Source organism: Musa acuminata, chromosome BXJ3-10, assembly GCF_036884655.1.
Source record: "Musa acuminata AAA Group cultivar baxijiao chromosome BXJ3-10, Cavendish_Baxijiao_AAA, whole genome shotgun sequence".
NCBI lineage: Eukaryota > Viridiplantae > Streptophyta > Magnoliopsida > Zingiberales > Musaceae > Musa > Musa acuminata.
Window position 1 is genome coordinate 31,578,645 of NC_088358.1, and position 141,757 is coordinate 31,720,401.

Here is a 141,757-nt window from a genome sequence, read left to right on the forward strand (position 1 = left end):
CTGACGATGCCCCATGCTTAGATCACCGAACAACACGCTCCTAGAACGGATCCTCCGTACCCCGGCGGCACCTCAACCTTCTTCCACGTCGCCGCAGCCATTGTCGTCCTCGTCGTAGTCGCTTTCATGTCGAGAATGTTCGCCAAAAAACCATAATCGTGCCCCAAGCCCATCACCATCAGCTTTCCCTCCCACGCCACCGCGTATCGCGCCCTCCTCATTTCGCCCGGCAGCTCTGCAACCTTAGCCCACACGCCACCCTCCAGCTGTACCATCACTTCCCTCCCCAAGCACCGGTACAGCCTCCCGTCCTCTCTCGCGACATACGTCTTGGAGTAGTAGAACTCCTCCCCCCCGGCCTCCTCCACGGGGCCCCAACTCCCCGCAGCCGCGTCGAAGGCCTCTGCGCAGAGCCAGCCAAGGACGAGGAACTTACCTCGCAGGGTCACCCCGTGGCACTCGATGCTCTCGCGCGCCATGTCGGGCAACGGCTTCCACGAGTCACCTGCCACGTCGTACGCCAGAGCGGACCGCAACGCGTTCTTTCTCTCGTCATGCCCGCCGGCTATGTACACCGTTCGGCAGCCCTCGTCGGAATCGTGCGTCGCCGCGCAGGCGAAGTAGGACCGCAGGGGGCTCGGGAGAGGCGACCCGCGGCGCCACTTGCCAGATACGAAGTCGTAGACGTGGACCTCATCGGTTGTGGCCCCCTCGGGAGGTTTCCATCCACCGATGATGACGAGCTCGGTACCGGCAGCGGCGAGCCGGCAGAAGAGCGGGAGCCCATGAGGTAGGCCGGGGCAGGGTGGGAGGGAGCTCCAAACACCGGTGGCCGGTTCGAAGATGACAAGGCGGTAGGGCAAGGTTTGTGGCCCTGTGTAGCGGGCGAAGTCAGGCACAGACTGGACCAGAACGACAACGGCTTGAGCGTGGCCGTTGGATTTCCGGAGCCGGTGGAACCTCGGGTCGCGAAGCTCCTGCCGCCAGCGTCTGCAGACTGAGAAGAGTGTAGGGAAGGCATTGAAGGGGACTCGAGCGAGGCACTCGCGTGCCACGTCGTCGGTGAGGCCGGGAATCAGATCCTCCATGGGCAGAGTGCTATACAATTAAGAGGGAATGGGTTGTGATGAGGAGGAGAAGCGGAGTTATTCATACAATACTGCACACGAATTTGCTTTAATGTGAGGTGGTGAGTGAAATCTTCTCCTCACTTACCTTTATGTTAATATTCCCTTATTTTTTTTCTATACTATAAATATTTATATGGCCTACTAAAATTCTTGATTTGACATATATCATAGATTTAGAAATGTTAGGATAACTTTATTGATAATTGATCACTTATAAATAAATACATACATGTAAGGTTTTATTTAATTTCTAATACCAGTGTATGGTCGTTGCTACAGTTTTGTTCGTTATAGAGGCTTTTAACCACGTGATGTCTGAAAAAGAGAAGAATAACTGGTCATTTTATGTGAAAAGAACATGATGATTCTTAGATGACTAATATTATTATATGTTTTTATTAAAAAAAAAAACTTACAATAATTAAGTATCAAATTTTATGTTTTTTAATCGGTATTTTATTGTCGTGCTACTTAGTTTAATTAGGAATGTAATTTTATCAGCTTCTACTAAACCAATCATTTCCGTACAAAATCATTAGGACATGCTCTAAGATGACTAGTATTTTTTATTTTTTGAACAAAATATTATTAAAATTAAATATTTTTTGAATATGTTCACGTGTAATTTAATATAATTTCGAATATGGCTTTTTCAACTTCCATCAAACCAATTCAAACTTTTACTCAATTACTTGGTCATGATTCTAAGATGATTTTTATCATCTTTTATTTTATAAATTTTATAATAAATAATAATTAAAAGTAACCATTTTTTGAATAGGTTCTATGATAGAGTGTGATTTAGTTCAATTTTGAATATAACTTAATAAACTTCCACTAAACCAATCAAAATTTACTGTTTTTACTATTTTTAAGATATTTATGATAATTTATTATCTAAATTTGATATTATCATTATTATTATTATTATTTGAATAGTTTGTATAATCAAGTGTAAATTATTTCAATTTTGATTCTAATTTTGTTAGGTAGGAAGTCATTGAATCAAATCGAATCGGTTCATTCTAAAAGAATCGATTTATGCATTTTTATTCATCCAAGTCATTTAAGCAAAAGTCTAAGGTAGTTATATATCTTACTCACTTACCTAATGTTATTATCTACTTATTTAACTTAATTTGATGATTAAATTTTTATCCTACAATATCATGAATTTTAATTTAACTTAATTCAACAATTAACTTATTATCCACTACTAGTTTATTGGTCATTTTATCAAGAAAGTTTTCATTATTCACTTTTTATAGGATGATGGTTTATTTTTTCTTTGTGACAAAAAAAACCTATGAACCAAACTCAATTTTGGGATGTTTTGGATGAGTTATGAAATGGATGTAATTGGATCAAATACTACTAAACTAACACAAAAAATCACAAAATAACTATGATGATTAATATTAATTCTTATTTTTTGAGAATATATGATAGTTAATTATTAACATTTAAGATTTTTTGAATTGGTATTGTATAACTTAGTTCATTTTTTAGCATAATTTGATCAAGTTTCACTAAACCAACAACTTCTACAAAATGATCAGGGCATATTTAAAATATTTATTATTTTAATTTTTTTTATATTTTATGATAGTATGATAATTAATTATTAAAATTAGAAATTTTTTTTGAATATGTTGAGGTATAATTTAGTCCATTGCGAGTATAACTTAGCCAACTTCTATTAAACCAACTTATACTTTTACTAAACTATCTAATTATGATTCTAAGATGATTTGTACCATCTTTTATATTTACGATATTTTATGATAACTAATTATTAAATTTAAAAATCTTTTAATAGGTCCTGTAATTGAGTATAATTTAATTTAATATTAAATGTAACTTCATCAATCTTCACTAAACCAACCCTAACATTCATATAATAACTATGACATAATTCTAAGAAGATTAATACTTTTTTCTATATTTTAAGAATTATATGATAATTAAATATCAAAATTTCAATTTTTTGGGGATTATTAAAATTAGAGATATTTTGAATGTATGATATAATCAAGTGTAATTTATTTTAATTTTGAGAATAAAATTGTTAAGTAGGATTTTAGTAAACTAAATCAGACCAGTTCATCTTAAAAGAACATATTCATGTATTTTGACGAGGTCTTAAGCAAAAATCTAAGCACATTTTCATCCTAAGTAGGGAAAGGATAAAACCAAGATTACCATTTGTAATCCCTTTTTTAATATTTACAATCTTATTTTATTTTTTTAAATATTTTTAAACTATCCATTTATAAATAGACGTATATATTCTCTTTTTCTTTTTCCTCCTTTTTCTCCTCACCCTCCTCTTTAGTACATATTTCCATGATGTTCTTTTTAAGCTAATATAAATATATAAATATATATATATATATATACATATATATATATATATATATATCTTAATATATTATATCAAAATGATTTTTAATGTTTTAATTTTATTTGGTTTACTTATAGTATTTAAATCCTTTTTGCGAGGCGTTGAAAAATATCTTTCTCTAATATATAATCTAATTTTTCCTATCCTTGCATGTTTACTAGTAATCAGGATGTTGCAAAATATCTTTCTCTAAAATATAAAGAAATAAGATATATAACAACAACAAATTGTAACATAATTTACAGTGTGATGTTATCTAAAGCTTAATTTGGTTTTGAACACCTGATCCGACAATAAATGACAAACCATCAACGACTGCACGAATCTCCAAACCCTTACGACGCTCCATGGTTAGATCACCAAGCAACACACCCCCAGAAGGCGCCCTTGGTACTCCGGTGGCACCTCCACCTTCCTCCACGACGCCGAAGCCGGTGTCGTCATCGTCGTAGTTGCTTTCATGTCGAGAATGTTCGCCACAAGGGAGCCGCCGCTCCTTCCTAACCCCATCACCATGAGCTTCCCCTCCCACGCCACCGCGTTGAGCACCAGCCTCATTTCTCCTGGCAGCTCGGCCACCGTAGCCCACGCGCCGCCCTCTAGCCGTACAATCACTTCCTTCCCCGTGCACTGGTACATCCTCCCGTCCTCTCCCGCGACGCATGTCACGGGCCATGCCGCCTTCTCCAGCACGGCCTCCTCCACGGGGCCCCAACTCCCCGCGGTCGCGTCGAAGACCTCCGCACTCCGCGAGAACATGCCCTGCGCCTCCGTGGAGTACCCGCCGAGGACGAGGAACTTGCCGCGCAGGATCACCGCGCAGCACTCGTCGCGCTCCCGCGCCATGTCGGGCAGAGGCTTCCACGAGTCGCCCGTCACGTCGTACGCGAAAGCGGACCGCAGCGCGTTCTTGTTCTCGTCATGCCCGCCAGCTACGTACACTACTCGGCAGCCCTTGTCGGAACCGTGCATCGCCGCGCAGGCGAAGAAGGACCGCAGCGGGTCCGGGACGGGGGACCCGCGGCGCCACTCACCGGTTAGGAAGTCATAGACGTGGACCTTGTCGGTTGTGGCCCAGTTATGCGGTTCCCAGCCACCGACGACGACGAGCTCGGTACCAACAGCGGCGAGCCGGCAAAAGAGCGGGGGGCCAAAGGGTAGGTCGGGGCTGGGGGGTAGGGAGCTCCAAACACCGGTGGCCGGTTCGAAGATGACGAGGCGGTAGACCACAGGCCGTGGCCTGCCGGACTGGGCGATGTCAGGCACAGACTGGACTACAACGACCACGGGTTGTGCGATGCCGGTGGATTTCCGGAATCGGTGGAACGTCGGGTCGCGAAGCTCCTGCCGCCAGAGCTTGCAGACGGAGAAGAGGGTGGGGAAGGCATTGAAGGGGACTCGAGCGAGGCACTCGCGTGCCACGTCGTTGGTGAGGCCGGGAATCAGATCCTCCATGAGCATAGTAGTCTAAATTGCAGAGGGACGACGAATTGGTTGGTGATGAGAGGGAATCAGATACGGAATTGTTTCTTGTGATATTTTTGTACACAAATTTACTTCAATGTCAAGTAGTGAGTGATATATCATCCTCCTCACTTAACTTATGTTAATATCCACTCATTTAAATTAATTCGACGATTAAATTTCTATACCATAAATATTTACACAACTTATGTAGTAAAATCCTTGATTTGACATATACCATTAATTTAAAAATGTTAGGAAACTTTATATATATATATATATACACACGTATGTGAGGTTATAATTTCTATCTAATATTAGCGTAACCACGTGATGCTTCAGTGTGATCAGCGAAATCACGTGAGGAAGAGTCTTTTGAGTTCAACCTGAGAAGAACGGCTACTTGTATATTAATATATAATGTTTAGGGGAATTACCTTATATACATCAATTATATATCTACTTATGATAATAATGTTAGTCATGGTTGGATATGCGATGGATAGGACATATGGTTACTGTTGCGGGAAACAACTTTTTTAGCCGTGGCCTCGGGGCCGTCGCGGCTGATAAGTAGATGAGATTTCCCTAACTGTTGAGGAAATCTCTCTACTCTGTTGAGGGAAATCCTCTAACCCGTTGAGGAAACTTCTCCTTCTAACCTGTATATAAAGACGGAGGATATGTCAATAACATTCAACTTCTTCTTCTACAACTCATTTATCTCTTTATTTTAACATGGTATCAGAGCCAGAATTAAGCGTTGTGGAACCAGTATGAGTTATAGAAAGTCCTTTACCATCACCGATGATGATATCTTCATTGCCGCCATAGGGATTGTGAAGAGACAAATTCTGAAGATCAGCGGTGATGTGATGAGAGGCACCAGAGTCGACAATCCAATTGGACTGGCTAGGTGTCTCTCATCTCTCAGCTTGTGGCATTCAACACCTCAAGTCTCCTCCACATACTCCTCAACTAGTTGGTTCTGCCGAACGCAAACATCGGCATATAGTAGAAACTGGACTCACACTTTTACATCAGGCTTCCATGCCTTCAACTTTCTGGACAGCAGCCTTTCAAACTGCTGTCTACCTAATTAATCGGATGTCTACACCAGTTCTACAACACCAGTCCCCCTTTGACACACTGTTCCACAAACCCCCTAACCTTCGTAAACTCCGCGTGTTCGGTTGTTTATGTTATCCTTGGTTACGTCCCTATGCCTCTCATAAGTTAACATCCCGATCTTCTCCTTGCGTCTTTATTGGTTACTCACTTGACCATAATGCTTTCCGCTGCTATAATCTCCACACTCACAAAATCTTTGTATCACGTCACGTTATCTTTGTTGAGTCTACCTTTCCTTTCATATCCTGCCATACGGACCACTTCACTATCTCACTGGAGTATACCTTCGGATCAATCGGACGAGCCTCCCATGTCTTCGTCTACTTCCTCCCCTCCTGATCCGCACTATATCACTCCAGTTCAACACTTGCCCGTTTCCTCTGTTCCTACTCCACTCCACTCTTCTCCAATTGATGGGGCAATATGTTCCGAAACACAACCATCCTCTTTACCTCCTTCTCGCCCAAGTGCCCCTGACGTGTCTCCACTTGACCCGGCTTGTGCCACTGATCCTCACCCAACATTACCTCCTAATCCTGTCATCTCCAATCATCCTATGACCACTCGCTCTAAGCATGGTATTTTTAAACCTCGTCAAGTACTTAACCTACAAGCTGTCATGAATTCCTCATCCCCCAACATTGAACCCACCACCTTCACTCAAGCCCAAAAATCTCTGCATTGGCGTATTGCCATGAGCGAGGAATATAATGCCCTCCTCCATAATTCAACATGGGATCTAATTCCTTTTCATCCTTCACAAAACATCATCGGGTGTAAGTGGGTCTTTAGAATTAAGCGGAACCCAGATGGCTCAGTTGCTCGATATAAGGCACGCCTGGTCGCCAAAGGGTTCCATCAACGACCTGGAGTTGATTTCACTGAGACGTTTAGTCCTGTTGTTAAACCCACTACAATCCGGCTTATCTTGAGTCTGGCTACCACTAAAGGCTGGCAATTACGACAATTGGATGTTAATAATGCCTTTCTACAGGGATCTCTATCTGAAGATGTTTTTATGCAACAACCCCCCGGTTTTACTCATCCTCAGTATCCACAGCATGTTTGCAAACTTCGAAAAGCCATTTATGGACTTCGTCAGGCTCCGAGAGCTTGGTACACTCAACTTAGCTCATTTTTGACTTCTGTCGGCTTTCTTAACTCCAAATCTGACACTTCGTTGTTTCTGCGATATCATCATGGAAACACAGTGTATATTCTGGTATATGTGGATGATATTATTGTCACAAGCAACAATCCCGCCAGCATCCAAGCGTTCGTCAAACAGCTGGCAGCTCGATTCTCGCTTAAGGATCTCGGACCCTTGAGCTACTTTTTGGGCGTCGAAGCTACCTTCACATCTTCTGGTCTCCTTTTATCACAACGCAAGTACATTCAAGATTTGTTATTAAAGACAAACATGCAGGATGCAAATGCAGTTACAACCCCCATCTCTACTAGCGGTTCTCTCAAATTATCAGATGGAAGTCCTGCTACGGAACCCACTCAATACCGCCAAGTTGTTGGCTCTTTACAATACTTAGCTCTCACGCGTCCAGACATCTCATTTGCTGTGAACAAATTATCACAGTTTATGCAGCAACCATCTACTCTACACTGGTCTGCGGTTAAGAGACTTCTACGATATCTTAAAGGGACTCTAAATCATGGACTCTTTTTTCGTAAACACTCTCCACTTCGTCTTCATGCATTTGCCGATGCTGATTGGGCGGGCAACCTTGATGATAGAACATCCACATCGGGGTATATTATCTTCCTTGGTGCTCATCCAATCAGTTGGAGTTCTAAAAAGCAAAAGACAGTCGCCCGGTCTACAACTGAAGCTGAATACCGTGCCATTGCCGCTACCACTGCAGAACTCAACTGGATCACGAATCTTCTCCAGGAACTCAACATCGATTCCACTCCTACAATATATTGTGATAATATTGGAGCTACCTATCTATGCGCTAATCCAGTATTCCACTCCCGCATGAAACATATTGCTATTGACTTCCACTTTGTACGTGATCAAGTTGTCCGCCGTCAACTCCGTGTTTCTCATGTTCATACAGCTGATCAATTGGCCGACTCACTTACGAAGCCTATAGCTCGTAAGCTGTTTGCATTACATCAGTCCAAGATTGGCCTCCTTGATAGGAGCACCATCTTGCGGGGGCATGATAAGTAGATGAGATTTCCCTAACTGTTGAGGAAATCTCTCTACTCTGTTGAGGGAAATCCTCTAACCCGTTGAGGAAACTTCTCCTTCTAACCTGTATATAAAGACGGAGGATATGTCAATAACATTCAACTTCTTCTTCTACAACTCATTTATCTCTTTATTTTAACAGCGGCTTAGTTCGAGGGTCCGGATGTCGAAAATCTAGGGCGGTGTCCCTCGGGGTCTCCCGGTGGCCGAGCACGGTGGTTCGGGTCGGGAGGTCGGGTCGAGAGGAAGCTCCGCCGTAGCGCCGGGAAGAGGCGATACCGTCTCGCACTTGCACACAGGTCGGGCCGGGAGCTCGGCCCGACCCCTCCGACGATCAAGTTAGCGATGTGGAGAGGATTTTGGAGGAAAGGATGCCTCCATACAAGTGTTGTGTGTGAGTTCGTCCTCCTTCCCCGTTCGTTTAGAACTCTGGGGTATTTATAGATGAGTTTGATGTTACCTGATGTGGCTGCCTGCAGGAGGCATAGCGTCTAACATGGAGTTGGCGTGGCGTGAAGAACCAAGCCTGAGTTTGGTGTTAATGCGCCTCAACCAGTGTTCCGGCTCGGTTAACCGAGTGCAGTTACGCCAATCGAGGCATGAGACATCGGCTGATATCATGGTGTGTCACATCGCCATTTTTACCCTTATCTATTACCAATATTTAGGTTACAACCTTAAATCTCGGTCACTGCAAATCTTATATATATATGACAATAATTTTATGCGTGACCGACCCACATGACACTCCATGATGAAAATAATATTTTTAATGGCTAAGTTTGGTGGTAATTATAGTTTCTGAGATTTCAGCTCGTATTTAATTTTTATAATACCTATAATACCTCTTATCACTGCCATCATTCGCTATCATTGGCTCTCGTCCATGTGAGTAAGGAGGAAGGAAAAATCTCATTATGATCATCTTCTTTTTCTCTTCACTGAGGGACGATCAAGAATATTTATGAGAATAGAAAAAATAAAAAAAGAAAAATGACTAATATATGATTCTCATAATACTTGAAAAATATTTTGAATATTATAAACTTCCATAAACAATACCCTTTAAAACTATTAAAGTCTTTCCAAAATTATAAAATTCCTTGAATCCCCTTCCAACCTTCCAAACATACAAGAAATACAAGATCCTTCTGGATATTTGCAATATTAGGATTCTAATTATTTGGTCCCATTCCTAAAATTTCCCTAATATCAAGATTTACATAACCATGAAGCTGGATTTGCTGCATAACTAACGAATTAATGCCGCTATTAGAAGATAGAATGATGCCAAGTCCCAAATCGGCTCATGTTCACATGAACCGAGTGTTCTAGTGTGAGTCAACGGCCACATGAGTCGCACCAATTGGCACGTCGCATGCCCTTCCATGAACCATGGCATCGTTTCATATACTATAATCCGCCGCATCGCCACATGCATCCCAACAACATTAATGGCGGAAGTGGGTGAGATATTTCTCAATAAAATTAGGTTCATGCAACATTTGATTACAATAGTCAATAAATCTTGTATTGTGTTACAATGGGAGGTGAATAGAATATTTTATATTCAACTTAAATTCAATAAATAATATCATAGGAAGTATTCTAGCGGTGTCTTCTAGCGGAAGCCACACCGTCGCTTGGTGTTTTCGGATGCACGCCACGCCACCCTTTAACACCGGTTTGGTGGCGCCATCAGGGCCGTTCCAACGACCCAGGCCCCACACCACCACAGCGTGATCCCACGTCATGATCATCCCAACCGACACCCTCCCACCAACGGAGTGCCGGCGAACACTTTAAGCGGTCGAACCCGAGAACGTGTCAAAACTTGCATATTTCTCCCAGATTTACGTTTCGGGTGTCCCCTAAGTGGGACCCACCATTTATTAAAAAGAGACATGTCTGGCGTCGACGGGGTATTTACCGTCCTGCCACTCGCATCCACTATCCGCGGGACCGGATCTCCAGGTAGCCATAGGATTAGTGGGAACGAGACATCACAGGAGTGGGGAGGGATAAACCAATTTAGAACATAGAAGACGTACTGTTATTTGTCATCCATTCATAATCATACCTAATAAAATGAGTTCAAAAAATAAGAATAATATTGTTGTTCTACAAGTTATTGGTGCTTACCTCCTGCTCTTCGACTGTAGCCGTAGTAAGAGAGGTACCACTTCACGAATTTTTTGAGACCCGTCTCCAGGTTGGTGGTCGGCTTGTAGCCGAGCTCGGCGCGCGCTAAGCTGATGTTGGCGTGCGTGAAAGGCACGTCCCCGTTGCCTGGCATCTCCACCATGTTCTTCCTCGCCTTCACCTTTAGGTATCGCTCTAGAATCCTCACCAGCGCCGGCACCGTCACCGGCGACGTGTTCCCGAGGTTGTAGATCCGGTACTGAGTGCAAAGTGTTCTTTGAGCATGCTGAGGGCAGGCTAGCATGGTTGATGTGGCTGTCCTTGTTACTGACTGTTGCCAGTGCCATCTGTGCATATTAGGCCAGTTAATAAATGTATATGGGGGTTATATATGTTCCTATCCAACTGACTGTTTGAAAGGGCAATTTGAAAAGTGATAAAGTATATGCTTTTCATATTTAAGATGATATCTTTCTTTGGATATGCACTTCTACTTTTAGTGACTTTGGTCCTCATATATCTTCTTGTATGATCTTCTAAATTACTGAAATTACTTTAAATATCTTAATTTCTTTTTTCAATTCTTGTACTTTACGATCTTCTTCTTGATACTTTTATATTCATACTTTAAATACCTTGACTGCAGGACTCCAAGCTGGATGTGACCATTGGTCCTTACGAGACATATGAAGACACACTTTTTGGGTACAAGGTAAATAAAGAGTGACAATTGAGCCACTTAGTGTTTTCCTATAATGGACATCCATATAAAAATAGCACTATCTTAAAATTCCCTTTTTTTCATTGCAATATGTGGTCCCTGATTGTTCTCTTAAACAAAACAAATTATCGTATCCAATCTATATGCACATGATTTATGACAACTTTGAGCAACCTTTTACTGGTAGCTACTTTTGCATTTGTCTTCTTGAGTATTTGTAGATCTTGCATTGCCACATAAAAAAGTCCTTTCTAACTTCAACCATTGTAAGATATCTCAGAAGTCTGCATCTTATTTCTTGCAACATTTCATAAGCTTAGTACAGAAGTTGCTCAAATAGTGCTTTTGTTTTTCCCTTTCTCATTGGACTTTTCTCATGCAGTCTATGGTGAACTTTTTGACTTCGAAAGTTGCCTAATGTTTATAATGTTCCTAAAATCATGAATATTTGATGTTTCTCCTAGTTGGCCTAACGACAAATATGCTTTCACCAATGTTTCCACTTTCCACTCATCCCATCATCTCATATTCAGTTCCTTCGAGTTTGCTGCATGTAGGTTACCATGGATTGTACATCATACCCATGCACTTTTGTGGTCCTTGCAGGTGAATACTTCATGCGTTTGAAGCTTCCACATACACAGTTTATCATTTTTAAATTGAAGGATGTAAATTTATGGTTTAATTGAAAGGGACAAAGTGAACATGATTGGAAAAGTTGACTTCCAGATATCAATCACCAGCAATCAAATTAACTGATTTTTCTAGTTGATTCATTCCATCTAGCAAGTATAGCTTTACAACTCTTCTTTGCCTAGGTTATAATTTATATTTCATGAGTTCTTAATTTTCATTTTTAATCTGATATATATATATATATATATATATATATATATATATATATATATATATATATATATATATATATATATATATATATATATATATATATTGTTGTGGATGAAGAGTCAATACAATGGTCTGAACTGATTGATCAGGCTGATTCAGATTGAAGATTCCAGTATCATGTCAAAGCTGAAACATAATATTTTGACCCTTGAGAATGAATGTACCAAAGATTGTCATGTAATAGCACTGGGACATGCTGGTGTAATTTATCTTGTCTTTACTTAGTTGGCACATTTAGACATTGAGGAGGTGCTATAGTTGGGAATGTTTGAGGTTGAGGTGGGTGAATTATTACTTGTGACTGGGACAGTTCAGTTGGGAACTGTTAGGTTATTTAAAAGTAAACACGAAATATAAAAAGAGGATTTAAAGGTACCTGTGCAAACATTTTGCTTCTATTCTCATGAATGTGCATGTGGAGCCTGACCTGTGTTTAAGTGTGTAGGGTTAAGATAAATTATTCTTAATTTTTCCTAATAACCTCACATATCTGTCTCAATATTTTCATCTTAGATAGCTACACAAACCTTTTTGTATACATTATTATTATTTTAACTGCCCAACACTTGTATGAATAAGGATGACCAATCAATATACCTCTTCTTTTGTTTAAAACTAATTATGTGAAGAGATTACTATGAATAAGGACTTTTGAGGATACTGTTTTATTTGTACAGTTTTTATTTTTCATTTGTTTAATCATTTGAACTCAATAGACAAATACGAAGTCCTGACTATGGTTTGTGTTCATCATTTTTATCTATAACTGTGCTGATGCTTACAAGTTTCATGAATATTATGAAGGCAACATTTGAGGCATTTGTGGGAATACGAGATGACATAGCAACATCTCAAGTCAAACTTTTCGGAGATCATCTTCAGGTACTTCTGGCTAATTAAAATATCAATTATGTAGAAACTTGTTATAACATCCTCAATATTGACCAGGACTTGGAACAAAATCTTCCAATGGACAGTATGTATAAATCAAAAGATGTAGTTGCAGCTCCAATCCGTGTAATTCAACTTGTCTACAATGCTGGGGTGAGTTGTGACTTGTTTGTACTAATTATCTTAGGTCTCTGGAACTAGCCATCCAGTATTTTCTTCTTTTAACAGGTCACATCTATTTGATTAATTTAGCAGTCACAAGAATGATATTCTTCTAAACAAATCAATTTCTTCAAACTTACACAGTTTCTTGAACATGTGTGGGGTATTTCTTGCAGGAGTTTGTTGCATATTTTGACCTGTGTTATTTCTGGAACTTTTCTTAAAAGTTACTGATTTTCTTTTGTTGAAATAAAATCAATGTTAACAATGTCTTGTCTTGTATTGTACTGTGGATCATCCTACATGTTGGTGTCTTTATAATTCGTATCATGTTACTTGTTTGGCACCTTAACCATCCTAAAACTTCATATTTGCAGTTTCATCCTCTTAGTGTTTACAAATGTAGGAATTATAGCATCTATAGTCTATTTTGCAGTTGGTACTTACTGTGTAATATATAATTAATCATGACTTGCTTGAAAGAATTTGAAATTGTCAACTCTTGGAGGATATCATAATCATATAAAGCCATGCCTATGCATTTGATTAGGTGCCCCTTGCATATTAGTCTCCATCTTAATCATAAACATCTGATGGATACATCATAAATTAGTGTTAGAAGGCTCAAATGAAGATTTTACAGGTTCTATGATGGCTGTAAATCTGATATCTGTCTTTGTAGCTAGTACATGGTTCAAGGCAAAGTCAGTGAAGCACTAATTATACTTTGGTTGTCTTTGTTCCATTATATTCTTTGTTGGGGTAAAACACTGTTTGTTGATATCCATAAGATTTATTTGATTGAAACTGAATATATCCAATAAACATGGGCTGGTCGCCTATCCGTGCTCATTTCCCAATTTTGTAATCCAGATTATGAATGCAGATATGAGTTCAGTTCTATGCATCTCTGGATATCTGAATAATCAAATGTATCTTGAATTGTTAAATTTATTTATATTAATCTAAGATGTTATTTGTTTATTTTGAGTTATGTTCTCTTTTTCTGAGTCTTCCTTTTCTTTTTCATATTTTGTTGAAGTCCTCTCTTGAAAAAATATAATTGGTAGTTTTAAATAATTGCTTATTTGTGGGTGATACATCTGATTCATGTTATGCTCACATCTTCATATACATTAAATCTTATTCAAAGTCATACCCATCGTAGTATACCATATTAAATAATTAGTATTGATTTAATATTTGTATTAAATGCTTATTCTCTAATCAAAGGCTTAGAAGGATATGGTTTTTCTTATGTCAAATCTGGTTTACCCCTAGTTGCTTGGTCTATGCCGTTGAACATAGCAATATTTAGTCTGGGAAGTGTTGCTCATATTGGACAAAAGTTCTTGAGACAACAGAAAATCGGTACCCATCACTCTAGGTATCGGTATTGAGACATAATGAGGCTTAAACTTGACTGATCGGTCCAGTTTTGAAAAGATTAGCTCTACCATCACCTAAAATTTGTCCGGTGCTTGTGCCAATCTTGAAGCTGTTCCTGCTCCTGCTGGACCTCTTTTGGTCCTAGTGCCTTGCTGTTTCTCAATGCTGGAGAGACAGAAGGAAGAGGCCTCCGAAGGAGAGAAAAACATGTGATGTGTACATATGCATATTTCGGAACTTGATTGGAATTCCTAGAATTGTGCTACATATATTTCATTCATGTGGTGTCTGATTTGATCATGTAATTTGGTTTTGTATAGTGGAAAGGTGCATGAACAATTACCCATATCCATGCTGCTTCTCCAGGGCATGATAGATGGAATAAAGTAGCTTAGTAATGTACTTACTGGATTTGGTTCTGCTTATAGTTTTTAATACCATTCTTTGTCATCTCAAGTAGATATTTAGGATATCTATAATTTACTTGTTTAGCAGTGGTTATATTTGAATTTATGTAAATTTTCAGGATGTGAAAGGTCCCCAAACTGTTGCTTTTAATTTGCCAAATGATGAGCGCATAGTGAATGAACGTGGAACATCTATGGTCTTGCTGAAGAATGTATCAGAGGCCAAGTATGTCTGTCTTGTCCATTAGCTACTTGAGATTCAAATATTTGCTGTTAATCACTTCATACAAAATTTTTTGGCTACTTATTAACACTTGGTAAATCTGTCAGATTTAAGCACATTCTACAGCCCATAGCTGATGTGTGCATCAAAGAGGATCAGAAGGAATTTATCGATTTTGAGTCCTTTTATACACACACAATTTGCCACGAGTGCTGCCATGGAATTGGGCCACACACCATTATTCTCCCAAATGGTGTTCAGTCAACAGTTAGATTAGTATGTACTATTGCAGAATTCTCTTGTTCAGATGTCATTACATAATGGAACTCGAAGTTATCAAATTGTTATCATGTAGTCTATTAGGAGGGAAATTTCATTTAACAAATAATTTCCCTAGCAACATTGTGAAAAATTATGGATGTGCAGAAGGTTACATGGTCCAAAAAACATAACAACAGTAAGACAAACATTGTTTGTTGGTTACTATTCCTATTATTTCTCATGTTACACAAAACTACTGTTCAAATTTAAGAATTTGTTTGTATGTGCTTTGTTTCGCTTTGTTTCAGGCTTTTAGGTGCGTCGCATTCGTTGAGATAAAAAACAAATGTCTAGCTGTTTGCTTTTGCATTATTATACTACCGGGTTCAATCTAACATGCAAAGACCATCTTGTACATAATACACCCACAAGCTCCATTATTTTTCCATTAATTTATGATGTTAAAATTAATTCTAAGAAACATAAAGCAGAAAGCATATGACGACACAAAGTTGTTGATTCCCTGATGTTCTGTACTTAATGTTCTCTAAGTGATTATACATATGTTCTGTACTTAATGTTCTTTTAGTGATTATACATTGTAATTTCTTTCTTAGGTTATGTAAAAAGGTGCATCTTTTTCATTAATGAAACAAATTTATTTTTATATGACCTTCAATATATGCATTGTTTTATCTTTTGTTGAACTTCATGTACTTTGTTCATATCTCGAATGAGATAGGCTGCTTTGTCTGATCTGACATATCTCCTGGTTTCATGATTAAGGAACTTCAAGAACTTCACTCAGCCTTGGAGGAAGCGAAAGCAGATATTGTTGGACTTTGGGCACTGAAGTTCCTTGTCGATCAGGTCAGTTACTATCATCTATGTGGGTATCTTGCCATTCCATGTTTCCTTTCCAATTTATACTTTACAAGTTTACAATTTACATTACTAAATGATATTTAAGCTGTTTTCAGTTATTTGTTGTGGTCTCTTAACATGTCAAGGACCAACCAAAAGTGAACATTTTGCTCTCCTGGTGGGTGATGTATCTAATGCTAATCAATGATTTGTAGAACTTCTATTTATTGTTCCCATCACTCTAAGCTAAGGTTCATAATTTTGTACTGTATCAACATTTCGAGCTTTGCTTGATATTGATACGGTACGGTACGAGCATACCGAGCTGTATGCCAAGGTGTACCGCTTGATATATATATAATATAATATAAAATTATAAAAATTTATATAAAATATATAAAAAAATAAAAATAAAAAGGAGGCATATGCTGCCTCGGCGACGTTGCCTTCTTTTCTTCTCCTCGTCGCATCAGATGAGGAGAAGATGTTGTCTTCTCCTCATCTGCAGCGTTCGACAAAGACGTCGAAGGCTGTGGACATCTCCGGCCTTCGACGAAGAACGCGATGAAGGCCGCAAGCGTCTTAGACCTTCAGCGAAGAACGCGACAAAGAAGAAGTCGAGCCGCCGCCTCTTTGTTACCTCCTGGATTGGGATCGTTGAGGGAGGGCAACGCCGAATTGGGAAGCGTTGAGGTTCTCTCGATTCTCCCTCTTTTCCCTTGACGCTTCTTCTTCCCTTGTTGCAGCCAGGTCGCAGCCAGGCTAATACCGCCCGGTAGCAAGTGGTCCACGTACCGATCTATTGGCGGACTGGTATGTACCACCCGTATCATTTGAAATTAAAATCTTGCTCTAAGCAAGATCTAAATATGGTGTTTGAAGGTCCATTAATTTTTTTCTTTAGCTTGTATGGTTAGTATTTATCGGCTACTCAGATGGAAAGTACTTTTGCTGACAAAAAAAACATTATCATGAATTTAGTCATATCTTAACCCATAAAGAGGTACTCTTCATCTCTAAAATTCTCAATGTTTAGCTTTTCTTTGTTTTTTGTGGTTCCTTTCAACATTTGCACACCTTTGAAGGACTAGTTTTTAGAGAAAAAAAAATGTAAAGTTGATAAGTTTTGATATGTTGTGATCATGGCTGGTCCAGAACACTCATTAGATAAATATAATTTGAACTGAGGTTTAACTCAAAACTGACCTTGCTGGGAATCGCGGTCATTTTTATAACTTGGATAGTGGAGCTTGTTTTGCTCATTAATTCTCATTTATAATGTCACGGTAATATAATTTGAACCATATAGGGGTCATTTTTATAATCATAATTCTACCTGGAGGACATGGAAACATCGACAGTTCTTATTTCATCATACAATACTTTTTTAAAAAGTCTCCTTTTTATTATACATCTTCAGCCTTATGTAGTGTCTGATTGTACATTTCTTAGTATCCATTACATGTGATCCAAATGATCTCAGTGGACTCGATTTTATAAACAAGAATATCCATAGTTATTTGATAACCTGGAGTGAAATTGATATCCTACATCCACTTTCTTTAATGAGGTAAAGAATCTCAAATTTCACATTTCTTTGTTTTTTACCATCAATGTGTCGATCCACTGTCATTGATTGGAAGAAACCTCTGAATATATGCTCAAAATCCATTTTCTCTTGATATGTTATGACAGTTTTTTTCCTTTAATGTGCATGGTTGATAGGTGAAGCTGATCAAGGAAAAGTTCACTGAAATTTGCAAAAAATGAATTGCCAGATGAATTTTTACAAAGAATATAAGCAAAATAATCTATATACAAGAGTTATCAGATCCCGAGATCATGTATCTAAAACATAATTCGTAGTTGATCCTGCAACCTCAATTATGTCAAACATAATTGAGGACTATGATAAGGCTAATCAAGAGCACCTTTTCTTCAGCACTCCAGATCTTTTCATGTAAATAATTAAGAACAAGTTGGAGCTGGAAATAATGTCTAAGACTGAACAAATATTTTGATTTTTCCAGCATGTATGACATAGATCTTCAGCTAATGCATAAATATTTTGGCTGTAATGAATAAGCTTTGTAAATTATGGTGACTAGAAGATGATACATTGATTAACTAAATGCTATGGTTGGAGATCTTTGGCTGTTCTAGCTTTACAGTTTGTGGAAGCCACTACAAGATGAGATTATAATGCTTTTTTATCAAGGTTTGCAATATAGTTGCGTTTATGGACTCCCTTCAATTTTGTCAGGAACTACTTCCAAAAAGTTTTTTGAAGTCAATGTATGTATCTTTTTTGGCGGGTTGCTTCCGATCAATACGCTTTGGACTAGAAGAGGCACATGGGTATGATTCTTTTCTTTTGAAAGAAGTGTCAATTTACTTCTTCTGTTAGAATTAACATAAACTAAAAAGTGATTGACATTGGAGGCCAGGAAAGGGCAAGCTTTGCAATTTAATTGGTTACACGAAAATGGAGCCTTTCTCATGCATGCAAATGGAACATTTTCTGTTGATTTTATGAAGGTACCAACCTGTGGCTCCTTTCCTCTACCTATATTTCTGCAATTAGAGAGTTGGAATTTCACATGAATGATTTTTTTCTTGTAGGTTGAAGGAGCTGTTGAAAACCTTAGCAGGGAGATCCTGACAATTCAAGCAAAAGGTGACAAACCTGCTGCTATGTCACTTCTTCAACGCTATGCGAAAATGACACAACCACTTCATATTGCTTTAGAAAAGCTAGAAAGAGTCCAGGTATGGATTTTTCTCGCTGCTTAGTTTTCATGCATTTTCAGCATTAAAAAAGGTGTATTGAGTCTCACAGGATTTTCTGGAACCTCCTCCTCAACAAGGAGTCCCTATTGTTGCTCTCATTAACACAATAAAAGATGCTCGTATTTGTCTCATAGAACTTCAGTTTTTGATATACATAATATGTTGACAATTAAAATAATCTCTACGACTGTCTTGCTCACTCCTGAAGTATATTCTTTCTTGCATTCTTTTTATTCCCAAGGTGATAAAACCCTAGAGCTTTATCTAAGAAAATAAATATGGATTTGATCGCTTCGAGGGGATCAACCTCCAAATTGGCCAAAGGCTTTGAGTTGTATTTGATTGCTTGAGAAGAATAGCCAAAGGCATTACATATTTATAGCAAGGTTCGCCGTACCGTACCGTACCGGCGTTTCGACCCGGGCTCGGTACCGGTATGGTACGGTATACCGCTCGGTCCAGGTGTACCGAGCGGTACACTCAGGTGTACCGAGCACTGTAGCAGTGCTACAGTGCTACAGTGCACTGCTACAGTGCTCGGTACGGGCGGACCGGTACAGGGCGGTCCGCGTACCGCTAGCCTGTCGGACCGGTACGTACCGCCCGTACCGGGCGGTACAGTCGGGTACGGCAAACCTTGATTTATAGGGTTATTTAATCCCTAGTCAACTAGGACTAGGAGTCCTAAAAAATAAAAATAGTAATTCCTAATTTGCTATATCAAAGGAATCCTAACAAACTCCTACCATAACTAGGAAAAACTAAATAGAAAAAATAAATATTAATATCAAATCCCTAAAATTAAGAACTCCTAAAATTAAGGAATCCTAACATTTTTCACCTCTTCAAAACAGCCTTATCCTCAAGGCCGAGCAATAATAAATTCTGGAAACTTTTCTTCCAATCCTTTGTAAGACTCCCAAGTGGTATCTTCAATTGATAAGTTGGCCTAGACAAGAACCTCGGTGATAGGATATCTATGACACATCATAACATGTTGATTAAGTATGGCTTAAGATAGGATTCGAACCTCACCAGTAGAAGAAATATCTGGCAAATGATATTACACCACATCATCATCACCTAACTTCTTTTTAAGGCAAGAAACATGAAAAACTAGATGTATCTTAGAGCTTGTTGGCAAGTCCAAGCGATAAGCAACTGGGCCAATGTGTTCCAACACCTTATAAGGCCTAAAGAATCAAGGAGAGTGCTTCATAGAAGTCCGAACCATTATAGAAGTTTGCTTGTAAGACTTAAGTCGAAAAAAAACTCAATCATCCACTGCAAATTCTCGCTCACTACGATGCTTATCAGCTTGTTGCTTCATTCTAGCTTGTAAGATGCGAGATTATCTCTTACAAGTTGAATAATCTTATCCCTATCTTGGGACACTGTGTGCTCAAGGCCTGTCATGTCCATACTGTCATTGTTGATCCATATGAATGGTGCAACTTTCCTTGGGATCCAATCATCCTTTTCTGCTAACATCCATGGGATGCATATGCTTTCATTAGTTAGGAAGCACCAAACTATCCCGAATTGCAGCCTTAACCTGATCGCCAAAAAGCAAAGCAATATGGCTGCTGGTTATTTTTCAATCCCCAACTGATGAGTCCAAATTCCAATCTAATTCCAGCATTGTTGTGAAGTCAAACCACAATTGATCAAAAGGTGGCGGCTTAATATGTAAGTGCAATGTCCCACGAAGTGAAGCAACTCGTATTGCCAAAGAAAGTGGTACCTGTGAAACTTGATCAGCGAGAGAATGTAGGATAGCCTTCCATCTAGACACATAACCTGAAGTCCAACTGGTGCTCTTTGAGTTTCTAAGGCCATGTGCTTTATCCACATCATTTCTGTTATCCATTCTAACAGCTGAATTTCTTGAGGATTTCAACTAGTTTCCATAATGCTCAATGCCATCAAGAAAATTAGAATTCACCTCACCAGCAGAATTTGATTCTAAACTTGTTTTTATTATGTCTTTTTTGCAATTCAGGTTCACGGACTTCAAGTCTTGTCTCTATGTCCAATATTATACCACCAGAGTATTCAATATCAACTTCCATAGACTACACTATATTCAAGTCCATAGGGAAAACTCTCATTCTATGAACATAAGGTGGAAGGTTACCAAGATCTAAGCCAGTACATGTGATTTCACCAATATAACTTGGTGTCCTCATATTTGACAATGTCCTCTGGATGCATGCTTTTATGGGATTATTGATCTCACTATCTTTTTTCACATAAAAAAATAGCCTTGAAAACAACAGATTCCAACAAAGCGTACCCTCATCACTGACAAACTTTTCATTAGCAGTTTCATCAGGAATGGCAGAAAGCATACTTTTGTTACCAAAATAAGTAGAAGTTGGTGGTACAGGTTGTGCCATATCTTGCGTGGAATTACCTGAGGATTTGTCTTCGAATGAGCTTTCTATGAATCCATCACTTGAAGATACAAAATTTGATGAACATGACTTCTCAACAATCTTCCTTTCACCATAGCCTAGCCTGATGATGAAAATGATGCTTGTCTACTTCCCAAACCACTCTTTGAAGCCTTCTTTGCAGGTTTTTTTAAAAAAAAAGGTGAATTCTTAAAGCTCCATTAATCCTACTTGTTCTGTTTGTAGTCTCAGTAAAAACTGTTGATGACTTCAGAAAAGAAGGATATTTAGTATTTAAGGATGATAGATAGTCTTGGAAGTCTTCGCTCAACTGGGAGAACCAATTCCATTTTTCCTTATCAGGGCAGGATGCAAGACAGAGTGCTTTGCACCAGGATTCCTTCTCCCAAGAAGTGTCAAAGTATAAGTAACATGTTTTACTCCCCTTATAAATCTTTGATTCCTTGCTTTCCAGTTTAATGGGATACCTTTTAGCCCACTTTCGTGAAGATAAATTTGATGCAGAAATAGCAACCACCGTACAACCGACAAGTTGTATAATCAGGGTCAGTCAAGATTAACGAGTGATCTTTAATTTTAGCATATTTTCTAACAAGAATAACCTTTACCTCGAATTTATCACAATGTTCAATGCGATAAACCAATCGCTTAGCAACCTTGCTATCCATACAATTGTGGGTGCTACCAGTATCAATCAAAACAGTAACAGATTGATGTTTCAAAAGCCCTTCAACTTTCACAGTTTGAGGGTTAGAATAACCAGCTAATGCTATCAATACCTTTATGATCAGAGTCTACAGTTTCAATTTTTGGTTCCTCCTCAATTGGTTCAATCATCAAAAGTTTTCTTTGCTCGTATCAATGCTCCTGACTCCATTTTTCATCACAATGCCAGTACAAACACTTTGTTGATCGTTTTTTTAGTTCCTCTTCGGCCAGTCTTCTAGCATTAGGATCCTAATTAGGAATGGTTGGAGTAGTTGACTTACTAGTCACCTGTTTATTATCAATTTTCCATGTTAATTTTTTCTTCATGCAATCGTGCAAAAGAAATTATAGCTGTCATAGTGTGAGGTTGACGAGCCTTAACTTCATAACGAATGTCTGAATTAAGACCTTCAATGAATGTTTCCACCAATTGTCTTTGAAATCAATCTTTAGCCTGATTTGATAGTCGTTCAAATCGACTTTGATACTCTAACACAGTAGAAGTCTGGCGAATCTCGGTATGCTACCCATCAACATTCTCATATTCAGATGGCCCAAAACGAACAAGAAGCCCTTTCTTGAACTGCTCGTATGAGGGAATTCCGTGACAAGTTTTATACCAATCATACCATTGAATAGCATCATTGTCTATTTGAAGCTATTTCCACTTTAGAATCTTTTGGAGTTCTATGAAAGTAAAAAAATTTCTTTACTTTAGAAATCCAACTAGTCGGATTTCTATCTTCCCATCTAGGAAATTCTACTTTGATGCAAGGATAGCCATTATCATGCTCTTAGTGATCTCTTCTATGAATTCAAATCGGTCAGGTTGTTTACTTGTAGAACTCGAACTTCCATCTTGTTAAATTTTCTAAAACTCTCAAGCAAACTTTTTTTGAAATCATTAAGAGTTTCATGTAGCCTGTTCTTAATTTTTTACTTCCAAGGCTTCAAATTGGGCTTTCATAGAATTGTTATTAGTCATTGCGTATGATTGTAGATATGTAATTCCTATGTTTTGTTTTTTATTTCGGGTCAAGGGCATGAACCCTGCTTACTTGGTGTTGAGGTGAAGTCATTGTTAGTAGCGTGGGCGTCAGGGCCTATGGCAGCGTTGGAGAGAAGACCGAGGGAATGCCGAGGACACACCGTAAGAACTTTAGAAACGTCGAGGAACGCCGCTTTGATACCAGATGAGAAAACCCTAGGGCTTTATCTAAGAAAATAGATAGAGATTTGATCGCTCTGAGGGGATCAACCTCCAAGTTGGCCAAAGGCTTTGAGTTGTATTTGATTGCTTAAGAAGAATAGCCAAAGATATTACATATTTATAGAGTTATTTAATCCTTAGTCAACTAAGACTAGGAGTCCTAAAACATAAAAATAATAATTTCTAATTTACTATATCAAAAGAATCCTAACAAACTCCTACCATAACTAGGGAAAACTAAATAGAAAAAATAAAGATTAATATCAAATCCCTAAATTAAGGACTCCTAAAATTAAGGAATCCTAACACAAGGCACATGCAGAAAGTTGTCAGCCTACTGTATTATGCTAATAAAATAATACTTTGATATAGAAGATACAATAGAATTTACAAAAGGTTTACTGTGACAGCTGAAGGTGGAGACAACACCCCTCCCCAGTCATCGGAATGTTATTTTCTAATATTTCTCTATTCAAAACAACATATAAAGCATCATATCTTGGCCCTTTTTTTAGATGGGGTAATCTTGATCAATCCCTTTTAAGTAAAATTTCATGTTAAACATGGCCAGATAAAAAGAAAAAGAAAACTGTCAGGTGCCAGTAATCCATCACATAATTCACACAGTTGTCCGCTGATTGATATTTGTTCACATACTAATTGTTTTTCATAAATCACATGTATATGAAACGTTGTAATGCAACATAACATTTTACTGATCATCTAAAGGGACATTAACTAGTTGTATTGATAATGAACATTGGATTTCTTACATCACAATGTCATATTGGACAGGTAGAGGCTTTGATACAGCATTGTAAAAGAAAATATTGCATGTGCTTCTCCACAAATCACTGAAGAAATTTTTTTCTGTTGTCTGAGCTCTCTTATCACTGCATGTCTTGGAACCAAATGCTGTTGTCTCATGCAATTTTTTTTTTCAGGTACCTGTTGATATTGCTCCTATTTTCAGCGTGGCAGACAAATTCTTGGAGAAGATTCATTGACATGGTGACAAGTTTGCTAAAAGGCAGGCTTCATTCGATAAACCGGCACGTACTGATTTGAAAACTCATAAGCAGGTATGGAGGTAAATAATTATATGTTGTCAAACCTCCATCAAAGTTTTCTTAGTTACAAAGACAATGATTTTGCTGTCAAAAATCATTCCCAAGTCTTATGTAGGTCACTCACTTTATTCGAACTTTGACTCGCCAACATTCTGTATTACATATATGAAGAATAAAAACATACACGAAACATACGTTTCTTGAGCTTTCACCAGATTGACTTCCTAGTCAGGTACACCAGGGGTATGAAACTATATGATATATACTTAGTTTGCTGCATAGTTTTTCTTTGCATCAATGCTCCATATTTCTCTTCAGATACTGTGAACTTGCAAGGTTAAAGAGCAAAGACATAATTCTTTCTTCGTTGCTTATAAACATTTTTGGTTTTATAGTCTGCCCACGTTAAAAGCTCCAAGCAGTATGCCACTTACAGATCCAAACGATGTGTTTGATTCAAGAATCTTTTATTCATCTTTGTGCCAATGGTTAAATGATGTGTTTGCATGCCTGTTAAAAAGCAATCCCAAGAGCATGTAGATATTATTAGCCTATACAGGTGTATCTGGAAAGGAAGGTGGTGGCCAAACACCACCCCCCCTATGGGTACTAACCTCAAAGTATAGACTCCGCTAGGCATAATTCCATCTGAGAAGCTTTTACTTTGGTGAAGCGACGGCTCTGATCACTTCGAAATCTCTCATCTTTCTCTTATGATATGATCAAGTCTTTAAATACTTAACCCTAAAACTTAGGTTCTTCTAGCTAGATCTGGAGATATACTAGCACTAGTAGATTCAATTGTTTTTCTTGATGAGGTCTGGAAGGATTGCATCAGATAAGCATGAAAAGCTTTTAGTCACCAATTTAACACGTGAAATTAGATGGCACCGACTTCCTCGTTGGACGCTTTCTCTTCCAGAAGTCATCAAACCACTGTAATATGTTCAATTATCGTCATCCTCATCCACCTCTCTCCACCCTCTATTCTTTTATGGCTTCGGTGTCATGGCCGAGCGACCGCCCAAAAGTTGAATCCACAAAGCACAGAATCTTAGATAACGTAATCATTACCACTAGGAAAGAAAGTAGGACTCCAATATCTCCATCCACCATCACTAGGCCAATCACTTTGCTCTCTCTCTCTCTCTCTCTCTCTCTTCCCATCATCAATTCTTCGTGCTGATGTGCTGCGACTTATTATGGACGGTACTCCTTTTGCTATGTTTTACTGGAAGGCAAAGATCATGTCTTTCATGGTCGTAAAGCATGTCTTCTTCTTCCTCCTCCACCTCCTCCTCCGACGCGTTGTCACGGCTCATAGCTACCCACTCCTCGCAAGGCAAATTTCACAGGACAAGGCTGCTCTCTTGGCCTTCAAGAACACGTTGACGCTGCAAAGTCAACGGGCTCTATCGAACTGGAACGAGACTACCGAGATGTGCGAGTTCGTCAACGTTACGTGCGACAGACGGCAGGGTCGCTATGTCGTGTACCTCCAACTCCGCAGCAGAAATCTCTCCGGCCACCTCTCCCCGGTCCTTGCCAACCTCACCTGGATTCGCCGGCTCGACTTGTCCGGGAACGAACTCTCCGGCCATATACCTCGTGAATTCTCCAGCTTAAGGCGCCTCAAATACCTCGATCTCTCATACAACAATCTTTTTGGTGCGATTCCTCCGTCACTTGCCTACCTCACCAGCCTTCGTTATCTATACCTTGCCAACAATTATTTTGCAGGTCAGATTCCAGCCTCCATCTTCTACAACTGCACCAGGTTAGGTCAGATAGACCTCTCTGCGAATGAGCTCTCCGGCCATATACCTTCGGCTGCGGGAATTGGTCTTCCAGTTTTGTCCGCCCTCAACCTCTACCAGAATTATTTTACTGGTAGATTGCCGATATGGCTCTCAAATTCGTCGTTGCTGCGTCAATTGGATGTCAGCAACAATAATCTTTCGGATGAGTTGCCCACTGCAATCATACAGGACAAGACTAAGCTTAAAGTCCTTCAATTGTCCCTTAATAACCTGTCGAGCCATGACAATAACACCAACCTCGAGCCCTTCTTCTTGACTCTCTCAAACTGTTCAGAGCTCGTAGAACTTGAAATCGCAGGAGCGGGCATTGGTGGATTCTTGCCGCATGCCATCGGTAGGGGCCCCAGAAATCTGTCCATCATCCACCTCGAAGATAACTTGATCTCTGGACCAATCCCTCCTGACATAGCCAACCTTACCAATTTGACTCTGCTCAACCTGTCCGGCAACCATCTAAATGGAGCGATCCCAAAGGAAATCTTCGGCATATCAAAGCTACAGAGATTGATCTTGTCCAACAATGTCTTGACCGGTTCTATTCCTCCTGAGATCGGAAATGTCGTCTCGGTCGACCTGCTGGATTTGTCGAGCAACAAATTGTCTGGTGAGATTCCAAGTAGCATCGGAAACCTTGTCCGAATCAGCTATTTGTATCTCCACAGCAATGAACTCTTTGGATCGATACCTGCTACTCTCGGACGATACAAGAGCTTGAACGATCTTGATCTTTCATTCAATAGATTGACCGGGAAGCTGCCCGGAGAAGTATCAGGCATCGCCAAGGTAATGCTTAATCTCTCGAACAACCAACTCGAAGGAAGTCTTCCTAAGGAGCTCAGCAACATGGATCACGTGCAGATGATAGATCTGTCTGCCAACAACTTCACCGGAGTCATCCCGGTGCTCTCAACTTGTGTTGAGCTGATGCTCATCAACCTTTCCCACAACCATCTCGAAGGGCAGCTTCCGACGGAGCTTGGCAGTCTCCGAAACCTCGAGACGCTTGATGTTTCCTTCAACGGCTTAGGCGGGGAGATTCCATCGAGCCTTAACAAGTGCACCCATCTCAGCTTCTTCAATCTCTCGCACAATGATTTCACCGGGTGGATACCCACCGGCGGAGTCTTCTCCAGGTTCACCAATCTTTCCTACCTCGAGAACCCACGCCTGTGCGGATTAGTGCTGCAAAGGGCCTGTCGTCGGCGACCACCGCAGTGGCGGCATTCTCCTAAGTTCTTGATCGCCATTTCTGTGGGTGGGTCAGTGGTTGCCTTTCTGCTCACACTGTGCTGCGTTAAACTGGTGAGAAAGATGGAAGGAATGGGTATCCCCAGGAGGGGCGACATCTTTGGTGGCTCATCACCGGTCGTCAAGTCGAGCTACCCTCGAATCACCTACCGAGAACTCGTGGAGGCGACCGAAGAGTTCAGCCAAGGAAGACTAGTTGGGTCCGGCAGCTACGGACGTGTTTACAGAGGGGTGTTGAGAGATGGAACCGTGGTGGCAGTAAAAGTATTGAACCTCCACACCGGTAATTCGACTAAGAGCTTCAACAGAGAATGCCAAGTTCTGAAGCGAATCAGGCACCGAAACCTGATGAGGATCATCACGGCATGCAGCCTACCGGATTTCAAAGCTCTGGTTCTTCCTTTCATGGCGAACGGCAGCCTCGACAGCTACCTCTACTCATCCTCTTCGGATCTGAGCTTGATTCAGAGGGTAAACATTTGCAGTGACATCGCAGAAGGGATGGCCTACTTGCACCACCACTCGCCCGTGAAGGTTATACATTGTGATCTGAAGCCCAGCAACGTGCTGCTCAACGATGACATGACTGCTTTGGTCTCCGATTTCGGGATCGCGAGGTTGGTGATGAACGTTGGGGTTGGGAGTGAGGTGGAAAACGTGGGGAATTCTACTGCTAACATGCTTTGTGGCTCCATCGGATACATAGCACCCGGTATCTCTATGCTTTGTATATGAAATCGATACTAACTGTGCTTTCTTTCGTCTTCCTCTGTAAGATCGGTATGCCAGGGTAGGGCAACGATGAGACAGCAGCATGCAGTGAAAAGAGAGAGAGAGAGAGTCATACAAACGATGTACCGTAATGCTTCATTTCATTCGGTGACGTCTGTCGTTAATTCTGTAGAATATGGATACGGCGCGAGAGCATCGACGAAGGGGGACGTCTACAGCTTCGGCGTGCTCGTGCTCGAAGTGGTGACGAGAAAGAGGCCCACCGATGAGGTGTTCGAGGGCGGAAACAGCTTGCAGCAGTGGGTGAAGAGCCACTACCACGGTGGGGCGGAGACGGTGGTGGACTCCGCGTTAGGCAGCGAGGCGAGGAAACAGACGCCGGAGGTGAGGAGAACGTGGGAGGTCGCCATCGGAGAGCTTCTGGAACTGGGCGTCGTCTGCACCCAGGAGAGTCCGTCGTCCAGGCCGACAATGGAGGACACTGCCGATGACTTAGATCGGTTGAAGAAGTATCTTGCCGGCGACACCACCGCCACGTTCGGCTCTTCTCTTGGTATGTCGTCCTCCATTTTTGGAGAGACAAGCTTGTCGAACGTCGATGACTAGCTCTAACAGATGAACAGTGCTTGTTGTACGTGCAAACTATGGATGATTTCGTCGTTATTGCTTCTTTCGCTGTTCCGTACAAGTCTGTACATAAGCATGTCGCTGATGGCCACACCGTAAACATTTCTGTGTTTTGCTGTTCTCTCTCTCTCATATCTTTGCTATGAATTCTATTATTTTATTTTGTCAAGACTTATGATCAACTAAGAAATTGCTTGACCAACTCAGTCTTGTCCTAGCGATTACATTTGGAAGATTTTTGGCTTACATTATCATCTACGTTTATAAAGAAATATAAAAAGGTTGTTTCCGAGAGTTTTTAATTTCTCAGGTCGTAAAGAAATAATCTTACATTAGTATCAAAGTTCATCCTCATTTGGTCAATTATATTGCATATGTTAATTTTCTCTTTGCTAGGAAACAAGGAACAACTCAACATGTATCAAAGCTTTTCACCAGCTTTCTCCAATGTCAGTGAAGAAAAAGAAAGCTCAACTTCTGGGGACCTCACCCAGTATCCAGTCCACCAGGTGTTATTCTTCAGTAATGGAAGAAAAGCTTGTGGGTTTCTGCTTGGATCCCATACCATAAAGCTAAAATTTGGTTCTAAAACTAGTCTATAGTATTAACTTTTGAATGACTGCATACTTCCATCTAATCATCATCTAAACCTTATATTTGATGACATCTTTTCACATGTAATACAACGGCCATCAGTAATGAGGAATGACGGAGAGTCCACTGACACATTGAAACTACAGTGGGACTTTAGCACCATCACTTTCATAGATTCACAAACCCAATAGCAAAAAAGCCTTCGCATTGTTTACAATCAGCTCAATCATATTAATCCGGTTAAAATCAACCAAATTGCAGTTCTTTCTACCTTCAAACTATATCGCTCAAAGATGTGGTGCCGAACGGCACGTTTAAATTTGTTTTTGATCACATAGCCTATCAACAATCTAAGTTTCTTGCAGGAAAGAAGAAAGGGATTGGGCACTAAAGTTGCCTAACCCATTATCTATGTGACCACTAAGAAGCGGCCACATACCTTCTTTTCGTTTATGGATTGGATAAGTAAGAGCTGAAAGAAGTGATGCACTCATAGTGGGATGCAGAGAGTGTTCCACCAGTATCATCAGCAGTGGTGATACAGTTTGGACTGCTACTGGTGAGAGGACACCAATTGGAAATAAGTTGATGTTGAGAAGAATGAGCTGGATGCAACTTGGTGTTGTTGAATGTAACATGACTTCATCTAGGTACAGGTTATGTTTACAGCAGTACAATGTTCCTCTACCTGGTAATTGCTAGAGTAGAATATAATAACCAGAGTTAAGAGTAGCAACACAATTGATCATCTGTCAAAGAAGTAAACTTTCATACATTAAAGGCTTTTAGACATATGAAACACTTTGCAGAAGAAGAGGGAATCAAATAAATACAAGAATATGACAGACTGAAGAACAATTGAAGACGAGCTACTGGGAGCAAACACTTGTAGTTTGTGGCTACTCAATCCTAATTTAAATACCCTATATTTGTTTGAAAATGTGTATGTTATTGTATGGTCACGTTGCATCGATTAATTAACATGATATATAAGTGCATAATTTTGCTTTGATTCCTTGTCTCATTTAAATTTATGAATTCTATTTTTCTCAGTTCCTTCCATATATTCATTTCATTAATGTTTGTTTCCAACTGATATCAAAATTCAAAACACAATTCACGCATTGATAGAGATGAGTGATGATCTAATGATCCTATCAGAAATGAGATACTGAATACATGCAAAAAGGCACGGATAGCCAGAAAAAAACTGGTTGAGAAACGGGTCATGATAGCGTGCATAAATCTGAAATACTAGTAATGTAAATGATCATAAACTCTACAACAAGAACTAAAGCCAATTACAGGATCTTGCAATACACATTTAATTGTCACTTTTAAACCTTCTGAGCTTGCATGTTAGTTTGCATGTTAGAGTTTTTGTTTTTTTTTATCAAAAAAGGAGAAATTTCAATAAAGATTAAAACGGATTAGATACTGAGATAGACTGATCTATCATTACAAGACCCAAAAAAACAGAGAATTTACAGCCCTTCCTAGATTGACTAGACAATGGGCCACACGGTTCATGATGCGGGAAACATGGACCACATCGGCAACATAAATACTTGAACAAAGAAATAAAATGACATCCAAAATATTCTTAAGGAACCAGCAAATCGACTAACTCAAGGGAATTAGTTCGATTCAGATGTTGGAGAAATGTAGTTGTGCAGCCTTCTGAAGGCTTTCAAGTGGAGCAGAAGCTTCAGCTATGATGATGAGAAGTTGCATCCACCAAATCCAAGAATGAAGAGATCTGCACCTGGAATCACAAAGAGTGGACGAGCAGAAGCCTATGGAGGTATGCAAGAGTTTGTTGATGCGAGAAAAGCTTTAGCAATTCCAAAGCAGGTTGAAGACATTTCAGAAGAGTTGGTGACTCCTGATCAACCCAGTGCAACTGGTCTTTCAAATTCCATTGAAGCCACTGCATAATAACATTACAATGTATCAATCAAATTTGAATAATCCAGTTAGCACATAAATAAATAAGTTTGTTTGCAAAGAAGCCTCCACTGACAAGAGATAACACCTTCTTCGATATATCCAAATCCATAAATTGGGTGATGACTCATTTAAAAACAAATTACAGAAACAACTCTTTGGTGTTCAAGTTTTTTTCAGCCAGTTAAATCATTAGAGTAACTACCACTCAACAATTTCTTGTGATCTTTGGTGATATTTTCTATATACTGCATAACTTGATCTGAAATATGACTCATCAGGACTTACCCAAACAAAAACCAATCCAGAATTGAAATTAATTTGGACAGAATCCAAAAGTCCCTACAATAGATCCAAAGGTCATCTCAGTTGGGAATGTTGGGTAGAAATTTTAAAACATGCAGTTTACAGACAAAGCAACAATACTATGCCAAAGACAATCAGAAAATAATTTAAGCTAACAATCAGTAAGACAGAACAAATTTGATTTCTAATCAATGCTAATCTAGCTTGTCATAAAAGAAAAATCCCACACCTCAATTCACCTTTTGATAAGCCCTTTGCATTCTATTTCCAAAATCTCAAATTAGGGGAATAATCTACCTTCGTCGTCACAAATTAGACCATCAGCTAAGCCCTTCCTCATCCTCCGATGCCAAATGCAAGGTTTCATTTCGTTTCCAGGTGCCAGCAACTCTCAGAATATCAAGCAGCTCAGGAACATTTTCTTTGTGAGGGAGAACAAACTTCTCCATGAATTTGGTATCTGTGAATACGAGAATCGATGTAAACTTGTATTTTCCAGTCCACAATCCTTTCAATTTCAACATTTCCGTCACACGAAACCGAGGAATGACCCTCTTCTGCAGACTATATAGCAAGATAGATGGTTGGGAGGCGATGAAGGAAGGGGTGTACCCGACTACATTGATAAAAAATTCCATTTTTCTGCGCATCATATCGAGGGAGATGCTTAAGAAGGTGGGATTTTTCCTGACTGCAGAAGAAAACTCCGACTCCGACCACCCGAAGCTCCTCATGAGCTCGACCTTGGCCTCGAACCTCTCTTTGCTTACCCTCTGGAGAATATTAAGTGTCCACATGAACATCCGAGATTGCCGTGGCATCCCCAGCTCATCGGCTCTCGCCACCAAAGCTCGGAGTGACTTTGGTTTATTTGTGATTAATTGTGGCTGACTTCTCAAGACGAGAAAAACCCTTTCTTCAGGAATGCCGCACTCATCCCTCAAGAACTTTAGGTTGGGATGCAATGTCTTCTCAACGCTGGAGTGGAAAAACCGCGTTGTCTTCTTGAGATGCTTGAGAACGAGCTCTCTCGATCCCAAGAGACTTTCCCACATCTCCAATTTGGGGACGAAGGAACGGTGAACTTCGAGGCAGAGGATGGCAGGGTTCTTCAGAATGGCATCGACGATGTCCGACTCCGATAGTCCCAAATCGCGTAAGAACTGAAACTTCGGGGCGAGGTTCGTCTCCACGTTGTAGCATAGGTAATTGGGTTTCATAGATATCACCTTCCTGATACCGGCGCCATCGAAGCCCTGAGATCTCATGAAGTTAAGGACGGCGTCGGGTTTCTCGGTGGATCGGAGGCGCGCAAGGGGTTTAGAGAACATGGCTGCCTCGGAGGGGGAGAACCCACAGGAGTTCACGAGGTATTCCACCATGAAGTTGGGATCTGGAGATATGGTGACGCCTACAGCGGCGGCAGGGTCGACAGAGGAGGAGGAGAAGAAGAAGAGATCTCGAAGGCGGCAGGTTTCGAACAGGGGCAGGAGGCTATTGCGGCGGAGTACGGAGCGGAGCGTCGCAGCCGCCATTGTGGGACGAAAGAGAGCAGTCGCAGCGGCACCCTGAGACAAACAACCCGCTTCTATCTGCAGTGTGTATAACCCTTCGCTAAGCACAAGAAATACAAAATTAAAGGATAAATTATTTATATCAAAAAAATAGATAAAGTGATCTGCAAGATACTATTTTGACCGTTTCATCTTTCAGTATAATTAATTTTTTTTTTTATTTCTAGTGAATAAAATTTATAAAATAAATATTTAATACTTTAGGTTAAGTGATTTTATTTTATTTTTATCAATAAATTAAATAAAAATAATAATTATTACCTTGAAGGGCGGGGAGGATTCTCTCCTTCATTTTTTACTGTGTGAGGAACAAGAATTTACATAAGAATAGGTTCTCTTGTATTTTTTTAAAAATAAATATTTTTTTATATATTTAAGTTTTTTTAAAAATAATATTTTTGAATTGAGATGTATTACAATTATTTATACTATGTAGAGTTTCTAAAATTTTCTTTTATTCATTCAAGTACTTAAAATTTTATTTTTTATATTAAAATATATTATAATTATTTGTGCTATATACAATTTATAAAATTTTCTTCCATGCTGTTAAGTATTTAAAAAATTATTTTTTATTAATAATATATTTTAATTATTCATACTATATATAAATTTATATTTTTATCTTGCATGCTAATTGTAATCTTTGATTTCTATTAGATTTATATAATAGTTGAATAAAAACGTTATTTTCTCCCTAATATAATTTTATCTTTTTGATCTATTATTATTTATTATATTTTAATGACTCAATATTAATGATTAACTATTTTGACTATAATTTGATGATATATGCACAGACATATGTAGTGAATATGATTTAGGCTAACTCAATCTAACTTAGTGTTATATAATCTAGCTTATTATCCTGAACCAAATTACATTTAATCAGTTTAGATCTATTTGGAAGGATTCCAAATCGATTTAACTTATTTAAGTCTATTTAACCTAAATTAAATAAAATTTAATCTAAATTATACTAGTTTAGGATGATTTAAATAGATTAAAAAAATAAGATATCAATTTTAGTTATGTACTAGTTAAATTGAGTTCAATTGGTCCGATTGAGTCATGGTTCAAATCAATTGAGAGCTAATTGATATTATTTAATATTAGTGATATTAAAAATATAGATTGATATGTTTTAATATGTTATTTTTATCTCAATATGGATATAATTATTATGAGATAAATTTATTTTTTTATGGATGATAGCTAGGGTGATTCCCTTTAGAGATTAATAGACTATTAGACATGACGATTAGATGATTCCTTTGTCCACTATATACTATTGAGAGAAATATATATATCTACTTTGGCAGGTGAATGATATCACAATATCTACTATTGGAAATTTGATATGTATTTGTATCTATCTGCTATTAGGAAAACATAAACTTATCCTATATGATGAAGTTTTTCCATCCGTTTTTATAAGAGTGCATATTTGGACATTTAATATATGCTAGTGACTTGATTGACTTTTGGATATGTATTTATGTTACACTGAACTTATAAGGTTTCCTACTTAATATATTAAAATTTTATTATTTTATTGTTAATTTTTAAAGCAACCTCATAAAAATACTAAATCGAATTCTAATATAGAACAAACATGCCTCTTTCGCTAGGTAGAGCTAGTTGAATTTTATTTTTGAGTTAACATCTTTCTCAATAAAGCCTAACTTTTGATTTTTATTTTGATGAATAAATAAATTATAATAAATATTTAAAATTTATATATTAATAAAATAATATATTTTTATTTGACTCGTGATGTATATATAGAAAGATGTTGTAATCATTGAAAAAAATATAGGATGTGCTTTTTTTATGATATCATTGTATTATTTAGGGTTAATAGATATTCAGTGATTATCTTTTAACTTATTATACGAGATATGAATCATATTGCTTAGAGATGCTCATAGTCATAATGCTATTGGCATATGCCTATAAAAGATGTCCAGCAAATACTAACTTAGAAAGTTTTATATATTTTGAAACAAACTTAATCCTTACATACACCTATCACTGATTATGTGCTAACTTTCTGGACATCGTAAAATGCATCTTATTTTTCAACACTTGCTAATGTTCTAGATGATGTACATGAAATTCTTAATATTATAAGAAGCTATTTTGAGCGTCAAAAGAAGTGAGATGAAGCTTAACGAGGTAGAAATAATACTTTAGATCACCTTAAGAAATTGAGACTAATTATTTTCTAGGACATAGTAGATCTAATCTTGTAGAACGTTAGATCCATCAAGTGAAGAAAATATTTAAAACTATTGAACACAAAGAAAATTAGAAGATGTCATCTATTTTTTCAATTAGAAAAAGAGAAATTTAAAAATATATTCTATAAGCAGGTTTTTCCTAATTTGGTTGGTTTCGAAAAGCAATACTGAGTTCTTTAGCATTCATTAGGAAAGTGGATTATGATGGAGTATAATTATTATTTTATTGAGCCAATCTAGTTCTCTCCCGATATTACCTATAATAAATATCAAAAGACAAAGACCTATGCTTTGAGAGGAGATTTCATCCATCAATTGAAAAATCTGTTATTGTATTAATTTTACTAATATATACTAAAGTACTAAATCTAACTCTAGTGGTAAAAAAATTGGATAATGAAGTATAATAGACAAAGGCTCAAAAGCTATCTTTTAGTATTGTACCATCTATGGTATAGGGGATCACATTTTGGACCTTCAAGGAATGACAAGAGCAGATAATCTTGACATTACCATATACGAGCTGTCACTAATCAAATTGTCATAAGTTGTTATTTATATGGAAAGACTAATCATATTTTCAAACTCCAAACTCCAAACTCCAAAGCAAACATCTAAATAGTAATTAGTCAAAAATCTAAAAGGAGAGATCGGTTGAAACTATGTACTCACCTATTAAGATGTTGAAGTCTCAAGATTTATCATTCAATGTATAATTGTACTCCATGGTATGTCTATTATGTGCTTATAGATTATGGTTCCATATTTTTTTATATCATATTATTTTGTTGTGAGACTACATAATAATCCTAAAACAACTAGTAATACATTCTTAATAGCAATACTAATTGAAAACTGATCAATTATTTAGAAATTGTATTGTTACTGTTGAAAGTCATGATTTGTTAGTAGACCTTATTTTATTAGAGTTTCACAATATCAATCCTATCTTAGGTATGGATTGACTTTTAACTTACTATACAAGTATTGATTATTTTTGAAAAGTTATTATTTTCTCATCCCGAGATCAATCATCCATTTAGTTCATTAGGCTTCAAGAAAAGCTCTATTTTATTTCGTGCTACTAACTATTATTACTGAAAGGATATTAAGAGTACTTAGTTTTATTTTTATTGTATTAAAAGATATCTTTTTTGTATAGATTTTTCAGATAATTTTATTAAAAATTTACTTAGACCACAAGTAAATTGAATTTATAATTGACCTTCTACTTGACACTACACCTATTTCCAAACCTCATAATAGAATGAGACCAATTAAGTTGGAGTTAAAAAAAGCATATTCATGAGCTTTTAGATAATGGTTTTATTCGACTTAATATATCATCTTGGGGTTTCCATCACCTGTTTATAAAGAAAAATGATGGATCCTACGCATCGATTAAAGAGAACTCAATCAAGTGATCATAAAAAATAAGTATTTTTTTTCTCGGATAGATGACCTATTTAATCAGCTTAAAGCACTCAAGTATACTCAAAAATTGATTTGAGATTTGAGTATTATCAACTAAAGATAAGAGGGAATGAGATGTACATCAAATCATTTTCAATATGATCATTGTAAAGTTTTAGTAATATCTTTCGAATACACAAATGTACTAGTTGCTTTTATTGATCTCATGAATAGGTGATTACACTCTTATTTTGATAAATTTATAATTATATTCAATGATGACATTTTGATCTACTTTAAAAATAGGAAATAGGACGAAACATAAACACTATCCGAGGACAATTTTAAAAGTCTTAAAACAAGAGAAACTGTATGTCAAATTTAACAACTTCAATTTGTATCTCAGTAAGGTTATATTTCTTGGTCATATAATTTATAGTGTGGTGAAGTTCACCGGAAGCTCGCTGGAAGAAGCGATTGACGCACCGGAGCAAGTTGCAGTAAATGTCTTAGGAAATATCGTAGTTAGCACAATGATTAAGTTGGAAATGGGAGGTGATCCCATTAACTTAATCTTGGGGCAATTGGGCCCTTGAAAAACTCAAATTGGGCCGAATGGATCAACCCATTCGGACCCTGATTTCTGCCAGGCGGTTGAACTGCCCAAGCCAGGAGGTGGCACCGCTTGGGCTAAGTCTCCGAGCAAGACTGGGCAGTGCAACCGCCCCAGCCAGGAGGTGGCACCGCTTGGGCTTAGTCTCCGAGCGAGACTGGGCGGTGCAACCTCCCCTGATAGGAGGTGGCATTGCTTGAGCTCGGTCTTCGAGCTCTAGCAGGAGGTGCAACCGCCTCAGTCAGGCGGTGCGGTTGCACCGCCTGAGCTCGATCTTCGAGCTTTGGCAGTAGGTGCAACCGCCCCTAACAGAGGTGGCACCGCCCAGAGGCTCAGTCTTCGAGCTCTGCCAGGCGGTGCAATCGCCTCAGTCAGGAGGTGCAACCGCCAGATCCCGGAATTCCAAGAATTGACAGTTTTGAGCTCCAAATTCAAACTGAATTGGGGCCTATAAATACCCTACCCTTTCAGCACTGAAAGGGCACTCAACATACACCAAAATTCTGATCTTGTTCTGTGATTTTTAGAGCTCAAAATTGTTGTAAAGGCCAAAAGTTCTTCTCCCTCTTTTCTTCTAAATTCTGAGTTTTAAAGAGAGAGAGAAAATTATGTAAGGGTTGTCTCCTAAGCCCGTCAAAAGGAGTGAAACTGTAAAAGGGTGGTTGGCCTTCGCCTATTGAAGGAAGGCCTTTAGTTGACGTCGGTGACCTCGTCGGTGGAGGAAGCCAAAAGTGGAGTAGGTTAAGATTGACCGAACCACTCTAAATCTCGGTTTGCATTTACTTTGAGCATATTATCTTTACTGCAAACCTCCTCAAAAGCTTACTGCTTCTGCGCATATACGATCAGGTTTCAAGCTTTGCACTTTCCGAATCGGCGTTTAGACGTAAATCAGTTTTTTCGTACAATCATCATATTTCAGTTTGCGTTTACGTTTTGATTTCTATCATAACTGCAAACTGCCTTTATATCCTTGCTTAAACTGCATCTCGCTTAATCAAGTGATTTACGAATCAGCATTTAAACGTAAATCAGTTTCTTCGTACGAATATCGTATTTCAGTTTGCGCCTACTATCTGATTTGAATCGTAACTGTAAACTGCATTTATATCTTTACTGCATCTCGCTTAATCAAAAGTTAAAGTGATTTACGAATCGGTTTTCTTACCGAAATCACTTTTATCGAACGAACGCAGTTTTTATTTTAATCGTAAAAGGTTTCATAAACATAATAATATAAACTCAAAAATAAACATTCAACTTTTGGTCTGTTTTTTATTAAAATCTAGTCTAAGGTTGCTTTGAAAAAAAAAATCGAAATTTTTTTAACAATATTAAGTTGTAACACCTTATAACATAAAAACATATCAAAAAGTCAATTATCCAATTCATTGTATATTAAATTCCCAAATGAGTACTCTCCAAATAGTAAATGGAGAGAATTCATTTTATTAGATGATTTTATGTTCTTTGGATATGAACGAACCCATATCGCACTCTCAACAATTGATGAAGTGATATTCCTCACTTATCAAAGTGAGGATATATTCTTCACAATAACAAATAGATAGAGGAACCATCATATCTCACATCCCACTAATTTTTGAAAGAAATCACTCTACCTGCCCTCGTTAAGGCAACAAAATCATCATATACCGATCATTTTCCATATCGAGATAAAATAATATATTAAAATATTTTTAATTTATCTTTTTAAATATTATTAATATAAAAATAATATCAATTAGTCATTAATTGATTTGAACCCTAGTTCAATTGATCTAATTGGATCGGATTTAATTTTTTATTTAATTAATCTAAAACTATCTTAGACTTAATATAATTTAGATTAGATTTAATTTAATTTACGTTAAATAGATTTAAATAAATTAAATCTGTTTAGAGTCACCTTCAATCGATTTAAATTTATCAAATTAGATTTCGCTCAATCGAACACAAATGAGATAAAGTAAAGATAATAAGTTAGATTGTATAGTAATATAATAGGTTAAGTTAGTCTATATACTAATCAGTTGCATTGTATATGACCATGCATATAACATACTAAGCTATGTAGCCTATGAACTAACCATGTACACTACATATGATTGTCCATGTTGGGACAGATTAAGTGACTAACCAGGCTTAGCCTGTTCGTTGGGTCTAATCTACGAGTTGTAGTTTAGCTTGTGAGTAGAGCCTGATTTACTAAGCGGATTTCAACCTAAATCATAAAAAGAGTTGAGCCTTCCAAGATAATAAATATTTTAATTTTTATATTAATTAATTAATTAATAAAAATAATATCACTTAACTTAAACTATTGAATATTTATTTTATAAATTTTATTCATAAGAAAAGAAAGTAAATAATTGTACTTAAACTGAAACATTTAAGCACAGATGAAACCTGACAAATTAGTATTTTAAGATCATTTTATCCATATTTTTTATATAAATAAATTTATTCGTATAATTTTGTATTTCTTGTGCATAACGAAGGTTATACACACTACGTATAAGGAGGGTGCCGCTGCGGCTGCTCTCTTGTCCCACAATGGCTGCTGCTCCGCTCCGCTCCGTACTCCGCCGCAATGGCCTTCTGCCCTTGTTCGAAACCTGCCGCCTTCGAGATCTCCTCTTCTTCTCCTCCTCCTCTGTCGACGCTGCCGCCATCGCCGTAGGCGGCACCATGTCTCTAGATCCCCAGTTCATGGTGGAATACCTCGTGAACTCCTGCGGGTTCTCCCCCTCCGAGGTCCGAGGCAGCAAAGGTCTCTAAACCCCTCGCGCACCTCCGAGCCACCGAGAAACCCGACGCCGTCCTTAACTTCATGAGATCTCAGGGCTTCGATGGCGCCGGTATCAGGAAGGTGATATCTTCGAGACCCAATTACCTTTGCTGCAACGTGGAGAAGAACCTCGCCCCGAAGTTTCAGTTCTTACGCGATTTGGGCCTATCGGAGTCTGACATCGTCGATGTCATCCGGAATAACGATGACATCCTCCGCCGCAACGTTCACCGTTCCTTGGCCCCCAAATTGGAGATATGGGAAAGTCTCTTGGGATCGAGAGAGCTCGTTCTCAAGCATCTCAAGAAGTCAGGATGGTTTTTCTTCTCCAGCGTTGAGAAGACATTGCATCCTAACCTAAAGTTCTTGAGGGATGAGTGCGGCAGTCCTGAAGAAAGGCTCTCTCTCGTCTTGAGAAGTCAGCCACAATTAATCACAAATAAACCAAAGTCACTCCGAGCTTTGGTGGCGAAAGCCGATGAGCTGGGGATACCACGGCAATCTCGGATGTTCGTGTGGACACTTGATGTTCTCCAAATGGTAAGCAAAGAAAGGTTCGAGGCCAAGTTCGAGCTCATGAGGAGCTTCGGGTGGTCGGAGTCGGAGTTTTCTTCTGCAGTCAGGAAAGCACCCACCTTCTTACGCATGTCCCTCGACATGATGCGCAGAAAAATGGAATTTTTTATCAATATAGTCGGGTGCACCCCTTCCTTCATCGCCTCCCAACTAACTATCTTGCTATATGGTCTGCAGAAGAGGGTAATTCCTCGGTTTCGTGTGACGGAAATGTTGAAATTGAAAGGATTGTGGACTTGACAATGCAAGTTTACATCGATTCTCGTTTTCTCAGATACCAAATTCATGGAAAAGTTTGTTCTCCCTCACAAAGAAAATGTTCCTGAGCTGCTTGATATTTTGAGAGTTGCTGGCACCTGGAAAGGAAATGATACCTTGCATTTGGCATCGGAGGATGAGGAAGGGCTTAGCTGATGATCTAATTTGTGACGACGAAGGTAGATTATTCCCCTAATTTGAGATTTTGGAAATAGAACGCAAAGGGCTTATCAAAAGGTGAATTGAGGTGTGGGATTTTTCTTTTATGACAGGCTAGATTAGCATTTATTAGAAATCAAATTTGTTCTGTCGTACTGATTGTTAGCTTAAATTATTTTCTGATCGTCTTTGGCATAGTATTGTTGCTTTGTCTGTAAACTGCATGTTTTAAAATTTCTACCCAACATTCCCAACTGAGATGACCTTTGGATCTATTGTAGGGACTTTTGGATTTTGTCCAAATTAATTTCAATTCTGGATTGGTTTTTGTTTGGGTAAGGCCTGATGAGTCATATTTCAGATCAAGTTATGCAGTATATAGAAAATATCACCAAAGATCACAAGAAATTGTTGAGTGGTAGTTACACTAATGATTTAACTGGCTGAATAAAACTTAAACACCAAAGAGTTGTTTCTGTAATTTGTTTTTAAATGAGCCATCACCCAATTTATGGATTTGGATATATCTAAGAAGGTGTTATCTCTTGTCAGTGGAGGCTTCTTTGCAAACTTATTTATTTATGTAGTACTTGGAATATTCAAATTTGGTTTATGCATTGTAATATTAGTATGCAGTGGCTTCAATGGAATTTGAAAGACCAGTTGCACTGGGTTGATCAGGAGTCACCAGCTCTTCTGAAATGTCTTCAACCTCCTTTGGAATCGCTAAAGCTTTTCCCGCATCAACAAACTCTTCCATCCCTCCATAGGATTCTGCTCGTCCACCCTTTGTGATTCCAGGTGCAGATCTCTTCATTCTTGGAGTTCATCCTTGGATTTGGTGGATGCAACTTCTCATCGTCATAGCTGAAGCTTCTGCTCTACTTGAAAGCCTTAAGAAGGCTGCACAACTAAATTTCTCCAACATCTGAATCGAACTAATTCCCTTGAGTTAGTCAATTCGCTGGTTCCTTCTTTTATTTCTTTGTTCAAGTCTTTATGTTGTCGATGTGGTCCATGTTTCCCGCATCATGAAAGGCGTGGTCCATTGGCTAGTCAATCTTGGATAGACTGTAAATTCTCTATGTTTTTTTGGGTCTTGTAATGATAGATCAGTCTAGCTCAGTATCTAATCCACTTTAATCTTTAATGAAATTTCTCCTTTTTCGGTAAAAAAACTCTAACATGCAAACTAACATGTAAGCTCAGAAGGTTTAAAAGTGACAATTAAATGTGTATTGCAAGATTCTGTAATTGGCTTTAGTTGTTGTTGTAGAGTTTATGATCATTTACATCACTAGTATTTCATATTTATGCACACTATCTTGACCCGTTCTCAACCAGTATTCTTCTGGCTATCCATGCCTTTGTGCATGTATTCGGTATCTCATTTCAGATAGGGTCATAAGATCATCACTCATCTTTTTCAATGCGTGAAATGTGTTTTGGATTTTGATATCAGTTGTTCCATCTTTATTCTTTATTCTTTATGTCTTGGATAATAACGTCCCAAATCTTTATGTCTACACGAGTCTCAATTTTGGGTAGAAAGACATCAATGAAATGAATATATGGAACGAACTGAGAAAAGTAGAATTCATAAATTTAAATTAGACAAGTAGTCAAAACAAAATTATGCACTCATATATCATGTTAATGAACCAATGCAACGTGAACATACAACAACATGCGCATTTTCAAACCAGGATAGGGTATTTATGGATGATCACGAAGTTGGCATGTATGGATTGATGTCTTCAGATTGAAATGTGGCCTGCTATAATTAACAAGTGTCTTGTTACAGATATAGTATATTGTTGTACAGTCAATTTTAATTAAATATCATATAATCCATGATCAACTTCAATCGAGCAATTTTTTTTAAAATTTTTACAAGTCATAAGTACTATTCAAGGCATATTAAGTTAAACACAAGAAATCACGTTTTGAAGGATCATAAGATTGTTTTTTTTTTCAAATCTGGTGTAGCAATAAATTATTTTTGGATCAAATAAATGAATAATTTTATATTTTTTAAAGATATAAAATCATATAAATATTTTGTAGATTACTTTATCCATAATTTTTATATAAATAATTTATTTCTATAATTTTAATCTCTCGTGCATAGCGAATGATAGTTGTTGAAATTATAATGCTCCTGTTACTCTCCTTTATTCTAAAATGATTATTGGAAAGCTTGTCTTCATCCTTAATCATGATGACTTCCTATCCCTATTTGAAACCTATGGCTTTCGAGGTCTTTTTTTTACTTCATCACCGGTTGCATGTTCTATCAAATTAGCTGAAAATATAAGGACGATTGAGGATGAACTCAACGTTTAATAAGAAGAAGTGAACTGCATTATGGAACTACGACTCAAATGCGTCTCATGTCCTGTTGTGTACAAGCAAAAGGATGACCTCCTCAAACTGATGGGTGAATCCAACAAACGATCGAGATGGAAGCACCTCTACCGGGCACATTCCACGCCTGGGAGCATCCCCATCATCATTAGACAATAGTACATATGTTGACCTATGTACGAGTGTACAACATGAAAAGGGAAGCACTTAGTTAGCCTTCAACTCTTCTTCTTCCTCCCTTGAGAACTAACGAGGGATGCCGAGTGAGCTAATGGGGGATGTAGGAGGCCACATAAAGAAGAGCAGGTAAGGAGATAGAGGAAAAATGATTCTGGAGGTCTTAGTAGTCCAGGACATTGCACTATCATTGAACCTTTCAACCATAAGAGCAACATATACCATTGTCTTTATCACACTCTCTTCCTCCACGTATAATTTAGCCCTGCTTTGGCTCAATGCATTCTGCAATGACAAACCAACAAAGTGAGTTTTCATAGGTACATTTTGATATCGACATTTTGATATCCGTGAACATGCATTGATACATACATTAATATCTAAAACCTTTAATCATAAAACCTTAAATCACTAGAAAGGTTAATTTATACGACTACTATGTATTTGTTCTTCGTACTCTGCTACCATACAACTTTAACGTATGGAGTGTAACAACAACGAACATCTGCATATATAGTTTTATGATCTTAACTTAGAGTTAAATCATGACCACATAAAATAGGTCATATAAATCGAGTCATATATAATCAATCATAATTATACTTTATTTAGAAATTAAATTATATTTGATTATATGAGTTAAATCATATCTAACTATATAAGTTTGGTTATATTTAGTTACATTTGTTAAGTCATACTTAATCATATTAATTGAATTAGATGATGTCTAATTATGGGCTAAATTATGTTTGATCACATATAATTGATTATGGTTGGTCATACTAGCTGAGTTATACTTAATCATATGTGCTAAGCCATAACTGCCAAATAAGTTAGACAAGATCACATAGGATGAGTTATGTTTAACCAAATAAGTTAGATCATACTTGATCACATAGATTGAGTTATGTCTAACTACATAAATTATATTATATTTGATTACATGGATTATGTTATTTTGAACCACACAAATCATACTTAGCTACATAGATTGAGTAATACTTAATCGCGTCAGTTAGATTATACTTAACCACATAGACTGGTTTGATCAATCAACTTAACTAAGGTTAAATCTCCAATTTGACTCATACTTATTAAATTAGATTTTAATATTTTTAAAAATATTTTAAAATAGTATAAAATAATAATTAATCATAAATCTATTAATTTTCATAAATTAACTAATTTAGATTTATGTTCCAAATTTAAAAGTAATTAAATCATAAAAATTCATATTTAATTATTTAAAACATAAATGTACTTTCAATAATCATTATTTATGAATCATAAAATTTTAAAATAAAAATATTATTTTTATAACATATAAATTAAAATAATTCTAATATTAAATATTTTAAAAATATAAATGAAAAAATCTACTCTCCTCATGATCATTTCCTCTGAGAACCCTTCCCCCTCGGAGCTAAGAACAACGAGGAAAGATGAGCTTGAGTTCTCCATAAACGATAAATAATAATTTTAATATTTTTTTAATCATATTATATAAATAAAATACTAATTTAAATAAAGTAATACATGATTTAAAGTAATTAATTGATGTTAGAAAATTATGGATGATTACAAAAGTCACGACTTTATTGGATGATCTGCATGATTATTAAACTAATAAATTATCTGCTGTCAATCAAGCTCACCTAATAATTACAAGATCTTTTGAATGTTGATTCTTGCAATTTGCTAACTATGTAATCAAACAGAGAAGACGAAATCCAGAATAAGCAACAAGTTCCTGAAGTCTCAGAACACCTAACATCCATAAAAGGGAAGAGTTCAGCTGAAGCATTGTGAAAACGATGGAAAAATATAATATGAAAATGCACCAAGGAAAAAGAAAACATAATCCATCAAGACAAATTTACGGCTTTCACATGCATGCATGGCAAACAAAAAGGTCCAATTATGATCTTAAAAACATAATTTTCATGCAAAAAGAGAAATTAATGGTTCAAGTAAGACATATCTTAATAAGAGTAATTTAACTTTTAACCCACAATACGAAGCCGAATCACTACATAGTAATAAAAAACTCACAGTTATTGGAATGTGTTACTTAAAAACTGGGAGTAACTATAGTAACCATTTCCCCATAAACCAAAAATTTATTTCTACTATATCTTTCCTTGACTAAGAATAACATCGATCGGTAATAATGACATAATTCCCATCTGCAGTAAAGCAAAGGCCAAGAACAAAAACATGAGAAACCAAATAATTCTTTCTTAAAAAAATTAATTTCATAAGTTCATATCAAGTTGTCAACCAATAAAATTATCAAACGTCATTGTTGGATCTGCGGGATATGGTATAGCTTGTGGGTTGAGTCGGACAAACTAATTGATTACAATTTAAATTATAATTACTTTTTAAATTTTAAATTATATTTTCATGGAATTATAATAAAAATATCTAACAATTACCATTGTGTTATTAAAACATAATATTAACTTAAAATGTTGAATATCTATTTTATAAATTTTATTCATAAGAAAAAATTATCCATATTTTTTATATAAATAATTTATTCCTATAATTTTGTATTTCTTGTGCTTAGCGACGGGTTATACGGACTACAGATAAAAGCGGATTGTTTGTATTAGGGTGCCGCTGCGGCTGCTCTCTTTCGTCCCACAATGGCGGCTGCGACGCTCCGCTCCGTGCTCCGCCGCAATAGCCTCCTGCCCTTGTTCGACACCCACCGCCTCCGAGATCTCCTCTTCTTCTCCTCCTCTGTCGACCCTACGGCCGCCGTAGGCGGCACCATATCTCCAGATCCCCACTTCATGGTGAAATACCTCGTGAACTCCTGCGGGTTCTCCCCCTCCGAGGCAGCCAAGTTCTCTAAACCTCTTTCGCACCTCCGATCCACCGAGAAACCCGACGCCGTCCTTAACTTCATGAGATCTCAGGGCCTCGGTGGCGCCGTTATCAGGAAGATGATATCTTGGGAACCCAATTACCTGTGCTACAACGTGGAGACGAACATCGCCCCGAAGTTTCAGTTCTTACGCGATTTGGGCCTATCGGAGTCGGATATCGTCGATGCCATCCTGAAGAACCATGGCATCCTCCTCTTCAACGTTCAGCGTTCCATCGTCCCCAAATTGGAGATGTGGGAAACTCTCTTGGGATCGAGAGAGCTCGTTCTCAAGCATCTCAAGAAGACAACGCGGTTTTTCCACTCCAGCGTTGAGAAGACATTGCATCCTAACCTAAAGTTCTTGAGGGATGAGTGCGGCATTCCTGAAGAAAGGGTCTCTGTCGTCTTGAGAAGTCACCCAAAATTAATCTCACAGAAACCAGAGTCTCTCCGAGCTTTGGTGGCGAGAGCCGATGAGCTGGGGATGCCACGGCAATCTCGGATGTTCATGTGGACAGTTAATATTCTCCATAGGGTAAGCAAAGAAAGGTTCGAGGCCAAGGTCGAGTTCATGAGGAGGTTCGGGTGGTCGGAGTCGGAGTTTTCTTCTGCTGTCAGGAAAGCACCCAACTTCATAGGCATGTCCCTCGATATGTTGCGCAGAAAAGTGGAATTTTTTATCAATGTGGTCGGTTACACCCCTTCCTTCATCGCCGACAAACCAAATCTCTTGCTATTTAGTCTGCAGAAGAGGGTAATTCCTCGGTTTCGTGTCACAGAGATGTTGAAATCGAAGGGATTGTGGACTGGACAAGGCAAGTTTACATGCATTCTCACATTATCAGATACCAAATTCATTGACAAGTTTGTTCTCCCTCACAAAGAAAGCTTGATATTTTGGGAGTTGCGGGCGTGTGTAAAGGAAAATGATACCTTTCATTTGGTATCGGAGGCTGAGAAAGGGCTTAGCTGATGGTCTAATTTGTCCACGACAAAAGGTAGATTATTCCCCTAATTTGAGATTTGGGAATTTTCTGCAAAGGGCTTATCTAAAGGTCCATTTAGGTGTGGGATTTTTCTTTTATGACAAGCTAGCTAGGTTAACATTGATTATAAATCAAATTTGTTCTGTCTTACTGATTGCTAGCTTAAATTATTTTCTGATTGTCTTTGGCATAGTATTGTTGCTTTGTACGTTAGCTGCAAGTTTTAAAATTTCTACCTAACAGTCCAACTGAGATGACCTTCGGATCTATCGTAGGGACATTTGGCTTTTGTCCAAATTAATTCCAATTCCGGATGGGATTTTGGTTGTTGGGTAAGTCTCAAAGAGTCATATTTTAGATCAAGTTATGCAGCAAGTATATACAAAATATCACCAAAGATCACAGGAAGTTGCTGAGTAGTAGTTGCTCTGACGATTTAAGTGGCTGAAAAAATCATAGAACAGTAAAGAGTTGTTTCTGTAATTTGTTTTGAAATGAGTCGTCACCCGATTTATGGATTTGGATATGTCTAAGAAGGCTTCTTTGCATACTTATTTATTTGTGTGCTAATTGGATATTTAAATTTGATTTATGCATTGTAGTATTAGTGTGCAGTTGCTTCAATGGAGTTTGAAAGAGCAGTTGCATTGGGCTGATCAGGAGTCACCAGCTTTAGTACTAACTTTGCTTCTGGGTTGTATGGACTTTTCTCTGAGCATCAAGACTTGAGTATGCTATCCTAAAATTTCTTCAGCCTCATTTGGAATTGCTAAAGCTTTTCCTGCATCAACAAAGTCGATTATGAAATCTTGATATGTGAGCCTCTTCCTCCGATAGTTGCATCTTTATTGAATGAAAATATCTTTATTGAATGATTTTCAAGAACACAAAATCGTTTATGAAATATAATAAAATCATTCTTAGCTTAAAATTGTTTTAGTTAAGATCCCTAAGCTATCAAATTAGCTATTATCTGGAGATGAATATTTTTCTTTTGATTTTTTTTTATCCTTTCTACCAAAAACAATTGTACCATTAGACATATTTATTTGCCTCAAATAAAAGTTCAAGCTTTATATTTACCAAATTTGTCATCATAATTTTTTTAAAATATTCATATAGGTTATAAGATTTAAAAAAATTGTATTCAAGACATCAACAATTAGATTAGCCTTCCCAAGATAGTAGTTGATATTAAAATTATAATCTTTAGGAAGTTTGATGATCTTCTCTATCCCATATTTAAATTATTCTAAGTGAAAATATACTTGAAATCTTATTTAAGATTTCAAAAGTATATCCATAAAGATAATATCTTTAAAGTTTTAGTGCGAAAATGTTAGATATTAGTTTAAGTTATGAGTAAGATAAGTTTATTTCATGAGGCTTTAATTATTTATGTACATAAGAACTATTTTTTTATTTTATATTAGAACATAACTAAGTCTTTGAAGTGAGGTGTTACTATACATTACAAGACCTCATAAAGATAGGAATAATAGCTAATTTCTCTTTCAATTCTTCAAAACTTTATTGACACAATTTTACATTCTTGTATGTTTATTTGGTTAAAGGTATTGTTATTTTTTAAAGATCTTTTACAAATATTTTACAATATCCAATCATACCCATAAGACTTTAAACTTTGAAACATTAAGAGGTTGTTTCCAATTCATTATAGTTTCAATTTTTTGGGGGCCAATAGACATATCACACTAGAAATTATATGACCAAGAAATATAACCTTATTGAGATACAAATTGAAGTTATTAAATTTGACATACAGTTTCTCTTGACATACAGTTTCTCTTGTCTTAAGATTTTTAAAATTTGTCCTCGGATAGTGTTTATATTTTGTTTTATTTCCTATTTTTGAAGTAGATCAAAATGTTATCATTGATTATAATTATAAATTTATCAAAATAAGAGTGGAATCCCTGAGATCCATAAAAGCAACTAGTACATTTGTGTATTCGAAAGATATTACTAAAAATTTATAATAATCATATCTTATTCTGAAAATAATTTGATGTATTTCTCAATCCCTCTTATCTTTAGTTAATAATACTCAAATCTCAAATTAATTTTTGAGTATACTTGAGTGCTTAAAGCTGATTAAATAGGTCATCTATCCGAAAAAAAATAATACTTATTTTTTATGATCACTTATGTTGAGTTCTCTGATGTGTAGGATCCATCATTTTTCTTTATAAACAGGTGATGGAAACCCCAAGATGATATATTAGATCGAATAAAGCCATTATCTAAAAGGTCATGAATATGCTTTTTTAACTCCAACTAAATTGGTCTCATTCTATTCAGAATTTTGGAAATAGGTGTAGTGTCAAGTAGAATGTCAATTATAAATTCAATTTACTTGTTTGGATAGTCTAAGTAAATCTTTAAGAAAATCATCTGAAAAATCTTATACAAAAGAGATATCTTTTAATATAATAAAAATAAAACTAACTACCCTCAATATCCTTTCAGTAATAATTAGTAGCACTAAAAGTTGAAATAATATAATAGAGCTTTTCTGGAAGCCAATGAACTAAATGAATGTTTGATATTGGGGTGAGAAAATAACAATTTTTTGAAAATAATCAATATTGTGAAACTCTAGTAGAATAAAGTCTACTAACAAATCATGACTTTCAATAATAACAACACGATTTCTAAATAATTGATCAGTTATCAAAGAGTTTTTAATTAGCGTTACTATTAACAATGCATTACTAGTTGTTTTAGGATTCTTATGTAGTCTCACAATAAAATAATATGACATAAAAAATATATGGAACCAGAATCTAGAAGCACATAATAGATATATCATGGAGTATAATTATACCTTGAATGATAAATCTTGAGGCTTCAACATCTTAATAGGTGAGTACATAGTTTCAATTGATCTCCCCTTTTATGTTTTGACTATTACTATTCATATGTTTGCTTTGGAGTTTGATGTTGGCGTTGTTTCTATAGGTTGTCATTCAACAAGTGTCTTGGTTGCTGACAAAAGAAGCATATATGTTGTCCCATGGGGCGTGAGGTGAAAATATGATCAATCTTTTCATATATATATATATAACAACTTATGATAACTTAATTACTAAGAGCTCGTATATAGTAATGTCAAGATTACTTGCTCTTGCCCTTCTTTGAAGGTCCAAGGTCCAAAATGTGATCCCCTATATATACATGGTACAACACTAAAAGGTAACTTTTGAGCCTTTGTCTGTTATAATTCATTATTCAATTTTTTCACCACTAGAGTTAGATTGAGTACTTCAGTATATATTAGTAAAATTAATACAATAACAGATTTTTCAATTGATGGATGAAATCTATTCTCAAAAAGATAAGTCTTTTAATATTTATTAACGATAATATATGGAGAGAACTCGACTAGCTCAATGAAATAATAATCATATTTCATCATAATCCTACTTTCCTAATGAATGCTAACGAACTCATTGTTTTTCGAAACGAACCAAATTAGGAAAGAACTACTTTATTTTTAAATTTCTCCTTTCCTAAATGAAAAAAATAGATGACATCTTCTAGTTTTCTTTGTGTTCAATAGTTTTAAATATTTTCTTCACTTGAAGGATCTAACGTTATACAAGATTAGATCTAGTTTGTTCTAAAAAATAATTAGTCTCAATTTTTTAAGGTGATCTAAATTGTTATTTCTATCTCGCTAAGCTTCATCTCACTTCTTTTGATTCTCAAAATAACCTCTTATAATATTAAGAATTTCGTGTATATCATCTAGAGTATTGGCAAGTGCTGAAAAATGAGATTCATTTTAAGGTGTCCAGAAAGTTAGCACATAATCAATGATAGGTGTATGTGAGGATTAAGTTTGTTTCAAAATACGTAAAACTTTCAAGTTAATATTTGCTGAACATCTTTCAGAGGCATATGCCAATAGCATTATGACCATAAACATCTCGAGCAATATGATTATTATTTACTTAAATTGGATTCATATCTCGTATAATAAGTTAAAAAATAATCATTGAATATCTATTAACCCTAAATAATACAATGATATCATAAAAAAAGTACATCCTGTATATTTTTTTGAATGATTACAGCATCTTTCTATATATACATCACTAGCCAAATTTTAAAAAAAATTATTTTATTAATATATAAATTATAAATATTTATTATAATTTATTTATTCATAAAAATAAAATTCAAAAGTTAGGTTTTATAAAGAAAGATAAATCAAAAATAAAATCCAACTAGCTCTACCTAACGAAAAAAATATTTTTGCTCTTTATTAGAATTCGATTTAGTATTATTATAAGATTGTTTTGAAAATTAAAAATAAAGTAATAAAATTTTAATATGTTGAGTAGGAAACCTTATAAGTTAAATATAACATAAATACATATCCAAAACATGCTCAAATATGCACCCCCATAACAACAAATGGAAAAGCTTCATCATATAGGATAAGTTTATGTTTTCCTAATAGTAAATAGATACAAATACATATTGTGATATCATTCACCTACTAAGGTAGATAGATATTTTCAGTGTCACTAATCTTAAAAAAATATCAATTAATTCTCAATTGATTTGAACCATGACTTAACATTTAACTCAATTTAACTAGTACATAACTAAAATCGATATCTTATTTTTATTTAATCGGATTGAACCACCCCTTTAGATTAGATTTTATTTAATTTAGGTTAAATAGATTTAAATAAGTTAAATCGGTTTGAAATTCTCCGGATCAAAACTGATTAAATGTAATTTGATTCAGGATAATATGATAGATTATACAATACTAAGTTAGATTGAGCTAGCCTAAATCATATACACTGCGTATGTTTATGCATACATCATCAAATTATAATCAAAATAATTAATCATTAATATTGAGTCATTAAAATATAATAAATAATAATAGATCAAAAAGATAAAATTATATTAGGGAGAAAATAACGTTTTTATTCGACTATTATATAAATCTAATAGAAATCAAATATTACAATTAGCATGCAAGAAAAAAATTAAATTTATATATAGTATGAATAATTAAAATATATTATTAATTAAAAATAATTTTTTAAATACTTAACAGCATGGAAGAAAATTTTATAAATTGTATATAGCATGAATAATTATAATATATTTTAATATAAAAATAAAATTTTAAGTACTTGAATGAATATAAGAAAATTTTAGAAACTGTACATAATATAAATAATTGTAATACATCTCAATTCAAAAATATTTTTTTAAAAAAATTAAATATATAAAGAATATTCATTTTTTAAAAAACAAAAGAGAACCTATTATTATGTAAATTCTTGTTCCTCACACAATAAAAAATGGAGAGAATCCTCCCCGCCCTTCAAGGTAATAATTTTTATTTTTATTTAATTTATTGATAAAAATAACAACACTTAACCTAAAGTATAAAATATTTATTTTATAAATTTTATTCACTAGAAATAAATAATAATTATTATACTGAAAGATTTGATTACAAATGAAACGGTCAAAATAGTATCTTGTAGATCACTTTATCTATTTGTTTGATATAAATAATTTATCCGGTAATTTTGTATTTCTTGTGCATAGCGAAGAAGGTTACACACGCTGCATATAGGAATTAGGGTTTCGCTACGGGTGCTATCTTTTGTCCCACAATGGCGGCTGCGACGCTCCGCTCCGTACACCGCCACAATATCCTTCTGCCCTTCTTCGAAATTTGCCGCCTTCGAGATCTCTTCTTCTTCTCCTCCTCTGTCGACCCTGCCGCCGCTGTAGGCGTCACCATTTCTCCAGATCCCAACTTCATGGTGGAATACCTCGTGAACTCCTGTGGGTTCTCCCCCTCCGAGGCAGCCAAGTTCTCTAAACCCCTTGCGCGCCTCCGATCCACCGAGAAACCCGACGCCGTCGTTCACTTCATGAGATCTCAGGGCTTCGATGGCGCCGGTATCAGAAAGGTGATATCTCGAAATCCCAGTCACCTATGCGTGAACGTGGAGAAGAACTTGGCCCCGAAGTTTCAGTTCTTACGCGATTTGGGCTTATCGGAGTCGGATATCGCCGATGCCATCCTGAAGAACGATGTCATCCTGCGCCTCGACGTTCACCGTTCCTTGGTCCCCAGATTGGAGATGTGGGAAAGTATCTTGGGATCGAGAGAGCTCGTTCTCAAGCATCTCAAGAAGACAAGATGGTTTTTCTTCTCCAGCGTTGAGAAGACATTGCATCCTAACCTAAAGTTCTTGAGGGATGAGTGCGGCATTCCTGAAGAAAGGGTCTCTGTCGTCTTGAGAAGTCACCCACAATTAATCTCACAGAAACCAGAGTCTCTCCGAGCTTTGGTGGCGAGAGCCGATGAGCTGGGGATGCCACGGCAATCTCGGATGTTCGTGCGGACACTTAATGCTCTCCACTACGTAACCCAAGAAAGGTTCGAGGCCAAGTTCGAGCTCATGAGGAGCTTCGGGTGGTCGGAGTCGGAGTTTTCTTCTGCTGTCAGGAAAGCACCCACCTTCATAGGCATGTCCCTCGATATGTTGCGCAGAAAAGTGGAATTTTTTATCAATGTGGTCGGTTACACCCCTTCCTTCATCGCCGACAAATCATCTCTCTTGCTATTTAGTCTGCAGAAGAGGGTCATTCCGCGGTTTCGTGTGACGGAAATGTTGAAATTGAAAGGGTTGTGGACTGGAAAATACAAGTTTACATCGATTCTCTTATTCACAGATACCAAATTCATGGAGAAGTTTGTTCTCCCTCACAAAGAAAACGTTCCTGAGCTGCTTGATATTTTGAGAGTTGCTGGCACCTGGAAAGGAAATTATACCTTGCATTTGGCATCGGAGGATGAGGAAGGGCTTAGCTGATGGTCTAATTTGTGACGACGAAGGTAGATTATTCCCCTAATTTGAGATTTTGGAAATAGAATGCAAAGGGCTTATCAAAAGGTGAATTGAGGTGTGGGATTTTTCTTTTATGACAAGCTAGATTAGCATTGATTAGAAATCAAATTTGTTCTGTCTTACTGATTGTTAGCTTAAATTGTTTTCTGAATGTCTTTGGCATAGTATTGTTGGTCTGTCTGTAAACTGCATGTTTTAGAAATTCTACATGACAGTCCAACTGAGATGACCTTTGGATCTATCGTAGGGACTTTTGGATTTTGTTTGGGTAAGTCTTGAAGGGTCATATTTCAGATCAAGTTATGCAGGATATAGAAATTATCACCAAAGATCTTAATTCCAATTCCGGATTGGTTTTTGTTTGGGTAAGTCTTGAAGAGTCATATTTCAGATCAAGTTATGCAGGATATAGAAATTATCACCAAAGATCACAAGAAATTGTTGAGTGGTAGTTACTCTAATGATTTAAGTGGCGAAAAAAACTTAAAACACCAAAGAGTTGTTTCTTTAATTTGTTTTTAAATCAGTCATCACATAATTTATTGATTTGGATATATCTAAGAAGGTGTTATCTCTTGTCAGTCGAGGCTTCTTTGCAAACTTATTTATTTATGTACTAATTGGAATATTTAAATTTGATTTTTGCATTGTAATATTAGTATGCAGTGGCTTCAATGGAATTTGAAAGACCAGTTGCACTGGGTTGATCAGGAGTCACCAGCTCTTCTGAAATGTCTTCAACCTCCTTTGGAATTGCTAAATCTTTTCACGCATCAACAAACTCTTGCATGCCTCCATAGGCTTCTGCTCGTCCACTCTTTGTGATTCCAGGTGCAGATCTCTTCATTCTTGGAGTTCATTCTTGGATTCGGTGGATGCAACTTCTCATCATCATAGCTGAAGCTTCTGCTCTACTCGAAAGCTTTCGGAAGGCTGCACAACTAAATTTCTCCAACATCTGAATCGAACTAATTCCCTTGAGTTAGTCGATTCGCTGGTTCCTTCTTTTATTTCTTTGTTCAAGTCTTTATGTTGTCGATGTGGTCCATGTTTCCCGCGTCATGAAAGGCGTGGTCCATTGGCTAGTCAATCTCGGAAGGACTGTAAATTCTCTATGTTTTGTGGGTCTTGTAATGATAGATCAGTCTAGCTCAGTATCTAATCCACTTTAATCGTTTATGAAATTTCTCCTTTTTTGGTAAAAATAAACAAACTCTAACATGCAAACTAACATGTAAGCTCAGAAGGTTTAAAAGTGACAATTAATTGTGTATTGCAAGATTCGGTAATTGGCTTTATTTCTTGTTGTAGAGTTTATGATCATTTACGTCACTAGTATTTCTTATTTATGCACACTATCTTGACCCGTTCTCAACGAGTATTTTTCTGGCTATCCGTGCCTTTTTGCATGTATTCAGTGTTTTGAATTTTGATATCAGTTGATCCCTCTTTATTCTATTCTTTGTCTTAGATAATAATGTGTCTCTATTTTGTTAAGACAGACATTAGTGAAATGAATATATGGAAGGAACTGAGAAAAGCAGAATTCATAAATTTAAATAAGACAAGTCATCAAAGCAAAATTATGCACTTATATCATGTTAATGAACCAATGCAACGTGAGCATACAACATGCGCATTTTCAAACAAAGGATACGATATTTATTGATGATCACGAAATTGGCATATATAGATTGATGTCTCCAGATTGAAATGTGGCCTGCTGTAATTAACAGGTGTTATGCTACAGATATACTATATTGATGTATGGTTAATTTAATTAAATATCATATAATCCATGATCAACTTCAATCTTGATTTTTTTTTGAATTTTTACGAGTCATAAATACTATTCAAGGCATATTAATTTAAACAAAAGAAATCAAGTTTTAAAGGATTATAGGATTGTTTTTTTTTCAAATCTGGTGCAGCAATAAATTATTTTTGGATCAAATAAATGAATAATTTTATGTTTTTTAAATACAAAATTATATAAATATTTTGTAGATCACTTTATCCATAATTTTGATATAAATAATTTATTCCTGTAATTTTAATCTCTCGTAATAGTGAATGATAGTTGTTGAAATTATGATGCTCCTATGGTTCTCCTTTATTCTTAAATAATTGTCATAAAGCTTGTCTTCCTCCTTAGTCATGATAACTTCTTATCCCTATTTGAAACCTATCGCTTTCAAGGTCTTCTTTTTTTCATATCTTACTTCATCACCGATTGATTGTGATCATGTTCTATTAAATTAGCTGAAAAGATAAGGATGATTGAAGATGAACTCAACGTTTAATAAGAAGAAGTGAACAATATTATGGAACTATGACTCAAATGCGTCTAATGTCCTATCGTGTACAAGCAAAAGGATGACCTCCTCAAACTGATGGGTGAATCCAACAGACAATTGAGATGGAAGCACCTCTATCGGACGCATTCCATGCCAGGAAGCATCCCCATCATCATCATACAATAGTACATATGTTGACCTATGTACGAGTGTACAACATGAAAAGGGAAGCTCTTAGCTAGCCTTCAACTCTTCTTCTTCCTCTCTTAAGAACTAACGGGGGATACCGAATGAGCTAACGGGGGATGCAGGAGGTCACATAAAGAAGAGTAGGTAAGGAGATAGAGGAAGAATGATTCTGGAGATCTTAGCAGTCAAGGACATGACGCTATTATTGAACCTTTTAGCCATGAGAGCAACATATATCATTGTCTCTATCACACTTTCTTCCCCCAAATATAATTTAGCCCTGCTTTGTCTAAATGCAGTCTGCAATAACAAACCAACGAAGTGAGTTTTCATAAGTACATTTTGAAATCAGCATTTGATCAGATCCGTGAACATGCATTAGTACATACATTAATATCTAAAACCTTTAATCATATAATGTTTTGATTTGAGTACCTGAAACTAAGAAAAATTTCAAGAAACAATAATCTCATAAATTAAATCACTAGAAAGGTTAATTTCATACAACTATTGTACATCTGTTCTCCATATGCTATCATACAACTTTAAGGTATGGATATATATATATATATATAGTTTTACGATCTTAACTTAGAGTTAAATCATGACCACATAATATAAATCATATAAATCGAGTATAATCAAATTATACTTGATCATATAAGTTAAATTATATTTGATTATATGAGTTAAGTCATATCTAACTATATAAGTTTGGTTATATTTAGTCACTTGTGTTAAGTCATACCTAATCACATAAATTTGATCATGTCTAATCACACAAGCTAAATCATGCTTGATCACATGGAATGGATTATGCTTAATCATACGAGTTATACCTGATCATATATGCTAAGTCATAACTATTAAATGAGTTAGACAATGCTTGATAACATAGGATGAGTTATGTTTAACCACATAAGTTAGATCATGTCTCATCACATAAATCGAGTAATATATAACTATATATATTATATTATAATTGACTATATGGATTGTGTTATGTTGAATCACATGAGTTGAATCATACTTGACCACGACCACGTAGACTGAGTGATACCAAATCACGTGAGTTTGATTGTACTTCACCATATAGATTAATTTGGTCAATCAACTTAACTAAGATTAAATCTCAAATTTGACTCATACTTGTTAAATTAGATTTTAACATTTTAAAAATATTTTAAAATATTATAAAAATAATAATTCATCATAAATCTATTAATTTTCATGAATTAACTAATTTAGATTTATGTTCAAAATTTAAAAGTAATTAAATCTAAAAATACATACTTAATTGTTTAAAACATAAATACACTTTCAATGATCATTATTTATTAATAATAAAATTTTAAAATTAAAAAATATCATTTTTTTATGTATAAATTAAAATAATTTAAATATTAAATAATTTTAAAAATATAAAAATAAAATATTAATAATAAAAAAATATACTCTCCTCATGATCATTTCCTCTAAGAGAGCTAGGAATTGAGTAAAGATGAGCTTGAGCTCTCCATAAAAGATAAATAATAATTTTAATAATTTTCTTAATCATATTATATAAATAAAAAAAATACTAATTTAAATAAAATAATATATGATTTAAAGTAATTAATTGATGTTAGAAATTTATGGATGATTACAAAAGTCACGACTTTATTGGATGATCTGCATGATTAGTAAACTAATAAATTATCTGTAGTCAATCAAGCTAACCTAACAATTACAAGATCTTTTGAATGTTGATAGTTGCAATTTGTTAACTATGTAATCAAACAAAGAAGACAAAATTCAGAATATGCTATAAGTTCCTGAAGTTTCAGAATACCTAACATCTATAAAAAGGGAAGAGTTGAGATGAAGCATTATGAAAACGATGTAAAAGTATAACATGAAAATGCACCAAGGAATATATATATATATATATATATATATATATATATATATATATATATATATATATATATATATATATAATTCATCAAGAAAAATTCAGATCATCAGATATGAGAGACAGCAAAAACATAAAGGGCTTTCACATGCATGCATGGCAAACGAAAAGGTTCAATTGTGATTTTAAAAACATAATTGTCATGCAAAAAGATAAATTAATGGTTCAAGTAAGACATATCTTAATAAGAGTAATTTAATTTTTAACCCACGAGACCAAGCCGAAGCATTACACAATAGGAGTAATAAAAAATCCACAGTTATTGAAATGTGTTACTTAAAAACTCGGAGTAACTTATAGTAACTATTTCCCCATAAACCAAAAATTTATTTCCACTATATTTTTCCTTGACTAAGAATAACATCATTAAACTTCTACCATCGATCGATGACAATGACAAACTTGCCATCTATAGGAGAGCAAAGGTCAAGAACAAAAACATGAGAAACCATAAAATTCTTTCTTAAAAAAATTAATTTAATAAGTTCATATCAAGTCGTCAATTAAGAAAATTATCAAAAGTAATATCATGGTTACATCTACTCCGCGGGCTATGATATAGCTTATGAGTTCAGCCTAACATACTAATTTATTTCAATTTAAATCATAATTAATTTTTAAATTTTAAATTATACTATCATGAAATTATAATAAAAATAAATTATATACCGATCATTTTCATGTCGAGATAAAATAATATATTTAAATATTTTTAATTTATCTTTTAAATATTATTTAATATAAAATAATATCAATTAGTCCTTAATTAACTTGAATCCTAGTTCAATCGATCTAATTGAATTGGATTTAATTATAACCTAGTTTAATCGATCTCTAATTCTTATTTAATTGATCTAAAATTATCTTAAACTTAATATATTTTAGATTATATTAAGTTTAATTTATGTTAAATATATTTAAATAAATTAAATTACTTCAAAGTCACCTTCAATCGATTTAAATTTATCCAATTAGATTTCGCTCAATCGAACACAAATGAAATAAAGTAAAGATAGTAATATGATATGTTAAGTTAGTCGATGTACTTATTGTATATGACTATGCATATAAAATACCAAGCTATGTCAAAATCATAGCCCATAAACTAATCATATGCACTACACATGATTGTCCATGTTGAGTCGGATTGAATGACTAACTAGGCTTAGCCTGTTGGGTCGAATCTATGGGTTGTAGTTTAGCTTGTGGGTAGAGCCTGATTTGCTAAACGAATTTCAACCTAAATCATAATAATTTTTTAATTTTAAATTATAACATCATGAAATTATAATAAAAATCTCAAACTATTGCAATTGAGTCATTAAAACATAATAAATAGTAATCTATTAAAAATATAAAATTGCATTAAGGGGGAAATAATATTTTTATTCAACTATTAGATAAATCTAATAAAAATTGAATATTACAACTAGTATAATGCATGCAAGATAAAAATTTTCAAAATTATTATAGTATGAATAATTATAATATATTAAATCTAAAAATAAAATTTTAAATATTTGGATGAATATAATAAAATTTTAGAAACTATATATAGCATGAATAATAAAAAAATAAAAAAATATTAATTTTTTAAAAAATATAGAAACACCTAACTGTACGTAGTGAAAAACGAAGAATAGGAATCACCCCTATTAAATAAAAAAAGTCCAACCTTCCAAGGTAATAAATATTTTAATTTATTTATTTATTTAATAAAAAATAATATCACTTAACTTAAAATATTGAATATTTATTTTATAAATTTTATTCATAAGAAAAGAAAGTAAATAATTGTAATTAAACTGAAATATTTAAGCACAGATGAAACCTGTCAAATTAGTATTTTAAGATCATTTTATCCATATTTTTGATATAAATAATTTATTCCTATAATTTTGTTTTTCTTGTGCATTGCGAAGGTTATACACAATACGTATAAGGAGGGTGGTTGTAATTAGGGCGCCGCTGCGGCTGCTCTCTTGTCCCACAACGGCTGCTGCTCCGCTCCGCTCCGTACTCCAACGCCGCAATGGCCTTCTGCCCTTGTTCGAAACCTGCCGCCTTCGAGATCTCCTCTTCTTCTCCTCCTCTGTCGACCCTGCCGCCGCCGTAGGCGGCACCATATCTCCAGATCCCCACTTCATGGTGGAATACCTCGTGAACTCTTGCGGGTTCTCCCCCTCCGAGGTCCGAGGCAGCCAAGTTCTCTAAACCTCTTGCGCACCTCCGATCCACCGAGAAACCCGACGCCGTCCTTAACTTCATGAGATCTCAGGGCCTCGGTGGCGCCGCTATCAGGAAGGTGATATCTTCGGAACCCAATTACCTGTGCTACAACGTGGAGACGAACATCGCCCCGAAGTTTCAGTTCTTACGTGATTCGGGCCTATCGGAGTCGGATATCGTCGATGTCATCCTGAAGAACGTTGTTATTCTGCTCCTCGACGTTCACCGTTCCTTGGTCCCCAAATTGGAGATGTGGGAAAGTCTCTTGGGATCGAGAGAGCTCGTTCTCAAGCATCTCAAGAAGACCCGGTGGTTTTTCTTCTCCAGCGTTGAGAAGAAATTGCATCCTAACCTAAAGTTCTTGAGGGATGAGTGCGGCATTCCTGAAGAAAGGGTCTATGTCGTCTTGAGAAGTCACCCACAATTAATCTCACAGAAACCAGAGTCTCTCCGAGCTTTGGTGGCGAGAGCAGATGAACTGGGGATGCCACGGCAATCTCGGATGTTCGTGCGGACACTTGATGCTCTCCACAACGTAAGCCGAGAAAGGTTCGAGGCCAAGGTCGAGCTCATGAGGAGCTTCGGGTGGTCGGAGTCGGAGTTTTCTTCTGCAGTCAGGAAAGCACCCACCTTCTTATGCATCTCCCTCGATATGTTGCGCAGAAAAGTGGAATTTTTTATCAATGTAGTCGGGTACACTCCTTCCTTCATCGCCTCCCAACCATCTATCTTGCTATATAGTCTGCAGAAGAGGGTAATTCCTCGGTTTCGTGTTTTGGAGATGTTGAATACGAAAGGCTTGTGGACTCGACAAGGCACGTGTTTGTCCTATGTGAAATTATCAAATGCAAAATTCCGGGAGAAGATTGTTCTACCTTACAAAGAAAAGGTTCCTGAGCTTCTTGATATTTTGAGAGCTGGTGAGTGTGAAGGGAAATGAGCCCTTTTATTTGGTATCAGAGGAGGATGAGAAGGGCTTAGCTGCTGGTTTAACTCACATTTGAATTTCTCATCCGGAGCTGAGCAGTGATTCGGCACCTTTTTCCTTGACAACAAGCTGTCTTACATCAACCACCAGCCTTGGCTACTGAGTTGCAGTCCAGTGAATGAATTATTCCTTTGGTGTCATATGGTAGTAATGTTGTAATTGGAAGGTCTATGCAGTGCCCAACACAAAATGTCTTCCAGTTTTACTCACTAAGGTTCATGGAAAAAGTCTGTTCTTTGTTGCAAAGCAGAAGTCCCTGGCCTGTTTGAAATCTCTGATAGATGAAGGTAGATTATTCCCCTAGTTTGAGATTCTGGAAATAGAATGCAAATGGCTTCTCTAAAAGTCTATTGAGGTGTGAGATTCTTCTTATGTGACAAGCTAGTTTAGCATTGATTATAAACCAACTTTGTCTGTATGTGAAAATGCAAATGGCACAGTATTGTTGGTTTCTATGTGAACTGCAGATTTTAGAAATTCTGCTTAGCAGTCCAACGGAGATTATTTTGGATCTTAGGAACATTTGGATTCTGTTTAAGTTGATTCTGAACGGGTATTTGGATTCTGACAAATGTAATTCCGGATCGGTTATTGGTTGTTGGGTGAGTGTGAAAGAGCCATGTTTCAGATTAAGTTATGCAGTATGTATACACCACCAAAGATGACGAGAAGTTAAATGGAGTAGTACTTGCTCTGATGATTTTAGTAGCTGAAAAAAATTTAAACCCCAAAGTGTTGTTTCTATAATTTATTGTAGGTGAGTTTTCACGGATTTATGGATTTGGTTGTCTTCAAGGAGTTGTTATCTTGTCAGTTGAGTTTCTATGCAAACTTGCTCGTGTGCTAATTGGAAGATTCCATTTATGTTTCTGTTATGTATTGTGATATTTGCATGCAGGGGCCTCAATGGAATTTGGAAGACCAGTTTTTGTGTTGATCAGGAGTACCATTGGTTTGGTACTCACCCATTTCTTTTGCATGTAAGAAGGTGTCACTTTGCTTGCAGGTTGAATGGACTTCAGAGAATCAAAACTTGTGTATGTTATACTGAAATGCCTTCAGCCTCATTGGAATTGTTGAGTATGCTATCCTGAATTGTCTTCAGCCTCACTGGAATTGTAGAGTTTGCTATCCTGAAATGTCTTCAGCCTCATTGGAATTGTTGCCCAGGCATTTCCTGCATCAACAAACTCTAACATGCAAACTAATTTATACGCCTAAACATTTTAAAATTGACACCAAAATGTGTATTTCAAATCTCTGTAATTGTCTTTAGGATTTCTTTTAGAGTTAATGATCATTACATCATAAGGTTTTATGTCCCGCATTTAGTGCAGAAATGACTACTTATGATTGTGCAATCTATCCTTACCCATTCTCAGCTACTCTTGTTTCGGCCTCTCCATGCAATTGTGCATATTTTTAATATCACAATTCAGATAAGATCATAAGAATATTGATCATCTTTCTCATATGTAAAATGTTTTCGGAATCTTGATATCAGCTGTTCATCTTTTGCAGCGAATTTTGTGTAGCTGTGCATGAATTGTGGAACTGATAGAACTAACAAGTGCATCAAGAATATTGGAAGGTATGCGAAAACTGCTTTTCTAATTACATTCTTGTTCCTGCCATGCTTGTTTGTAGTGCTATAGAGTATGCTATGAATCTTGTCTCTTGCAAGCAATCATTGGAATTGGTTCTTGGATTCTTGTTCATAGTTTTTGTTTTGTTTTTGAGTGTGTTAGTTTATTTAATCTGTTGCGAGTTTGGTATAACAAGGTTTCAAAATCATTTGGTTATTATCTCAATTCTCAATGGGCATATTGAGACCCACAATCGGCCTAAATTGGGCTTTCCCATTGTGTAGGCTTGCTCAATATTTTCTTACTTTTGTTCGTAAGGCCCAATTTAACCCATTACGTTCCCGTATGCAGCCCGTTTCTCGTGCGTACACTCAACCCTGTATCTTACTTTCTTTAAATGTTTGTTATAGATTGCTCCTCGGGCAATCAGGTAAGTGTGATTTCTGTGAATTCTTCATCAAGTCTGCTGCTTTTTCTTCTTTCTTCCAATTGTAAGTTATGTATCTGTTATCATTCCACAACTATGTGTAAGCATAATATAGATTGGAAGTTAAATATATCTTGCAATGATTGTAAGAATTCTTTAATGTCATGGAGAGTATTCAAGCTGAAGTTTTTGTGGAATCGTTTAACTATTGGTTGTTATTAGCAATAAGTAAGAAGGACATTGCAATAGCATTCTTAGCTTAAGTTTTGATCTGCTAATTACCTTACTTTTCATGAAAGCATGATTGTGCCCTGTGAGATTTTTAATCAAAAGCTAAATTTTCCTCTGCCTTAGATTGGTAATTTTGTGGTGTTACTGTTATGTGTAGCAATATTATGCAATGGAAGGTAAACTTGTGCATTTTAATATTGTCACATCTTTGCAATGATCATAAACATTTTTCAAGTTTCTGGTGGTGCTAGTTTCTCCACTGTTGTTTATAGTTGAGTTCTTAACCTATGTTCTTCCAAGCAAGTTTGCCTTGAGCTAAATGTAGCACCTGTGGGATTTACAATTGAAAGGTACACAGTAAGATGAAGGCAACAGAGGTTCTTAATGACTTACTGGGAATGGATGCTAATATGTTACATAAATGTACTTAAATCCTTTGGGTCTCAATTGACATTACAAAAGGCTTGTTGTAAGTGCAATGCCTTTTGTGCCATGGTGCAGGTGGGAGCTAAGCACAATGATAATATCTATATTAAGATAAAGTGGATGAGGCAAATGTGAATTTTGTTGGTGGATATTTCATGGTGGTCTAATCATAAGTGACAGAAGATTGGATGAAAGAAACAGATTAAGATTTGAGCCTATGAGTGATAAAAGGTATTAGTAAATTAGTCCCTCTCATGGATTGCGTCAGATATCGAATTTATTTTATGTCAAGTCCTCATCATTATTCCGAATTTATTGCTCCCTGTTGCTGCTGAAAGGCTGAAGGGGGGTTCCAGGCTTCTGAAAAGTTCTTTGCCTTGAAACTTGGTTGTCTTGAATGCCCTTCATATTCTGGCCTTTGGCTTATGGATTCTATATTCACAGCCGGAGGGTAATTTATTGGTCCCATGGTTGAGTCCGTCGGTGGCCTATAATTTGACACAGCAGATGATGAATATACCTGATGAGATAATTTTGCTAACTGGGGGTATTCCATTACTAGTTCTTCTTCCAGTCCTGCTGCAATTAATTCCCTCTGAGGCTTTCGAGGATACGGCATCTCTACTTCTTTTTCTGAGATATGAGTATCTTGAAAATAGGAATTCAGGCCTTCGCGTAGTTCTTCTGCTAAAAGTGTAAAAGAATATACATATATATATATATATATATTAGCATTTATCTCTATATCCCTTGCTCCAAGATAAACTGGATTGTTGGATTAATAATAATAATAATAGTCTATAATAATAATTATAGAAGATTGGATTTTGAAAATAATTATTACATAAGTAATTGGGAGGCAGTCAACCTCATTCCTTTCATGTTGTAGAACAGACCACTTCAAAACCATTAAGAAGCTTCATGTGTAAGAATCTTCATACAAAGTCGAATGTGCAAACTAACATATAAGCTCAAAAGGTTTAGATGTGATAATTAAATGTGTATTTCAAGATTCGTTAATTACCTTTAGCTCTTGTAGTAGAGTTTATGATCATTTGCATCACTAGTATTTCAGATTTATGCACACTATCTTCACTCATTCTCAACTCGTTTTTTTTCTGCCTAGCCATGCTTGATATGCGTTTTATATTTTGATATCAGTTGTTCCGTCTTTGCAGCGATTCTGTGCAGGAGTCGTAGAACTGATAGAACTTGCAAGTTCATCAACAATATTGGGAAGATACTCTTTTTTCTTGATGACTGAATAATAACGTCCCAATTCTTTTTGTCGACACACGTATGACTCAATTTTGGGAAGACAGACATTAATGAAATGAATATATGGAAGGAAGTGAGAAAAGTAGAATTCATGAATTTAAATAAGACAAGTAATCTAAGCAAAATCGTGCACTTATTTTATGTTAATGAACCATTGCAATGTGAACATAAAACATAAAAGGATAGGATACTTTCGGATGCTCAGGAAGTTGGCATGTATAGATTGATTGTCTCCAGATTGAAATGTGGCCTGCTATAATTAACAGGTGTTGTCATATATATATAAAGGATACTTTCGGATGCTCACGAAGTTGGCATGTATAGATTGATTGTCTCGGATAATCTGTTCTTTTTTTACATGAGGATCATCGATAATAGTCGATCGGCGAGGTTGCTACTGTTTGGATTGTCAAACAAACGATAAGATAGTGGAGGATAATTGACGAGGTAAAAATATAATGAAACGCATATAAAAGTAGAGTAAAAAGCGATGATCGATAGAAGAAAACTGAATATTAAAAAAATTAATTTTTTTTTAATTTAGGCAGTATCATAAGAAAATTTGAATGTAGAAGTTTTTTTAAAAAAAGAATTCGTCGGATGATCAAATCACTTGTCTCATGTAAAGCGTGTTTTCTTATGGAGAGACAAAATTATATAAATATTTTGTCGATCACTTTATCCATATTTGTGATATAAATAAATTATTCCTGCAGTTTTGTATTTCTTGTGCATAGCGAAGTTTATACACACTATATATAGGAATTAGGTTACCCATTTCAGTTCTCTTTCTTCTCCCACGATGGCGGCTGCGACGCTGCGCTCCGTACTCCGCCGCAATCGCCTCCTTCCCTTGTTCGAAACCTGCCGCCTTCGAGGTCGCCTCTTCTTCTCCTCCTCTGTCGACGCTGCCGCCGTCACCGTAGGCGGCACCATGTCTCCAGATCCCCACTTCATGGTGGAATACCTCGTGAACTCCTGCGGGTTCTCCCCCTCCGAGGCAGCCAAGTTCTCTAAATCCCTTGCGCACCTCCGATCCACCGAGAAACCCGACGACGTCCTTAACTTCATGAGATCTCAGGGCTTCGACGGCGCCGGTATCAGGAAGGTGATATCTGCGGATCCCAGATACTTATGCTACAACGTGGAGAAGAACCTCGCCCCGAAGTTTCAGTTCTTACGCGATTTAGGCCTATCGGAGTCGGATATCGTCGATGCCATCCTGAAGAACAATGGCATCCTCCACTACAACGTTCACCGTTACTTGGTCCCCAAATTGGAGATGTGGGAAAGTCTCTTGGGATCGAGAGAGCTCGTTCTCAAGCATCTCAAGAAGTCAAGATGGTTTTTCTTCTCCAGCGTTGAGAAGACTTTGCAGCCTAACCTAAAGTTCTTGAGGGATGAGTGCGGCATTCCTGAAGAAAGGGTCTCTGTCGTCTTGAGAAGTGACCCAAAATTCATCTCACAGAAACCAGAGTCTCTCCGAGCTTTGGTGGCGAGAGCCGATGAGCTGGGGATGCCACGGCAATCTCGGATGTTCGTGCGGACACTTGTTGCTCTCCACAACGTAAGCAAAGAAAGGTTCGAGGCCAAGGTCGAGCTCATGAGGAGCTTCGGGTGGTCGGAGTCGGAGTTTTCTTCTGCAGTCAGGAAATCACCCACCTTCTTAGGTATCTCCCTCGATATGTTTCGCAGAAAAGTGGAATTTTTTATCAATGTGGTCGGTTACACCCCTTCCTTCATCGCCTCCCAACCATCTATCTTGCTATTTAGTCTGCAGAAGAGGGTAATTCTTCGGTTTCGTGTCACAGAGATGTTGAAATCGAAAGGATTGTGGACTGGACAAGCCAAGTTTACATCGATTCTCTTTTTCTCAGATACCAAATTCATGGAGAAGTTTGTTCTCCCACACAAAGAAAATGTTCCTGAGCTGCTTGATATTTTGAGAGTTGCTGGCACCTGTAAAGGAAATGATACCTTGCATTTGGCATCGGAGGATGAGGAAGGGCTTAGCTGATGGTCTAATTTGTGACGACGAAGGTAGATTATTTCCCTAATTTGACATTTGGGAATTTTCTGCAAAGGGCTTATCTAAAGGTCCATTGTGGTGTGGGAATTTTCTTTTATGACAAGCTAGCTAGATTAACATTGATTATAAATCAAATTTGTTCTGTCTTACTGATTGCTAGCTTAAATTATTTTCTGATTGTCTTTGGCATAGTATTGTTGCTTTGTACGTTAGCTGCATGTTTTAAAAATTCTACATAACAGTCCAACTGAGATTACCTTTGGATATATCGAAGGGACTTTTGGCTTTTGTCCAAATTAATCCAATTCCAGATTGGTTTTTGTTTGGGTTAGTCTTGAAGAGTCATATTTCAGATCAAGTTATGCTGTAAGTATATACAAAATATCACCAAAGATCACAGGAAGTTGCTGCGTAGTAATTGCTCTAACGATTTAAGTGGCTGAAAAACACTTAAACTTCTTTGCAAACTTATGTATTTATGTACTAATTGGATTATTCAAATTTGATTGATTCATTGTAATATTAGTATGCAGTGGCTTCAATGGAATTTGAAAGACCAGTTGCACTGGGTTGATCAGGAGTCACCAGCTCTTCTGAAACGTCTTCAACCTCCTTCGGAATTGCTAAAGCTTTTCTCGCATCAACAAACTCTTGCATGCCTCCATAGGCTTCTGCTCGTCCACTCTTTGTGATTCCAGGTGCAGATCTCTTCATTCTTGGATTTGGTGGATGCAATTTCTCATCATCATAGCTGAAGCTTTTGCTCCACTTGAAAGCCTTCAGAAGGCTGCACAACTAAATTTCTCTAACATCTTTATCGAACTAATTGCCTTGAGTTAGTCAATTCGCTGGTTCCTTAAGAATATTTTGGATGTCATTTTATTTCTTATTTCAAGTCTTCATGTTGTCGATGTGGTCCATGTTTCCCGCATCATGAACCGCGTGGCCCATTGTCTAGTCAATCTTGGAAGGGCTGTAAATTCTCTGTTTTTTTGGGTCTTGTAATGATAGATCAGTCTATCTCAGTATCTAATCCGCTTTAATCTTTATTGAAATTTCTCCTTTTTTGGTGAAAAAAAACTCTAGCATGCAAACTAACATGTAAGCTCAGAAGGTTTAAAAGTGACAATTAAATGTTTATTGCAAGATTCTGTAATTGGCTTTAGTTCTTGTTGTAGAGTTTATGATCATTTACATCACTAGTATTTCTGATTTTTATGCACGCTATCTTGACCCGTTCTCAACCAGTATTTTTCTGGCTATCGATGCCTTTGTGCATGTATTCAGTATCTCATTTCAGATTGGGTCATAAGATCATCATCATCTTTATCAATGCGTGAAATGTGTTTTGGATTTTGATATCATTTGTTCCATCTTTATTCTTTATTCTTTGTCTTGGATAATAATGTCTCAAATCCATAATTTTGATATAAATAATTTATCCATAATTTTGATATAAATAATTTATTACAGTAATTTTTATTCCTATGCATAGTGAAGGACAACTGTTTGAATTATGATACCCGGATGCTCTCCTTTATCTAGTCACAATGCTCGGCTCCTCCTTTCACCGTGATAACCTTTTGTCATTATTCAAAACCTATCGTTCGAGGTCTCTTTTTCTTTTATTTTATCGTCGATTGATTAAAATTATGTTAGGTGTTGTATTGTATCTGACCATATAAATTGAATTATGTTGAATCATGAGTTGAATTATACTTAACTATATGAATTATGTAATACTTAGTCACATTAGTTAGGTTGTGATTGACTACATAGATTGATTTGATAAATCAACTTATATTAAATCAATAATTTAACTCATATTATTAAATTATATCATAATATTTTTTAAAAATACTTTAAAATAATAACTAACCTTAAATCTATTCTTTTTCAAGAATTAACTAATTTAGATTGATAATTTTGAATTTAAAACTAATTAAATTGTACAAATTCATACAAAATTTTTTAAAACATAAATATGTCTAATTAAATAAATGAAAATTATTATTAAATAAACTAATTATTTTAACATCATAATTTCATAATCATTATTTATTAATCATAATATTTTAAAATTAAAACATTATTTTGCATCATATTAATTAAAAAAATTCTACTATTAAATATTTTAAAATATAAATAAAAATGATAATAAAGAAAATAAAGAATCCTACTCGTCCTTGCAATCCTATCATCAAAATTTTTTTTTTCTTAATCCTTCGTCCAACTTATAAGAGAGGGGAATTAATGAGGAATAGTAGAAGACGAACTCTTCTCGATAGATAAATAATATTTTTATTTTACTTTCATACAAAAATGGATTGTAATATTAATTTTACATTGTCCACACACAAAAATAAAATTTAAAATATTTGCTTTTTAAGAATCATATCAGAAAATAAATCAATTAATAATTTAATAAATCAATAAAATTCTTAATTTGTTCAAATAATAAAAAATAATTTTAATTAGTTTAAAGTATATTAAATAAATAAATTAAAATAACAATATATGATTTATAATAATTAATTGATGTTAAGAAAAAAAAATCTATGATTACAAAAATCTTGAAGTTTCAGAACACCTAACATCTATAAAAGGGAAGAGTTGAGCTGAAGCATTACGAGAAAAAAAAAAAAGTTCAAAAGTGGTGCAGAAACAAACATAATAGCCACGCAAAAATGGTTACTGGTTCAAGTAAAAGACATGTGATTAAGTAATTGAACTTTTAATCCACAACGCCAAGCTGAATCACTACATAATAAGAGTCGCCAGAAATCCACAGTTGTTAAAATAAGTTGCTATAAAAAATAAAAATCAGACACGAAGTAACTTCAGCTTATCAAAAAGAAAAATGAAAATGAGAAGCAGAGAGGTCATCTTTTCCCCCTCGACATCAACTCCATACGTTGCAGGGAACTCCAAGATATCATTGTCTAAATATCATCGATAAATATCACATATATATATATATATATATATATATAATAATTTATTTATACATCAAAATAAAAGTTAAAAATAATCATAGGTTTTATTCATAAACATAATAATATAAATTCAAAAATAAACATTCAACTTCAAGTCTAAGGTTTAGCTTTCAAAAAAAAAATAACCGAAAAAATTTTCAGAGTCCCCTTCAATCTATTTAAATTTATCAGATTAGATTTCGCTCAATCAAACACAAATGAGATAAATTAAAGATAATAAGTTAGATTGCATAGTAATATAATAGGTTAAGTTAGTCAATATGCTAATCATTTGCATTGTACATGATCATGCATATAACATACTAAGCTACGCAGTCTATGAACTAATCATGTATACTACATATGATTATCCATGTTGAGCCGGATTAAGTGATTAACCAAGCTTAGCATGTTCGTTGGGTCTAATCTACGGGTTGTAGTTTAGCTTGTGAGTAGAGTCTGACTTACTAAATAGATTTTAACTTAAATCATAATTATTTTTTTAATTTTAAATTATAGCATCATCAAATTATAATCAAAACACCAAACTATTATAATTGAGTCATTAAAATATAATAAATATTAATAGATTAAAAATATAAATTTACATTAAAGGGAAAATAATATTTTTACTCAACTATTGTACAAATCTAATAGAAATTGAATATTACAACTAGTATGTTGCAAGATAAAAATTTTAAAAATGATTGTAGTATGAATAATTATAATATATTAAATCCAAAAAAAATTAAATATTTGGATGAATATAATAAAATTTTAGAAACTATATATAGCATGAATAAAAAAATAATAATAATAATAATATTTTTTAAAAAAATATACAAGCGCCTACCTCTCTTATTCTGATTTGAAGTAGTGAAAAACTAAGAAAAGGAAATCGCACCTATTAAATAAAAAGAGTCGAGCCTTCCAAGGTAATAAATATTTTAATTGTTATATTTATTTAATTAATAAAAATAATATCACTTAACTTAAAATATTGAATATTTATTTTATAATTTTTATTCATAAGAAAAGAAAGTAAGTAATTGTACTTAAACTGAATGATTTAAGGACAGATGAAACCTGTCAAATTAGTATTTTAAGATCATTTTATCCATATTTTTGATATAAATAATTTATTCCTATAATTTTATATTTCTTGTGCATACCGAAGGTTATACGCACTTCGTTTAAGGAGCGTGGTTGTAATTAGGGTGCCGCTGCGGCTGCACTCTTGTCCCACAATGGCTGCTGCTCCGCTCCGCTCCGTACTCCGCCGCAATGGCCTTCTGCCCTTGTTCGAAACCTGCCGCCTTCGAGATCTCCTCTTCTTCTCCTCCTCTGTCGACGCTGCCGCCGCCGTAGGCGGCACCATATCTCCAGATCCCCACTTCATGGTGGAATACCTCGTGAACTCCTGCGGGTTCTCCCCCTCCGAGGCAGCCATGTTCTCTGAACCCCTTGCGCACCTCCGATCCACCGAGAAACCCGACGCCGTCCTTAACTTCATGAGATCTCAGGGCTTCGATGGCGCCGGTATCAGGAAGGTGATATCTGGGGATCCCAGATACTTATGCTGCAACGTGGAGAAGAACCTCACCCCGAAGTTTCAGTTCTTACGCGATTTGGGCCTATCGGAGTCGGACATCGTCGATGTCATCCGGAATAACGATGACATCCTCTGCCGCAACGTTCACCGTTCCTTCGGCCCCAAATTGGAGACATGGGAAAGTCTCTTGGGATCGAGAGAGCTCGTTCTCAAGCATCTCAAGAAGTCAGGATGGTTTTTCTTCTCCAGCGTCGAGAAGACATTGCATCCTAACCTAAAGTTCTTGAGGGATGAGTGCGGCATTCCGGAAGAAAGGTTCTCTCTCGTCTTGAGAAGTCACCCACAATTAATCTCACAGAAACCAAAGTCACTCCGAGCTTTGGTGGCGAGAGCCGATGAGCTGGGGATGCCACGGCAATCTCGGATGTTCATGTGGACACTTGTTGTTTTCCACAACGTAAGCCAAGAAAGGTTCGAGGCCAAGGTCGAGCTCATGAGGAGCTTCGGGTGGTCGGAGTCGGAGTTTTCTTCTGCAGTCAGGAAAGCACCCACCTTCTTACGCGTGTCCGTCGACATGATGCGCAGAAAAATGGAATTTTTTATCAATATAGTCGGGTACACCCCTTCCTTCATCGCCTCCCAACCAACTATCTTGCTATATGGTCTGCAGAAGAGGGTAATTCCTCGGTTTCGTGTTTTGGAGATGTTGATTACGAAAGGCTTGGGGACTCGACTAGGCAAGTTTTCGTACTATGTGAAATTATCAAATACAAAATTCCGGGAGAAGATTGTTCTACCTTACAAAGAAAAGGTTCCTGAGCTTCTTGATATTTTGAGAGCAGGTGAGTGTGAAGGGAAATGAGCCCTTTTATTTGGTATCAGAGGAGGATGAGAAGGGCTTAGCTGATGGTCTAACTCACATTTGAATTTCTCAACAGGAGCTGAGCAGTGATTCGGCACCTTTTCCCTTGACAACAAGCTGTCTTACATCGACCACCAGCCTTGGCTACTGAGGTGCAGTCCAGTGAAAGAATTATTCCTTTGGTGCCATATGGTAGTAATGTTGTAATTGGAAGGTCTACGCATTGCCCAACACAAAATGTCTTCCAGTTTTACTCATTAAGGTTCATGGAAAAGTCTGTTCTTTGTTGCAAAGCACAAGTCCCTGGCCTGTTTGAAATCTCTGATAGATGAAGGTAGATTATTCCCCTAGTTTGAGATTCTGGAAATAGAATGCAAATGGCTTCTCTAAAAGTCTATTGAGGTGTGAGATTCTTCTCATGTGACAAGCTAGTTTAGCATTGATTATAAACCAACTTTGTTTGTATGTGACAATGCAAATGGCACAGTATTGTTGGTTTGTATGTGAACTGCAGATTTTAGAAATTCTGCTTAGCAGTCCAACGGAGATTATTTTGGATCTTAGGAACATTTGGATTCTGTTTAAGTTGATTCTGAAAGGGTATTTGGATTCTGTCCAATGTAATTCCGGATCGGTTATTGGTTGTTGGGTGAGTGTGAAAGAGCCATGTTTCAGATTAAGTTATGCAGTATGTATACACCACCAAAGATAACGAGAAGTTAAATGGAGTAGTACTTGCTCTGATGATTTTAGTAGCTGAAAAAAATTTAAACCCCAAAGTGTTGTTTCTATAATTTGTTGTAGGTGAGTTTTCATCTTGTCAGTTGAGTTTCTATGCAAACTTGCTCGTGTGCTAATTGGAAGATTCCATTTATGTTTCTGTTATGTATTGTGATATTTGCATGCAGGGGCCTCAATGGAATTTGGAAGACCAGTTTTTGTGTTGATCAGGATTACCATTGGCTTGGTACTCACCCATTTCTTTTGCATGTAAGAAGGTGTCACTTTGCTTGCAGGTTGAATGGACTTCAGAGAATCAAAACTTGTGTATGTTATACTGAAATGCCTTCATCCTCATTGGAATTGTTGAGTATGCTATCCTGAAATGTCTTCAGTCTCACTGGAATTGTAGAGTTTGCTATCCTGAAATGTCTTCAGCCTCATTGGAATTGTTGCCCAGGCATTTCCTGCATCACAACAAACTCTAACATGCAAACTAATTTATACGCCTAAACATTTTAAAATTGACAACAAAATGTGAATTTCAAATCTCTGTAATTGTCTTTAGGATTTCTTTTAGAGTTAATGATCATTGCATCATAAGGTTTTATGTCCCGCATTTAGTGCAGAAATGACTACTTATGATTGTGCAAACTATCCTTACCCATTCTCAGCTACTCTTGTTTTGGCCTCTCCATGCAATTGTGCATATTTTTAATATCACAATTCAGATAAGATCATAAGAATATTGATCATCTTTCTCATATGTAAAATGTTTTCGGAATCTTGATATCAGCTGTTCATCTTTTGCAGCGAATTTTGTGTAGCTGTGCATGAATTGTGGAACTGATAGAACAAACAAGTGCATCAAGAATATTGGAAGGTATGCGAAAACTGCTTTTCTAATTACATTCTTGTTCCTGCCATGCTTGTTTGTAGTGCTATAGAGTATGCTATGAATCTTGTCTCTTGCAAGCAATCATTGGAATTGGTTCTTGGATTCTTGTTCATAGTTTTTGTTTAATTTTTGAGCGTGTTAGTTTATTTAATCTGTTGCGAGTTTGGTATAACAAGGTTTCAAAATCATTTGGTTATTATCTCAATTCTCAATGGGCATATCGAGACCCATAATCGGCCTAAATTGGGCTTTCCCATTGTGTAGACTTGCTCAATATTTCTTACTTTTGTTCGTAAGGCCCAATTGAACCCATTACGGACCGTATGCAGCCCGTTTCTCGTGCGTACACTCAACTGTGTATCTTACTTTCTTTAAATGTTTGTTATAGATTGCTCCTCATGCAATCAGGTAAGTGTGATTTCTGTGAATTCTTCATCAAGTCTGCTGGTTTTTCTTCTTTCTTCCAATTGTAAGTTATGTATCTGTTTTCATTACACAACTATGTGTAAGCATAATATAGATTGGAAGTTAAATATCTCTTGCAATGGATGCTAATATGTTACATAAATGTAGTTAAATCCTTTGGGTCTCAATGACATTACAAAAGGCTTGTTGTAAGTGCAATGCCTTTTGTGCCATGGTGCAGGTGGGAGCTAAGCACAATGATAATATCTATATTAAGATAAAGTGGATGAGACAAATGTGAATTTTGTTGCTGGATATTTCATGGTGGTCTAATCATAAGTGACAGAAGATTGGATGAAAGAAACAGATTAAGATTTGAGCCTATGAGTGATAAAAGGAATTAGTAAATGATCTCTCTCATGGATTGCGTCAGATATCGAATTTATTTTGTGTCTAAGTCCTCATCATTATTCCGACATTTTTTTTTGTAATCAATGATGATTGTGGTTAACTATTTAACTCTATATGTGTAAAAGAATATATATATATATATTAGCATTTATCTCTATATCCCTTGCTCCAAGATCCTAGCTCCAAGATAAATTGGATTGTTGGATTGATAATAATAATAATAGTCTAAAATAATAATTATAGAAGATTGGATTTTGGAAATAATTATTACATAAGGAATTGGGAGGCAGTCAACCTCATTCCTTTCATGTTGTAGAACAGACCACTTCAAAACCATTAAGAAGCTTCATGTGTAAGAATCTTCATACAAAGTCTAACGTGCAAACTAACATGTAAGATCAAAACGTTTAGAAGTGACAATTAAATGTGTATTTCAAGATTCGTTAATTACCTTTCGCTCTTGTAGTATAGTTTATGATCATTTGCATCACTAGTATTTCAGATTTATGCACACTATCTTCACTCATTCCCAACTCGATTTTTTTCTGCCTAGCCATGTCTGATATGCGTTTTATATTTTGATATCAGTTGTTCCGTCTTTGCTGTGCAGGAGTCGTAGAACTGATAGAACTTGGAAGTTCATCAACAATATTGGGAAGATACTCTTTTTTCTTTATGACTGAATAATAACGTCCCAATTCTTTTTGTCAACACACGTATGTCTCAATTTTGGGAAGACTGACATTATTGAAATGAATATATGGAAGGAAGTGAGAAAAGTAGAATTCATGAATTTAAATAAGACAAGTAATCTAAGCAAAATCGTGCACATATTTCATGTTAATGAACCAATGCAATGTGAACATAAAGCATAAAAGGATAGGATACTTTCGGATGCTCACGAAGTTGGCATGTATAGATTGATTGTCTCCAGATTGAAAATGTGGCCTGCTATAATTAACAGGTGTTGTGATATATATATATATATATATATACATATATATATATATATATATATATATATATATACATATATATATACATATATATATATATATATACATATATATATATATATATATATATATATATATATATCTTTGCATCGATTCTCGGATAATCTGTTCTTTTTTTACATGAGGATCATCGATAATAGTCGATCGGCGAGGATTGCTAATGTTTGGATTGTCAAACAAACGATAAGATAGTGGAGGATAATTGATGAGGTAAAAATATAATGAAACGCATATAAAAGTACAGTAAAAAGCGATGATCGATAGAAGAAAATTGAATATTAAAAAAATTAATTTTTTTAATTTAGGCAATATCATAAGAAAATTTGAATGTAGAAGTTTTTTTTAAAAAAGAATTCGTCGGATGATCAAATCACTTTTCTCATGTAAAGCGTGTTTTCTTATGGAGAGACAAAATTATATAAATATTTTGTCGATCACTTTATCCATATTTGTGATATAAATACATTATTCCTGCAGTTTTGTATTTCTTGTGCATAGCGAAGCTTATACACACTATATATAGGAATTAGGGTACCCCTTTCAGGTCATTTTCCTCTCCCACGATGGCGGCTGCGACGCTGCGCTCCGTACTCCGCCGCAATCGCCTCCTTCCCTTGTTCGAAACCTGCCGCCTTCGAGATCGCCTCTTCTTCTCCTCCTCTGTCGACGCTGCCGCCGTCACCGTAGGCGGCACCATGTCTCCAGATCCCCACTTCATGGTGGAATACCTCCTGAACTCCTGCGGGTTCTCCTCCTCCGAGGCAGCCAAGTTCTCTAAATCCCTTGCGCACCTCCGATCCACCGAGAAACCCGACGACGTCCTTAACTTCATGAGATCTCAGGGCTTCGACGGCGCCGGTATCAGGAAGGTGATATCTGCGGATCCCAGATACTTATGCTACAACGTGGAGAAGAACCTCGCCCCGAAGTTTCAGTTCTTACGCGATTTGGGCCTATCTGAGTCGGATATCGTCGATGCCATCCTGAAGAACAATGGCATCCTCCACTACAACGTTCACCGTTACTTGGTCCCCAAATTGGAGATGTGGGAAAGTCTCTTGGGATCGAGAGAGCTCGTTCTCAAGCATCTCAAGAAGTCAAGATGGTTTTTCTTCTCCAGCGTTGAGAAGACTTTGCAGCCTAACCTAAAGTTCTTGAGGGATGAGTGCGGCATTCCTGAAGAAAGGGTCTCTGTCGTCTTGAGAAGTGACCCAAAATTCATCTCACAGAAATCAGAGTCTCTCCGAGCTTTGGTGGCGAGAGCCGATGAGCTGGGGATGCCACGGCAATCTCGGATGTTCGTGCGGACACTTGTTGCTCTCCACAACGTAAGCAAAGAAAGGTTCGAGGCCAAGGTCGAGCTCATGAGGAGCTTCGGGTGGTCGGAGTCGGAGTTTTCTTCTGCAGTCAGGAAATCACCCACCTTCTTAGGTATCTCCCTCGATATGTTTCGCAGAAAAGTGGAATTTTTTATCAATGTGGTCGGTTACACCCCTTCCTTCATCGCCTCCCAACCATCTATCTTGCTATTTAGTCTGCAGAAGAGGGTAATTCTTCGGTTTCGTGTCACAGAGATGTTGAAATCGAAAGGATTGTGGACGGGACAAGCCAAGTTTCCATACATTCTCGCATTATCAGATACCAAATTCTTGGAGAAGTTTGTTCTCCCTCACGAAGAAAATGTTCCTGAGCTGCTCGATATTTTGAGAGTTGATGGCGTGTGTAAAGGAAAATGATACCTTTCATTTGGTATCGGAGGCTGAGAAAGGGCTTAGCTGATGGTCTAATTTGCCAACAAAGGTAGATTATTCCCCTAATTTGATATTTGGGAATTTTCTGAAAAGGGCTTATCTAAAGGTCCATTTAGGTGTGGGATTTTTCTTTTATGACAAGCTAGGTAGATTAACATTGATTATAAATCAAATTTTTTCTGTCTTGCTGATTGTCTTTGGCATAGTATTGTTGGTTTGTCTGTAAACTGAATGTTTTAGAAATTCTACATGACTGTCCAACTGAGATGACCTTTGGATCTATTGTGGGGACTTTTGGATTTTGTCCAAATTAATTTCAATTCTGGATTGGTTTTTGTTTGGGTAAGTCCTGATGAGTCATGTTTCAGATCAAGTTATGCAGTATATAGAAAATATCACCAAAGATCACAAGAAATTGTTGAGTGGTAATTACTCTAATGATTTAACTGGCTGAAAAAAACTTAAACACCAAAGAGTTGTTTCTGTAATTTGATTTTAAATGAGTCATCACCCAATTTATGGATTTGGATATATCTAAGGTGTTTTCTCTTGTCAGTGGAGGCTTCTTTGCAAACTTATTTATTTATGAACTAATTGGAATATTCAAATTTGATTTATGCATTGTAATATTAGTATGCAGTGGCTTCAATGGGATTTGAAAGACCAGTTGCACTGGGTTGATAAGGAGTCACCAGCTTTAGTGCTAACTATGCTCTCATCATCATAGCTGATGCTTCTGCTCGTCCACCCTTTGTGATTCCAGGTGCAGATCTCTTCATTCTTGGAGTTCATTCTTGGATTTGGTGGATGCAACTTCTCATCATCATAGCTGAAGCTTCTGGTCTACTTGAAAGCCTTCAGAAGGCTGCACAACTAAATTTCTCCAACATCTGAATCGAACTAATTCCCTTGAGTTAGTCGATTCACTGGTTCCTTCTTTTATTTCTTTGTTCAAGTCTTTATGTTGTCGATGTGGTCCATGTTTCCCGCATCATGAAAGGCGTGGGCCATTGGCTAGTCAATCTTGGAAGGACTGTAAATTCTGTCTTTTTGGTTCTTGTAATAATAGATCAATCTAGCTCGGTATCTAATCCACTTTAATCTTTAATGAAATTTCTCCTTTTTCGGTAAAAAAAGAAAAAAAACAAACTCTAACATGCAAACTAACATGTAAGCTCAGAAGGCTTAAAAGTGACAATTAAATGTGTATTGCAAGATTCTGTAATTGGCTTTAGTTGTTGTTGTAGAGTTTATGATCATTTACATCACTAGTATTTCTGATTTTTATGCACACTATCTTGACCCGTTCTCAACCAGTATTTTTCTGGCTATCCATGCCTTTTTGCCTGTATTCAGTATCTCATTTCAGATAGGGTCATAAGATCATCACTCATCTTTATCAATGCGTGAATTGTGTTATTGATTTTGATATCAGTTGTTCCATCTTTATTCTTTGTCTTGGATAATAACGTCCCAAATCGTTATGTCAACTCAAGTCTCAATTTTGGTCAGACAGACATTAATGAAATGATTATATGGAAGGAACTTAGAAAAGTAGAATTCATAAATTTAAATAAGACGAGGAATCAAAGCAAAATTATGCACTTATATATCATGTTAATGAACCGATGCAACGTGAACATACAACAACATATGCATTTTCAAACAAGGATTGGGTATTTATGGATGATCACGAAGTTGGAATGTATAGATTGATGTCTTCATATTGAAATGTGGCCTGCTATAATTAACAAGTGTTATTTTACAGATATAGTATATTGATGTACAGTCAATTTTAATTAAATATCATATTATCCATCATCAACTTCAATCGAGCTTTTTTTTTTTTGAATTTTTACGAGTCATAAATACTATTCAAAGCATATTAATTTAAACACAAGAAATCATGTTTTGAACGATCATAAGATTGTTTTTTTTTTTAATTCTGGTGTAACAATAAATTATTTTTGGATCAAATAAATGAATAATTTTATATCTTTATAAAGATACAAAATCATATAAATATTTTGTAGATAACTTTATCCATAATTTTGATATAAATAATTTATTACAGTAATTTTTATTCCTATGCATATCGAAGGACAACTGTTTGAATTATGACACCCGGATGCTCTCCTTTATCTAGTCACAATGCTCGGCTCCTCCTTTCACCGTGATAACCTTTTGTCATTATTCAAATCCTATCGTTCGAGGTCTCATTTTCTTTTATTTTATCGTCGATTGATTAAGATTATGTTTAGATCAAATAAGTTAACAAGAAAATGATGATTGAGTTTTGCCTAACCGTAGGTGTTGTATCGTATACCATATGAATTGAGTTATATTGAATCATATGAGTTGAATTATACTTAACTATATGAATTATGTTATACTTAGTCACATGAGTTAGGTTATGCTTGACTGCATAGATTGATTTGATTAATCAACTTACATTAAATCATTAATTTAACTCATATTATTAAATTATATCATGATATTTTTTAAAAAATATTTTAAAATAATAATTAACATTAAATCTATTCTTTTTCAAGAATTAACTAATTTAGATTCATAATTTTAAATTTAAAACTAATTAAATTGTACAAATTCATACATAATTTTTTAAAACATAAATATGTCTAATTAAATAAATTATTATTATTATTAAATTAACTAATTATTTTAACATCATAATTTCATAATCATTATTTACTAATCATAATATTTTTAAAATTAAAATATTATTTTGCATCATATTAATTAAAACAATTCTACTATTAAATATTTTAAAATATAAATAAAAATGATAATAAAGAAAATAAAGAATCCTACGCGTCCTTGCAATCATGTCATCAAGGGAGAATTACCGAGGAATAGTAGAAGATGAACTCTTCTCGATAGATAAATAATATTTTTATTTTACTTCGTACAAAAATGGATTGTAATATTAATTTTACATTGTCCACACACAAAAATAAAATTTAAAATATTTGCTTTTTAAGAATCATATCAGAAAATAAATCAATTAATAATTTAATAAATCGATGAAATTCTTAATACCTCATGATGGAATACCTCATGAACTCTAAACCCCTTCGAGGCAGCCAAGGTCTGTAAACCCCTTGCGCACCTCCGAGCCATCGAGAAACCCGACATCGTCCCTAACTTCATGAGATCTCAGGGCTTCGACAGCGCTGGTATCAGGAAGGTGATATCTTCAAGACCCAATTACTTTTGCTGCAACGTGGAGAAGAACCTCGTCCCGAAGTTTCAATTCTTACGCGATTTAGGCCTATCGGAGTCTGACATCATCGATGTCATCCAGAATAACGATGACATCCTCTACCTCTAACCATTACCATTGTGTTATTAAAACATGATATTAACTTAAAATGTTGAATATCTATTTTATAAATTTTATTCATAAGAAAAATTTATCCATATTTTTTATATAAATAATTTATTCCTATAATTTTGTATTTCTTGTGCTTAGCGAAGGGTTGTACGGACTACAGATGAAAGCGGGTTGTTTGTATCAGGGTGCCGTTGCGTCAGCTCTCTTTCGTCCCACAATGGCGGCTGCGACGCTCCGCTCCGTGCTCCGCCGCAATAGCCTCCTGCCCTTGTTCGAAACTCACCGCCTTCGAGATCTCTTCTACTTCTCCTCCTCTGTCGACCCTGCCGCCGCCGTAGGCGGCACCATATCTCCAGATCCCCACTTCATGGTGAAATACCTCGTGAACTCCTGCGGGTTCTCCCCCTCCGAGGCAGCCAAGTTCTCTAAACCTCTTGCGCACCTCCGATCCACCGAGAAACCCGACGCCGTCCTTAACTTCATGAGATCTCAGGGCTTCGATGGCGCCGGTATCAGGAAGGTGATATCTGCGGATCCCAGCTACTTACGCTGCAACGTGGAGAAAAACTTGGCCCCGAAGTTTCAGTTCTTACGCGATTTGGGCCTATCGGAGTCGGATATCGTCGATGCCATCCTGAAGAACCAGGCCATCCTCCTTCACAACGTTCACCGTTCCTTCGTCCCCAAATTGGAGATGTGGGAAAGTCTCTTGTGATCGAGAGAGCTCGTTCTCAAGCATCTCAAGAAGACAACACGGTTTTTCTTCTACAGCGTTGAGAAGACATTGCATCCTAACCTAAAGTTCTTGCGGGATGAGTGCGGCATTCCTGAAGAAAGGGTCTCTGTCGTCTTGATAAGTCACCCACAATTAATCACAAATAAACCAAAGTCACTCCGAGCTTTGGTGGCGAGAGCCGATGAGCTGGGGATGCCACGGCAATCTCGGATGTTCGTGTGGACACTTGATGTTCTCCAAATGGTAAGCAAAAAAAGGTTCGAGGCCAAGTTCGAGCTCATGAGGAGCTTCGGGTGGTCGGAGTCGGAGTTTTCTTCTGCAGTCAGGAAAGCACCCACCTTCTTACGCATGTCCCTCGACATGTTGCGCAGAAAAGTGGAATTTTTTATCAATGTGGTCGGTTACACCCCTTCCTTCATCGCCGACAAATCATATCTCTTGCTATATGGTCTGCAGAAGAGGGTAATTCCTCGGTTTCGTGTGACGGAAATGTTGAAATTGAAAGGATTGTGGACTGGACAATGCAAGTTTACATCGATTCTCGTTTTCTCAGATACCAAATTCATGGAGAAGTTTGTTCTCCCACACAAAGAAAATGTTCCTGAGCTGCTTGATATTTTGAGAGTTTCTGGCACCTGTAAAGGAAATGATACCTTGCATTTGGCATCGGAGGATGAGGAAGGGCTTAGCTGATGGTCTAATTTGTGACGACGAAGGTAGATTATTTCCCTAATTTGACATTTGGGAATTTTCTGCAAAGGGCTTATCTAAAGGTCCATTGTGGTGTGGGAATTTTCTTTTATGACAAGCTAGCTAGATTAACATTGATTATAAATCAAATTTGTTCTGTCTTACTGATTTCTAGCTTAAATTATTTTCTGATTGTCTTTGGCATAGTATTGTTGCTTTGTACGTTAGCTGCATGTTTTAAAAATTCTACATAACAGTCCAACTGAGATTACCTTTGGATCTATCGAAGGGACTTTTGGCTTTTGTCCAAATTAATTCCAATTCCAGATTGGTTTTTGTTTGGGTAAGTCTTGGAGAGTCATATTTCAGATCAAGTTATGCAGCAAGTATATACAAAATATCACCAAAGATCACAGGAAGTTGCTGAGTAGTAGTTGCTCTAACGATTTAAGTGGCTGAAAAACACTTAAACTTCTTTGCAAACTTATGTATTTATGTACTAATTGGAATATTCAAATTTGATTGATGCATTGTAATATTAGTATGCAGTGGCTTCAATGGAATTTGAAAGACCAGTTGCACTGGGTTGATCAGGAGTCACCAGCTCTTCTGAAATGTCTTCAACCTCCTTGGAATTGCTAAAGCTTTTCTCGCATCAACAAACTCTTGCATGCCTCCATAGGCTTCTGCTCGTCCACCCTTTGTGATTCCAGCAGCAGATCTCTTCATTCTTGGAGTTCATCCTTGGATTTGGTGGATGCAACTTCTCATCATCATAGTTGAAGCTTCTGCTCTACTCGAAAGCTTTCGGAAGGCTGCACAACTAAATTTCTCCAACATCTGAATCGAACTAATTGCCTTGAGTAGTCGATTCGCTGGTTCCTTAAGAATATTTTGGATATCATTTTATTTCTTATTTCAAGTCTTTATGTCGTCGATGTGGTCCATGTTTCCCGCATCATGGACCGCGTGGCCCATTGGCTAGTCAATTTCAGAAGGACTGTAAATTCTCTTTGTTTTTTTGGGTCTTGTAATTATAGATCAGTCTAGCTCAGTATCTAATCCACTTTAATCTTTAATGAAATTTCTCTATTTTCGGTAAAAAAAACAGAAACTCTAACATGCAAACTAACATGTAAGATCAGAAGGTTTAAAAGTGACAATTAAATGTGTATTGCAAGATTCTGTAATTGGCTTTAGTTCTTGTTGTAGAGTTTATGATCATTTAAATAAGACAAGTAGTCAAAGCAAAATTATGCACTTATATCATGTTAGTGAACATACAACAACATGCGTATTTTCAAACAAAGTATAGGGTATTTATGGATGATCACGTAGTTGGGATGTATATATTGATGTCTTCAGATTGAAATGTGGCCTGCTATAATTAACAAGTGTCTTGTTACAGATATAGTATATTGTTGTACAATTAATTTTAATTAAATATCATATAATCCATGATCAACTTCAATCGAGCAATTTTTTTTAAAATATTTACGAGTCATAAATACTATTCAAGGCATATTAATTTAAACACAAGAAATCAAGTTTTGAAGGATCATAAGATTGTTTTTTTTTCAAATCTGGTGTAGCAATAGATTATTTTTGGATCAAATAAATGAACAATTTTATGTTTTTTAAAGATACAAAATCATATAAATATTTTGTAGATTACTTTATCCATAATTTTGATATAAATAATTTATTCCTATAATTTTAATCTTTCATGCATAGCGAATGATAGTTGTTGAAATTATGATACTCTTGTGGCTCTCCTTTATTTAAAATGATTGTTGTAGACTTCCTATCCCTTTTTGAAACCTATGGCTTTTGAGGTCTTTTTTTTTTTACTTCATCACCGATTGATTATGATCATGTTTTATCAAATTAGCTGAAAATATAAGGATGATTGAGGATGAACTTAATGTTTAAGAAGAAGATGATGAATTGCATCATGGAACTACGACTCAAATGCGTCTCTTGTCCTTTCGTGTACAAGCAAAGGGATCACATCCTAAAACTGGTAGGTGAATCCATCATACGATCGAGATGGAAGCACCTCTGCCGGGCCCATTCCACGCCTGGGAGCATCCCCATCATCATCAGACAATAGTACATCTGTTGACCTATGTATGAATATACAACATGAAAAGGGAAGCATTTAGTTAGCCTTCAACTCTTCTTCTTCCTCCCTTGAGAACTAACGGGGGATGCCGAGTGAGCTAATGGGGGATGTAGAAGGCCACATAAAGAAGAGCAGGTAAGGAGATAGAGGAAAAATGATTCTGGAGGTTTTAGTAGTCAAGGACATGGCACTATCATTGAACCTTTCAACCATGAGAGCAACATATACCATTGTCTCTATCACTCTCTTCCTGCACGTATAATTTAGCCCTGCTTTGGCTCAATACATTCTGCAATGATAAACCAACAAAGTGAGTTTTCATAAGTACATTTTGATATCCGTGAACATGCATTGGTACATACATTAATATCTAAAACCTTTAATCATAAAATGATTTGATTTGAGTACTTGAAACTCAAAGAATTTCATGAAACAATAATCTCATAAATTAAATCACTAGAAAAGTTAATTTATACGACTATTATGTATTTGTTCTTTATACTATGCTACCATACAACTTTGAAGTATGGAGAGTAACAACAACGAGCATCTGCATATATAGTTTTATGATCTTAACTTACAGTTAAATCATGGCCACATAACATAGGTCATATAAATTGAGTGATGTATAATCACATAGATTGAATTATATTTGATTTAGAAGTTAAATTATATTTGATTATATGAGTTAAGTCATATCTAACTATATAAGTTTGATTATATTTAGTTACATTTGTTAAGTCATACTTAATCATATGAATTGAATTGGATGATATCTAATTATGAGCTAACTTATGTTTGATTATGCTTGATCATACTAGCTGAGTTATAGTTAATCATATATGCTAAGTCATAATTGCCAAATAAGTTAGACAATCCTTGATCACATAGGATGAGTTATGTTTAACCACATAAGTTATATCATACTTGATCACATAGATTTAGTTATGTTTAACTACATATATTATATTATATTTGAACTATACGAATGACCAGATTGAGTAATACTTAATCACGTCAATTAGATTATACTTAATCACATAGATTGGTTTGATCAATCAACTTAACTAAGGTTAAATCTTCAATTTGACTCGTACTTATTAAATTAGATTTTAATAGTTTAAAAAATATTTTTAAAATATTATAAAATAATAATTAATTATAAATATATTAATTTTCATAAATTAACTAATTTAGATTTATGTTCCAAATTTAAAAGTAATTAAATCATAAAAATTTAAACTTAATTATTTAAAACATAAATATACTTTCAATAATCATTATTTATTAATCATAAAATTATAAAATAAAAATATTATTTCTATAACATATAAATTAAAATAATTCAAATATTAAATATTTTAAAAATATAAATAAAAAAATCTACTCTCCTCGTGATCATTTCCTCTAAGAACCCTTTCCCCTCAAGCTAGGAACAACGAGGAAAGATGAGCTTGAGCTCTCCATAAAAGATAAATAATAATTTAAATATTTTTTAATCATATTATTTAAATAAAATACTAATTTAAATAAAGTAATACATGATTTAAAGTAATTAATTGATGTTAGAAAATTATGGATGATTATAAAAGTCACGACTTTATTGGATGATATGCATGATTATTAAACTAATAAATTATCTGCAGTCAATCAAGCTCACCTAACAATTACAAGATCTTTTGAATGTTGATTCTTGCAATTTGTTCACTATGTAATCAAACAGAGTAGACGAAATCCAGAATAAGCTACATGTTCCTGAAGTTTAAGAACACCTAACATCTATAAAAAGGGATGAATTGAGATGAAACATTATGAAAATGATGTTAAAGTATAACATGAAAATGCACCAAGGAAAAAATATATATATATAATTCATCAAGAAAAATTCAGATCATAAAGGGCTTTCACATGCATGCATGGCAAACGAAAATGTTCAATTGTGGTTTAAAAAAAAAAACATAATTACCATGCAAAAAGAGAAAATAATGATTCAAGTAAAACATATATTAATAAGAGTAATTTAACTTTTAACCCACAATACCAAGCCGAATCACTACAGAGTAATAAAAACCTCACAGTTATTTTTACTATATCTTTCCTTGATTAAGAATAATATCATTAAATTTCTACCATCGATCGATAACAATGACATACTTCCCATTTGCAGGAGAGCAAAGGTCAAGAATACAAACCTGAAAAACCAAATAATTCTTTCTTAAAAAAATTAATTTAATAAGTTCTATCAACCAATAAAATTATCAAATGTAATATCATGGATATGCGGGATATGGTATAGCTTGTGGGTTGAGTCGGACAAACTAATTGATTTCAATTCAAATCATAATTAATTTTTACTTTTAAAATTATACTATCATGAAATTATAATAAAAATATCTAACCATTACCATTGTGTTATTAAAACATAATATTAACTTAAAATGTTGAATATCTATTTTATAAATTTTATTCATAAGAAAATTTTATCCATATTTTTTTATATAAATAATTTATTCCTATAATTTTGTATTTCTCGTGCTTAGCGACGGGTTATACGGACTGCAGATAAAAGCGGGTTGTTTGTATTAGGGTGCCGCTGCGGCTGCTCTCTTTCGTCCCACAATGGCGGCTGCGACGCTCCGCTCCGCTCCGTGCTCCGCCGCAATAGCCTCCTGCCCTTGTTCGACACCCACCGCCTTCGAGATCTCCTCTTCTTCTCCTCCTCTGTCGACCCTACGGCCGCCGTAGGGGACACCATATCTCCAGATCCCCACTTCATGGTGAAATACCTCGTGAACTCCTGCGGGTTCTCCCCCTCCGAGGCAGCCAAGTTCTCTAAACCTCTTGCGCACCTCCGATCCACCGAGAAACCCGACGCCGTCCTTAACTTCATGAGATCTCAGGGCCTCGGTGGCGCCGTTATCAGGAAGGTGATATCTGCGGATCCCAGATACTTACGCTACAACGTGGAGAAAAACTTGGCCCCGAAGTTTCAGTTCTTACGCGATTTGGGCCTATCGGAGTCGGATATCGTCGATGCCATCCTGAAGAACCATGGCATCCTCCTCTTCAACGTTCAGCGTTCCATCGTCCCCAAATTGGAGATGTGGGAAGGTCTCTTGGGATCGAGAGAGCTCGTTCTCAAGCATCTCAAGAAGACAACGCGGTTTTTCCACTCCAGCGTTGAGAAGACATTGCATCCTAACCTAAAGTTCTTGAGGGATGAGTGCGGCATTCCTGAAGAAAGGGTCTCTGTCGTCTTGAGAAGTCACCCAAAATTAATCTCACAGAAACCAGAGTCTCTCCGAGCTTTGGTGGCGAGAGCCGATGAGCTGGGGATGCCACGGCAATCTCGGATGTTCATGTGGACAGTTAATATTATCCAGAGGGTAAGCAAAGAGAGGTTCGAGGCCAAGGTCGAGTTCATGAGGAGGTTCGGGTGGTCGGAATCGGAGTTTTCTTCTGCTGTCAGGAAAGTACCCACCTTCATAGGCATGTCCCTCGATATGTTGCGCAGAAAAGTGGAATTTTTTATCAATGTGGTCGGTTACACCCCTTCCTTCATCGCCGACAAATCATATCTCTTGCTATTTAGTCTGCAGAAGAGGGTAATTCCTCGGTTTCGTGTCACAGAGATGTTGAAATCGAAAGGATTGTGGACTGGACAAGGCAAGTTTTCATGCATTCTCACATTATCAGATACCAAATTCATTGAGAAGTTTGTTCTCCCTCACAAAGAAAATGTTCCTGAGCTGCTTGATATTTTGAGAGTTGCGGGCGTGTGTAAAGGAAAATGATACCTTTCATTTGGTATCGGATGATGAGAAAGGGCTTAGCTGATGGTCTAATTTGCCAACGACAAAGGTAGATTATTCCCCTAATTTGAGATTTTGGAAATAGAATGCAAAGGGCTTATCAAAAGGTGTATTAAGGTGTGGGATTTTTCTTTAATGGCAAGCTAGATTAGCATTGATTATAAATCAAATTTGTTCTGTCTTACTAATTGTTAGCTTAACTTATTTTCTGATTGTCTTTGGCACAGTATTGTTGCTTTGTACGTTAGCTGCATGTTTTAAAAATTCTACCACTTGAAGTCTCCCAAAAGATTAGAATTTCTATAAAACAACAGGAACTGCACAAAATGAAGTTGCTCAAATATGCAAAACATTATATCGATAAGGGGCCTAGAAACAGATACAGTCTCTTTCCACAAATAAAATGTCTGATGTTATGGAGTTCACAAAACACACAACTAACTTCATGCTTGATACTGTCCTCTCATAATAAAGCTTGTTTCACATATTACTTACCTTCGAGCTGAAAGTAATTGTTGCCCAGCATCTGCATATTTTTTCGTTTCAATCAAGGAGCAAGCATAGTTGTATGCCAGTTCAAAGTTACTAGAAGCTTTGACTTTAAGTGCATCCATAGTTCCTTGAACTTCAGGAGACCTTCCAGCTGCAACCAGAGCAGCTATGATGTTTGTTTTTATATCTAAGGAGTCAATCTTGAATCTTTGAATCTTCTCATAGCTTTCCATGCAAGCATCCATTTTTCCTAAACGATAAAATATCTGAGATTCTAACTGCAGGATCATAGAGTTTCTTTCTTGACCGTCTATTGCCTCTAGTGCTTCATGCAGTTTATTCTGCCTGTACAAGCAATATGCCTGAATAAAAGAAAGGAAAAAAGAAAGGCCTGAGAAAACAATGGTTTATATATGTTGTTTATAAATGTTCAAATGAGCATTTAGATCATTCAGCAAACACTGTGAATTTGCATATTCTCCTAGGTCATAATAAGTTAAACTTTTCTTCATCAACACAAATACGATAAGCAAAATTACTACATGAGCTTCTCATAAACTTCATCTTGTTGCAATTATTACATCAAACTATCAAAATCATTGCAGTCAAGCTCTGGTGTCTGATTTCATAAAACAAATAGATAAAATATTGACATGAAAATCATCACTCTCAAAAGGCTTGAATATTGATACATAAGAAAAAATAGATAAAGTAAGAAGATATGAGGAAAAGAGAAAAGAAAGGAGGCAACAGTAGTTCTCCTCCCAATTATCAACAAAAGAAGAGAGAAGAGAGAAGAGAGTAGACGGAGTAAGTATGATCCTACATTTATAGTCCCATCCTCCTTTCAATCCGCATTCACTGTGGCATTGTGCGCCTACGCTTAATCAAAGAAAACCTCTAGCATCGTCTACATTTGTAGGAACTCATGATAGTGGCATGGGTAGGCATCTTGAGATATATACCAAATCTGATGGAGTGCATGGCAGCTTCGGTATCATCCAATGGTGATGGTGCTTAGTTTGAAGAACTGGTCTCTCTTTTATCTACTTATCCCTGAATGGGATTCCACCCTCTGTGTGGGGGCAACATATCAGCAATTCATCAACAAATTCGATACACCCAAGTCTATTATCTGGGATGATCTAGAGAACCAATTAGTTATTTGCTACATTATTATCTTTGTACGGGATGAATAATTATTACTTGCTTGAAAAATTCATTTAAAATCCAAAATCAGTACCATATTTCCCTAAGAAAAGAAAGAAAATTTCTCAAAATCAGTACTATTTGTCAGCATCATCTCATGCTACCGAATGCACTGCAGAGGAGAGCGGATAAACCGATACAAATAACTTTAGAACATAAAGGAAAGACTCACCAGATTTAATTAAAAAATCCTAACAACTAAAATAATGAAGCGAGAGAAGTCTACAAATACCATATCACGAAGATTAAGAAAAATAAAAAAGGAGATAATTCAAGATCTTATCGGCGGGATGAAAGACCAACCTCGTAAAATCTGAGATCTATGGGCAGGTGACGAGAACCCTGGATCGCGGAGAGAGCCTTATCGATCGCGTCGGACTTGATCAAAGCCACGACCTTGCACCGCAGGGCATCCTCATCCCCGGGTGCGATCGCGAGAACTGAAGAAAGCAAGAAAAGAAGCATGAGAACGAAATTTGCAGGAACTGAGAGAGAGATATCCGTGAGATCGGGAGGGACCTTGATCTGCGACCTTGGCGGCCCGTTCGTACTCGAAGTTCTGGGTATGGCGATGGAGAGCGGAGAAGAGGTCCTCGATGGGGGCAGACTGGGCGTCGGGAGGCGGCGGTGCAGGCGAGGGCTTGGGGTTCACCTTGGCCTTGGGCGCCATGTAAGCGGCGCGGCGCTACCTTCGCAGGAGGAGAAATGGGTAGGGAAGATATGTGGGGTTGCTTACTGTGTCTTGAGCCATCGCATCCTTCGAGGGCCACCACGTCTCTTAAAACGCTTATCGTAGGCCCGTATATGAACTTTTGGTGAGTAGGATCGAATCGACCAAGAAAACAGTCGAGGGTGATGCAGCGTCACGGACACATCACCACGGAAAAATCTCTGTAGTGATTCGACCAGGCTGTCCAACGGGGTCCGTGACGTTCTATTGTCCAATCATGATCGACCACGTGATAGTTTGAGATAATCGAAGTCAAATCAATTGTATTCTGGATTTTATTTAAATACTCGTTAATAACAAGTATACGATGACACTTACAGTATGTATAATGGACGATTGCTTGAGGAATGGATACCTACAAGTGCTTTACCTGAAAGGAATTTAAAGCAAATGAAAAAAAAAATGCACGAATCATGAAATGGAAGGCAAAATCTGTAGGGAATCTGCATGATGAATTCTAGTGTCACTAACCAGTGTGCATGCACCCCAAGCCTGTCATGTTGCAGTCCTAATTTAAACCTGCTTAAGGTTAGGCGAGGAACTAACGGAGACTGACGAATTGCCATACTAATTATTTGCAACATAGATAAAAAGATTTTAAACGAATTCAACTAGTTTTTCAGCTCATTTGTTAAACTAAAAGCACTGCAAGTGGAGTTCCTGAATCAAATCATATTTAAATGTTGTCATCCATTCACTGGATGAGCAAACTCAGGAGAATCATGTACTTGTCTTCTGTCATATCCAGTATTCAGTATCAGCAGATGGAACATCAAGTTCTACAGAACTACATTTCAATATATTACTGTAAGATCTGACAGCAGACAATCAAACTAACTGGTAAAGCCTTTAAAAAGCAAGCTTGTTTACCTGGAGGTATCACCTCACGGTAACTTCGATGTTCCAATCATCAAGGCATATCAAGGTTGTTATATATGCAAACACCTTCCATACAGCTTAAAGAATGATTCATTACAGGTATATATATACACAATCTTTTTGAGCAAGCAGAGCTTCGTGCAAACACAAAACGAGTAACAAAAGAAACAAGTCTGAATAAGAATGTCCTCATCCCTGTTTACAATGACAAACCAGCAAGTTTAAGCAGCTAGGGGAATTTTCATTCACCAACTCCTGCACCTTAATTTCTTAATAATTAGCTTCTCCGTTATGCACACAGTCCCTTCATGGTTCTGTTCAGTTTCTCTCTTATTTTGTTAAGCACACAATTGGTGCTTGTGATAATCTAACCATTTCAGACGAAATCAAATGAAGCAGGATACTGAACCAATCTCCACTGACTGAATTTTCCCAAACCAGAAGTGATTGCTAGACAACTAACATGTGAACACCTTTCCTTGAGGCCAACAACCTTGATATGATCTGAATTCACAAATTCAAACAAAACGTGGAAGCTCCTCGAAATTTCATACTGTTTTACACTGCTGTGAGTATCATGATCTACCCTTTCCTGAGCTATCCACTACATGTATCTTCTGTCTGAGACCTTGGGCACTGGACATAGGTTTCTGCAATGGTTTCAAGGCAGCCATGATCTCAGAAAATGAGGGCCTTATCTTTGGGTCGCTGCAACATGCAAAACAAGTGAAGGCTTGGTTGAGATAATCCTATGACATCCCAAGCATTTGTAAGGATGATAAAATCAAAGCCAAATGGAACATATGGGTTGTATTGTATACATCATTAATATTTCATACTGATTCTGCATCCAGAGTATAGATTATGTGCATATATCTAAATCCTCAATCTTAAAGGGGCTTTAATATATTACCACAAGATCATAGATAACTAGAGATAATTAAATGTTTGTTAACTGAACATACGATAGTAAAAGATGAATATACCTTTAAGTTCCATGACTACGGCCAACTTGACAAACCATTAGATTATGTCAACCTGACACTAATTGTTTTAGAGTATTTGTACGAAGGCAAGTATATGTTATCAAAGCCTTGTAATAGAATAAGGGCAGGTGGGTGTGGGGGTGTGTGTGTGTTATCAGATCCAACCAATTCTATGTCATGACAATTGCAGATGTACTACGGATGATGAGCAAACTGCAGTTTATGCCACAAATTACATTCACCCAATAACATAACATGGACAAAATTAAATAATAAGATGATTTTGTGATTTTTTTTGTCATATCAGTTGTACTTGAGAAAGGAGTGAATTTTTCCCCCTTTTAGAAGGGAACCAACGTACTGGGCAATTAAAGAATAGCACAAGCCAAATATAAGCATTGATGAAATGAGGATTTTGAGACTAAGGAATAAAATCTCAAATACCAACTTGTACTGGTCCCTTCTCAAACTAGTATTCTCTGTAGGTATGGAATGATACTTCAATATAAGAAATAACTAAAAGTATTGGTGTACATATCTATGGATGGTATATTGTGTTTTAGTGCAGTATGGCTGGTTTGCTTGGTATACAACAATATCTGAATCATGGATTAGAATCTTAATCTGATACCGACAATGGTTGGCAGTTGGACCAGGTACGAGGTAGTGTATCAACATGGTATGGATCAGTTACCCCATCTAGAGAAGGAGAGGGAGAGGGAGAGAGAGCAAGAGAGAGGAGGAGGGGAGCGAATAAGTAAAGATATCTTCTATCATGACTACTCTAAATCTTTGTGTCAGTCACCCTATGAGGAATTTCATTGTCCAAGCCAAGGAGAGCGAAGAAGACACAAAAGAATCAGAAGAAAAAAGAAAGAGAGAATAAACATCAACATACCAACTGGTATCAGTCAAGTCAACAAAATATAAAAATCCAATCTGTAAGCATAGTACTTCAAGGTTTGTAGAGTGGCAGCATGACCCATGTTCATAGAACTTATGGTATGCTACATGTGCAAGGGACATTAGCCATTTAATCCTTTTTTTGAAGCCTTCAGGAAGGTTTTCTAATTGCCTTAGCAATTTGCCAATTCAAGTGAAACTCATATGTTTATTCTCAAAACAGAAACAACAAGATAAATATTTACTTCTCTTTTCAAAGTTAACCAGAGAAAATTTTTATAACCCTTTGTCCTCCATATCCAGAGCACTGGAAAGAGGAGGCAAAAAGTGGCAAACTTAACAATAGGTTGTAAGCTATGCCATAACCTGGTGTCTTATTAATGACATGCAATTCTTCCAAGTATATGATTATCCACCCTTTAGGAATCACCAATTTACTTGTTCCAAATTATCAAAAAATTGCAAATGGTGGATCATGAAAACTCACATATGCCAACACTTCTTTATAATTCCTGCTATGACAGGATCCATGTCATCTGGAATATCAAGACGACGATCTTGAAACCCGACAGCACCGACAACTTGCATAGGGTTCATCCCTTCCCAAGGTTGTTGCAAGGTACAGAGCTCCCACATTATGACCCCAAAGCTAAAAACATCACACCTGAATCGGAAAAAGAGAAGAAACAAGGAAAAGAATGCATGGTGTCATAAAAAGCCAAAAACTTGCATTCACACCAAGGAGAACTTACTTCTCATTTGAAGGTTCATTCCTTAGAACTTCTGGAGCCATCCACTCAGCCTGCAGCAAAGTAATATCTACGTAACCAATTTGTAAATTTCTACAACCAAACAGAAAGCACATGCAAGATCTAACATTCAAAAAGAAGACTTTGGTATCTGTTTTTTTAATGGGATAGAGAATTTAAGAAACAAATGTTATAAGAAGTGGCCACTTGCACCAAATTTGTGTGCTTAATGCCATTAAAGGTGGCAATGGCACCATATAGAGAATATGACTTCCTATGGTGCATTGGTTGCATAAGAACAGACCATTTGTTACATAGCGAACGTCATGTGAATGAAGCAAGTGCATGCCAACACAAAAATCAAGTCATATAGGAACTACATCACATGAAAATTTTCCTAAATAATGCCCTGAGACCTTCTCTTTATCATTTATGTGAGAGAGTACCAATGGCTGAGACCATGGATATGACAGCTCAATTGGTTCACCATATGAGACAGACAAAGAAATTCAAGTTCCTTCCATTTTCACCTCTTTAACGTCCACATTGTTGTACTCACATTTATGAATTACACGCAAATATCACTACTTATGCTTCTCAACCCTTAATCTCCATTTCTGCTCCTCTTTGTATGTGAAAGTAATGCTTCTTTTATTTATCTTCATTATTTGCTTTTCCTTCACCTTCTCTCTCCTCAGACTTTCACATTCACTTTATGATAGTAAATTTGTTTCCCATAATATTTGTATTTTGAATTTTCCCATGTTAAGATTGAACTGATCTACAGTATATCTGTAGCTTTTTTTCTTCTTTGAACTTTTTGAGAAATCCTTTAACCTTTACATAATTTTCAATATTTATAGTACACAAACTTTTTTTTTTTTTGCTTAAGCAGGAATTGTGTGTGCTTGGATACTGTTGCTCAAGAGATTGACTTATAGTGTCATCAATTAGTATTGGGCATAGAATAATGCAACAGGTGTCCATTTACCACTAATAATTATTAATTCTATTATTCTAATCACTGTGTGTCAAAAGATTTATTCAATTATAGATTTAGCACATTGTATTCTGACTCAAACATATCTGATTGACATTTATGATGCATCTTATAGATAATTTAATATAATAGAGATAATTATCTCCAGTTACTTTCCAATGACAATATGAATTGACAGATAACATTTGTGGTTTCATGAACAAACTCAACATAAATTCTACATAATTAGCACAAAGTACAGCCATAAAGAAACTAAGGATATCCCCAGTCAAAAGGCTTTCACAATCATACTAATTCATGTACTAAGACTACTAACTATTATATAATGATCACAGTGCAACTAGGAGATGAATTATACTTTCTTAGAGACTAAGTATGAGGAAAGAATATCATACTTATACACAGAGAGAACCTGCCCAAATTATGCAACAGTATGAAAAGGGAAAAAGGCAAAAACAAAGATAACTGTGTGCTCACCGTTCCAGCTGTTGACCTCGAAGAAAGGAATGTGTTGTGCTTCAAACGAGATAAACCAAAATCACAGACCTAGATCATTATCAAATAAGTAATCAGATTTGCATACCAAAATAATGGAAATGTATTAAAAGGCATAATTACAATAATATGCTATGTGCTTTAAACAAGGTTACCTTCACAACCCAGTTCTTGTCAACAAGAAGATTTGGAGACTTAAGATCACGGTGGACTATGACAGGAGTACAGTTGTGCAAATAATTCATTCCACGAGCCTGGTAACCCAAGCACAGGAAAAGGAATATTACAAACTTGGATTATTTGCAACTTTCAAAACTTGCCAAGACCCAAACAGAAATTAAGAGATGTAATCATACAATATCAAGAGCCATCCTCAAACGCCTCCTTTCATCTAGTTGATTATTGGGTCGGTGAATCAAACGGAACAAACTACCTCTGCAATGCATATTCTGTGCTTCAAAGTTCTAGTAAACATCAATACAATTAAAGATTGCTATGTAACATCAGAAGCTGCATAACACTAATAACTTGATGCAATGTCCAGTAGGAGGAAAGGAATCAAACATATATGGAAGAGTGAACTATCCATACAGTAAAGAAATTTCTCAAGTCGACATATATATATATATATATATATATATATATATAAACTGTGATATGAATACTATGTTCTTTCCCCTTATAGAAGGGCATCATGATAGAGGGTGAACCTTGGTGACGCAGCTAATTTGTTTTGCGACCTGGGTGCCTATTGTATTGGTCATGCAAATAGTCTCTCTTCTTACAGAAGACTGCATAAATTGACTCTCCTCATACCCCACATTAGCAAGAGCTTTTTGCATTGAGCCGCCATCCTTGCTTAGATGTTTACCATGGTAAGATATGCACATGTTCAAAAGAATGTATGTGAATATCCCCAGTAAAATTTAGGTTTGTTTCATTTCACATAATTGTGCAGGTATTTTTGCTGTTTACAGCACATTATCTAAATAAGGCAGATCATGTATTTCATGATGTGACATAGAAGCTTAGGTTTTCTGATGAGCTTGTATATGGCTTTCATCTACTACTGGAACCATCATGCTTGGTGGTGTCCATACTTTCATTACATACGAATTATCTTTCTTTGATTTCTTCAGGTGTGCTTGGCTCTGCAGTCCAGATTTTTGTTAACAAGTGTATCAAGCAAGTCAAGTATAAGTTTCAAAACTGAAAAATAGGGATATATTCAAATATGAAAAATTACATTTCCACTATGTTCCACCTTGAATATATCACCACCAACTGAGCTTGCTTGGACCATAGGCTAAAACTACATGGTACTATGCAACTCACATGCCTAGATACATGATTGGAAAGCTGCCCAAGCAGGGTAAGAACATGTCAATTAGGATAGATCGGCTCGTCAGACCATGTGTCCCCCATTTTTCCTGAAAACAACTAGCATCAGACAAAAGAAACTTGGAGTAATATCCTAGTTCTGGACTATGTAGGTCAAGTCCAGCCCCCTTTTTTTCATTATGGATGCTCCTTGCTCCATTCACATGGTTTCTGCTCCCAAGATCTAATGAAAATTTACAAGTAGCCTCCTATCTGAGACTAAACAGCAGAGCTTCGGCACCATGTCAAAAGCTGGACCCAACAAAAGAACCTCTGTAGTTGTAGGAGTAAGGCACTATATATTGGCGCTCCCCAAACCCCACATTGGCAAAAGCATTATGCACTCGATTGCCTGCTTTGTCTAAGATTTGAATTTTGAAGTTTACTTTTGTTTATGAATCAAATTGAAAACCAGACATTCATTGTGCTTCACTCTGTACGAGCTAAAAACTGTACATTTTATGCAATAAGAATTTTGGATCAGCAGTAGGATACACAGGCACCTTCCTAAATAGTTGGTGTACAGGAGTAATCTGCAAGTCTATGGTAATCATAGTAACTTTATCAATTTCTTGTATGATCAAAGAGTCAGAGGAATGAAATTGCCAACAAGTATGAAGTCTTAGCAGCTCTCATACAACTAAAATGTTGTAGAATAAACTCAACTAAGCACAAAATAAGTGATGCAGTAGAAAATGTTATTAAGTCAAAATGCATGTCAATAATGCACAACATATCATTCACGTGTGATTGGAGAGCCTAAAAAATTACACTATTTTGTGACATGCAATCACTCAGAAATTGAGAATAAAGAACATTAATAGTATAATTTTCACAGAGGAGTACCTATGGAGAAATTCTGTGACAATTGAAAGATTAGGCACATGAGTTACTGCTCCCATGAAGAGAACAACATTTGGATGTCGCAACCGTTTCATTATCCGCACCTTGAAACAAAAAATACGTAAATTACGTAACACCACAATAAATTTTCAACTAAATGCTAATAAACAATCGATGAGGAATCAGCCAAATTTTGCAAGAACAGCACTCAACAACACTTTCAACAAAGAAAAATAATGAAATATGTATTTTTCCTTACCATGAAATATCTCTACTAGAAATCATGACAATCCCAGGAGCAGTAAGAAGGAAGCAGCAAGATAATACAAAGTCAAACAACTGATGAGAAATAGTTTAGGCAGTAAGGTAAATTCTATGAAACAGAGGAGGAACACAATCTAACAGGACACTAGGGGTTAGCTTGCTCAGGCTACATCTTATTCTATCTTTCAATTATCAGATGATTAATGTGAGGAAATCTGAAATTTTCTTCCCTTGGGCTACATCTAAGGACAAGTCATTTCATTGTTTAAATTATGAGATCAAGGCATATTTTGGTTAATTGTTTAAATTACCAAAAATCTGATAATTGAAAAGATTTATGTTAAATGACAAGATATTTTTTGTAATTATAAATAAGAATAAGAGAGATGTATGAAACTACTTTAATTAAAATTAAGCTATTAACCTAAGAATAGACAAGGGTAATTGCTATATAAAAATTATAAGACAATTTTAAGGCTAACCATGCTTTATCAATCAAAGTGCCAGGAAGCTTTGAAAAATATAAACAGCTACTCTAGCCAAGATGAAAATGTTGAATTGCAAGTGAGTTTCTAGAAAGATAGAATAAGAAATATATTATTTGCAAAAAATTAAATTAGCCCCAAAAAAGGATAGAGAAAGAAAATCCATATATGTAAAAGTTCACATAAAACTCATCTTGTCCTACTTGGACGAGGTGAGTACACTAGGATAGTTAGGATGATAAGAGATAGAGGAAAACCTAATAAAACTTTTCTTGTAATAATAAAAAACAATTTGGCTGCTCTAAATTCCTTATAGTTAACTAGGGATATTGCCCAACAAAGAGCAATGACGGAAAAATATTCATATAGCTAACTCTAAATAGTTGGGACCAATATTTCATATATATCCAGTGTATCGACCAATATCTATGGGTGTGACCAAGGACCAGTATTTATGTAATTAATTTGTTTTAGTAATGTTTGTGGCATGTGTCGACATTCTACTTGTAATATTAGTATTGTAGTAGTTTGACAAAGTGTCAAAATCAAATCTAACTAGGATTTTAAACCTTAGTTGGAACATTATAAACTGTTTTTGCTATTACTAAGCAAGGATTCCGATTTTGCATAGTCTGCTATGTACTAGCTGATATTTGCCAATTCAGACAAATCAGGGTGTGGATCGCTTCTTTTCCAACGGTTTGGTCCCCTTATTTTAACCCACAGAGCAGCATGTGAGCTGTGAGTGTGCATGACTGTAGTAGTCGCCCACCTACCCCACAGGTCCGCTTGCTCATCAAGCGCCACCATCGGCTGCCAGCAAACCTCCCAAAACCTTGTCCTCCTTTTACTCCTCCCACCTCTGGACTGCCTAGGTCCTAACTACAGGTCTGTTTGCTCACCAAGTGCCAGCATCGAACCTCCTGGTACCTTTTTCATTCTCCTCCTTCCCTCCAAGTACATACCAGGTACAACGTCTTGGTCCCTTGGGACGAACCATACTCTTACCAATCAGGCAATGGACGGCACAGGTTCAGTATCTGAATATGCAATCCATATTATCGAATAGAATAAGCATGTTAGGAACATTTGCTTCGTCTAGGGTTTGGTTCCATTGGATTGTCCAGTTCTATTTCTAGCAATTTGGAAAATGACATCACAAAGATTGAAATGATATCCAAAAGCTCAACTAGTGAATAGGTTAAACTAAACCAATAATGACCATGTTCAAAGCTAGTTGCAAGTGTACACATTCTTAAACCATTATAAGTAATAACAGTTGGGAAGATTAGCAATAAAGCAAAAAGGATGTCTTCGTTCATTCTTGATCACTACCTTCAATAGCAAAACAAATCTGAGATAGTTACCTCACTTATAAATTCTTCAAGTGCGTCAGTAGAGATATCTTGATGCAAGAACCTTTTAACAGCAACTTCCTTTGTAGAGCAAAAGGAACTACATTAATATTGATACTAACAAAATTTAAACAGTATGTGTAAAAGAAAAAAAAAGTAAAGTGCTCAAAAGTTGGAAATGGAATTTGGAGTACAAATATTCTTTGTAAATTCTGGCAATAATGAAAAGAAATTCACTATTCCATATGATAAATTTCAGCAAAAGATCTAGAAGATATGCCATCTATGTGACATGAATTAATTTTCTTTGAGTATAGATATAGTATGACTAAATATTTGACTACAATATTAATTTCAAGAGTGTGCAGAAAGTTCTCTTGCTAATCAAAAAAAAAAAAGAAACAAATATTACATATTTGTATATATGGGAAATGGTTGGTCCTTCAATGTTGATATGTGTCTTCTAGCCTTGAAGATGTTAGTAGCAAAGCTCAAGATTTTTCATATTGATGAAATTAGAAATTTTAATATGTTGACTGCTCGACATGACCGACATGTTTCTAGCATTAACCAAACAAGCAAACAGTTGACCTGGCCATAGTACAAAGTAAGCAGCATCCGCACTGCACATCACAGCATGGTAGGACTCAACAAAATGCCATCCGAAAACCCAATCCTTGGTAAGCCTTCACCTTTGTTATTAATAGTTATTTCATTGCTGTCACTTGATTATGATTTACTTTCCCCAAAACATATTTGTGGTCCAAGATATAAAAAAAACAAGTTCAGTAGGATTAATTTTAGACTTGAGTGGTTGAGACATATATTAGAAATTAAAGATTTAGATTCAGTAGAAATAGAATTTTGGAAATACTAAGAGATTAGCTGAGAGTGTAGTTTTTGCATAGTTTTTGAAATAGTTTATAATTCCTAAAATTCTAAACTTGAATAGTTTTTCTAATTAGTAAGTGTGCAACTTCCTTGTCCCAACTCAATCCCGATCAAAATTATCACAACCCACAAAAGGAGACACTTAAGGTACAGAAAGTGAACAAAATCGTTAAAATTTTTGGTAGGAAGTACTCAAATTTATCCTACTGTTGGATTTATAAACATATATACTGACAATTAATGTAGAGAAACAACAAAAAAAAAACTTTAAAGAAAAGAAATACTCACTGTCCCATGCCAATCTCCCCGATACACCTCTCCGAAAGAACCTACGCAGGAAGAGAACATCCAATAAAGAAGAGGATTAATTTCTCAAAACAAAGTCATAAATTAATTTGCATGAATTTTTATTTCTTGATACAACATTTAAGAAAACAAGCTAAAGATATCATCTAATATCAACAATTAATACAAGTCTCACAGGAAACATACCAAGCCCTATCCGCTCACCAAGAATAATGTCTTCCCATGCTATTTCAAAATCCACAACATCATGTAAAGCATTTTCAGATTTTGTACTTTCTGTTCCAGTTGATTTATCAGAACTTCGATCCATTTCTTGATTAGAATCACTTGCCATTTCCTTCATATAAATATCATCATGACCTGGACAATTTCCTTGCTGCTCATTGCCAGGGATGCTATCATTGTTTGGGGTCAAATTTGTGTCAGAACATCCAGATAGCATCAGGGCAGAAGGTTCTAATTGTTCATACTGCCTGCTCACTGCAGCAGTTGTGGCTACAACTGCCGCAGCAGTAGCAGTGGCTGCAGCAGCTACAGGAACTTCCAAGTTCATGTCGGTGTTTGATTTTGCTGCAGCAACAACCATTGAAGATGCAACAACAGCAGCTGTTGCTGCAGCAGCAGCAACAGGCATGTGTCTTATAAGCTGCAATGGAGCCTCTGGTGGCAAATGTTCATCAGAAACTTCAGATAGAGATGGAGTGTTAATTGCTTCTCCAGAATCAACAGAGCCACAAAGGCTAAATCCCTCAACAGGTTTAGTCGCATCCATCTGCGACCTAGCAAGAACCATTTTCTGCCTGAGCATAAGGCTAGGGAGATGAGGCAAAAGGGGACCATGACGGCCATCACTTTCGGTTTTCTGTTTCAATTCATTCTTAAGCATCTTTGTTTCATCTTTGTCTTCAATTAAATGTGTTTCTTCAATCACCGAAGTTTCTGCTTCTACAGTACAGATCTCTGTGAACAAGTTAGGGGGTGCAGCGACACCACTTTCCAACAACACATCATGCAGCTTCTGAGCTAATTTGGGATTCTCTTTAGCAGCATTAATCATGTATTCAGAAACATCCTGTACCTTCATCCTGTGGACGGTTGAAGAACTAATGCCTTCTGTCCAAGAAGGTGATCTTGTAATTTTAGATACGTGTTTTGGTCTAACAGATGCTTCTGGAGTTTTTACCATGACATTATTGCCAATAGTTGTGGATTCATCAGGAATATTCATATTCTTTTGCATGCAACTGTTGTTTGAGGATCTCCAAAGAGAACTAGAATTTTGATTTTCTTGCAGACTCAACTGACATGACATAACACCAGCAGTACTTGGAGCTTCAAAATAGCCAGACACAGAGCTTTTGTCAAAAGGCTCATTCTCAGTACATCTGGCAGAGTTTGTCACCTCTCTATTAGATGTGGTCATATGTGCATGGTTTCCTACTTCTGTGAAAGGCTTAACTGTGATGCTAGCTTCAGATTCAGTGGCCAGTCCTGCACCATCTGATGGTATAAGAGTACCAGGTTCTGACATCAAATCAACAATATATTCCCTGTAATGGAAAATACTAAACTTGTCATATTTTATTATCAACAAACATAGGAATTTAGAAGCACCTGTCTCTTATCCTGGATGCTGAATTGAGTAAAAGAATGCTGAGAAATAGTATCAGCAAAAAAAGAAGTTAATCATCACAAATACATGTACCTTCCATCATTAAGTTTCACAATGACCAAAGCACCATCATCTGATCCAGTATATTGCTTCCCTTTCACCAACCGACAAGGAATGCCCTGACTATCAGCTAATACCTACATAGATGTATTAAATATCAATTGACCAGTAAAACAAATTTATTTTGTACTGGCTCTTCAAAAGACAACCACAATATGTGTAACGATCTATTTATCATACTTAAAAATAAAGAATAATTAGGTTTATTATTGACAGATTTCTCCAAGTTCCCATATTAAATAAAAGCTAAATCAATGTGTAAAACATTGAAAGTTAGTCATTTATACTAAGTCCATTGGTTACATTTTTTCCTGTTAAACGTTTGTTCCTACACATTTGCTTATAAAAATCATTTGAGGCCATATAGCAAACAAATAGTGAGTACCAAAAAGTAGACAATCCATCTGGCATCTTTAGTCAAATGGTGAGGAAAAAAGAATCACCAATTTTAAAACAAGACAAATAATAAACTATCACAAAAAATAGGTTGAAGGTGTTTGATGCAAGCAAGTCTTTGATTTGTACATTCACACCAGGTCGCAACATCTAAATTCTGCTGGTTGAACATCTCAATTGGTGTGACTAGACACAGTAACTTCATATATATGTAATATATATATACACACACACATATACATGCATACATATATATATATACATATACATACATACATATATATACATGTATGTATGTATATATACATATACATATACATGTATGTATGTAGATACACATATATATGTATACACGCACGCGCACACACACACATATGGACAGTTAAATAGAAAGATCTACCATCAAGGTCCAGCTATATGACACCATTCATTTCATCAATGTGCAGCTTCCTAACATGAAATGACAAACAATAATTTCTGTAATGACCCTATGAATAAGAAGATCCAAATCTAAGGGAATGTTACAGAAAGAAAAGAAGCCACTATAAGAAAATGTGAAGATTTACTTGGTATTTAAAATCAAATGGAACATCATATCTGATGACAGAATAAGAAAAATATATCATAAGGTAAGACTTTGATGAACTTACAAAACCAATGATGACCATGTTGTGCCAGTTATACTTGTCCAATAACCTATCAGATTATAAATAATTAGCAAAAGTGAAGGTCTCAGACTGACATGGCCTATATCTTATAAAAGTAAGTCACAGAATTCATAGACAAGAAATATCTATTCTGACAGCTAGCCTCTATTGCCAGTTTCCCACTTCTTTGGAGCCACGTAGCTTTCCTCTCCCTAGTCATGAAAAATAACTAAATCGATAGTGCTAATATCCAAAATGCTAGATCTGAAAAATGTCCACTTAACTATCTCATACGCTCTACATCCTGTTTAGCCATGGTTCATGTGATTTGCTCATTCCACCACTACGGACCACGTATATGGCGCGGCTATATATTTAACCCCATTTGATGAAGCAGCTGTCATACACAGAAAAGCAAAATGATAGCCCACAAGTATGTGCCTGCATGGACTATCTTTGATTGATTTTCTTCAGTAGAAAAAAAATATATGCTTGTCCTGGACAATGTTGATACAACAGTATAATTGTGGAATACAAAGGGTTCAATAGCAAGATGGTTAGTCAACTTTATATGGACAAGAAGTTTAGAGATCAGCTGCGAAGAATCCAAGAACAGAAATAATAGTGTTGCCAACAAGTCCAATATGCATGAACAATGAAACACAAATCAGAAAACATACTAGTGCTTAGGTGTCCCTTGCATTAGCATAGACAGTAATGGAGTCATTGACGAGTTCAAAAAAGGTTGCACAACAATTACATTAGAAAGCCACTTAAATACATCAGCTAGAATCGAGCAAAATTTATAATCATCCAAAAGAGACCAATAAGGTGAATCACCGAAATCAAGCAACAAAGTTTACTGCCAATTTATTGCAACAATCATGGAACATTATGTTTGAGCATCAATTACTCCATGTCAATTTGCAAATTATATGGACCATAATGTCTGAGCAGCACCATTAAGTAATTGCTTTATGATTAAATTGACAGTATAAAAGGTAGAGTTGTTAACCTTAAACATTAATGCACGATGACGAGCCAGACCAATAGTCAGATGGCCAAGTGGCAGCACAATGTTTCCAACACTTGCTCTTAGGTAGTTTCTAAGGTTATGATATGACTTCAACATACTATCAGGATCAGAAACTTTTCCACCCATGTAGTTGGCAACTAAAATGGCAACATTCTGTGCCAACACATTGTCAGGAGAATCTGAAGATGCTGACCTCACTTTTGAAGCCATTAATGACACTTTCTGCTCAAATCTGACAAGGTCAGCATCTTCAGTTTTATTTACCAATACAGCTTCCCAACTGATATTATCAGAGACTGGTGTTCCTTGCAAATCAGTTAGAGAAGGCATTTCTAAAGACGTAGACTCAACCAATATGCCATAGAGATCATAGAAACCATCCAAGATCTTGTCATCATAGCCAAGAGCATTATAATTCTGTGAAGCACAAAGAGATATAGGGATGAGAAACGATAGGAGAAGTTAAATAATACAACTACATAGAGAAATTGAAAATTTGATATCAGTTGCATTTACCAGACATACATTATACATTATACAGGATCAACAATAACAAAATAACAGCACCTTGATTGAAATTTCTTAGGAGCTTTTACCTCAAGACATCGCATAATGCCAGCAGAGATTCACAATCACATTGTTGATACCATTCCTGTGACACATACGTGGTCACAATGTGGGGCACATTCATGTGACATGTTGAATCGGTACAACACTAAACTAAAACTACAGGACTTGCTGAAATGGGTGAGATTTAGAATCCAATCTATTTCCATGGTTCCTACCATTTTTTCTTTGAGAGAATTAATTGACAAGACAATCACTTAACTGTAGAATCTGAACTACGTACCCCTAACTTATCCACTCTTAGTATGCACTATGTCAGTGGCTCGAGGCTTACAATAACTATTAGATGTCATGATTCCACTGCTTTATGGTCAAAGTTGCAGGTTTCTATTTTCTTCACCTTTGTTTCTCTCTTTTTCTCACCTCCCTTATTCCTCACTTTCATGCTCCTTTTTCTCTTTTGAGGATGTAAAATAGGCTGTAATAGGTAAAATCAGATGATTTTATTTAAGCTCAATTAATTCTAGTCAGTTGCACCAGATTTTTGGCTACAAGTCCAAGAAATCAACAAAAAGTCTCAATAGTTACCTATAGGAATCGGCAGACACCAAAACTATGCTTATTTCCTAAAATCCATTAGCATAATCTTTTTATTTAAAATGAATTTAGTAGGGATTGTCTATTTTGTCATTTTGGTCTTATTTTTTTATTAACTACTATTTATGTTTAGGTGACTTTTTTCTTCTAAATCATATGCATGATAATTATTTAAGTGGTGCGATACAAAGCTAAAACTATAGAACATGTTGAATAGGTGAGAATGAATATCTAAGTTCATTTCCATTGTTTCTGTGTGTTTTCTTTCTCTTGAGAGAATTGGTCAAGAAGACAATCATCAAAATGCTTCTTAGAATCTTTATGGCTATTGAAAGTGGCCATGATAGAAGGTGCTAGCGAGCTTAGCTAGTAAATGCTTTGTCCTGAAATTAAAACTAGGCCTACACCACTTACCCTTTACAAAAGAAAAAAAAAAGGTGCCCATGCTTTGATCAAGTGATGCAGAAGATTGAAGGAGTGCTACAAAAAGCAAGCGTCCTTTCTTTATGTGTGATATTCTTCCGATCTCCGATCTCTGGACTAAGTTACATATTCCTAACTTATCCAACCCTAGTATCCACCAAGTTTGTTTAGAGATCTACATGACTTTAACCTCTGATTCCTTCCACCCAACAATAATATTAAACTCCTCTACCATTTAGATCCCTTGTTAATCTAGCTTTTGTTGTTATTTTGCTCGTTTTGGTAGTGTTTGCTCAATGCAGGTATAACTTGCAAGCTAGGAGTCAAGAATTAAAATTAAACATGAAGACTGAGACCGTGACTCCACTGCCATTGTTTCCCTTTCCTTCTGCAAGGAACTGTTCCAGTAGTGTTACAGTTGTCCGATAGGGTTTAATTTATGATGCCTTGATCAGAATTGTTGAACCATCATCGGAAGAATGATGATTGTCATTCAATATAGCATTTAAGAAAAATGAAGCATGCTTAAAGGAAGCTCCTACGGATTAGTTTAACTTGAATAACAAAACTATTAATTGAAAATAGCAAAATCTTTGATTAACTAGTCAATTATGACCGATCTCTGAAGTACCAAAGTAGAAACGGTGAGAATGCTATACAAAATGTTTTCTAGCAAAGGAAAATAGCCATGACAAATCAATAAGTGAATTGGAACAAATCACCAGACACGAATACTATTGTAAATATGGGCCCCAAAAGCACCAAAACTGGACTATTTCAGCTATAGATGCAGCAATGTTCTGATAAACTAACATTATCAAAATAATAACGCCAAAATGATAAGCAATTAGACAGAATAAGGAGATTAAGAGCTTGAGGATGCATAACCCAGTATCTGTAAGCAATAATTTCAGCAGGGGAGTTCTCAGGCGGGCAAGAGCCCAAACTAATCTGCTTCACGGCCTCGATTTGAGCCGCCTCCGGATCCTCTCTGGCACTCAACTCCAGAGCGAGCTGGATTTGGTACTCCTCGTCCATCTCCGGGACTGTCGGCTTGCTCAACGTGGAACCCCTCATCGCCGAGTCAACCACAGCTTCCGAAGCGGACGAGGAGACCGTACTCGGGCCTTCCCTCGGCTCCACTCTCTGTGCGGCAACTAAGGACGACGAAGAGGAGGCTGAAGAGGAGGACGAGGAGGGAGGGGTGAAAGAGTGCTTGCTGGAGACGGAATTCAACCAGCTGGTGAGGCTGGAGAGGGGCTTCTGATCGGGGTGGGCGTGGGGGACCTTGACGGCACCTTTGACCGGGGAGGAGGAGGGGGAGGCGGAGGCATCCGCGTCTTCCGTGTGGCTCGCCACGATGTGAAGCTTCTTGAGGATGTTCTTCATGCTATGCGCCCCTTCGATCCTCTCATCAGCGACCTGCCCCCTTCCTTTTTCTCGATCGCAACGGAGCGATCACGATTCCTGATTCGATTTCTCTTCCTCGTTCGATCTCACGGGGGATCGGACGCAGGCAGCAGCAGTAGCACAGCAGCAGACGACCAAAGGTGGGGGGGAGGGAGTAGGCTGGCCAGCGCAAAAGAGGTCGAGCCAGTGGGAGCCGTCGGGGCCGACAGTGTACCACCGAGACAAATTCCGCTACGCATTGTCCTTCTCACCACGAAGCTACCAGCGTGTTGGTTGGTCAAATTATCCGGGTCCCAACATGCGGGGCCACAAACAAAAGCCGAGTATTCTCGCAGGAGAGGGTACGGTTAGATACTTTGAATTATTCCCCCTTTTTTTAATTGCTGCCCGCGGGATTAGGTGCTTGGGATCTCACGCTGCCGTTGGATCGGTGACAGTTGGGCCCCGCGACACGATCCGACGGTTGTACGAGTTGTGGCACCAGTCTCTGTTGCCTCATGCGCGTTTCAGCTTCAGACTAGTTTAGATCGGAACGGACAAATGTACTTAATATTTTAATCGAGTGCATCGGCACAAGTCGTTCGTCGACTCTGTACGACTTACTAATTCTTCGGCTACATTACATCGACGAAGGGATCGACTTCATCTCAAATCAGACTTGACTGTTATGATCCATCGGTAAGAACTGAGATAAACAAACATATGATCGATGGGAAATATGTGCGATCACCGATTGCAGATGATGCCAACGCGTAGGGTCAACCTCCTTCATAACCAGATTGGACCACCTGCTAACAACGAAGAACCAACTTCATAATTATATTTAGAAACAATATAAATTTAGAATCTACAAGTCTTTTTATTTTTCAGATTTTATATATAATGAAAAGCAATGTAATGAAGGGGTAGCTTTCCTGACTGCGTTACGTAAGGTTAACGGTTGATGAATCATTAATGTGGTTGCCACGTAAGCATAAGACCAAGTGTGGGTAAGTGAACATTATGGACACCCTTGAAACGATCGATGTGGTGGAATATTAACCATGTATTTATTTATTTATTTATTTATTTAAGTAAAGTATATTATTCTTGTAGAGTATATTACTTTAAGGAGAGGGTGTAATATGCCCATAAAATTCAAAGCGTAAGAGACTAGTAATCTTTGGTTCCGGTAATGTCTATCGATTTATTTGCTATCCTATGATAAAACACCACATAATGTTTTCTTGACTCGATGAGCTGTCATCTCATATTTTGTCATTCTAAGCACCATCAATCGCTAAAATATGATTCCCAAAACAGCAAAAAAGAGAGTGAGAATGCAAAATAAGCAACCAGAATACGTTTTATTTATTGATTTAATGATAACATTATCACAAACCCAACTCTTATTAATAATTATAAAATCGATATTGAAGTCGGATTCTCTTTGATGGTAGCTTTCAAGGGAAGACGCACGATCCGTGTGCTGCAAAAAAAAAAAATAATAATAATAAAGATATGAATTATATTTTATATCTACTATTCTACGTGATATAAAAATGACACATCACTTACAAGGATCTGAAACGGTGGTTATGGTGTTGCTGCCAAAGTTACACGCCGAAGGTTGGGACTGATGCGACTTGTAGTATAGATTATAGACGACGGAAACGTGCTCGACTACTGTGTTAGGCTCGTAACATGCACCGCCGGGTTGAATGGAGTGACAATCAACACCACCACCGCACAGATTATCGAGGTCCTTTTGAAGTGTCGCTGGATTCGCAAGGGGGTTTGCTATGCACCACGTACGAGCCTAACAAGTAATAATAATAAACACATCACATATACATCAGTAACATGAAGGACTTATATAAGAGAATAAAAGCAGGTACTAGGAAACTAGTCGACTTACTACTCCGCGGTTTATTCCAACGTCGCTAGACTCTATAGAGAGAAAAAAAAAAATTAAAGGAGATCGATTGATCGATCGATCGTATTAGAAATATTTTGAATATTATATGTGAAGTAGGATGGATTTAGAGGAACTAGTAGTGATGGACGTACCTGTGCGGATCATTGCACTCATGAGGACGATCAAGGCGATGAGTCCATAGGAGGATAGTGTTTTTGCCATGACCATTTTGTTTTCGGAACTACTTCTCGGTGTCCAATACTTGTGTTAGTAAAGTCACATTCGAGAGGCTTTATAGTGAATGCGGTGGTCCACATGATCGGAAGGGTAAATGCACCTGTTGATATTGTGATATAATTCATTATACGTAATATATAAGATGCGCTTTAATAATGGATATGTTCACTGTATATAATACTACTTTACATTTCTTATTTCCTTATTGTTTATCATAAGGTTTGGTGCATCCAACATAAAAGATATGCTCCAAAAAAAAAAAAATACAATGAAATTGGTATAATCTCACGATGACCACATTCAACGCTACGCGTTCAATGATGTCTCCGTTCGATGTGACTTTTGGAGCTAGAAGGAAAGCCTAATGTCACAAGAATGTCTACGTACTAACCCTCTCAATAAATGACTAAGCAAAGAGACTCTACCTCTAATCCATAGTGCTTTCACTTTCGAGCGCAGTAATCACTCCCTTTTCGCATAGATGCATCCATCTCGACATAAGTGTCGCCACATTTATGGCTATTGAATGCCATCTACTTATCCTTATTAAAGTATTCTTAAATCTCACCTAGTAGGTGTATACGCTACTAGGCATAATGTAAACTGTTGCTCTATTCTTGTCTCAACTAGCACAACAAATGACACTATCATCCTAGTCACGATCAATACTTCAATCATCATCAGCTCTATCATCCGTCAAGATCTCTCTTCTCGTCGTGATGCTAACATCTTGAGATCAGCCAAGACTTAGTAGAACCACCGATCAAAGGAGTGCCTCACTCCTCAACCATATAATTCAGCACACCGCCACACCACTGTTCTACTTTACTCGAATATGAGACTAAGTTAGCGGATTTAATAGATTGCTCCCTCAAGATTCAAGTATGGCAAATGGATCAATGCTTAAAAGAGATGCAGCAAGAGTTTTGACAATCCAAAGGAGAAAGAAAACCCAATCGATCCTACCTTCGGTCAATCTCATTCACTCAAAATATTTAGGAGGAACCAATCTCAATGAATTTTCGTCTCCCATCGTTAGAGGCTTTTGATAACAACATCAACTCGATAGAGCATATTGCCACCTTTCGCGTCTAAATATCATTGTTGGGCACCTTAGATGCACTAATGTGTCGTGCCCTTTCGACAACACTAAGAGACCCAACTCGATAATAGTAACCCCGCTTTGAAGTCATTCTTAGTCAACTCCTTTGTCAGCTTGCAAAAGAGTTTGAGCTCTATTTTCTTGAAAATATACATTCAAGACTATCAGTAGAAATGCTTCTCAAACTCAAGTAAAGGAAAGGGGTAATACTCTATAACTTTGTCATTATATTTACTAACAAGATCCAAGGAGTGCAAGAGGTTCATCCGTCACTTGTGACATAGGCTTTCATGATGGGAATCAAACTCTCTTGCTTTTTTTTAGTCATCGGTGGAGAGACCACCAATAACAATACTTAAGGTACTCTAAAGAGTCAATCAATTCATTGTTATAGAGACAATGGTCTTGAATAAGCGTAAGAAGATGCATAAAAGGTCGAGGCAGGAGCGACTGTCGTTAATCCTAACCTCGAGGTCACCACAATGAAGGAGAAATTATCAACCCGAGTTGCCTCACCCAAGACCTAAGTCGACTCCATTGAACATGATTAGAACTGAAGTGTTTCTACAAATTAAAGAAAAAAAGCTCTTAAAGAATCCTCTGTTAATCTCGGATTTTGATGATGAAACCAATTAATAAGTGATTATTACCCAATCGGCCGCAAGAGAGGACGATACGCCAAAGAATTGGATGAAGAGTCGAGGGACCAATGACATGCTGGACGATATGATTAATGCTTAGTATTAATTGTCTAGATCGAAGTATGTTTTACATGTGCAGGATTAACTACGATAGCAAGGCATGAGGCAAAATGAAGTCTCGGAGTTAAGGACGCGATTTCATTGGGAGTTCGAGAGTTCGTCGGAAGTCCAGATGTTCGTCGGAAGTTCTGTAAGAACTAACCGAGAAGTCTCGAAGCTTGCCAGAGAAGCTCGTCGGAACTCGCCAAGAAGATTATCGTGAAGTCTAGAAGCTTGCCGGGAGTCTGCTAGAAAATTGTCGAGAGATCGTCGAAAGTTCGCCGGAAGCTCGTCGGAAGAAACTAAGACTTACGGACTTATTTAGCTTAAGTATGTCTTAGATTTCGTAGTTAGCACGTAATTATGTTTGAAATTGGGCCAACTCAATTATGGGCTAATTGGGCCTATGTAAGAACTGTGTTGGGCCCAATGAAAAGGCCCAAACAATGCCCCAAGAGATCACACCGTCGTAGCATAGTCTTCAAGACTGTGTTAGTTGGTGGTACCATCGGTCTGGGCGATGGTACCACCTAGACAGCCTCCGAGAGGCTACAGGCAGTGGTACCACCAGTCTAGGTGGTGGTACCGCCTAGTGTCAGGCGATGGTACTGCCCAGTGCAGTATCAATGTCAGACTGACACTAGGGCGATGGTACCGCCTAGCACAGGTGGTGGTACTGCCCGGACCTAGGAAACCCGGGATGAGATGTTTTTAGGCTCCAAGTTTGAATCAACTTGAAGCTTATAAATATCTCTCTCATCCTTGGTTAAAACACATAAGCATGGAGTATTTTAAAGTGAGAAAATGTTGTTGCAATCACTACAGAAATCCCCTCCTATAGTCTAAGTTTATAATTCTATTTACGAGGAGTGTGTGATTGTAAGGGTTGTCTCCTAAACCCGGTAAAAGGAGAAGAGGAGTGTAAGAAGGAGGTTAATCTTTGCCTATTAAAGGAAGATCGACAGTGGATGCTGGTGGCATCGACGGAAGAGGAATCGGAGAAGTGGATATAGGCCATGACGACCAAACCATTATAAAATTTGCAGGTTCTTCTCTAGTTTGCATTTCTATATTTGAGCAATTTACATTACTGCAAACTGAATCTTTACTTGCCTACTACATTCACTTCATATACGAACGAGATTTCAAGCTATCTTTCCAAGTTCGATTTTTAATGTACAAAAGAGTTTTATGAAACCGACGTAATTTACTGCTGCACTAATTCAAACCCCCCCCCCTCTTAGTGCCGACTTATTCTTAACATCCTTAATCGATGAGGACACTATCGGAGAGAAGAGATAAATTCAAATATTATCGCTTCCACCATGATTATAGACATGACACGAAGGATTGCCATAATTTAAAGAAACAAATCAAAGAATTTATCCATTGAGGACACCTTGAGCGATTTGTCTGGAGACATCGAGAACTTTCCCCCTGACCTAAGGGACTAGTGGAGTGATAATCAATGTCATCGACGAACCAATCTTGGGGGAGATAATTTTTCAAGTCATAAAGTCTATGCCTGAGCTATCATTAAAAAATGCCTAAAATTAAAAGACAACCCGAAAATAATTTTCAAGGGAGAAGAGATAGAGTATCTCGATCCAGACCCAGACATAGCTAGTAGTCTGATTAATACTTAAGTAAAGAAAATCATACAAGTATCTCTATTGATATTATATACTTAAACACTTTTTAAAACCTTCGACTACGTAACGTGAGAGGAGGAACTCATGCTGTTTCCAAAGCCTCCTTAGCATTATCCTTTTTCCTTTTATCTTTATTATTACTATTATTATTATTATTTATAAAAAAAAATAGATTTTTGAATGTCACACGAATGAATAGTAAAACATGTTCAGGAATATTCGATGGTATTTTAAAGTTTCAGTTGTTCAAAGTATGCAAATACCGCTAATATTCTTTACGTTGATCAAAATTTGTTGAGATCGGAAATTTTGGTGAAACACTGAGTTCTTTCCTAGTCTTCTAATATAATGGCAATATAATGCTCAGATCTGTGCTAGTTAACGAATTTTATCGGTATATATTTCAGGATAAACATGAAATTTAAAAAAATAAAAATCTAAATAAGTAACATGAAAGCATATGGATAAATATCCTGGATTAACAAATTTTCAAGTCTCCAAAGATTTTATATCTACTCTTTTCGTGTTGTGCCAAAATCCCACACGCTGCTATCCTATCTTGTCAAACATCAGTTTTTTTTTTTTTTTGGCACGATTTAACACTAGAAAAAGAAAATATACATTTTTTTAATATTATATTTTAACAGATACATAAAATGATTACTCAAGTGCTGTGCACTTGTGTTCCATATTGAAATTAACATTATAAGTTTTTAATGCAACTTTACTATTAATTTAAATTAAAACTGGTATTTAAGCTAATGAATACACACCGATATATGGTTCTTGGAAAAATAACAAAGCAAGTCGAAAGAAGGCAAAATAAGAAAAAGGAAAGAATAACAATTATCAATAGTAATAAAAGCCATTGACTGCTCATCAAAGTTAGAGAAGAAAGAAATCATAAGGTAAAAGAGTAAATAGAACCTGTGCAAACACAAAACTGCATTTTCCTAACCTACAATTTTAATGTAGCCAAAGGAAAAATCAATGCACCGTTCATTGTTTATATAAACTAAATCACGAAGAAATGGAGTGAATAGGTCTTTGGCAGATGCAGAATAAATTATTTGCAGATTAAAGAAGCCTTTAAATCCAGATCATTAGAATATCTGAATGGATCTGACGATCTAACTAAAAAAACAAAACTCTTGACAGCCAAAACCAATTGCATTCCTTCGAATTCACCCATCGGAGCAAGATCTAACATTGGATGACATCCATACATCACAATTCTTCAGATTCACTTCGGCAGAAGAGGGTTCTCGGATTTGGGCAGGGGAGCATCCAACAGTTAAAGACAACGTAAAGCTCATCAATAAAAGAAAAACAAGAATGCCTACACGTCCATGCTCACCGCACCAATTTTCTCGACGAGATGTAAAAGAAAATAAAAAACAACACAACACGATCGGATCAAATCACTGCATCAAACATGATTCCGGATAACTTCTAATCCCTATTGCTTCTCATTTTATTGACTAAATTAGATGTAACCTATATTGTTGAGTTTTTACCCCAACAAAGAATGTATTCGACAATTAATTCACAATGCTTGGTTGATGACTTCAAGTTATAACGAGGATAGCCAATTGAGTAGAGCTTCATTCACGAGCTCAGGGACTTCATCATGCGGACAATGCCCTGCCTGCAAATTGACGACGGTGGTGTTTGGATAGAACTCTTTGATTCTAGCTGCCTTGGCAGGCCCAACCCAAGGGTCTAAGTCACCCCATATCAGCAACAATGGGCATGAGAGTTTGCTAAGGACGCTGTTGAGCGTGTACTTGCTTTGGTTTGACATAAATCTCGTCATCAATCTGAGAAACACCATAACGTGGTTTATAATGTCGGTAAAAACTAATGGCGAATAAGTTGTAACTTTCAATTTAAGCACCTGTAATAAACTTCTCCAGCATTTGGATCCTCCGCCGGCTTAGTTATCGATTCCACAAGATAATTGTCCACGTTGGAGGCATTTATATACACCTGTGTCAACAGGGGAAAAAGAACGATATGGTTAGCAAACATTAAAGGCTCAGAAAATTATGAATGTGCATTTATAACATCGAAGCGATACATACTATAACATATTTTACTATACTGCACCCGGTAAAAGCTTTTAATTCATCGTCTACCCAAAAGGACCAGTCCTCTGAAGACCACTTAGGATAATCAACAAAGATTGATATCATGAACAACGATGTGGGTCATCGTCCTGAGACTAGAAAGGAATATATCCTCCCGTGATGAAGTATAAGAAAGGAAGATATCCTTCTTTTTACTTCATATATTCAACAACACCATCCAATTGTGGTTTATGTTGATGCATTGCAATCCGATAAGGGATGGCATTTAGATTTATTGCCAAGATCAAAGCAAGTCATGCAGGACTTCTTTGATAGGAGACTGTAGTCAGCTGGAAAGGATAAAATTTCCTAGACATGGAACAGAATCAACCTTGTGTCTATGCTACTAGCCTGGCTGTGACCATAACCTACTTCTTACCCACTCCGAATCTTCATGCTAATCAGAACACATTGAGTGGGCGGCGTCAAAGCAGTCACCCTGTCAAACCAGACCCGCAAGTAACTGAGCCGACACTAGAGTGACTATGCAGGATCCCTCTCAAATTTACCTTATACAAGGTCATTTGCTGCATGTCAGTTGAACCAGAAAGTAAAATTTAAGCCAGGAAGTTAACGAGAAATACTGTACACTTTTCAGGACTTTTTCAACACGAGCAGGTTGCTTTGCTTGCCAGAATAGGAACCCCAAGATTATTCTTTGGATGAATTCCTTCAGTGTGTTGAACACAAACTTCTGTAACACCGTCTCTTCTTCATTGTTCTTGGGCTGTTCACTTGGATTTTCAAATTGTCCAGCTGAATTTAGTAAAACAACTCCACGAACATGCTGAGCTGATTCAGCTGCTGTCATCAAAGCTGCAAACCCTCCAAGACTGAAGTGCAATATCTTCCATCAACAGTAAGTTCTTAATTATGAAGATGTAAAAAACCAAATTTAGCATGAGGCTAGAAAAGCAAGTCATAGACAGGAAGAACAGGAAACAATTGAAAAGATCATCAATACACCATAGCCAACAATGTAGTACTACAGCCAACAATAGACTATCACAACAAGCCGTAATGTCCCAACCAATTATAGACTAATAATTATCAGTCCAACCTACAAAACAGTGGCCTCGCAATAGACATGTGTTATAGGGATTAAATTCAAGATATTGCTCCTCATGGATACGTGTATGAAGATCAACAAATGAGTAGTACTCAAAAAAGCTATTAATTGAAATTTACAGTAAAAGAAGCATTAATAAAAGAGATAGCTAGAAAGGGTCATCCATGGCATTAACAGCAAAAGTAAACTATTTTAGACAACTCAAGTACACTGTCACGGACTTAGCTGGTTTTGCCTAAGTAGTGCGACACCCTTGCGTGTCCGTCCGCAAAGGTCAGCCTCCCCGAAGCCTCCCATTGTCCCTTAGGACCACCAAAAGAGAGAACGGGTTAGAGAGAACGTCTCAATCGGGATCCACAAGCAAACATCTCCGAAAAACACTTCATGGACAATGCAAATTACAAACAGACTTTACAAGCTCTGAACAGTTGCACAACAAAGGATAAAATGGTCCATTACAGACCGAAAATCCCTCGCACGTGTCCACATGACACAACTTTTATTTACATGCCTAAAGAGGCCACCAACCCAATTAAAATGGGACTATTAAGCCTTCGGCTGCCCCTCTACATGCTGTACAAGGTATGAACATACCAAAAGACACGGACATACATAAGCAGTACACCAAACATCCGGTTTCGAAGTTTGTCCGTGACATTCTCCCCCACTTATTCCTTCGACGTCCTCGTCGAAGCCTTTGTGAACACTGCAACTCCTCGCCTTTGTTGAGTCTTCAATCTTCTGCTCCAGCTGCAATGTGCCTCCTGGCTCCCAGCTGCTCTCCGCTGCTGTTTTTGAGTAGTCGAACCTTTGATCCGCCATGCTGCTTCAACTCACCAATGACTCTGACTCTGGTGTGGGGTTGGCTGAGTTGTGTTGATCCTTGTTGATTCTTGCGGATCCGCCAGATGAAGGAAAAGACCATCCTTACTGCGCCAGTCTCTCAAAAATTCCTCATGCTGCTTGAACTGGGTGGATGCTTGTTGGAGCTTTAACGAGCATCGTCTCGCAAACTTCTGAAGTTTTGGGTCCTTCCTCCACAAAATCTGCTCATTGACTCTTCTTCCAGTTAGTTGTCACATCCAAGTAGGTTCGCATCACTTCCGCTTTCGATTGGCATTTCGTTGGGAAATGAAGCGGACAATCTACTCTCAGTAGCACTGATCACCGTTGGTGAGGATTTGACAACTATTGTCTTCCATTATCTTCGAAGGGTCTTTGAACTTGTGCAGAGTTCCTCTGCTGGATAAATAAGAGAATTGGGGTACTCGGTTTCGCCCATTCTCTTAAAAGTTGAGAAGGCAAAGGTTACTTGACTTCGCCCGCCTCCTCGAGGTTGTACTTCATGCATCGAGCTGGTTACTGGCCTTCGCCTGCTTTTTGCTCACACTTCTGAAGCACTTGAAGTGTTTGCACTCCTTGCGTTGAGTTAGTTACTGTGATTCACCTTCTCAATGCAATTGAACTTCTTGAATGCAGAAAGTTTTCACCCCAACTTGGAGTAATTCTCAAATAGATGAGGTCGCCTCTGGGATTGTACCGTCTTCTCCATCAACCCTGCCGCCTACTCCACTGAGTAGCAAAGGTACAGCACCGCGTACTGCCTGCTTCGTTCCTTGGTCGTGCACTCTTGCATGACCCGAAGTCCTTCACTTACGGCTATCTTGATGAGAAACATGTTGACACCGGTCTTACGAAGTTTCTTGGCCTCTGCCCTTCAGCCTTGTCTCGGTACTTGGAGATTGCCTCTGCATGCTCCACCTCCTCGGCCCCTTTCACGACCAAGCGCTCTCCCTCCGTGAGAGCAAGGGATCAATGACTTTCACGGAAGTCCCGCCTCTGCGGTACCATGGCGCTACCATGCCCATGGCCCTACTATCCGTCGCCTCGCATCTGCATCCCTTTTCTTCATGATCAGTAGATGTGTCTCCGTGGCACTCCTCTGAGTCCACCTCCATTCTAACTGATGCTCCACCTCCAAGACCTCACTTTTGAAGCCATTAATGACACTTTCTGCTCAAATCTGACAAGGTCAGCATCTTCAGTTTTATTTACCAATACAGCTTCCCAACTGATATTATCAGAGACTGGTGTTCCTTGCAAATCAGTTAGAGAAGGCATTTCTAAAGACGTAGACTCAACCAATATGCCATAGAGATCATAGAAACCATCCAAGATCTTGTCATCATAGCCAAGAGCATTATAATTCTGTGAAGCACAAAGAGATATAGGGATGAGAAACGATAGGAGGAGTTAAATAATACAACTACATAGAGAAATTGATAATCTGATATCAGTTGCATTTACCAGACATACATTATACATTATACAGGATCAACAATAACAAAATAACAGCACCTTGATTGAAATTTCTTAGGAGCTTTTACCTGCAGACATCGCATAATGCCAGCAGAGATTCACAATCACATTGTTGATACCATTCCTGTGACAGATACGTGGTCACAATGTGGGGCACATTCATGTGACATGTTGAATCGGTACAACACTAAGCTAAAACTACAGGTCTTGCTGAAATGGGTGAGATTTAGAATCCAATCTATTTCCATGGTTCCTACCTTTTTTTCTTTGAGAGAATTAATCGACAAGACAATCACTTAACTGTAGAATCTGAACTACGTACCCCTAACTTATCCACTCTTAGTATGCACTGAGTCAGTGGCTTGAGGCTTACAATAACTATTAGATGCCATGATTCCACTGCTTTATGGTCAAAGCTGCAGGTTTCTATTTTCTTCACCTTTGTTTCTCTCTTTTTCTCACCTCCCTTATTCCTCACTTTCATGCTCCTTTTTCTCTTTTGAGGATGTAAAATAGGCAGTAATAGGTAAAATCAGATGATTTTATTTAAGCTCAATTAATTCTAGTCAGTTGCAACAGATTTTTGGCTATAAGTCCAAGAAATCAACAAAAAGTCTCAATAGTTACCTATAGGAATCGGCAGACACCAAAACTATGCTTATTTCCTAAAAGCCATTAGCATAATCTTTTTATTTAAAGTGAATTTAGTAGGGATTGTCTATTTTGTCATTTTGGTCTTATTTTTTTATTAACTACTATTTATGTTTAGGTGACTTTTTTCTTCTAAATCATATGCATGATAATTGTTTAAGTGGTGCGATACAAAGCTAAAACTATAGAACATGTTGAATAGGTGAGAATGAATATCTAAGTTCATTTCCATTGTTTCTGTGTGTTTTCTTTCTCTTGAGAGAATTGGTCAAGAAGACAATCATCAAAATGCTTCTTAGAATATTTATGGCTATTGAAAGTGGCCATGCTAGAAGGTGCTAGCGAGCTTAGCTAGTAAATGCTTTGTCCTGAAATTAAAACTAGGCCTACACCACTTACCCTTTACAAAAGAAAAAAAAAAGGTGCCCATGCTTTGATCAAGTGATGTGGAAGACTGAAGGAGTGCTACAAAAAGCAAGCGTCCTTTCTTTATGTGTGATATTCTTCCGATCTCCGATCTCTGGACTAAGTTACATATTCCTAACTTATCCAACCCTAGTATCCACCAAGTTTGTTTAGAGATCTACATGACTTTAACCTCTGATTCCTTCCACCCAACAATAATATTAAACTCCTCTACCATTTAGATCCCTTGTTAATCTAGCTTTTGTTGTTATTTTGCTCGTTTTGGTAGTGTTTGCTCAATGCAGGTATAACTTGCAAGCTAGGAGTCAAGAATTAAAATTAAACATGAAGACTGAGACCGTGACTCCACTGCCATTGTTTCCCTTTCCTTCTGCAAGGAACTGTTCCAGTAGTGTTACAGTTGTCCGATAGGGTTTAATTTATGATGCCTTGATCAGAATTGTTGAACCATCATCGGAAGAATGATGATTGTCATTCAATATAGCATTTAAGAAAAATGAAGCATGCTTAAAGGAAGCTCCTACGGATTAGTTTAACTTGAATAACAAACCTATTAATTGAAAATAGCAAAATCTTTGATTAACTAGTCAATTATGACCGATCTCTGAAGTACCAAAGTAGAAACGGTGAGAATGCTATACAAAATGTTTTCTAGCAAAGGAAAATAGCCATGACAAATCAATAAGTGAATTGGAACAAATCACCAGACACGAATACTATTGTAAATATGGGCCCCAAAAGCACCAAAACTGGACTATTTCAGCTATAGATGCAGCAATGTTCTGATAAACTAACATTATCAAAATAATAAGGCCAAACTGATAAGCAATTAGACAGAATAAGGAGATTAAGAGCTTGAGGATGCATAACCCAGTATCTGTAAGCAATAATTTCAGCAGGGGAGTTCTCAGGCGGGCAAGAGCCCAAACTAATCTGCTTCACGGCCTCGATTTGAGCCGCCTCCGGATCCTCTCTGGCACTCAACTCCAGAGCGAGCTGGATTTGGTACTCCTCGTCCATCTCCGGGACTGTCGGCTTGCTCAACGTGGAACCCCTCATCGCCGAGTCAACCACCGCTTCCGAAGCGGACGAGGAGACCGTACTCGGGCCTTCCCTCGGCTCCACTCTCTGTGCGGCAACTAAGGACGAGGAAGAGGAGGCTGAAGAGGAGGACGAGGAGGGAGGGGTGAAAGAGAGCTTGCTGGAGACGGAATTCAACCAGCTGGTGAGGCTGGAGACGGGCTTCTGATCGGGGTGGGCGTGGGGGACCTTGACGGCACCTTTGACCGGGGAGGAGGAGGGGGAGGCGGAGGCATCCGCGTCTTCCGTGTGGCTCGCCACGATGTGAAGCTTCTTGAGGATGTTCTTCATGCTATGCGCCCCTTCGATCCTCTCATCAGCGACCTGCCCCCTTCCTTTTTCTCGATCGCAGCGGAGCGATCACGATTCCTGATTCGATTTCTCTTCCTCGTTCGATCTCACGGGGGATCGGACGCAGGCAGCAGCAGCAGCACAGCAGAAGACGACCAAAGGTAAGGGGGAGGGAGTGGGCTGGCCAGCGCAAAAGAGGTCGAGCCAGTGGGAGCCGTCGGGGCCGACAGTGTACCACCGAGACAAATTCCGCTACGCATTGTGTTTCTCACCACGAAGCTACCAGCGTGTTGGTTGGTCAAATTATCCGGGTCCCAACATGCGGGGCCACAAACAAAAGCCGAGTATTCTCGCAGGAGAGGGTACGGTTAGATACTTTGAATTATTCGCCCTTTTTTTTAATTGCTGCCCGCGGGATTAGGTGCTTGGGATCTCACGCTGCCGTTGGATCGGTGATAGTTGGGCCCCGCGACACGATCCGACGGTTGTACGAGTTGTGGCACCGGTCACTGTTGCCTCATGCGCGTTTCAGCTTTAGACTAGTTTAGATCGGAACGGACAAATTTACTTAATATTTTAATCAAGTGGATCGGCACAAGTCGTTCGTCGACTCTGTACGACTCACTAATTCTTCGGCTACATTACATCGACGAAGGGATCGATTTCATCTCAAATCAGAATTGACTGTTATGATCCATCGGTAAGAACTGAGATAAACAAACATATGATCGATGGGAAATATGTGCGATCACCGATTGCAGATGATGCCAACGCGTAGGGTCAACCTCCTTCATAGCCAGATTGGACCACCTGCTAACGACGAAGAACCAACTTCATAATTATATTTAGAAACAATATAAATTTAGAATCCACAAGTCTTTTTATTTTTCAGATTATATATATATTCATATATATATATATATATATATATATATATATATATATATATATATATATATATATATATAGGGAAAAGCAATGGAATGAAGGGGTAGCTTTCCTGACTGCGTTAAGTAAGGTTAACGGTTGATGAATCATTAATGTGATTGCCACGTAAGCATAAGACCAAGTGTGGGTGAGTGAACATTATGAACACCCTTGAAACGATCGATGTGGTGGAATATTAACCATGTATTATTTATTTATTTATTTAAGTAAAGTATATTATTCTTGTAGAGTATATTACTTTAAGGAGAGAGAAATTCGTAAGAGACTAGTAATCTTTGGTTCCGGTAATGTCTACGATAAAACACCACATAAAGTTTTCTTGACTCGATGAGGTGTCATCTCATATTTTGTCATTCTAAGCACCACCAACAACATCAATCGCTAAAATATGATTCCCAAAACAGCAAAAAAATAGAGTGACAATGCAAAATAGGCAACCAGAATATGTTTTATTTATTGATTTAATGATAACATTATCACAAACCCAACTCTTATTAATAATTATAAAATCGATTTTGAAGTCGGATTCTCTTTGATGGTAGCTTTCAAGGGAAGACGCACGATCCGTGTGCTGCAAAAAATAATAATAATAATAATAATAATAATAATAATATGAATTATATTTTATATCTACTATTCTACGTGATATAAGAATGACATATTACTTACAAGGATCTGAAACGGTGGGTATGTTGCTGCTGCCATTACACGCCGCAGGTCGGGACTGATGCGACTTGTAGTATAGATTATAGACGACGGAAACGTGATCGACTAATGTGTTAGGCTCGTAACATGCACCGCCGGGTTGAATGGAGTGACAATCAATGCCACCACCGCACAGATTATCGAGGTCCTTTTGAAGTGCCACTGGATTCGCAAGGGGGTTTGCTATGCACCACGTACGAGCCTAACAAGTAATAATAATAAATACATCACGTATAGATCAGTAGTAACTTAGATTACTTATATAAGAGAATAAAAGCAGGTACTAGGAAACTAGTCGACTTACTACTCCGCGGTTTATTCCAACGTCGCTAGACTCTATAGAGAGAAAAAACAAAAAAACAATTAAAGGAGATCGATCGATCGTATTAGAAATATTTTGAATATTATATGTGAAGTAGGATGGATTTAGAGGAACCAGTAGTGATGGACGTACCTGTGCGGATCATTGCACTCATGAGGACGATCAAGGCGATGAGTCCACAGGAGGATAGTGTTTTTGCCATGGCCATTTTGTTTTCGGAATTACTTCTCGGTGTCCGATACTTGACGACTTGTGTTAGTAAAGTCACATTCGAGAGGCTTTATAGTGAATGCGGTGGTCCACATGATCGGAAGGGTAAATGCACCTGTTGATATTGTGATATAATTCATTATACGTAATATATAAGATGCGCTTGAATAATGGATATGTTCACTGTATATAATACTACTTTACATTTCTTATTTCCTTATTGTTTATCATAAGGTTTGGTGCATCCAACATAAAAGATATGCTCAAAAAAAAAAAATACAATGAAATTGGTACAATCTTACGGTGACCACATTCAACACTCGCGTTCAGCGGTGTCTCTGTTCGATCTGACCTTTGGAGCTAGAAGGAAGGCCTAATGTCATAAGAATGTCTACTTACTGACCCTCTCAATAAATGATTAAGCAAAGAGACTCTACCTCTAATTTATAGTACTTTCACTTCCGGGGGCAGCAATCACTCTCTTTTCGCATAGATGCATCCATCTCGACATAAGTGTCACCACATTTATGGCCATTGAACGCCATCTACTTATCCTTATTAAAGTATTCTTGAATCTCACCTAGTAGGTGTAGACGCTACTAGGCGTAATGTAAACTGTCGCTCCACTCTTGTCTCAACTAGCACAACAAATGACACTATCATCCCAGTCATGATCAATACTTCAATCGTCATCGGCTCTATCGTCCATCGAGATCCCTCTTCTCGTTGTGATGCTAACATCTTGAGATTGGCTAAGACTTAATAGAACCACCGATCAAAGGAGTGCCTCACTCCTCAACCATAGAATTCAGCACACCGCCACACCACTGTTCTACTTTACTCGAATCTGAGACAGAGTCAGCAGATTCGATAGATTGCTCCCTCAAGATTCAAGTATGGCAAATGGATCAATGCTTAAAAGAGATGCAGCAAGAGCTTTGACAATCCAAAGGAGAAAGAAAACCCAATCGATCCTACCTTCGGTCAGTCTCATTCACTCAAAATATTTAGGAGGAACCAATCTCAATGAATTTTCGTCTCCTATCGTTAGAGGCTTTTGATAACAACATCAACTCGATAGAGCATATTGCCACCTTTCGCATCTAGATATCATTGTTGGGCACCTTGGATGCATCGATGTGTCGTGCCCTTTCGACAACACTAAGAGACCCAATTCAAGAATGGTACACCCGCTTTGAAGTCGTTCTTAGTCAACTCCTTTTTTCAGCTTGCGCAAAAGAGTTTGAGCTCTATTTTATTGAAAATATGCATTCGAGACCATCAGTAGAAATGCTTCTCAAACTCAAGTAAAGGAAAAGGGTAACACTCTATTAACTTTGTCACCATATTTATAATTGATCCAAGGCGTGCAAGAGGTTCATCCGTTACTTGTGACACAGGCTTTCATGATGGGAATCAAACTCTCTTACTTTTTTTTAGTCATCGGTGGAGAGACCACCAAAAACAATACTCGAGATACTCTAGAGAGCCAATCAATTCATTGTTATAGAGACAATGGTCTCGAATAAGCATAAGAAGATACGTAAAAAGTCGAGGCAGGAGTGACTGTCATTAATCCTGACCCCGAGGTCACCACAGTGAAGGAGAAATTATCAACCCGAGTTGCCTTACCCGAGACCTAAGTCGACTCCATTGAACATAATTAGAACTGAAGTCTTTCTACAAATTAAAAAAAAAAAATACTCTTAAAGGATCATATGTTAATCTCGGATTTTGATGATGAAACCAATTTATAAGTGATTATGATTTGATCTATGTTTTGAGTGACACAGGATGCTTCAATCAGGATGAGATAATTAAAGCAGAAAAAATCATGTTGGACCGAAGGAAAACATGTCAGAAGATTCGACATCGGGCCGGAGGATCAGTCGGCGTATCGACAGAAGGCTTCGGGCCATGGATTCGGGCATCAGGCCAAGAAGAGCATATATTACACTAAGGATATCGGAGTTGCATAGTCAACTGTCTGATTGGGCAATAGGCCGTAAGAGAGGACGATGCGCCGAAGAATCAGACGAAGAGTTGAGGGACCAATGATATGTCGGACGATACGATTAATGCTTAGTATTAATTATCTAGATCGAAGTGTGTTTTATAGATGCAGGATTAACTATGATAACAAGGCATGAAGCAAAATAAAGTCCTAGAGTCAAGAACGCGATTTTGTTGGGAGTTTGAGAGTTCGTCGAAAGTTCGGACGTTCGTCGGAAGTTCTGTCGGAACTAGCCGAGAAGTCTCAACACTTGCTAGAGAAGCTCGTCGGAACTCGCCAAGAAGATCGTCGTGAAGTCTAGGAGCTTGCCGGGAGTCCGCTAGAACATTGCCTAGAGATCATCGGAAGTTCGCCGAAAGATTGCCGGAAGCTCGCCGGAAGAAACCAAGATTTATAGACTTGTTTAGCTTAAGTATGTCTTAGATTTCGTAGTTAACACGTAATTGTGTTTGAAATTGGGCTAACTCAATTATGGGCTAGTTGGGCCCATGTAAGAACCGTGTTGGGCCCAATAAAAAAGTCCAAACAGTGCCCCAAGAGATGACACCATCGTGGCATAGTCTCCGAGACTATGTTAGGCGATGGTACCACCGGTCTGGGTGATGGTACCGCCCAAACACAACCTCTGAGAGGTTATAGGCGGTGGTACCACCAGTCTAGGTGATGGTACCGCCCAATGTCAAGCGATGGAACCGCTCAGACATAGCCTCCGAGAGGCTACAGGCAGTGGTACCACCCAATGTTAGGCGATGGTACCGCCAGACTAGGCGATGGTACTGCCCAGTGCAGTGTCAATGTAAGACTGACACTAGGGTGGTGGTACCGCCCAGCACAGGTGGTGGTACCGCTTGGACCCAGGAAACCCAGGATGAGATGTTTTTAGGCTCCAAGTTTGAATCAACTTGAAACCTATAAATGTCCCTCTCATCCCTAGTTAAAACACACAAGTACGAAGTATTTAAAAGTAAGAAAACGCTGTTGCAATCACTAAAGAAATCTCCTCCTATAGTTTAAGTTTAGAATTATATTTACGAGGAGTGTGTGCTTGTAAGGGTTGTCTCCTAAACCCGGTAAAAGGAGAAGAGGGGTGTAAGAAGAATGTTGATCTTCGCCTATTAAAGGAAGATCGATAGTGGATGCCCGTGGCCTCGACGGAAGAGGAATCAGAGTGGATGTAGGCCACGATGACCGAACTATTATAAAATTGGCATGTTCTTCTCTGGTTTGCATTTCTATATTTGAGCAATTTACATTACTGCAAACTAAATATTTACTTGCCTACTGCATTCACTTCATATACGAACGAGATTTCAAGCTATCTTTTCGAGTTAGGTTTTTAACGTACGAAAGAGTTTTATGAAATCGACGTAATTTACCGTTGTACTAATTCACCCCCCCTCTTAGTGCCGACTTGTTCCTAACATCCTGAACTGATGAGGACACCATTGGAGAGAAGGGATAAATCCAAATATTATCGCTTCCACCATGATTATGGACATGACACGGAGGACTGTCATAATTTAAAGAAACAAATCAAATAACTTATCGATTGAGGACACCTTGAGTGATTTGTTCAGAGACATCGAGAACTTTCTCCCTAACCTAAGGGACTAGTGGAGTGATAATCGATGTCATCGACGAACCTATCTCGGGGGAGATAATTTTTCAAGTCATAAAGCCCTGAGCTATCATTAAGAAACATCCAAAATTAAAAGGTGATCCGAAAATAATTTTCAAGGAACAAGATATAGAGTATCTCGATACAATTAGTGGTGTTGATTAATACTTAAGTAAAGAAAATCATACAAGTATCTCTATTGATATTATATACTTAAACACTTTTTAAAACCTTCGACTACGTAACGTGAGAGGAGGAACTCATGCTGTTTCCAAAGCCTCCTTAGCATTATCCTTTTTCCTTTTATCTTTATTATTACTATTATTATTATTATTTATAAAAAAAAATAGATTTTTGAATGTCACACGAATGAATAGTAAAACATGTTCAGGAATATTCGATGGTATTTTAAAGTTTCAGTTGTTCAAAGTATGCAAATACCGCTAATATTCTTTACGTTGATCAAAATTTGTTGAGATCGGAAATTTTGGTGAAACACTGAGTTCTTTCCTAGTCTTCTAATATAATGGCAATATAATGCTCAGATCTGTGCTAGTTAACGAATTTTATCGGTATATATTTCAGGATAAACATGAAATTTAAAAAAATAAAAATCTAAATAAGTAACATGAAAGCATATGGATAAATATCCTGGATTAACAAATTTTCAAGTCTCCAAAGATTTTATATCTACTCTTTTCGTGTTGTGCCAAAATCCCACACGCTGCTATCCTATCTTGTCAAACATCAGTTTTTTTTTTTTTTTGGCACGATTTAACACTAGAAAAAGAAAATATACATTTTTTTAATATTATATTTTAACAGATACATAAAATGATTACTCAAGTGCTGTGCACTTGTGTTCCATATTGAAATTAACATTATAAGTTTTTAATGCAACTTTACTATTAATTTAAATTAAAACTGGTATTTAAGCTAATGAATACACACCGATATATGGTTCTTGGAAAAATAACAAAGCAAGTCGAAAGAAGGCAAAATAAGAAAAAGGAAAGAATAACAATTATCAATAGTAATAAAAGCCATTGACTGCTCATCAAAGTTAGAGAAGAAAGAAATCATAAGGTAAAAGAGTAAATAGAACCTGTGCAAACACAAAACTGCATTTTCCTAACCTACAATTTTAATGTAGCCAAAGGAAAAATCAATGCACCGTTCATTGTTTATATAAACTAAATCACGAAGAAATGGAGTGAATAGGTCTTTGGCAGATGCAGAATAAATTATTTGCAGATTAAAGAAGCCTTTAAATCCAGATCATTAGAATATCTGAATGGATCTGACGATCTAACTAAAAAAACAAAACTCTTGACAGCCAAAACCAATTGCATTCCTTCGAATTCACCCATCGGAGCAAGATCTAACATTGGATGACATCCATACATCACAATTCTTCAGATTCACTTCGGCAGAAGAGGGTTCTCGGATTTGGGCAGGGGAGCATCCAACAGTTAAAGACAACGTAAAGCTCATCAATAAAAGAAAAACAAGAATGCCTACACGTCCATGCTCACCGCACCAATTTTCTCGACGAGATGTAAAAGAAAATAAAAAACAACACAACACGATCGGATCAAATCACTGCATCAAACATGATTCCGGATAACTTCTAATCCCTATTGCTTCTCATTTTATTGACTAAATTAGATGTAACCTATATTGTTGAGTTTTTACCCCAACAAAGAATGTATTCGACAATTAATTCACAATGCTTGGGTGATGACTTCAAGTTATAACGAGGATAGCCAATTGAGTAGAGCTTCATTCACGAGCTCAGGGACTTCATCATGCGGACAATGCCCTGCCTGCAAATTGACGACGGTGGTGTTTGGATAGAACTCTTTGATTCTAGCTGCCTTGGCAGGCCCAACCCAAGGGTCTAAGTCACCCCATATCAGCAACAATGGGCATGAGAGTTTGCTAAGGACGCTGTTGAGCGTGTACTTGCTTTGGTTTGACATAAATCTCGTCATCAATCTGAGAAACACCATAACGTGGTTTATAATGTCGGTAAAAACTAATGGCGAATAAGTTGTAACTTTCAATTTAAGCACCTGTAATAAACTTCTCCAGCATTTGGATCCTCCGCCGGCTTAGTTATCGATTCCACAAGATAATTGTCCACGTTGGAGGCATTTATATACACCTGTGTCAACAGGGGAAAAAGAACGATATGGTTAGCAAACATTAAAGGCTCAGAAAATTATGAATGTGCATTTATAACATCGAAGCGATACATACTATAACATATTTTACTATACTGCACCCGGTAAAAGCTTTTAATTCATCGTCTACCCAAAAGGACCAGTCCTCTGAAGACCACTTAGGATAATCAACAAAGATTGATATCATGAACAACGATGTGGGTCATCGTCCTGAGACTAGAAAGGAATATATCCTCCCGTGATGAAGTATAAGAAAGGAAGATATCCTTCTTTTTACTTCATATATTCAACAACACCATCCAATTGTGGTTTATGTTGATGCATTGCAATCCGATAAGGGATGGCATTTAGATTTATTGCCAAGATCAAAGCAAGTCATGCAGGACTTCTTTGATAGGAGACTGTAGTCAGCTGGAAAGGATAAAATTTCCTAGACATGGAACAGAATCAACCTTGTGTCTATGCTACTAGCCTGGCTGTGACCATAACCTACTTCTTACCCACTCCGAATCTTCATGCTAATCAGAACACATTGAGTGGGCGGCGTCAAAGCAGTCACCCTGTCAAACCAGACCCGCAAGTAACTGAGCCGACACTAGAGTGACTATGCAGGATCCCTCTCAAATTTACCTTATACAAGGTCATTTGCTGCATGTCAGTTGAACCAGAAAGTAAAATTTAAGCCAGGAAGTTAACGAGAAATACTGTACACTTTTCAGGACTTTTTCAACACGAGCAGGTTGCTTTGCTTGCCAGAATAGGAACCCCAAGATTATTCTTTGGATGAATTCCTTCAGTGTGTTGAACACAAACTTCTGTAACACCGTCTCTTCTTCATTGTTCTTGGGCTGTTCACTTGGATTTTCAAATTGTCCAGCTGAATTTAGTAAAACAACTCCACGAACATGCTGAGCTGATTCAGCTGCTGTCATCAAGGCTGCAAACCCTCCAAGACTGAAGTGCAATATCTTCCATCAACAGTAAGTTCTTACTTATGAAGATGTAAAAAACCAAATTTAGCATGAGGCTAGAAAAGCAAGTCATAGACAGGAAGAACAGGAAACAATTGAAAAGATCATCAATACACCATAGCCAACAATGTAGTACTACAGCCAACAATAGACTATCACAACAAGCCGTAATGTCCCAACCAATTATAGACTAATAATTATCAGTCCAACCTACAAAACAGTGGCCTCACAATAGACATGTGTTATAGGGATTAAATTCAAGATATTGCTCCTCATGGATACGTGTATGAAGATCAACAAATGAGTAGTACTCAAAAAAGCTATTAATTGAAATTTACAGTAAAAGAAGCATTGATAAAAGAGATAGCTAGAAAGGGTCATCCATGGCATTAACAGCAAAAGTAAACTATTTTAGACAACTCAAGTGCACTGTCACGGACTTAGCTGGTTTTGCCTAAGTCGTGCGGCACCCTTGCGTGTCCGTCCGCAAAGGTCAGCCTCCCCGAAGCCTCCCATTGTCCCTTAGGACCACCAAAAGAGAGAACGGGTTAGAGAGAACGCCTCAATCGGGATCCACAAGCAAACATCTCCGAAAAACACTTCATAGACAATGCAAATTACAAACAGACTTTACAAGCTCTGAACAGTTGCACAACAAAGGGTAAAATGGTCCATTACAGACCGAAAATCCCTCGTACGTGTCCACATGACACAACTTTTATTTACATGCCTAAAGAGGCCACCAACCCAATTAAAATGAGACTATTAAGCCTTCGGCTGCCCCTCTACATGCTGTACAAGGTATGAACATACCAAAAGACACGGACATACATAAGCAGTACACCAAACATCCGGTTTCGAAGTTTGTCCGTGACATTCTCCCCCACTTATTCCTTCGACGTCCTCGTCGAAGCCTTTGTGAACACTGCAACTCCTCGCCTTTGCTGAGTCTTCAATCTTCTGCTCCAACTGCAATGCGCCTCCTGGCTCCCAGCTGCTGTTTTTTAGTAGTCGAACCTTTGATCCGCCATGCTGCTTCAACTCACCAATGACTCTGACTCTGGTGTGGGGTTGGCTGAGTTGTGTTGATCCTTGTTGATTCTTGCGGATCCGCAGGATGAAGGAAAAGACCATCCTTACTGCGCCAGTCTCTCAAAAATTCCTCATGCTGCTTGAACTGGGTGGATGCTTGTTGGAGCTTTAACGAGCATCGTCTCGCAAACTTCTGAAGTTTTGGGTCCTTCTTCCACAAAATCTGCTCATTGACTCTTCTTTCAGTTAGTTGTCACATCCAAGTAGGTTCGCATCACTTCCGTTTTCGATTGGCATTTCGTTGGGAAATGAAGCGGACAATCTACTCTCAGTAGCACTGATCACCGTTGGTGAGGATTTGACAACTATTGTCTTCCATTATCTTCGAAGGGTCTTTGAACTTGTGCAGAGCTCCTCTGCTGGATAAATAAGAGAATTGGGGTACTCGGTTTCGTCCATTCTCTTAAAAGTTGAGAAGGCAAAGGTTACTTGACTTCGCCCGCCTCCTCGAGGTTGTACTTCATGCATCGAGCTGGTTACTGACCTTCGCCTGCTCTTTGCTCACACTTCTGAAGCACTTGAAGTGTTTGCACTCCTTGCGTTGAGTTAGTTACTGTGATTCACCTTCTCAATGCCATTGAACTTCTGGAATGCAGGAAGTTTTCACCCCAACTTGGAGTAATTCTCAAATAGATGAGGTCGCCTCTGGTATTGTACCGTCTTCTCCATCAACCCTGTCGCCTACTCCACTGAGTAGCAAAGGTACAGCACCGCGTACTGCCTGCTTCGTTCCTTGGTCGTGCACTCTTGCATGACCCGAAGCCCTTCACTTACGGCTATCTTGATGAGAAACTTGTTGACACCGGTCTTACGAAGTTTCTTGGCCTCTGCCCTTCAGCCTTGTCTCGGTACTTGGAGATTGCCTCTGCATGCTCCACCTCCTCGGCCCCTTTCACGACCAAGCGCTCTCCCTCCGTGAGAGCAAGGGATCAATGACTTTCACGGAAGTCCCGCCTCTGCGGTACCATGGCGCTACCATGCCCATATCCCTACTATCCGTCGCCTCGCATCTGCATCCTTTTTCTTCATAATCAATAGATGTGTCTCCGTGGCACTCCTCTGAGTCCACCTTCATTCTAACTGATGCTTGATTTTGGGTAGCTAAGTCCCTCTGGACTCGTCGTCGCTTCCTCGCCCCTTTCGACCCCCTGCTTCAACACCTCTGTGTTCTCTAAGCAGACTGTTTGGTCGATGGAAAGACAGACTGCAACTCCCATGCATGGCTTCTGCCATCACGTTGTAGGGTTTGCACCGATTCTGTTCTCCTTAGCTTCCTTGGTAGCAACGTTCGCTTACTCGACCTTGTTCTCTGACTTGTCGGGCTCCCTTAAGCGAATATGAGCTCTGGAGCAGTCCAACTCTCTAGCTACTTCGATAATACCTCTGCATGATCAAGTCCCTCCCATGGGACACACTGGTACTTGCATCCGAACTCTTCCCTTGGTGGAACACAGCCCCCATATGCTGATGACCAAGGTTTTCATCCGATGCAAAATTCGATGCACGCACGGAAGACCCGCCTCTGCGGTACCATAGCCTTCACTCCTTGAATCCATAGCCCTTCTTGCCGTCGTGTTATTCACCGAAGTGGAGTTTCCAGTAGCTCCCGATCATACCTCCATATGATCTAGTCCCTCACGGGTCACACTGTCGTGTGTATCGCATTGCCACGAACTGTTCCACCACGATCCGCTGCACCACGTCGCCTCCTGGTGACATCTCTGTTGCATTCTGATCCTTGTGGGATGAACTCGAATTGTGAACCCTCCATGTGTGGCCTCTGCCAATACATCGCAGGGTCTCTTCCACCTTCGATTTTGTTCGCTCCTTTGGCAATCGACTTTCATCCACCCACTCTTGGGTCACACCTAGATGAAGCACCGCTCTAGGACAGTCCGTCGCCTAGTAGCTCCCGAAGTCCACCGACTTTACTGTAGTTTGTGCACCATTGTCTGGATCCTGGGCCTCTGCCCCTACCAGCACAATCTCCGCTGCGCACCGCTTCCTTCATGGCAACTTGAATGGCAACACTGTGGCATATTCTTCAAGAGCATCTGTCTCTGCATCCTCTTGCCCCGTGCTAAGGCCTTCTGAACCCAACTTCGCCTCCGCAAATTGAGTCACCTTAGTTCCTCCATCAAATGCTTTTCTGAGATAAGGTACATGTGCCCAGAAGCTCCCTTCGTCTTTGGCACCATGCAAGATGAGTCCACTCCGTCAGAATGAAGGACCCATGGAACAACATGATCCTACCCTTGCCTTTGCAAGCGTTCATGTCTTTGACCTCTGTCTAGGGAAAGCACTGTGCTTCTGCTCCATGTTCCAACTTCTCTGCTGGCTCCCTTCATGCGGCTTGGGTACTTCGCCAAGTTACACCCAAGTTGCTCCGCTCCTCGTTTTCGCATTGAGTCGATGGTGGTCCTCGTGCCCACCATTCCACGGGTCAGCCCTCCCTTGAGTCCGATCTCCATATCGACTCTAAGTGTGCCTTCATTTGTGTTGCGTTGTGTTGCTCCCCCACTTGATCTCGCAATGCATCCACCAATGCATTCTCTCGAGCGAGATCATACGACAACTCCTCGCTGCTTGCTCGATCCATTGAGCTTCGTGGAGTTGTTGTTTGTGAGGTACTCCTCCTCAACATGTGATGTCTGTCTCACATGATTCTCCCTCTGGAGAGCCGAGACTTATCCCTCCTGGATAACTGTCCCGTTGGAGCAACATCTCTCTTCGTTTCGGAGACCACCATCCCCTTGGACTACTCCGATCTGCTGAACAAACTGTGCATTGTTCTGCCTCCTGCAAACGCACTTGCTAGATTGCGCCTCCACATCAATACAGTCCCCGCTGCACCCCTCATGGCCTAGCAACATACTGAACTCGTTGCACACTTCAGCCTCTTACGGACGTATCCTTCACATGACGAAGAGAAAATTTCAATGCTCTTTGGCGCCGAGTTTCGGTCGCCTTGGGATGGCCACGAACAGTTCGTCGTCCGCATACAAGCCCATGCATGAGTACCGAATTCTTCGAGTTAGCAATTCCCCTCACATCTGTGAGCTTTGTAAAACTCTTTCGGTCGCTGAGCAACTCATTCCACCTTGCCTGGTCTCATCCTTTGCCAAGCGCCTCGCTTGCCTTGAGCACCATCAAGTATAGTTGTCAACGTTGAGCCGTAGCTCAAACTCAGCCATCCCAACCTTTGTGTGCTCCGCATTCTTCCAAGCTTGTCTGTTCTCGTGGTGCCTCTTGCGCGAAGGGTTGGCCATTCCTCTGAATGCCAATCTCAGATGCCCGCTCCTCGGAGCGACTCCTTTCCCTACATCTCCATGCCCGTTTTCTCCCAAACGGTCGCGTGTGTGCTGACTGCCCTCAACGCAGCCCCGCTAGGTCCCCCACGTTTGCATGCTAAGTGTTTCTATGAGTGCTTGTCCCGCTCTGATACCATCTGTCACGGACTTAGCTGGTTTTGCCTAAGTCGTGCGGCACCCTTGCGTGTCCGTCCGCAAAGGTCAGCCTCCCCGAAGCCTCTCATTGTCCCTTAGGACCACCAAAAGAGAGAACGGGTTAGAGAGAACGCCTCAATCGGGATCCACAAGCAAACATCTCCGAAAAACACTTCATAGACAATGCAAATTACAAACAGACTTTACAAGCTCTGAACAGTTGCACAACAAAGGGTAAAATGGTCCATTATAGACCGAAAATCCCTCGCACGTGTCCACATGACACAACTTTTATTTACATGCCTAAAGAGGCCACCAACCCAATTAAAATGGGACTATTAAGCCTTCGGTTGCCCCTCCACATGCTGTACAAGGTATGAACATACCAAAAGACACGGACATACATAAGCAGTACACCAAACATCCGGTTTCGAAGTTTGTCCGTGACAGCACGGCACAATGAACAAAAATTAAATGCTGAAGAGATGATTAAACTATTGCAGTTCAAAAATGTTTTGCAGCTCCGGAACCACTAGTTACCTTGGTAGTCCCTACGCATCATACTCACTTCTACTGATGTATTATCCAATGTAAAAGAAAGCAAAAAGGTTGACAGTTATTGAACGAGGATCGGTAATATTATACAGCACCTAGATGATGACCCACTTTTAGGGTCAGATCATCATTTAGCAAAAGTCTTGACTAGTTTTTAACATTGTATTACCTGTTTCCAACCAAGATTGCAGGTTCTTTTACTATTTCTCTGAGGAAATCAGACACTTGGTCCTTCCAAACTGTTGCATCATACTCGATAATAGCTTTCTCGCTCCATCCAAAGCCTAGCAAATCTAGAGCATAGACCTTATACTTCTTTGCCAATTCAGGTATGTTGTATCTGCATAAACAGTACAATCAGCATCAACAACAAACACGATAAAACTTAACATGATATGGCAGTACACCATAAATCAAAAGTTTTGCCAGAATGGACAAAGGGTACTTGAATTTGGATTAATGTCCATGGAGTCTAAAATGCATGCATTTAGTCTCTGAGTCATGATAACCAAAATGCAATATGGATTTCTGGCCGAGTATAAGTAGGTGGCTTATATGTAATATGTCGAATCAGATATGGGAAGAAAAAGAAGATACATTTATAATCCATTTTACAATTCTTGTAGATGGCAACCTGGTGTAGCTTTTAAGTTTTATGTTGTGAAATACATATATATTATATTTCCGCCCAATCAGCAATTGGTCAGAACTGCGACAAATAGTAACAATAGTATTGCAACCATCAAGCTTCTACATTTACAGTGAGAAATTTCAGTGCAGATGTCATATTAGCTCAGATCATCAATCTATGTCTGGACAAAACAATGAAATTTCTAGATATCAATGGGTGTGATGTAAAACCAGGCTCTTGTTGTCGGTCAGTAGAAAACATAAATTCTCATCAGAAAGAGAGGAAGAAAAGGCTAACCTCCAATGAAATGCAGAAGCACCAAATCCATGTATAAGAACAACTGGGCGTCCCATTCCTTGTTCTACATAATGTATCTTGCGTCCCTTCCATGTCCAGAAGTTATAGCCATTGGATCTGAAAGGTAACCTATCCATTCCTGGAATATGAAGAAATCCATCAAATAAGGATTTCTACACATCTGATATCACCCATGATAGAATGAATTCCATATGATAAACCACCAAAAGGGGCATCTAAAATCAGTAAAAATTACAAAGATCCATTCAGAATATTTTAGTGCACAGTAAGAGCTCCTTGGTAGTACCCAGTTAGAAGCATCTTTTGAGTAGAATATCCAGTGAAAACACCAAAAGGGAAGTAAATTCGTTCATGATAATGAACAATAGATCGTAACTTGTTGTATCGAAACATGTCAATCACTATTTACAAAATCCTACACACGATGCAGAGAATCCCTAAAACAAAGATCTTCTCAAAAGACTATGATTTGAACGCCTTTTGACATCATCATTGACTCACATCTCAAAATCCAGTATTTTCCCTTTTGGAAAAGAAGATTCCTGATCACCTCTACCGAAGAGGGTTCAAGGAAAGCTAATAAAGGCAGCAGTCTCGTCACCAATAAGGTAAATAGGGAGAGACCTTGAACAAGGTCAGCAGTCAAAAGGAGAATCGATACTTCGGCGACAATTACTTGCGTCCAGCACGAGAGAAAAGGTGGAGAACAATATAACGTGTAACGAGCTACAGAAGGTAAGAGTCGAGAGTAGACACGCAGCATCGTCACCAATAAGGTAAATAGGGAGAGACCTTGAACAGGGTCAGCAGTCAACAAGGAACAGCAAACGGAGAATGCGATTCCTCCGGATACGAAATTTCTTCTCATCATCCTGCATTTACTACCTGTCAATAGGAGAATCGACGACTTAGTTGAAACGAAAGGTATAAAGACCAAACGAAAACGAGAATCGATGCCGAACCATCAAGACGAATCCTGCTAGAGACGAGACCGAACTTGGGGAAATCTCTTACAGATGACGCCGAGGTTGCGAGGGTAGCAGACATCGGCAAACCAGATTGACATAAAAGAAGGAAACCTAATCCCTAAGAATCGCGAATTGGCGACGAATGTGAACTACAAGTAAAGGGAAGCATTGGCTATCGGGTGTTTGATGCGTGGCTACATGTAAGCCGATGGGGGGCGGATTTAGATTTACCGGATGTCGAGAGTCCAAAATTCCAGTTAAGTGTTTTGTAATGTAGTGAAACGAACGGTAGAGATCGATCGATCGTTGTTGTTATCATATACATCAACGGTGATGGTGCTTCTGCACAGGTAGAAGATGCTCCCCAGCCAAGATTAGGCTAAAGAGAATGACTTGCATGGAAGCGGCAGGCGACCGCTCAAGGATGTTCAAGTTTCCAAGGAAAGCATGTGAGACTCCTTCATTACCCTACCAAACTTTGGTCCAAGAAAACCATATTCTGATTCCTTTCTCCGGGCAGCTTCAGCTCCTATAAATCTGGGCAGCTCAACACATTCCATAAGCGGATTCTGGGAGGTCCGTTCGGAGAAGAGAGTAAAATGCCCAACGTTACACAGCCAATCTCCCCGGCTCCTTCCCATTACGGTTCCAAAGGATCCTTCGGCCCGGTCTTCGTCGTTCTCGCGGCGATCATCGTGCTTGCAGTCGTCGCGTACGTGATCGGACGACTCTGCAATCGCCGTGTCTCTCGGCCAGAAGCTAAGCATAGGCATCGTTCTCAGTCCGCCAGAGGTGACGACATAGAGAATCCGCTCGGCTTCGCTGATCCCACCATGGCAGCTGCTAGAACAAAGGAAGGCAAAGGCAGTGCTGCCACCACGCGGCATGCAGGAGAACGTTCTGCAGGTGCGTCGTGAACCGGCACTGGTTTGCATCTGATGATATGGGTTCGACATTGTTGTGGAATAAAGAAGCATCGTCGACTGGATCGTTTATGGCATCATAGGATTTCTGGTTGATTGTGATTACGTAGGGAGCTGTAAAAACAGGTGTTGCAGTATATTGACAATAGTAATTGTTCCCTATCTATTAGCTACTACTGCAAGAGCTGTTTGATAATAGTAACAAATCTGGCATATATGTAGTTTATAAATATTACGAGAAAAAATTAGAAAAATTATAATGTAAAATACGAAACTCATTTGATTAAAATATGATAATAATAATTGACAGCTGTGGGATTTGAACCCACGCCCTTTCGGACCAGAGCCTAAATCTGGCGCCTTAGACCACTCGGCCAAACTGTCACATGATGTATGTTTGTCAGTTGTAATATTTATTATATCAAATCTAACCATCTCCGTTATTAATTTTAGGCAAACAAAATAAGCCAAAATCTCCATTTGTGCAATTAATTGAATTCTTCTAAACTACTGAGATTTCTTGAATTAGGAAACGAAAACATTTTTATACGAGAAAATGTTTTCTTAAGAGGCATTACTATATGAGACATTTCTCCATCGCTCATCTTTTCTAGACACATTTAACAGAGATATCTGCCCATATATATGTGATACAGTTTTAGGAACTGAGCTCTGGTCGATCATATATTATACATAGACTAACTTTCAGATTGTCCATGAAAGTAGATAAATGAGCTCCAGAAAAGCACAGAGATCAGTCATTCTGGACAAGCCACACAATTTTTAGCACTCACTCTGTCACAATCCTAAGCAGAAAGGCACAACTACGTAGCATTACAACTTGTGCGTCAGTTTGGTGCTCCCCAGAGAAGGTTACAGGCTTGGGCGGAAGAGATAATATGCAGAGATGAGAGCACTGAGGGCGAAAGCAAGGAAAGCCAGGAACGATACAGCTACAGAACCAGTAGCCATGTCGGGAAAGGGATCTCTTCCCCAGTTGGACACCCAGTCTCCAGTGCGAGCAGTGGCCGAAGATGACGATGAAATTAAGAGATAAGCCAATATCTATAATCAGAAAAGAGAAACAACTCATGCAATTATCAATCTGCTCTTGTAAATACAACTATTTTGGTCAGGTTGTAACTTGACAGAAGTCGTAAGTCTAGGAAGAACAGAGCTACTCTAAAAAATAATTATATTTTAGGAACATGCAACTGCAGCACAAGAAAAGGAAGAAGAAAATTTGCAAATGCAAATTGACACGCTAGTCCTTAGCAAAAAAAAAAAAAGCATGATAGTATGTTTACCAGCAAACAAATCAATTACAGAGATACTAAGTTTTCTTAGATTAGTGTAATTATTTATTTTAAAGTTCCGTGCTCAAATTGGTTAAATTCTTATTCTGTTGTACCATGTCAGATTACGAGTAAGCACAAAATTAGAGAGCTGCAAAAGTTTTGTTATACCTTTGTTTAGTCATTTCTCCTTCAATTATTGACCAAAGTATTGTCGATGGTTTGTGATCATAAGAGCAGGTTGTATTAGAAGTTAGTAAATGAAAGCTATAGATGAGACACTGCCTTGTATACATTTTCAAAAAACAATTCAAAAATACAATAATAAGTTACTTAACTATCAAGTTTTAGTTATCACTGAGATTTGTTGAAGGTGATTGTATTATCAATGCAAGTAATAAAACCCAATTTAGTCTTCCTTTCTTTATTTGTAATTTGTATTGACCAATTTTTCTACCAGGTGCCATTTTGGGGGGCAAGAACATAAATGGTGCATTCCTGATCTTAT

General features: G+C 37.4%; 17 protein-coding genes, 1 long non-coding RNA gene, 1 other non-coding gene and 1 pseudogene across 51 annotated transcripts in view; 8 read left to right on the forward strand and 12 right to left on the reverse strand.

The window, feature by feature from the left end:
* The window catches only part of LOC135651094 (F-box/kelch-repeat protein At1g80440-like), a 1,321-nt gene extending 164 nt beyond the window's left edge, over positions 1–1,157 (reverse strand). Inside the window, exon 1 of the mRNA XM_065170887.1 lies at positions 1–1,157. This exon is cut by the window's left edge and continues 164 nt beyond it. Coding sequence (XP_065026959.1) covers positions 18–1,088 — 1,071 coding nt within the window. The 5' untranslated portion in view covers positions 1,089–1,157 and the 3' untranslated portion in view covers positions 1–17.
* Positions 1,158–3,731: 2,574 nt separating this feature from the next.
* LOC135650828 (F-box/kelch-repeat protein At1g15670-like) lies at positions 3,732–5,035 on the reverse strand. Its single transcript, XM_065170445.1, has one exon. It carries the CDS (start codon positions 4,993–4,995, stop codon positions 3,886–3,888), a length of 1,110 nt encoding a protein of 369 aa, XP_065026517.1. The 5' UTR covers positions 4,996–5,035; the 3' UTR covers positions 3,732–3,885.
* Positions 5,036–10,785: 5,750 nt separating this feature from the next.
* Positions 10,786–24,716, forward strand: LOC135651465 (nudix hydrolase 3-like). Its single transcript, XM_065171535.1, has 11 exons — positions 10,786–10,857; positions 11,130–11,195; positions 12,918–12,995; positions 13,062–13,157; positions 15,082–15,188; positions 15,293–15,461; positions 16,233–16,316; positions 18,574–18,668; positions 18,758–18,848; positions 18,933–19,079; positions 24,380–24,716. The coding sequence occupies exons 1-11, from the start codon at positions 10,786–10,788 to the stop codon at positions 24,440–24,442; spliced, it is 1,068 nt and encodes a 355-aa protein (XP_065027607.1). The 3' UTR covers positions 24,443–24,716.
* On the reverse strand, positions 20,427–22,398 carry LOC135650548 (uncharacterized; annotated as a pseudogene).
* Positions 24,717–25,655: 939 nt separating the features above from the next.
* Positions 25,656–29,101, forward strand: LOC103969080 (putative leucine-rich repeat receptor-like serine/threonine-protein kinase At2g24130). Of its 3 annotated transcripts, none has more exons than XM_009382502.3 (3): positions 25,656–26,173; positions 26,246–28,285; positions 28,478–29,101. In XM_009382502.3, exons 1-3 carry the CDS (start codon positions 25,708–25,710, stop codon positions 28,909–28,911), a joined length of 2,940 nt encoding a protein of 979 aa, XP_009380777.2. In that variant the 5' UTR covers positions 25,656–25,707; the 3' UTR covers positions 28,912–29,101. The 3 variants fall into 3 exon arrangements, with proteins under 3 accessions (XP_009380777.2, XP_009380776.2, XP_065027933.1); XM_065171861.1 differs by having other exon boundaries at positions 25,669–27,108; positions 27,184–28,285; XM_009382501.3 differs by having other exon boundaries at positions 25,656–28,285.
* A 1,839-nt stretch (positions 29,102–30,940) lies between these two features.
* On the reverse strand, positions 30,941–33,386 carry LOC135650957 (transcription termination factor MTERF2, chloroplastic-like). Of its 2 annotated transcripts, XR_010501682.1 has the most exons (3): positions 32,077–33,386; positions 31,762–31,815; positions 30,941–31,456 (listed from the first exon to the last, which is right to left on the reverse strand). XR_010501682.1 is itself a non-coding variant. In XM_065170684.1 (2 exons), exon 1 carries the CDS (start codon positions 33,312–33,314, stop codon positions 32,100–32,102), a length of 1,215 nt encoding a protein of 404 aa, XP_065026756.1. In that variant the 5' UTR covers positions 33,315–33,386; the 3' UTR covers positions 30,941–31,456; positions 32,077–32,099. The 2 variants fall into 2 exon arrangements, 1 of the variants encoding a protein (XP_065026756.1); XM_065170684.1 differs by lacking the exon at positions 31,762–31,815.
* Positions 33,387–46,556: 13,170 nt separating this feature from the next.
* Positions 46,557–48,629, forward strand: LOC103969112 (transcription termination factor MTERF15, mitochondrial-like). Of its 3 annotated transcripts, none has more exons than XM_065170809.1 (2): positions 46,557–47,826; positions 48,417–48,629. In XM_065170809.1, the coding sequence occupies exon 1, from the start codon at positions 46,602–46,604 to the stop codon at positions 47,799–47,801; it is 1,200 nt and encodes a 399-aa protein (XP_065026881.1). In that variant the 5' UTR covers positions 46,557–46,601; the 3' UTR covers positions 47,802–47,826; positions 48,417–48,629. The 3 variants fall into 3 exon arrangements, with proteins under 3 accessions (XP_065026881.1, XP_065026882.1, XP_065026883.1); XM_065170810.1 differs by having other exon boundaries at positions 48,430–48,629; XM_065170811.1 differs by lacking the exon at positions 48,417–48,629 and adding an exon at positions 48,090–48,340.
* Positions 48,630–53,428: 4,799 nt separating this feature from the next.
* Positions 53,429–55,921, forward strand: LOC103969111 (transcription termination factor MTERF15, mitochondrial-like). Of its 3 annotated transcripts, none has more exons than XR_670557.3 (2): positions 53,429–54,792; positions 55,397–55,921. XR_670557.3 is itself a non-coding variant. In XM_009382552.3 (2 exons), the coding sequence occupies exon 1, from the start codon at positions 53,490–53,492 to the stop codon at positions 54,699–54,701; it is 1,212 nt and encodes a 403-aa protein (XP_009380827.2). In that variant the 5' UTR covers positions 53,429–53,489; the 3' UTR covers positions 54,702–54,724; positions 55,397–55,921. The 3 variants fall into 3 exon arrangements, 1 of the variants encoding a protein (XP_009380827.2); XR_010501554.1 differs by having other exon boundaries at positions 53,429–54,782; XM_009382552.3 differs by having other exon boundaries at positions 53,429–54,724.
* A 5,522-nt stretch (positions 55,922–61,443) lies between these two features.
* On the forward strand, positions 61,444–62,346 carry LOC135651466 (transcription termination factor MTERF15, mitochondrial-like). The gene has a single exon (XM_065171536.1). It carries the CDS (start codon positions 61,444–61,446, stop codon positions 62,344–62,346), a length of 903 nt encoding a protein of 300 aa, XP_065027608.1.
* A 665-nt stretch (positions 62,347–63,011) lies between these two features.
* Positions 63,012–80,068, forward strand: LOC135585230 (uncharacterized). Of its 16 annotated transcripts, none has more exons than XM_065172495.1 (6): positions 63,012–63,151; positions 63,293–63,431; positions 63,916–63,985; positions 75,294–75,363; positions 77,755–79,010; positions 79,725–80,068. In XM_065172495.1, the coding sequence occupies exons 4-5, from the start codon at positions 75,314–75,316 to the stop codon at positions 78,944–78,946; spliced, it is 1,242 nt and encodes a 413-aa protein (XP_065028567.1). In that variant the 5' UTR covers positions 63,012–63,151; positions 63,293–63,431; positions 63,916–63,985; positions 75,294–75,313; the 3' UTR covers positions 78,947–79,010; positions 79,725–80,068. The 16 variants fall into 16 exon arrangements, with proteins under 16 accessions (XP_065028567.1, XP_065028570.1, XP_065028571.1 ...); XM_065172498.1 differs by lacking the exons at positions 63,012–63,151; positions 63,293–63,431; positions 63,916–63,985 and adding exons at positions 72,544–74,564; positions 74,669–74,807 and having other exon boundaries at positions 77,734–78,691; positions 78,783–79,010; XM_065172499.1 differs by lacking the exons at positions 63,012–63,151; positions 63,293–63,431; positions 63,916–63,985 and adding exons at positions 72,544–74,564; positions 74,669–74,807 and having other exon boundaries at positions 77,734–78,641; positions 78,745–79,010.
* LOC135585224 (uncharacterized) lies at positions 66,951–69,420 on the forward strand. 8 transcript variants are annotated; one of them, XR_010501985.1, is made up of 4 exons: positions 66,953–68,012; positions 68,116–68,128; positions 68,220–68,382; positions 68,905–69,420. XR_010501985.1 is itself a non-coding variant. In XM_065172507.1 (3 exons), the coding sequence occupies exons 1-2, from the start codon at positions 67,145–67,147 to the stop codon at positions 68,357–68,359; spliced, it is 1,008 nt and encodes a 335-aa protein (XP_065028579.1). In that variant the 5' UTR covers positions 66,955–67,144; the 3' UTR covers positions 68,360–68,382; positions 68,898–69,420. The 8 variants fall into 8 exon arrangements, 4 of the variants coding, with proteins under 4 accessions (XP_065028579.1, XP_065028578.1, XP_065028577.1 ...); XR_010501984.1 differs by having other exon boundaries at positions 66,954–68,012; positions 68,898–69,420; XR_010501983.1 differs by having other exon boundaries at positions 66,951–68,128.
* Positions 80,069–85,952: 5,884 nt separating the features above from the next.
* On the forward strand, positions 85,953–89,661 carry LOC135651467 (transcription termination factor MTERF15, mitochondrial-like). Its single transcript, XM_065171537.1, has 2 exons — positions 85,953–85,959; positions 88,430–89,661. The coding sequence occupies exons 1-2, from the start codon at positions 85,953–85,955 to the stop codon at positions 89,659–89,661; spliced, it is 1,239 nt and encodes a 412-aa protein (XP_065027609.1).
* A 351-nt stretch (positions 89,662–90,012) lies between these two features.
* LOC135651849 (uncharacterized) lies at positions 90,013–92,171 on the reverse strand. The gene is made up of 3 exons (XM_065172367.1): positions 91,900–92,171; positions 91,684–91,820; positions 90,013–90,533 (listed from the first exon to the last, which is right to left on the reverse strand). Exons 1-3 carry the CDS (start codon positions 92,048–92,050, stop codon positions 90,171–90,173), a joined length of 651 nt encoding a protein of 216 aa, XP_065028439.1. The 5' UTR covers positions 92,051–92,171; the 3' UTR covers positions 90,013–90,170.
* Positions 92,172–93,061: 890 nt separating this feature from the next.
* LOC135651848 (probable serine/threonine-protein kinase SIS8) lies at positions 93,062–109,626 on the reverse strand. Of its 4 annotated transcripts, XM_065172365.1 has the most exons (13): positions 108,933–109,623; positions 106,437–106,874; positions 104,352–104,455; positions 102,833–104,196; positions 102,629–102,669; positions 101,462–101,530; positions 99,349–99,449; positions 97,479–97,557; positions 97,278–97,376; positions 97,105–97,173; positions 95,631–95,680; positions 95,366–95,542; positions 93,062–93,697 (listed from the first exon to the last, which is right to left on the reverse strand). In XM_065172365.1, the coding sequence occupies exons 1-13, from the start codon at positions 109,431–109,433 to the stop codon at positions 93,565–93,567; spliced, it is 3,225 nt and encodes a 1,074-aa protein (XP_065028437.1). In that variant the 5' UTR covers positions 109,434–109,623; the 3' UTR covers positions 93,062–93,564. The 4 variants fall into 4 exon arrangements, 2 of the variants coding, with proteins under 2 accessions (XP_065028437.1, XP_065028438.1); XM_065172366.1 differs by lacking the exon at positions 106,437–106,874; XR_010501958.1 differs by lacking the exons at positions 93,062–93,697; positions 95,366–95,542; positions 95,631–95,680; positions 97,105–97,173 and having other exon boundaries at positions 97,479–97,571; positions 108,933–109,626.
* Positions 109,627–116,376: 6,750 nt separating this feature from the next.
* On the reverse strand, positions 116,377–118,022 carry LOC135651739 (pheophytinase, chloroplastic-like). Its single transcript, XM_065172134.1, has 3 exons — positions 117,801–118,022; positions 116,980–117,071; positions 116,377–116,902 (listed from the first exon to the last, which is right to left on the reverse strand). The coding sequence occupies exons 1-3, from the start codon at positions 118,020–118,022 to the stop codon at positions 116,656–116,658; spliced, it is 561 nt and encodes a 186-aa protein (XP_065028206.1). The 3' UTR covers positions 116,377–116,655.
* A 625-nt stretch (positions 118,023–118,647) lies between these two features.
* On the reverse strand, positions 118,648–123,047 carry LOC135651738 (probable serine/threonine-protein kinase SIS8). The gene is made up of 2 exons (XM_065172133.1): positions 122,547–123,047; positions 118,648–120,488 (listed from the first exon to the last, which is right to left on the reverse strand). The coding sequence occupies exons 1-2, from the start codon at positions 123,045–123,047 to the stop codon at positions 120,240–120,242; spliced, it is 750 nt and encodes a 249-aa protein (XP_065028205.1). The 3' UTR covers positions 118,648–120,239.
* Positions 123,048–124,658: 1,611 nt separating this feature from the next.
* On the reverse strand, positions 124,659–125,267 carry LOC135651592 (uncharacterized). The gene is made up of 3 exons (XR_010501875.1): positions 125,155–125,267; positions 125,005–125,036; positions 124,659–124,902 (listed from the first exon to the last, which is right to left on the reverse strand). It is a non-coding gene; the product is annotated as an uncharacterized LOC135651592 (long non-coding RNA).
* A 5,221-nt stretch (positions 125,268–130,488) lies between these two features.
* Positions 130,489–139,233, reverse strand: LOC103974944 (pheophytinase, chloroplastic). The gene is made up of 7 exons (XM_065172477.1): positions 139,026–139,233; positions 138,856–138,948; positions 138,043–138,181; positions 137,284–137,454; positions 131,761–132,004; positions 130,940–131,031; positions 130,489–130,862 (listed from the first exon to the last, which is right to left on the reverse strand). The coding sequence occupies exons 1-7, from the start codon at positions 139,108–139,110 to the stop codon at positions 130,616–130,618; spliced, it is 1,071 nt and encodes a 356-aa protein (XP_065028549.1). The 5' UTR covers positions 139,111–139,233; the 3' UTR covers positions 130,489–130,615.
* A 1,025-nt stretch (positions 139,234–140,258) lies between these two features.
* Positions 140,259–140,338, reverse strand: TRNAL-UAG (transfer RNA leucine (anticodon UAG)). The gene has a single exon. It is a non-coding gene; the product is annotated as a tRNA-Leu (tRNA).
* A 272-nt stretch (positions 140,339–140,610) lies between these two features.
* The window catches only part of LOC135651891 (CASP-like protein 4A2), a 3,384-nt gene continuing 2,237 nt past the window's right edge, over positions 140,611–141,757 (reverse strand). Inside the window, exon 3 of the mRNA XM_065172478.1 lies at positions 140,611–141,019. Coding sequence (XP_065028550.1) covers positions 140,828–141,019 — 192 coding nt within the window. The 3' untranslated portion in view covers positions 140,611–140,827. The remainder of the gene's footprint in view (positions 141,020–141,757) is intronic.

Coding starts and splice junctions, on each gene's coding strand:
- LOC135650828 (XM_065170445.1), bottom strand. CDS start 4,995: ATGCTCATGGAGGATCTGATTCCCGGCCTCACCAACGACGTGGCACGC.
- LOC135651465 (XM_065171535.1), top strand. CDS start 10,786: ATGGTTGATGTGGCTGTCCTTGTTACTGACTGTTGCCAGTGCCATCTG. Junction 15,189..15,292: donor AAGAATGTATCAGAGGCCAA/GTATGTCTGTCT, acceptor TAAATCTGTCAG/ATTTAAGCACATTCTACAGC. Junction 16,317..18,573: donor TGAAGTTCCTTGTCGATCAG/GTCAGTTACTAT, acceptor CAATTTTGTCAG/GAACTACTTCCAAAAAGTTT.
- LOC103969080 (XM_009382501.3), top strand. CDS start 25,708: ATGGACGGTACTCCTTTTGCTATGTTTTACTGGAAGGCAAAGATCATG. Junction 28,286..28,477: donor CATCGGATACATAGCACCCG/GTATCTCTATGC, acceptor TTAATTCTGTAG/AATATGGATACGGCGCGAGA.
- LOC135650957 (XM_065170684.1), bottom strand. CDS start 33,314: ATGGCGGCTGCGACGCTCCGCTCCGTACTCCGCCGCAATAGCCTCCTG.
- LOC103969112 (XM_065170809.1), top strand. CDS start 46,602: ATGGCGGCTGCGACGCTCCGCTCCGTGCTCCGCCGCAATAGCCTCCTG.
- LOC103969111 (XM_009382552.3), top strand. CDS start 53,490: ATGGCGGCTGCGACGCTCCGCTCCGTACACCGCCACAATATCCTTCTG.
- LOC135651466 (XM_065171536.1), top strand. CDS start 61,444: ATGAGATCTCAGGGCCTCGGTGGCGCCGCTATCAGGAAGGTGATATCT.
- LOC135585224 (XM_065172505.1), top strand. CDS start 67,145: ATGGCGGCTGCGACGCTGCGCTCCGTACTCCGCCGCAATCGCCTCCTT.
- LOC135585230 (XM_065172495.1), top strand. CDS start 75,314: ATGAATTGTGGAACTGATAGAACAAACAAGTGCATCAAGAATATTGGA. Junction 75,364..77,754: donor TGCATCAAGAATATTGGAAG/GTATGCGAAAAC, acceptor TACCCCTTTCAG/GTCATTTTCCTCTCCCACGA.
- LOC135651849 (XM_065172367.1), bottom strand. CDS start 92,050: ATGGCGCCCAAGGCCAAGGTGAACCCCAAGCCCTCGCCTGCACCGCCG. Junction 91,821..91,899: donor CGCCAAGGTCGCAGATCAAG/GTCCCTCCCGAT, acceptor TGCTTTCTTCAG/TTCTCGCGATCGCACCCGGG. Junction 90,534..91,683: donor TAGATCTCAGATTTTACGAG/GTTGGTCTTTCA, acceptor TCTTTTATTCAG/GCATATTGCTTGTACAGGCA.
- LOC135651848 (XM_065172365.1), bottom strand. CDS start 109,433: ATGAAGAACATCCTCAAGAAGCTTCACATCGTGGCGAGCCACACGGAA. Junction 106,875..108,932: donor TTATTGCTTACAGATACTGG/GTTATGCATCCT, acceptor TGTGCTTCACAG/AATTATAATGCTCTTGGCTA. Junction 97,174..97,277: donor ACAAGAACTGGGTTGTGAAG/GTAACCTTGTTT, acceptor ATAATGATCTAG/GTCTGTGATTTTGGTTTATC.
- LOC135651739 (XM_065172134.1), bottom strand. CDS start 118,022: ATGACAGCAGCTGAATCAGCTCAGCATGTTCGTGGAGTTGTTTTACTA. Junction 117,072..117,800: donor TTGAAAAAGTCCTGAAAAGT/GTACAGTATTTC, acceptor CTGTTGACACAG/GTGTATATAAATGCCTCCAA. Junction 116,903..116,979: donor GCTGGAGAAGTTTATTACAG/GTGCTTAAATTG, acceptor GGTGTTTCTCAG/ATTGATGACGAGATTTATGT.
- LOC135651738 (XM_065172133.1), bottom strand. CDS start 123,047: ATGAAGAACATCCTCAAGAAGCTTCACATCGTGGCGAGCCACACGGAA. Junction 120,489..122,546: donor TTATTGCTTACAGATACTGG/GTTATGCATCCT, acceptor TGTGCTTCACAG/AATTATAATGCTCTTGGCTA.
- LOC103974944 (XM_065172477.1), bottom strand. CDS start 139,110: ATGTCTGCTACCCTCGCAACCTCGGCGTCATCTGTAAGAGATTTCCCC. Junction 138,182..138,855: donor GACTGCTGACCCTGTTCAAG/GTCTCTCCCTAT, acceptor TTCATATTCCAG/GAATGGATAGGTTACCTTTC. Junction 132,005..137,283: donor GCAATCTTGGTTGGAAACAG/GTAATACAATGT, acceptor ATTGCACTTCAG/TCTTGGAGGGTTTGCAGCCT.